This window comes from Chenopodium quinoa, unplaced genomic scaffold (genome assembly GCF_001683475.1).
Source record: "Chenopodium quinoa cultivar QQ74 unplaced genomic scaffold, ASM168347v1, whole genome shotgun sequence".
NCBI lineage: Eukaryota > Viridiplantae > Streptophyta > Magnoliopsida > Caryophyllales > Amaranthaceae > Chenopodium > Chenopodium quinoa.
Genome location: NW_018744878.1, coordinates 3,610,447 through 3,728,954, shown reverse-complemented (window position 1 = coordinate 3,728,954; position 118,508 = coordinate 3,610,447). Strand labels below are relative to the sequence as shown.

At 35.9% G+C, this 118,508-nt stretch overlaps 8 protein-coding genes, 1 long non-coding RNA gene and 1 pseudogene across 13 annotated transcripts; 4 read left to right on the top strand and 6 right to left on the bottom strand.

Annotated features, from left to right (window-relative positions):
- The first annotated feature begins 23,588 nt into the window (after positions 1 to 23,588).
- On the top strand, positions 23,589 to 26,671 carry LOC110705587 (VAN3-binding protein-like). 2 transcript variants are annotated; one of them, XM_021883474.1, is made up of 9 exons: positions 23,589 to 23,791; positions 24,159 to 24,442; positions 24,547 to 24,612; positions 25,102 to 25,170; positions 25,270 to 25,642; positions 25,806 to 25,970; positions 26,052 to 26,101; positions 26,251 to 26,308; positions 26,407 to 26,671. In XM_021883474.1, exons 1-9 carry the CDS (start codon positions 23,785 to 23,787, stop codon positions 26,601 to 26,603), a joined length of 1,269 nt encoding a protein of 422 aa, XP_021739166.1. In that variant the 5' UTR covers positions 23,589 to 23,784; the 3' UTR covers positions 26,604 to 26,671. The 2 variants fall into 2 exon arrangements, with proteins under 2 accessions (XP_021739166.1, XP_021739167.1); XM_021883475.1 differs by having other exon boundaries at positions 23,590 to 23,791; positions 26,410 to 26,671.
- A 21-nt stretch (positions 26,672 to 26,692) lies between these two features.
- On the bottom strand, positions 26,693 to 33,296 carry LOC110705588 (probable lactoylglutathione lyase, chloroplastic). Of its 2 annotated transcripts, none has more exons than XM_021883477.1 (9): positions 32,605 to 33,296; positions 31,038 to 31,242; positions 30,822 to 30,946; positions 30,596 to 30,660; positions 29,272 to 29,484; positions 29,124 to 29,174; positions 28,295 to 28,402; positions 28,031 to 28,171; positions 26,693 to 26,882 (listed from the first exon to the last, which is right to left on the bottom strand). In XM_021883477.1, the coding sequence occupies exons 1-9, from the start codon at positions 32,762 to 32,764 to the stop codon at positions 26,841 to 26,843; spliced, it is 1,110 nt and encodes a 369-aa protein (XP_021739169.1). In that variant the 5' UTR covers positions 32,765 to 33,296; the 3' UTR covers positions 26,693 to 26,840. The 2 variants fall into 2 exon arrangements, with proteins under 2 accessions (XP_021739169.1, XP_021739170.1); XM_021883478.1 differs by having other exon boundaries at positions 29,124 to 29,171.
- A 6,591-nt stretch (positions 33,297 to 39,887) lies between these two features.
- Positions 39,888 to 41,705, top strand: LOC110705586 (aquaporin TIP4-1-like). Its single transcript, XM_021883473.1, has 3 exons — positions 39,888 to 40,206; positions 40,707 to 40,948; positions 41,194 to 41,705. The coding sequence occupies exons 1-3, from the start codon at positions 40,077 to 40,079 to the stop codon at positions 41,569 to 41,571; spliced, it is 750 nt and encodes a 249-aa protein (XP_021739165.1). The 5' UTR covers positions 39,888 to 40,076; the 3' UTR covers positions 41,572 to 41,705.
- A 2,772-nt stretch (positions 41,706 to 44,477) lies between these two features.
- LOC110705316 (protein JINGUBANG-like) lies at positions 44,478 to 46,298 on the bottom strand. Its single transcript, XM_021883151.1, has one exon. The coding sequence runs from the start codon at positions 46,071 to 46,073 to the stop codon at positions 44,616 to 44,618; it is 1,458 nt and encodes a 485-aa protein (XP_021738843.1). The 5' UTR covers positions 46,074 to 46,298; the 3' UTR covers positions 44,478 to 44,615.
- A 4,298-nt stretch (positions 46,299 to 50,596) lies between these two features.
- Positions 50,597 to 57,437, bottom strand: LOC110705584 (exosome complex exonuclease RRP46 homolog). Its single transcript, XM_021883472.1, has 8 exons — positions 57,101 to 57,437; positions 56,284 to 56,397; positions 55,719 to 55,819; positions 53,870 to 53,890; positions 53,471 to 53,543; positions 52,865 to 52,932; positions 52,048 to 52,177; positions 50,597 to 50,983 (listed from the first exon to the last, which is right to left on the bottom strand). Exons 1-8 carry the CDS (start codon positions 57,204 to 57,206, stop codon positions 50,868 to 50,870), a joined length of 729 nt encoding a protein of 242 aa, XP_021739164.1. The 5' UTR covers positions 57,207 to 57,437; the 3' UTR covers positions 50,597 to 50,867.
- A 3,426-nt stretch (positions 57,438 to 60,863) lies between these two features.
- On the top strand, positions 60,864 to 66,144 carry LOC110705583 (2-dehydro-3-deoxyphosphooctonate aldolase 1). Its single transcript, XM_021883471.1, has 3 exons — positions 60,864 to 61,394; positions 62,275 to 63,198; positions 65,679 to 66,144. Exon 2 carries the CDS (start codon positions 62,308 to 62,310, stop codon positions 63,178 to 63,180), a length of 873 nt encoding a protein of 290 aa, XP_021739163.1. The 5' UTR covers positions 60,864 to 61,394; positions 62,275 to 62,307; the 3' UTR covers positions 63,181 to 63,198; positions 65,679 to 66,144.
- An 86-nt stretch (positions 66,145 to 66,230) lies between these two features.
- On the bottom strand, positions 66,231 to 67,587 carry LOC110705582 (annotated as a pseudogene).
- A 7,389-nt stretch (positions 67,588 to 74,976) lies between these two features.
- Positions 74,977 to 78,301, bottom strand: LOC110705581 (protein JINGUBANG-like). Its single transcript, XM_021883470.1, has one exon. It carries the CDS (start codon positions 76,707 to 76,709, stop codon positions 75,393 to 75,395), a length of 1,317 nt encoding a protein of 438 aa, XP_021739162.1. The 5' UTR covers positions 76,710 to 78,301; the 3' UTR covers positions 74,977 to 75,392.
- Positions 78,302 to 88,934: 10,633 nt separating this feature from the next.
- LOC110705580 lies at positions 88,935 to 117,742 on the bottom strand. 2 transcript variants are annotated; one of them, XR_002508101.1, is made up of 3 exons: positions 116,833 to 117,742; positions 116,047 to 116,183; positions 88,935 to 91,998 (listed from the first exon to the last, which is right to left on the bottom strand). It is a non-coding gene; the product is annotated as an uncharacterized LOC110705580 (long non-coding RNA). The 2 variants fall into 2 exon arrangements; XR_002508102.1 differs by having other exon boundaries at positions 88,935 to 91,457; positions 116,833 to 117,741.
- Positions 102,541 to 105,492, top strand: LOC110705579 (zinc finger BED domain-containing protein RICESLEEPER 1-like). 2 transcript variants are annotated; one of them, XR_002508100.1, is made up of 3 exons: positions 102,541 to 104,622; positions 104,715 to 105,016; positions 105,130 to 105,492. XR_002508100.1 is itself a non-coding variant. In XM_021883469.1 (2 exons), the coding sequence occupies exons 1-2, from the start codon at positions 104,068 to 104,070 to the stop codon at positions 104,949 to 104,951; spliced, it is 792 nt and encodes a 263-aa protein (XP_021739161.1). In that variant the 5' UTR covers positions 102,541 to 104,067; the 3' UTR covers positions 104,952 to 105,492. The 2 variants fall into 2 exon arrangements, 1 of the variants encoding a protein (XP_021739161.1); XM_021883469.1 differs by having other exon boundaries at positions 104,715 to 105,492.
- Positions 117,743 to 118,508: the final 766 nt, after the last annotated feature.

Genomic DNA, 118,508 nt, shown 5'->3' with positions numbered 1-118,508 from the left:
AAAACTTGAATACTCTCAACAACTAGAAAACATCTTGAATCAAACCACATACGGGCCAATTTCCACTATAAGAGGCCATAGAAAAATAAATAATAAAGATTGTAACTCATTCTTAACTCATGATCATTATCTCTTTAATAACATGCCAAGGACTAAGGTATATAACGCCGAGCCTCAAACCAAGAACAAAATAATAATCTCAACCTTTTGATCTCATACATCGATCAAATAGTCATTCACAAACTAATTTATAATATCTCAATAATGGCACATGTTCCCAAATAATGTAACAATTCGATTAAAAGAACATCTCAACTCTTAGGGAAATAATACTAGTACCCAAAAATAATTAATTCTCAACCCAAAATAATACTCTGCATTAACAATCCTAAAACCTCGATAAAACAATACTCCCTATAGAAACAACATTAGAAACCCTAGAAATTATAACACAATCAATCAATACAACAATTAAATTATACAATATAACAACTAATCACATTTATATTTAAATTTTGATTATACAAATAATAAATTATAAAATTTATATACAATAATACAAAATATAATCAATACAAACATTAATCTATAATTAAATAACTCCAAAGATTAAGATACGTGTGATACCGTCACAGACATACAATCTGAACCTATAAAATACTCGTTTTGCTTGACGAGGAGAACATCACACTTTCTTTCACATTGTATAATTAAAATCTCATGAAGATGAGATGCTTATTTATGCGCACCAAAACAAGGGTTGACTTTGATTTAGAAAATACTATTGATGATTGAATTGTATCGTCATGGTTAACGGCCAAAGTACTAAACTCACGAGAGAATTTATTTATTTATTTATTTATTTGGCAGAGTACAATGTTGGAGTAAGCGGAGGCAATGCTTAATATTATTAGGATATAAGAAGTATTTAAAGTTCATAAACAAGAGTTCTATTAGATATAAAATAAGGTTTCAAACTTTCCAAAAATTAACTATGTAGATCAGGAAGGTTTACTTAATAATTAAAATAACTTAATTTATCAATAAAATATTATACGTATAAATTTATAAAATATTCGGGTATTACAAATGATCATAAATGGTTCCAAACGACATTATATGACCCTGAGATATATTCCCTAAAATTTCAAGTCTTTTCGACACAGGGTCCTGAAACCTCCAAAATTTCTCAAAAAATGTGGATATTAGCCTTCAATTTTAGAATTTTTTTGACTTTTTTTCACCCGTAAATAAAAATCTCTAAAATGTTTACCATGGTCCCTAATACCCTCCAGGAGTCCAATTGGATAGATGGAACAATCCAATTTGCTTGTAAATGGTGAATTTACCGGATTATAACTTGCACCGATTTCATTAACTCAGGCCTACCACGAACATTTATGACAACATATAATGATCATTTATGGTTTAAAAGGGTATTATATGACCATGAGTCGTATCCCCTAAAATTTCAAAGCTTTTCGACACTAGGCCCTGAAACCTCAAAAATTTCTCAAAAAGCGTGGATATAAGCCTTCAATTTTGGAATTTTTTGACTTTTTTTTCGCCTGAAAATAAAAATTTCTGAAATGCTTACCATGGTTCCTAATACCCTCTGGTAGTCCAATTAGGTGGATGGAACCATCCAAATTTGCATTTAAACGACCAATTTACCGGTTTAACAAGTTGCACTTATTTTATTAACTCAAGCCTACCACGAACATTTATGACAACATATAATAGTCATTTATGGTTTTAAACGTCATTATATGATCCCGAGATGTATCTAATAAAATCTCATTTCTTTTCGACACCTGGTCCCGAAACCTTCGAAATTTCTCAAAAATCGTGGATATTAGCCTTCAATTTAGGATTTTTTTTTTGACTATTTTCGCCCGGAAATAAAAATTGTCGAAGTTTTTACCAAGGTACCTAATACCCTCTGGGAGTCCAATTGGTTGGGTAGAACCATCCAATTTGCCTTTAAACGACCAATTTAACGGTTTACAACTTGCACCGATTTCATTAACTCAAGCTTACCACGAACATTTATGAAAACATATAATGATCATATATGGATCCAAACGACATTATATGACCATGAGATGTATCCCCTAAAATCTCAATGTCTTTCGACACCTTGCCCCGAAACATTCGAAATTTTTCAAAAAGCGTGGATATTAGCCTTCAATTTTGGAATTTTTTGACTTTTTTTCGCCCGGAAATAAAAAATTTCAAAATGTTTTCCATGGTCACTGATACGCTCCGGGAGTCCATTGGGTGGGTGAAACCATCCAATTTTCCTTTAAACGGCCAATTTTCCGATTTACAACTTGCACCGATTTCATTAACTCAAGCATGACATCATATAATTAATGATCATATATAGTTCCAAATGGCATTATATGACCCAAAGCCCCTAAAATTTCAAGGTTTTTCGACACCGTACCTAACCTCATAAATTTTTCGAAAAGCGTGGATATAAGCATTCAATTTTGGAAATTTTTGACTTTTTTCGATTGGAAATAAAAATTGCCGAAATGTTTACCAAAGTCCCTAATACCCTCCGGGAGTCCAATTGGGTGGGTGGAACCATCCAATTTGCCTTTAAACGGCCAATTTTTCGGTTTACAACTTGCACCTATTTCATTAACTCAAGCCTACCACTAACATCTATGACATCATATAATGATCATATATGGTTCTAAATGGTATATGACCCCAGATGTATTCCCTAAATTCTTAAGACTTTGTGACATCGGGTCTCGAAACCTCAAAAATTTCTCAAAAAACGTGGACATTAGCCTTCAATTTTGGAAATTTTTGACTTTTTTTTGCCAGAAAATAAAAATTGCTGAAATGTTTACCATGGTCCCTAATACCCTCCGGTAGTCCAATTGGGTGGGTGGAACCATCCAATTTGTCTTAAAACGACCAATTTACCCGTTTATTTACAACTTGCACCGATTTCATTAACTCAAGCCTACCACGAATATTTATGACAACAAATAATGATAATATATGGTTCCAAATGATATTATATGACCCCGAGATGTATTCCCTAGAATCTCAAGGCTTTTCGATACCGGGCCCCGAAACCTTTAAAATTTCTGAAAAAGCGTGGATATTAGCCTTTAATTTTGGAATTTTTAGACTTTTTTCGCTCGGAAATAATAATTGCCGAAATATTTACCATGGTCTCTAATATCCTTCGGGAGTCTAATTGGATAGGTGGAACCGTCCAATTTGCCTTTAAACAGCCTATTTACCGGTTTATAACTTGCACCGATTTCATTAATTCAAGCCTACCACGAAAATTTATGACAACAAATAATGATCATATATGGTTCCAAACGGCATTAAATGACCACGAGATGTATCCCATAGAATTTCAAGACTTTTCGACACCGGGCACCGAATTCTCCAAAATTTCTCAAAAAGCGTGGATATTAGCCTTCAATTTTGAAATTGATGACTTTTTTTTTCGCCTGGAAATAAAAATTTCCGAAATATTTACCATGTTCCCTAGTACTGTCCAGGAGTCCCGTTGGGTGGGTGGAACCATCTAATTTGCCTTTAAACGACCAATTTACTGGTTTACAACTTGCACCTATTTCATTAACTCAAGCCTACCACGGACATTTATGACAACAAATAATGATCATATATGGTTCCAAAAAGAATTATATTGCCCCGTGATGTATCCCCTAAATTTCAAGACTTTTCGACACCGGGCCCTAAAACCTCCAAAATTTTTCAAAAAGCGTGGATCTAGTTTTCAATTTTGAAATTTTTTGACTTATTTTCGGTCTGAAATAAAGATTGCCAAAATGTTTACCATGGTCCCTAATACCCTCTGAGAGTCTAATTGGGTTGGTGGAACCATCCAATTTGCATTTAATCGACCAATTTAATTACCGGTTTACAACTTGCATCGATTTCATTAACTCAAGCCTACTACGAACATTTATGACAACATATAATGATCATATATGGTTCCAAACGACATTATATGACCTCGAGATGTATCCCCTAAAATATTAATACTTTTCTATACCGGGCCTTGAAACCTAAAAAATTTCTCAAAAAACGTGGATATTAGCCTTCAATTTTGATTTTTTTCGCCCATAAATAAAAATTGCCGAAATGTTTGTAGGGAAAAATAGGTACTACGCAGCGGAAATAATCATGAATCATATTCATATAGCACCTAACCAAGGATCTCATGCATAACACATAAAGAGTAAGAATTATTCCTTTGAAGCGTGATTCCACTAGCAATTCGAGCAAGAACAAGGGAGACAAAGAACCTCAAACGTGATTCCTCTACTTGGTCCACATGCACAGGTTAAGACCTCCACTAATGCTAGTTAGTCGCGATCGAACTCTTCAATCGACCTTCTACGGAGAGGTATGAGCAACGAACTAGTCACGAACCACCACGAACCACTGCGAACACCACCAGGGGTGGTCGGCCGCAAGTCCAAGGGGGGGAAGAGGGGTGCCGTGAGAGAGAGAGAGAGGGAGGTGAGGGAATTGGGATTTTGGTTGCCTTGATTCACAATTCACTGTAAGTTGATTGTGTCTCTTCTACTTGCAACCCTAGGCATGGATCTTATTTATAGATCATATCCATAAATAAGAGTCCATGACCAAGCCCAATTCCTAATCCTAATCAAACTACACTAGCCCAATCCTATTCATGATTAGTTAAATACTCATAAGGCCCAATAATGGGCCTCTTACTTGCTTAACCCAATACCTTTGTGTGTGACCTCATAGGATCCATTCTAGCGGGCTTTGGGCTATTTTACTAGCCCAAAGATCATCTCTCATAGTCTAGCAACAGATGATGACGCCCCAAGAGAATGAACTTATTATCTCCATAATAGTGATCCTTGATATATCTAGTAATTGCACTTATCGAAGATATAACTTCTTCAATCTCCCACTTGGCTGAGACAAGTGCGCAATATTCAAATTACTTAAGTCAATGTGTGCCGATTTGATAATATGATTGCATCTCATGTCGTGATCATATTAGTCCACAAATCTTTTCTTGAAAACTGAGTGAGAATTACAAAACAAATGATTACTGTGTAATCCATTTGAGCACGGCCATGCATTTTCTGAATTCTCTCTCTTCAAGGGGCCAAGACACATTCCTAATTAAATAGGTAGACTCAATCCAATCTTGTGGCAACCAAAGCTCCCACTCAATTTCAGAAATAACCGGGAAACACCCTTTATAATCTCCAGTTACGGGCAGACGTTTGAGTGTACCACAGCTATAACATCCATTGAGTGAAATCAATGTTCCACTCATGTCAAAGGAATCCACTAATATATCCGGAAGCTCGATCAGGCATCATTCATGCATATCCATGTGATTGACCGAGCCTCACTATGCTCCTATAGCCCATGAAACTGCGCTATCCAATCAATCTTACATGCTAGTCCATTATTAGAAATCATTTATGTCCAATTTAATGATTCTGAACTAGGAACTTAAATAATACATGGATTTTGTTCACCTGTGGGGTTTCATTCACCAGGTCATCAACCTGATGAGCCCATCAATCCACAATTATTTTGGACATTTTATTTAATATTGAAAACCATCATTAAATAAGAGAAATAATAAAATTTCTGATTAAACATAATTCTGCAAATGAGTGTATTACATATGTAATTTATTTTTCTCTAAAAATAAATACAACTTCTAATTACATCATTTGCTTCAATCCAGCTTCACTAGCATGTTTCTTATGCTTAGGTAGTGGAAGGGGTTTAGTAAGAGGATCAGCGATATTCTCATCCGTATGAACTTTGCACATCTTCACATCTCCTCTGTTAACGATTTCTCGAATGAGGTGATACTTCCTCTCAACATGTTTGGATTTGAAATGTAACCTAGGCTCCTTTGATTGAGCAATGGTGCCATTGTTGTCACAATACAATTCAATTCCATTTTGAGCACTTGGTACGATATCCAGCTCAGTTAGGAACTTCTTTATCCAAACTGCTTCTTTGGCTGCCTCAACTGCAGCCAAATATTCTGATTCTGTTGTAGAGTCTGCGACAGTGCTTTGCTTCGAACTCTTCCAGCTCACTGCTCCTCCATTCAGACAGAAAATGTACCCAGACTGTGATCTAAAGTCATCCCTGTCCGTTTGGAAACTCGCATCCGTATAACCCTTGACAACCAACTCATCTTCGCCACCATAAACTAGAAACATTCCTTTCGTCCTTCTCAAGTACTTAAGGATGTTCTTGGCAGCTGTCCAGTGTGCATCACCTGGATTTGCCTGAAACCTGCTACACATGCTCAGAGAAAATGCAACATCCGGCCTCGTACAAATCATGGCATACATTATCGATCCTATTGCTGAAGCATAAGGAGTGATAGCCATACGTCTCATCTCATCCGGCATAACCGGACATTGAGATTTACTGAGCGTAATGCCATGAGACATGGGGAGAAATCCTCTCTTAGAGTTTGTCATCTCAAACCTGCCAAGAACCTTATCAATATAGGTCTCTTGACTCAGTCCAATCATCCTTCGAGACCTGTCTCGATGGATCTTGATTCCCAAAATGTACTCGGCGTTACCTAAATCCTTCATGGAAAAACAACTCTTCAACCATTCCTTGACTGACTCAAGCATTGGTATGTCATTTCCCATGAGTAGTATGTCATCTACATACAAGACTAGGAAAACTATGCTGCTCCCACTAGACTTCTTGTATACACAAGGTTCCTTTTCACTTTTGAGAAAATCAAACTGTTTGATTGCTTCATCAAAACGAAGATTCCAACTCCTGGATGCTTGCTTCAATCCATAAATGGATTTCTAAAGTTTGCAAACCTTAGTAGGATTTTCTGGATCCTCAAAACCCTCAGGTTGTGTCATATACACTTCCTCCGTCAAGAACCCATTCAAGAAGGCGGTTTTGACATCCATCTGCCAAATTTCGTAATCGAAAAATGCAGCAATCGCTAGAAGTATCCGAATGGACTTAAGCATGGCTACTGGGGAAAAGGTCTCATCATAGTCAATACCATGAATTTGTCTGTATCCTTTCGCAACCAGTCTCGCTTTATGGATGTAGGCATTTCCATCCTTGTCTGTTCTAATTTTGTAAACCCATTTGCAACCAATAGGTTTTACCCCATCAGGCAAGTCAACCAGGGTCCACACTTCATTTTTAGACATTGATTCCATTTCGGACTTCATGGCCTCAAGCCATTTATCTGAGTTGGGGCTCGCCAAAGCTTGCTTGTAGGTAGTAGGTTCTTCATTCTCCTGTAAGAAGATTTCAGAATCCTCAGTTATCAGAACCTCAACAAACTGTTTGTTTCTGATTCTGGTAGACCTACGAGGGGTAGGAGCAACAATAGAAATATTCTCTCCAACTCTTTGAAGATTTTCGCAAGAACTAAGTTCAAGTGGGAAGATAGGAGTCTCGCTAGTCGAATTAGCTTGCTCCGACGCATGATTAATTGATTCATGCACCCTCGCCTCTGACGTGGTGTTATCCACATCCATTTGTTGCTCGTCTCGAATTTCTTCGAGAACCACTTTACTCCCACTTGGCTTTCTAGACAGGAATTCCTTTTCTAGAAAGACACCATCGCGAGCAACAAACACTTTGTTATCTTCGCAATTGTAGAAGTAATACCCTTTTGTTTCTTTTGGATAGCCCACAAAGAAACACTTGTCTGATTTAGGTTGTAGTTTATCACCTTGTAAACGTTTTACATAGGCTTCACATCCCCAAATCTTGAGAAAAGACAACTTTTAAGCTCTTCCATTCCATATCTCATATGGAGTCTTTTCAACTGCTTTGGACGAGCTTCTGTTTAGTATTCTAGCAGCTGCTTCTAATGCATATCCCCAAAATGATATGTGAAGATCAGTAAAGCTCATCATGGACCTGACCATATCAAGTAAAGTCATGTTCCTCCTTTCTGACACACCATTCATCTGTGGCGTTCCTAGAGGAGTTAACTGTGAAAGTATTCCACAATTAATCAGATGTTCATCAAATTCTTGGGTTAAATATTCACCACCACGATCTGATCGTAATGCTTTAATCGTCTTCCCAAGTTGGTTTTGTACCTCATTCTGGAATTCTTTGAACTTTTCAAAGGATTCCGATTTGTTCTTCATTAAGTAGACATAACCATATCTACTCAAATCATCAGTAAAAGTAATGAAGTAGTTAAACCCACCCCTTGCTTTTGAACTCATTGGTCCACACACATCCGTATGTATGAGTCCCAAAAGATCACTAGCTCTTTCACCTATACCCGTGAAGGGTGACTTAGTCATTTTCCCAAGCAAGCATGACTCACAATTTTCAAATGATTCATAATCAAATGAAGAAAGAAGTCCATCCTTATGTAATTTCTGGATGCGCTTTTGGTTTATATGACCAAGCCTACAATGCCATAGGTAAGTTGGGTTTGAACCATCTGTTTTCTGCCTTTTATGATCAATGTTGTAGATATGGGTTGTATATTCTAATACATACAAACCATTAGTTAATTTGGCGTTGGCATATAACATATTTTCTTACAAAATAAAACAACACTTGTCTCTTATTTCAAATGAAAATCCTTCAGAATCTAAAACAGGAACTGAAATAATGTTTTTAGTTATTGTTGGTACATAATAACAGTTATTAAGCACCAAAATAAGTCCAGAGGGAAGTCTCAAATGATAGCTTCCAATAGCAAGTGCAGCAACTTTTGCTCCATTTCCTACTCGAAGCGTTACTTCCCCTTTTGCCAACTTCTTACTTTCTTTCAAGCCCTGCACGTTATTAACGATATGAGCACCACATCCGGTATCAAATACCCAAGTGGAAGAAGAAGTAAGATTAATTTCTACAACGAAAACATCAAGTAACTCTTTACCTTCAGTTTTCACTGGTGTTTAGTGGGGACACCCTGGTGTATGGCATGGCCAACTACCGCAAAAGAAGCATTCGCTTCCTCTCCTCTTCAGGAACTCCTCAGCATGGTTAAGCAACAGATTGATCAATGTCACCAAAGATCCCTCATCATTATGAGTGAGCTTGACAATGTCAAAACCATCATGGAGTGAGAGAAAAATAATATCATGAGCAGAATCATCATGGATCGGTTTTCCAAGGACATCCATTTGATTGAACATTTCAATCAATTCCCTTACATGGGCCCTTACTGACTGACCAGGCATGAGTCTTTTAGCCATTATTTTACAACGGACATTGTAAGACTCATACCTTACACTGTCAGTCCAGGAATAGTAAATCCGAGGGATCGAGTTAACGACCTCTCTTACATTTTGATCATTTATGCCTCCACTGCCTAGTGCTCCTATGCCACCTCGACAGATAGCACGAAGACATTTGTACAATATGGTTAGATCATAGTGCCTGAATCTTCTTTTCCAACAAGTTGGAATAGATTCTAAAATGAGCTCTCTGATTTTCTCTGCAACTGAAACAATTTCAGCATGCCTTTCAGCTCCATACTTTTCTGTGTATTTGCTCTCAACAGGAATGTATAAACGAGATTCAAGCCCATGGCTTGTGAGAACATTTCTCAACTCCTTTTCCCATTCCCTGAAGTTTCTGAGATTCAGCCTTAAGTTAAGTTTCATTGGTAAGATTGTGTTGTCGTATAAGTTATTCATCTACAAACAAAAACAAACGAGGAAAAGTTCAATAATTATTTTTAATAAACTTTTAAAGTACCATAAGCGATTTTAATACTGGTAACTTTAAAACATTCATTCAATTTTAATTGATCCCTATTGAATAGAATGATTCCAAGATCCTTTATTTGTGCAATAATTGACCGGACTGAGGCCCTACCATCAACTATTGCATTTTCAAGGTGAGTAAACTCTTTACTGATTACAACCCTTAGTAATTCTTGGTTGAATAATTAACCATCACATGTTTAATTATTACCCTTAGCTTCAAGGTTCTAAACTCTTTAGGTAACCTTGTTGAGTATAACCAATTAAAAGTGTAAAACGTGATTTACCCCACTCCCCTAAGATATAGTATGACACCCAGCTGAGGCATGACCTGCCATAAATATCGAAGGTTTCATCGGGTTTTTAATTGGAAAAGCAACCTCAATATTACTGGGACCTAGATTCATTATGTTGTGATTATATAGTGAACTCTAGCGCATCATCAATCAACATAAATAAAATCTAACATGCATAATCTACTAATGCATAAATAGAACATGACATAGTATGGCCCCTTAATCCTAAGAAAACTAATAAAGCAAAAGCTCCCACTTGAACCTTCATGGATCTCATCCATCTTGCTCCTTTGGGCCTCCACTCCATGGATTCTTAGATTAACTGCAACCTGTAATTCAATTCTATTCTATCTACTACTTAAATAAAATAAAATAAATTACAAAAATACTTAACGGTACGCAGACCGTATTTAGATTACAAAAATACGAAACGATGCGCAGATCGTATTTAGAATCTATGGGCCATACTAGTCTATATAGCAATATATAATATCATATATTATAAAATGCCATATAATAAATCACTCATCATGCTTTCCTAAATTACAACATCGAATGTTCACAGTAAAGGAAACATGGCTCCTAAAATATCTCATATTTTAATTAATTAATTACTGTAATTAGATAATATCATATATTATTCATGACCAATTATAAAATATCATATATTTTAATTTAGGTATGAGATAGAATCAAATCTTATTTTAATTATGGAAGATAAATCATATTTATTTTCCATGATTATCCTAACTTTTAGGAGATTCTATCCTAATTACTTGCCAATCACATATTTTAAATCAGTTAATATCCTAAAATAATTGTGGGATAATCATATTATTTAATCAATTATTATCCAAATAGAATCTTTTGCTCCATAATTATCCTATCTTAACAAAATCAACAACTTTAATTTTGTTAATTATCCTTTCAAAATCAAAACTTATCTTTAATTTTAATTTTGAAAACTGATTTTATCCAAAATAAAATAATAATTTTTTTTTTTGAAAAACCGCGTCAGCCACCGTGGTGTGGCCAGCCAAAACCGGCCACGGTGGCCGCACACCTTGCGGAGTGCGCTGCCCTGCAGCGACGCCCGGACAGCAGCAGCAGCACACCTATCCGGGTGGTGTACTGCTGCGCTGCCCCTTTTGCTTGACCCGTGCCCAGCCGCCCTCCCTCCTGGACCACCACTAGTGCGGCAGTCGCCGTGGCTGCGCCACCCAGCCGCGGCTGCCGCACCTCAATACCTTATTATTATTATTTTTTTTTATTTTTAATTTAAAACAAAACAATTTTATTAAAATTAAAATTAGTGTGGTCCATCCAATTTTAAAATTAAATCATATTCAATTTTAAAATTAGGGTTCTTCATGAATTTAATCCCAATTCAATTTAACTTTTAAATTAAATAGGTTGATAATGAAAAATTCATAATTTATCATGAAATCAATTAGATTAAATTCTTTAAACATAAAATTTTCGAATTAAATCAAAATCAAAAACACAAATTTCACAAATTAGGGTTAATGATTTCGAAATTTTCGAAATATTGAGGGGGGGTCCGAATTTTTTGAACTTGATAAGGCAATTTTCGGATCCTTTTAGGGCTAATATGGAGAAAATTAAACACCTTTAATGATTCTATATTGTTAAATCACATTTAATATAATAATTGACCCATAATTAAATTATTCTCCCTCCTAATTGAATTAAAATTGTGGATTAACAAAGGTTTAATACTCAATATATGTAATTGCAAGAGGCTAACTGATACCACTGTAGGGAAAAATAGGTACTACGCAGCGGAAATAATCATGAATCATATTCATATAGCACCTAACCAAGGATCTCATGCATAACACATAAAGAGTAAGAATTATACCTTTGAAGCGTGATTCCACTAGCAATTCGAGCAAGAACAAGGGAGACAAAGAACCTCAAACGTGATTCCTCTACTTGGTCCACAGGCACAGGTTAAGACCTCCACTAATGCTAGTTAGTCGCGATCGAACTCTTCAATCGACCTTCTACGGAGAGGTATGAGCAACGAACTAGTCACGAACCACCACGAACCACTGCGAACACCACCAGGGGTGGTCGGCCGCAAGTCCAAGGGGGGGAAGAGGGGTGCCGTGAGAGAGAGAGAGAGGGAGGTGAGGGAATTGGGATTTTGGTTGCCTTGATTCACAATTCACTGTAAGTTGATTGTGTCTCTTCTACTTGCAACCCTAGGCATGGATCTTATTTATAGATCATATCCATAAATAAGAGTCCATGACCAAGCCCAATTCCTAATCCTAATCAAACTACACTAGCCCAATCCTATTCATGATTAGTTAAATACTCATAAGGCCCAATAATGGGCCTCTTACTTGCTTAACCCAATACCTTTGTGTGTGACCTCATAGGATCCATTCTAGCGGGCTTTGGGCTATTTTACTAGCCCAAAGATCATCTCTCATAGTCTAGCAACAGATGATGACGCCCCAAGAGAATGAACTTATTATCTCCATAATAGTGATCCTTGATATATCTAGTAATTGCACTTATCGAAGACATAACTCCTTCAATGTTTACTATGGTCCCTAATACCCTCTGAGAGTCCAATTGGGTGGGTGGAATCATCCAATTTGCCTTTAAACGACCAATTTACCGGTTTACAACTTGCACCGATTTCATTAATTCAAGCCTACCAGGCCACAAACATTTATGACAACAAATAATGATTATATATGGTTCCAAATGACATTATATGACCCCGAGATGTATCCCATAGAATTTCAAGACTTTTCAACACCAGGCCCTGAAACCTTCAAAATTTCTCAAAAAGTATGGATATTTAGCTTTCAATTTTGAAATTTTTAGACTTTTTTTGCCCGAAAATAAAAATTGCCGAAATGATTATCATGGTCCCTAATACCCTCCGGGAGTTTAATTGGGTGTGCGGAACCATTCAATTTGCTTTTAAGTGGCCAATTTACTGGTTTACAACTTGCACCGATTTACCGGTTTACAATGGCCAATTTAATTAACTTGCACCGAACAGACTTGAACCGAAATTGACCCAAACCCGTTCTATCTCGTTAAAACCCGAATTTAACCCGACTTGTTACTAACCTGACCTGAATTCAACTCGACCTGTTCATAACTCATCCCGAATTTAACCCAACCTGTTACAAACCCGACCCGAAATCAACCCGACATGTTATTGACCTGATCCAAATTCAACCCGACTTATTATTGATCCGACCCAAATTTTACCATACCTATTATTACCCAACCCAAAAATTCAACCTGATATGTTACTAACCCGACTCAAAATTAACACGACTTGTAATTGACCCGACCTAAATTCAACCCAAATTGTTCCTGACCCGATTTTAAAACACCTTAAATGAAATTTAGACCACCTTATTATTGTTGATCAAAGCATTTTGTCTAGGGAGACCAAGTCGGTCCAGGCCAGCAAAAGAATGGAGCATCATCTTCAAATTTAAGAGTTAAATATAGTATATATTTGTTGTATGGTCAAAGGAGATAATTATCTTTCTAAAATATAGACTATAGTTTCCTACTATATTGCCATATATATTATAGTCAAAGGAAATTACCTTGATAAAAATGATAATTATCTATTTATAGTTAGTTGAACCCGAATATGACCCCTGTCTTGGAAATGACCCGACTTGAGTGAGTGTGACCTGCAAATTATTGACTTGAACATAACCCGACTTTAATCCGAGAATGACCCAACTTGGAAATGATCCAACTTGAAAATGACCCAACTTGATTATAACCCGCAAATTATTGGCTTGAATCAAACCCGACTTGAACCTGAGAATGACTCGACTTGAAAATGACCCGACCTGATTATAATCCGCAAATTATTGACTTGAACCGAACCCGACTCAAACCCGAGAATGACCCGACCTGATTCTAACCAGCAAATTATTGACTTAAACCGAACCCGACTCGAACCCGAGAATTACCCTAAACCGTTTTAACCCGTGAAAACCCGAATTAAACCCGACCTATTGTTCACCTGACCTGAATGTAACTCCACCTGTTATTAAACCGACCTAAACCCGATAAGAAGTATGACCTGACGTGACCCGACCCAAACCCAACCCGCATAGGTTATGGAATTAATCTGAATTGACCCGACTCGAGTAAACCCGACCCACTCTTACCCAACCCGTTTACCCGAATTGACAGCTCTAATTGTGGTAAGCCATATTAGAGTTTATTCTGTATAACGTTCGTCAAAAATGAAATCAATCGAAAGTGGTAATTATATTAAATTAGACTATGAAGAAAAATGTACCTTATACTAAAGGGGTGTATAACTCTATCAAGTAACCTTTCGTGGGTTCGTAAAAGGTTTCCCTCTTTTTTTGATGCAATTTTTTTTAATGCTCCACTGCATACCAGTTTAACTATGATTGATGATGAGTGTATGAAATTGTTCATTTTGTAATTCCAAAACTCTATCAACAATTATTATAATTCTATATTACAGTATACCAAGCTAAGCTTAACATAATGGTATAGATTATACATTCAAAGGCTGGGAAAGATCTCCACTTTGATTACCTTGAGAGTAGGGATTCCTATATAACGTAATCATCTACAATTGGATCCACAACTTGTTAAATGGTTTAAACGAAGTTTGCCTAGTAAGTCTAATAAGTGGACAATATAAGGCGTAACAAACAAACAAATCTTAGACAAGCTTGGAATAATATGTATATGATGTAGGGGTGTCAATTCGGTTAAATAGTTCGGGTTTGGGTTGGGTTTATTAGTTTCGGGTTATAACGGGTCGGTTTATAACGGATTGAAATAATAAGCGGGTCGGTTTGAGTCGGTTATGAAAAATTATCGGGTCAGTTCGGTTTGGTTTTTTTAATTGCAGTTTCTATTCGGATCGGGTCCTTATCGGGTCGGGTTCTAGTCGGTTCGGGTCATAATCAATTTGGGTTGAAGTAGGTCGGTTTGAAAACGGGTTTAGCCCATTTAATGTGGGTTTCGGTTAAAAACAGTTCGGGTCTTAATCAGGACGAGTCGTAATTGGTTCGGGTCATAATCAGTTTGGGTTTAACTGGGTCGGTTCGAAAATGGGTTTCGGTTCAAAATAGATCGGGTGAAATCGGGTCCAACCATTATTGTTTCGGTTATAATCGGTTTAGATTGAACTTGGTTGGTTTGAAAACGAGTTTACCCAATTTGAAACGGGTTTCTAATCAAAATCATATCGGGTTAAAATTGAGTCGGATGATTATCGAGTCGAATTAGTCAGATAATGGGTAGGAACGAGTCATGTTATAATCAAGTCAAGTCATAAATAAGTTGGGTTTATCGAGTAGTGGGTTGAAACAGATTAGATCATAAACATATTGGGTAACATGTTGTAAATGACTCAGTCATAACGGTTACGGGTTTTAAACGGTTTGGTCATAACGGGCTACAGGTCGTAAACGGTTCGGTCACAACGGGTTACGGATTATAACCGGTTCGGTCACAACGGGTTACAGGTTGGAACGATTTAGGTTTATCGGATTTTTATCGGGTTTTAACGATTTTCGATTTAAAACGGGTCGGGTTACTATCGGGTTTAAACGTAATCGGTTTGGGTTGCTTTCAGTTTCTGGTTGTAACGGTTTGGCTTGATAACGGGTCGGGTTAGTAACGGTTTGCACACATTCGGTTTAGTTCAGTTTCGGTTTGGAAAAAATTGGGTCGGGTCAGTTTTCGGTTTCCAAAAAACGGGTTTTAAACAGTTCAGTTCCTTTTCGGATCGGTTCGAAACAGTCGGCTTTAACGGTTCGAGTCAGAAACTGACAGCTCTAATATGATGTGATATAGCCCTCAATCTATTTTAATAATTGTTGAGGAGTCTTTGAACAAACTCACTTGTAAGCAAAAGTGTCGTCCAACATCAAACGAATTTAAAGTGAGGGGGAGTGTTGGGGTGTGTCTCATAAACAAAAAAGTTGTATCCACTTTAAAAGGTTAAAGAACTATTCATTGACATATGATTTGAGGTAAAACTAGCTCGGATTTATAAAGTAGACACTTGTGAGTTGTGATGAGCGCTACTTAAGCCTACTTGATAAACAAAAAAATATAAAAATAATATAATCCACTGTTATACACCTCTAAGATTAGTTAAATCTTATTAGTAAATTTACATGATTAATATAAGACTAAGAATAAGATAAATAGCATATTAGAGGACAAGTGATGCATGTAATTAATAATTATGCAACGTAAAACCCACACGAGACATAAAAAAAAGCATATTGTAAAGTAATCATATGGTTTGCCACTTTCAAGGAATTGAGTACATTCGTTACGTATTAGAATTTACTCATTTGTGAAATGTTTCTTTGCATTAGTGCCGGGCCTTGCAATGATTAATTATTTCGACGCGTTCATATACTTCATTATACTACTTCTACCTTAATGGATGTAACATTACGCAAATATGGCCATCTCTCAATATTAAACTTCAAATTGCAGATTTTTTCTCAAAAAAATAATAATTTAAAGTACGAGTAATATTATAACGTATACGCATTCATCCTTTGATAGGAAAAGAAAACTAGATAAGAAATGATGAGAGATTGGGTGATGATGATCGGAATTAGCCAATGATCATCTAAATTAAATTAGTACTTTGTGATTCATTTACGTATTACTTTAAAATAATACAATATTTTCTTTATTCATTTTTGCTTTTTTTTAAAAAAAATTGATGAAAGTATGAAATTTCTAATGTACAACCACATAATTTTCCATAATGTACAACCACATGATCGGAATTAGCTCCAATCAGTTCATTTTTTTTTTCAGTAAATCAAAACAGGCCCTAAAATTAACGTATTTAGATATGAACAAACCTATATTATTCACAAAATAATTTACTAAGCTAGTGACGAATAAGTAATGTAACTATAATGGATGAATACATTTTACTTTCGTCAACTTCCCATATAGTTGAATGCATGGGGACTTGCCACCATTACAACTGTTGATAAGTATATTAGGTGACTCGTACTTCGTAGCTTTGTCCGCCCGATCGGGCGGACATTGCCCGGTCTGACCGGGCGGAAGAAGAAGAGGTGCCTGGCAAATTCGTTGAAGAAGCTGCTCTCGCGCCCGACCGGGCGAGCCTTCGCCCGACCGGGCGAGCCTTCGCCCGATCGGGCAGACCTTGCCCGGTCTGACCGGGCGGTGGGGGTTGGATACGTTGAAGCATTCGTATGGAGTTTTCTTCTCGCGCCCGATCGGGCAGACCTTGCCCGGTCTGACCGGGCGGAGAAGGAAAAATACGGAACGCGGATTTTGCGGTTTTAGGTTATCTTATTTTATTATCTTTTTGCCCAAGTATCTTTTATTTTAGGGATTAATATAAAACCTCCCTAATATCAGTATTAGGGTTAAGAGAGACAGAGTGAGAGCCGTTCTTGAGAAATACAAGAATCATCTTTGTAATCTTTGCAGTTTATAGTGAAATCATTCGATCTCGGTGCCCGTGGACGTAGCTATCACATCGATAGTGAACCACGTAAATTCTTGGTGTTGTTCTTATTGTTTGCATTGAATTTCTTTATTGTTTTCTTGTTTGTTTTCGACCTTTGCTTCCGCTGTCGCACAACAATTGGTATCAAGAGCTCAGGTTCAATCCTTGGAGAGTTTCTTGAAGATAACAATGGCAGGAGATTCAACAATAAGAATTGAGAAGTTTACCGGGAAAAATAGTTTCGGGCTATGGCAAATTAAGATGAAGGCTCTGTTAAAACAACAGCAGATATGGCGTCCGTTGGCTCCAAAGAGTACTACTTCGGAGTCAGGAGAGGGACCGACTGACTCGCAGTTAGAAGTTATGGAAGAGAAGGCACACTCTACCATATTACTTAGTCTTGATGATCAAATCATCACGGAGGTGGCTGATCAGGAAACGGCGGCTGGATTGTGGCTGAAGCTGGAGTCATTGTATATGACTAAGTCGTTGACCAACAAATTATTACTGAAACAGCGGTTGTTTAGCCTCCGGATGCAGTCAGGTACTTCCTTACGGGAACATCTAGAAAAACTTAACTCTATTTTGCTTGATTTACGTAATTTAGATGTTAAAATTGATGATGAGGATGCTGCGTTGATTTTACTTGTATCTCTACCGTCTAGCTTTGAGAATTTTGTAGAGTCTTTTGTTGTTGGTAAGGATTCTATAACCTTAGAAGAAGTGAAGGCAGCACTTCATACTAGGGAACTCAGAATGAAAGCTACGAGTGATAATGGGGATAATGGTAGTGGGTTGTTTGTTAAGTCCGGAAAGTCTAAAAAGAATAAGGGGTTTAACAAGGGGAACAATGCTGGGTCGGGTGCTGGAAACGGCAAGGATGGATCTAGTAAAACTACTACTAAAACATGTTATTACTGTAAAGAACCGGGTCACTTTAGGAATAATTGTCCGGTGAGGAAAAACAAGTCCCAGGCTGCTGTAGTTGAAGAGAAACCGAATGAGAGCTATAATTCAGAGGAAGATTTAGCATTAGTCAGTTCTGCTAGGTCTGATGATTTATCTGATAACTGGGTTCTAGATTCAGGGTGTTCGTTCCATATGTGTCCACGTCGAGATTGGTTTGATACATATGAACCTCGCAATGGGGGTATGGTTATAGTCGGTAACAATGCTCCATGTAAGGTCACAGGTATTGGTTCCATGAGGTTGAGGACTGTTGATGGGCGGAGGTTAACTTTGACTAATGTACGGCATGTTCCTGCTTTAGGAAAGAATCTGATTTCATTGGGTACCCTGGATGAATTGGGGTACAATGGTGTGTTTTCAGATGGGGAGTTGTGTATTTTCAGAGGTTCTGAGTTGGTACTTAAGGGTATCAAAAGGAACACCCTCTATGTTTTTGAGGGTGTTACACTGCCTAGTTCTGCGGTTTGCGCATCTGTATCTCACCAGGAGATGACTAAGATTTGGCACATGAGGCTTGGTCATATGGGGGAGAAGGGGATGCAGCTATTGTCCAAGAGGGGTCTTCTATCCGGGGTCAAGGTTGCCAACCTTGAATTTTGTGAGCATTGTGTGTTTGGTAAGAAACACAGGTCAAAGTTCAGCAAGGGTGCTCACATTACTGATGCAGTGCTCGATTACATCCATTCAGATTGCTGGGGTCCATCTAGAGTTGAAGGTATGGGAGGTTACCACTATTTTGTGTCATTTGTTGATGACAAGTCCCGATACACATGGCTTAGGTTACTTAAGTCAAAGGATGAGGCCTTCAAAGTTTTCAAGCAATGGAAAGCTTTGGTGGAAAATCGACAAGGAAGGAAGATCAAGAAGCTACGAACGGACAATGGGCTAGAGTTTTGCAAAGACGAGTTTAATCAGTTCTGTGCAGATGAGGGTATAGGTCGGCATCATACTGTCAGGAAGACACCACAGCAGAACGGTGTAGCAGAACGGGTTAATCAGACACTGCTAGAGAGAGTTCGATGCATGCTCTCTAATGCAGGGCTTGGGAGGAGGTACTGGAGTGAAGCTGTGTTAACAGCTTGTTATGTCATTAATAGGGGTCCTCATTCTGGAATTGATTCCAAAATTCCGTTTGAGATCTGGAGTGGTAAGTTGCCTAATTTTTCGAATTTGAAGATTTTTGGTTGTGTTGCTTATTATCATGTTATTGAGGGTAAGCTGGATCCACGAGCCAAGAAGGGGTGTTTTGTTGGGTACGGGGATGGTGTGAAGGGGTTTAGAATTTTTTCACCTTCGGAGGGTCGGGTCATTCTTAGTAGGGATGTTACTTTCGATGAAAACACCATGTATTCAATTAAAAATGCAGAGATTTCAGATTTGAGAAGGGAAGGAGACAATTTATTACAGACAGATGGGGTACTTGAGGTACATCAGTCTACCATTGCTGATTTACCTCGGGTACAATATATTGATGATGATGCTGATGTTCCAGTGCCGGGTACTCCTGAACCTGAGATTACTCCTACTCATTCTAACTCTGGGGATGAGGTGGAGCAATCTAATCAGGGGTCATCTAGTCAACCTGACACCATTCTTGAGATGCCTAAACGAGTTATCAAGAAGCCTGTTAGATTGATTGAAGAGATGGAGGGAAGAAATTGCTGTGTTGATGCGATGACAGGTTATGCATTGAGTGTAGCTGATGATGTAGAGTCATTTGAACCTGCCACATATAAACAAGCAATTAGTTGTAGTGAGTCTGCGCAATGGCTTGCCGCAATGGGTGAAGAGATGCAGTCCCTTTACAAGAACAGAGTGTGGGAACTGGTAAAGGTACCGGAAGGGAGGAAGCTTGTGGGTTGTAAATGGATTTACAAGAAGAAAGAAGGGTTGTCGGAAACTGAGCAAATACGTTTTAAGGCTAGGCTAGTTTCTAAGGGGTTCAGTCAGGTAGAAGGGGTTGACTTTGTTGAGATATTCTCACCTGTGGTTCGACATACTTCTATCCGTGTGTTATTGTCAATTGTAGCACATTTTGATCTTGAGCTGGAGCAGTTGGATGTTAAAACGGCTTTCCTTCATGGCGATTTGGAGGAGGAGATTCTGATGAAGCAGCCCGAAGGATTCGAAGTTCCTGGAAAGGAACACTATGCCTGCAGATTGCTAAAGTCATTGTATGGACTTAAGCAATCCCCCCGACAGTGGTACAAAAGGTTTGATTCTTTTATGGTTTCACAAGGTTTTGACAGGAATTCATATGATTGCTGTGTGTATCATAGTAAGCTGGATAATGGTTCCATGATTTATCTTTTGTTATATGTTGATGACATGTTGGTTGCCACAAAGAATAAATCTGATATTGCTAGATTAAAGGAGATGCTTAACTCGGAGTTTGACATGAAAGACTTGGGTGCAGCTAGGAAGATTTTGGGTATGGAGATCTACAGGGATCGGGCTAGAGGTAAGCTTTTCTTGACTCAGAAAAGCTACATTGAAAAGATTTTGTCTCGTTTTGGGATGGAAAAATCGAAGCCTATAAGTACGCCAACTACTGTTAGTTGTAAGTTGTCTTTGTCTATGTCACCTCAATCAGAGGAGGAGTTGTCTTATATGTCTAGAGTTCCATATGCAAATGCGGTTGGTTGTTTGATGTATGCTATGGTCTGTACTAGGCCGGATATTGCGCATGCTGTTAGTGTTGTAAGCAGGTTTATGGCTCGACCTGGGAGGGAACACTGGCAAGGGGTGAAAAGGATTTTTCGCTACCTGAGAGGGACAGCTGATATTGGTCTTGTGTACGGGAATGGTAAGGAATGCTTGGTCACTGGGTACAGTGATTCTGATTATGCAGCTGATGTGGATACCAGGAGGTCTGTGACTGGTTATGTGTTCACTTTGGGTGGTTCTGTGGTTAGTTGGAAGTCTACATTGCAGTCATCAGTTACGTTGTCAACTACTGAAGCTGAGTATATGGCTCTAACTTCTGCAGCTAAGGAGTCTATTTGGCTCAAAGGCCTAGTAGGTGAACTGGGTATTGCACAGGATTTTGCTACAGTGTATTGTGATAGTCTAAGTGCGATTTGCTTAGCTAAAGATCAAGTACACCATGATCGGACGAAGCACATTGATGTCAGGTATCATTTCTTACGTACTGACAAGAGGATTAAGGTGAAGAAGATTGGGACTGCTGACAACCCGGCTGATTTCTTCACTAAGCCTGTTCCGTTTAGCAAGTTTAAACATTGCTTAGACTTGTTAAATATTGATTACTACGTGATGTAGTAGGCCCTGAGGGGCGAAGTTGGGGAGCTCCTGGTGTAGGTGTGTTGGCATTAAGGTGGAGCTTGCCCGGGGCTTGTGATGCAGGTGGAGCATTATGAGTTGTTATACTTGGAGACGAGTATGTGATGGGTCTTGGTTGAAGACTTATCGGGATGTATGGCTTATGCATGAGTCCTGCATCGGGTTTGGCTTGAGATGTTTTTTCACTATGTCTTGATGGGGTCGTTTGCTGACTACGAGTTCTCGTCAAGGTGGAGATTGTTGATAAGTATATTAGGTGACTCGTACTTCGTAGCTTTGTCCGCCCGATCGGGCGGACATTGCCCGGTCTGACCGGGCGGAAGAAGAAGAGGTGCCTGGCAAATTCGTTGAAGAAGCTGCTCTCGCGCCCGACCGGGCGAGCCTTCGCCCGACCGGGCGAGCCTTCGCCCGATCGGGCAGACCTTGCCCGGTCTGACCGGGCGGTGGGGGTTGGATACGTTGAAGCATTCGTATGGAGTTTTCTTCTCGCGCCCGATCGGGCAGACCTTGCCCGGTCTGACCGGGCGGAGAAGGAAAAATACGGAACGCGGATTTTGCGGTTTTAGGTTATCTTATTTTATTATCTTTTTGCCCAAGTATCTTTTATTTTAGGGATTAATATAAAACCTCCCTAATATCAGTATTAGGGTTAAGAGAGACAGAGTGAGAGCCGTTCTTGAGAAATACAAGAATCATCTTTGTAATCTTTGCAGTTTATAGTGAAATCATTCGATCTCGGTGCCCGTGGACGTAGCTATCACATCGATAGTGAACCACGTAAATTCTTGGTGTTGTTCTTATTGTTTGCATTGAATTTCTTTATTGTTTTCTTGTTTGTTTTCGACCTTTGCTTCCGCTGTCGCACAACAACAACTTAATTAAGCTTCAAAGAGCAATGATTAAAGCAAAAATATGGCGATTTGTTGCGCCTGCTTTATTTAGTTTTGCTGAATTTAAGGACCTTCATATCTTTTTAATCCACTAAGACATTGTTTATTTACATAATCATGTTTAATGAAATTGTTCCCGTTAATCATATGATATGATATACTCACCTTTAGCTACGAAGTATTTTATTCAATGTACCTAATTACCCCGGTCCAGTGAGTTAATACATACGAAGTATTTCGGTAAATTACAGGCTCTTTAAAACTCTCATATTGCATTACAAATTTAGAATTGATTGTAAATTAGAAACTAGTCGCTTATTTGTCATGACTCGATAATTGACTCGAATTATCGAGACAAAGAAGGATCTAAGGTAGCAAACTACCTCTATATGCACAATTATGCATTAGGAAACATATTTAAACAATGCCTCGGCTAATACAAATACGATATTATCAAATAATCAAATTGGCGAAACATATAATATTATTCTTTTTGCACTCTTGTACTGCAAAAGTGCAAAGCTAAAACAAGTCATGAAAACGAACGAATCACCTGTGCAGTGTGCAGTCGTGCGCACAAACAAGGTCAAATGAGCGAGACAAAAGAAAACCAGAAACCAAAACCTGCAAAAGCATTTTTAATCATCAAACTAAACAATAACATAGCAGTTGCATAAAACTTTGCATATACCATTACCATTATAAAGAAGAAAAAGGGCCCCAAATTTCTTACTTTAATCAGTAATAATGGCAGCAAATATGGCCCCAAGTCATCAAGTATCTCGCCGCTCAATACTTTAAAACAGTCTTTATTTTTTTACTCTTTCACTAGTTAAAAGCACGCTTAAAAGAAATATCACTGAAAATAAATTCTGGACAAAGTTGATTAATCTTTATTTCTGTCTTTTCGAGTTGATATATAGAATATATTACTCTGCTTTCATTCCTTGACTTTCACTATTGGTTCAAAGAATCAGGTTATATATATCACACTTCCCTGTAACATTCTTCATTATCCTGCTAGAGTTCTAGGTTAGACAACAACAATGAAAGGTAATGATGATATCTAACAGATAATCCGAGGATGGAACACTCGCTAGTGCTTCCATTCCTACCATCCCGCCCCCTCGGAGGCAGGGGTTGGTAACCCAGGTGTATCTAGAGCTAGGTGCATCTAAGGATATTCTTTTGCTCATTTGGTAAATTTGAAATGAGCAAATATACATTCTTGGGTGCACCTTATACTAGATACACCTGGGTACATGTAAGAAATTTTAGGGAGTTACGGGTAGGTTGTATTAGGGGGTCCTGTAGGAGAATGTTGCTGTGATTATCAAAAATATTTAAGAACAATGATGTCTAACAGCATTGTATAGGAAGGCAAATTTCATAATGTATTTTACCTGTTCTGTGGATGCAGAGATAAGTATGGAAAGCATGAGAAGCGTGGCAAATAAGCTTGCAAACATAGATGAAAATGGTCCTGCAAAATGGCTGCCGACATCTGTACCTCCGCCAGAGACTCCAACTGAGTCCATGGAGTTTTTAGCAAGATCATGGAGTGTTTCAGCAACTGAGCTCTCCAAGGCCCTCTCTACCACCCATGTGACACCGAAATTGCCTGAGAAGACGGCATTTGATTTTCTTAAAGATGAACTGAAGCTGAATGTTGCAGATACTCATACCATCCTTCCAAATAATTATGTAATATCATCTTATCTAAGCTCATCTGATAAAGGAAAATCGGTATATAGATGTTATATATAGATATAGCAATCATTTTCATAAATTTTGTTCTCTTTTGGCAGGAAGATGAACAACCCCATCGTGGAGAAAGTCCTCCAATTTCTCCAAGAGGTAGTGATGACACAAAGGTATATATACTTCTAACTTCTTCAGCCCCATGCCTTCCATCATCTGAATTTCTTCAAGTTATCATGATCTGAAAATGAAGCTCTATTATTCAGACAAACTGTAGAGAACTAAGAAACAACTTCCTGAATGTACTAAACTCTTTAAGCGCCATGTAAGAGAGGGTGAAAGCTAAAGAGTGATTACATGTCTTACACAATTATGCAAAAGAGAACAAGAGAGACAAAGAACATGCAACTATGCCAGTGCTTGAAAAATTCATCTACTTTAAATTTGTTTATTCCTTATTTTTACTCAATATATATCATAAAATGTAGAGATGAAATAATTCATTGCGCTTATTAATTAGGATGAATGAAAAACCAATGTTAATTAGGGTGATTGAAAAACCAGACCTTTTAGCTTTCTAATGTTTACATGGATTTGGGTGATCAGCTAATCTTGTTTACTCGTCACCTCAACTATATCTGACATGGGTTTAATTTGGCTAGGAACTCTTCTTACTTCATCAAGCACTTCACCCTGATTTTCTATCCAATCAACAGCTGTTAAGAAGTGGGGTAATTAAAAATCTACATCCTTTCAATTTGGTATTAGATATAAGTTACTAATTTTGCAAACATGACAGCAACTAATTAATACATGTAATAATTATGCAGCTATGCAAAAGCATAATAAAAGGGAAAACAATGGGGAGACGGATGAAGGATCAAAGGGAGAGAAAGAAGCATGAAATAAGAACTCACAATGCACAGCTACATGCTGCAGTGTCAGTAGCAGGTGTGGCTGCTGCTGTTGCGGCTTTAACAGCCTCAAATGCAACACCAACTGAGGCATCATCTGGACAACCAACGGCACCAATTAGACCAACTACTGCCCTTGCATCTGCTGCTGCACTAGTAGCATCACATTGCATTGAGATAGCAGAGGATATGGGGGCTGATCAACATCAGATTCTTACAGCTGTTAATTCTGCAATAAATGCAAGGACTAATGGAGATATCATGACTTTAACAGCAGGAGCAGCTACTGGTATAGTAATATTTACACAAACTATCTAATGTGGTACATTTGAACTAAAAAAATGCATAATCAATACATGCCACTATATAATAAGAAAACATCTATAAATTCCTACTTCCAATCCTATACACTCAATAAGAAAATTTATTGAAAAATTCTAATCACTATGCAGCGCTAAGAGGAGCTGCAACCTTGAAGGCAAGGCTACACAAAGGGTATGGAGCACCAGGTCTTGCTCTAAGTGAGGAGCAGTCTGAAGATGGCACAGAATCAAACTCAATGACCGCCATGAACTTTGTGATGCAGGGTGGAGAGCTTCTGAAACGTACCAGAAAAGGTAATATAGTAATAGACTGAGTCGATCATAGGCAGTGTCCTGGTGAAGAGTGTCTGACTCTTTGTAAATGTTTGACCCCAGGTGATTTACACTGGAAGCAAGTCTCTTTCAGCATAAATTCAACATTAGAGGTAGAACAACTTACTAATATATAATTCTTCCCATATATACAGCAAGAAAAAGAAAGACAGTATAATGATTTGATTTTCAACTATATTAAGTAATTTCCTAGACAGAGCACAGCATATAAGCAGATAACTAAATCTTTTGTGCTAAGCAGATAGTTGTGAAGCTAAAAAGCACGCATATAGCAGGGGCTTTCACAAAAAAGAAGAAATGTAAGCAACTGATCCCCTCCTCCTTTATTAGCACACAAAACGAGCAATATCTTGCTCACCTTTGTTATGTTTAAATTTGACTAGTGACATTGTTTCAGCAGTTACAGTATCTGGAGTATATTCTGATGTTTTAGCATGGTCTGGAAGAGAGCGAGAAGACAACAGCGAGCAGAAGGCATACTTTGGGATACAAACAGCTGACAGGGTCATAGAATTCGAATGTAAAAACAAAGGCGAAAAACAAATGTGGACTGATGGGATCCAAAATTTGTTGAATTGCCGCATTAGCATGTAATTACAAACTACTGTAAGTGTAAGAGTTTCGTTGCAGGTTGGCTGGTATAAAATCAGAAATTTCTTTCACAAGTGCAAAATGAGAAAACCTTCCTGATAAAATCTCAAGTCATTTATAAAGAAACTTAAATTCAAATCATACAGCAATCTTTGACATGATGCTCATATAGATAATTTCCAAGCATCAAAATTGTACCATCTCCGTCTTACAGAAAGATGGAGAAGCAGCATCCCTGGGTCACTCAAGTTCCTTGAGAAAATCCTTGTTGTCAACAAATACCTGTAGAAATCACATTTGCAAAGACGTAAACTGATATCATATAATTGCTGAAGTTCATACAAAATTATTTAACAGAAAATAAAGAATTTAGAGACTGAAGGCCAAATCCAAATTTTGTGAAAGGAAAGTTACAAATTCCATCACAGTACATCTCATATTCTCATGTTGATAACAATTCCTCTATCCTGCTTTACATAATATGTTTTCAATATTGGATGAAGCAAATAATACAGCGAAGTGCAAAAAGAAACAATAAAACTGTTAATACTTTCCCTTTTGCAAAAAAAATCTAATAGCCTAGGGACACTTCTGTGATTAACTGAAGAGCCCTTTTTCTATTTTCAAGTTCAATGTGTCTTTAAGATAATCTCTATTTATCTTTGTCAAATCGAGTTTAAAATACACCACACCTTTTGTGTCAGCCAAATTACTTAACTTACTTGAGGTTCAATGTTAGGCTAATATTCAGGGAAGGAAAGAGAAGAAATGAAAGAGGAGAAATTTCAAAAAGTAAACTAAGTTGATGAGCAGTCGAAGTAATGTCAAACTAAACCCACGCTTTAGGCAGCTTTTGGAAAGCTAAAGTGCTAAACTATTGAAGGACTGGAACTCTGCAGGCGCATAAGGTTAATGTTAATGACTTAATGTCTATGTTTTGCTAGTGTCTCAAATTAAACTCCTCCAAGGTCCAAATGCAAAAAGAGCTCACGCATACGGGAAACACTCAGCATCATAAGACCCAAAGAAGTTTACCCAACAAAACTACATCTTTATACATTAGATTAAGCTAATGTGAGATGACTAACAATCTACTTGGTTGGCATTCGCCACTAAATTTTTCCAACTTCCTAAATATATAAAGCTTAAACGGAGGCATGGTGGCCTATAAACTCCTCTAAATAACAGCTGAAGTTTGGAGATTTCTGTATCGTAAATATACTAAATATTACTCATACAATGCATTTAGGGAATATTCCAGAATTGCTTCAATCACAATGTAAAATTTTAGAACTTCAAATTTTCACAAGGACATACAAGATACAAAAATCTCCCTATACCATGAAATTGCCACCAAGAGGGAAAATCATGAAATTTTAAGCTACAAATAATAATAAAATTAAGCCGTTTCATGATTAGAGAAATTATACCGTCTTCCAGCCATCAGGATCCAAGCAAGCAGTTATCTTGGTATTTAATCCAGGCAATGGGCCTGGATCAAGTACAATTTTCCCTCCATTAAGTTTAACTGCCTCAGCTGTTTTATATACATCATCTGTTCCAATAGCAATCTGACAGATAATAAATAAATACATCAACAAATAATTCACACATATGAAAGTTAAAGCCAAGAAAGCTAGAGTAGAAGTAGATATCATGCTTCAAGTCCAAGTTCATCAAGATCGGAAATTTACCTGTGCATAACCATTTCCTTTGTCATACTCTTTGACTCCATAATTGTATGTTAGCTCCAGAACAGCATTGTTATTCTCTGGACCATAACCCATTATAGCTGTTGTGTACTGGAAAACATCAATTTTCAGTCAGCAAAGATGTTTGACAGACAATACCAATCAATAAATTTATAAATTAATACACCACAATGACGCATCAAGAATGATGAGAGATTAATAGCTTAACAAAAGCACTAAAAGCCACTCTTTCCCGTTGCTGGATCCAAAATATCTTAACTGCTCCCTGGAAACTAAGAATTATCTGAATAGATTAGGTTCCAGGCTATTCAGTTTACTTTGAGCCAAAAGTCAGCTTCCTGAAATGGTGAAGCTATTATTTCAATGCTTCTAAAGAGGCTCTTTCCCTAGAAGAAGAGGAAGCCAGGTTATGCAGCCTTACCTTAGCAATGAATAACAAGGCTGTTTCAAGTTGACACCTGGACACCGAAAAAATCCTCAGAACTATGAAGATTTATATGTGCTGGCAGAAAGTTTGAGCATAGAACTCACTGAGTCCATCACACAGACACCAATATTTTTTACAGGCTCACTTCTTTGCACAAGAGGCCAAAGCTCTAGAGAAAGAAAAGATGGTACCAAATACCCTTTTATCTTTCATCGTCCCATCAAACAATGTTTTATAATGAAGCAAGTCACTGACAAATACTAAACCAGGCCTGCCACTAACAATCCACCATATGGTGACAAAAGAAAACCTTCCCCATCTGATTTATACCTAATGAGGCAAGACCTTCTTAAATCACAGGTAACATTTTTTTTTTTTTTTTACCTTGTGCTCAGGAAAATCCATCTTGCGTAATAGCTCCATGCCATATGCCTTCTAATTCAAAAAGCGCACAACAAATGAACAATCAGACATGCAACACATAAAAAACACCACCTGATGGCCAACAAACCAGCCATTGAGTCAAAGTTACCTTTTTATAGAAACTAATGGCACGATTAATGTCTCCAACTCTAAGCATCACCTTGCAAAGGGGCTCTAACATAGATGCCCTTTCCAATAGCTCAAACTTATAACCATCTGGATCTTCTACAAAAGCAACAATGGAACTTTCACCTTTATCTGGACCAGGTTCCCTTGTGACCTTTCCACCCTTTGCCTTAACAAGATCCACTGTTTTAGCAACCTACAGCAAAATAATGTCCTAAAAAAAAGTAAAAAACTGGCCAGATTCTCATAGCATGCATCTTTAAACAAAAACTGAAGTTTCAAATATCAAGAGGACGTCTAAAAGGAAAATAGTCCAAAATGAAAATAAAAATTAAAATGTGATATGTTAAGAGAAAAAGGCTACACGGAAAGCTAGAAACTTGCAAAAAGATCAGTATCAATCCTTCTCGGTCAAATTGAACAAATGCGTTCACTATACTATATCTGGGCACATGATTACAGGAAGATGTACAAGAAGGCTCATCCGCTCATGATAATCAAAAACAAAAATAAAACGTCATCTCATATTTAAGTTAGCATATTCTATTTTGGGACATCCCATGAGTAAAAAAATTCTACTCTACATTTTCTATTAAGTTGGGCCCACTCACCGACCACTTAATTTCTTTACTTTTCTACAAATTACATGGTACACCCAGGTGCACAATGCTCATGGTGCGCTCGATCAAAAACAGCTATCTATATTCTTTGAATTAAAACTATACACTCTTGTGATTCAGACAACATGCTCTTTAAAGAATGTTGTTTACATTTGAACTATATGCTCTTATACTTAGTGTTCCATCCGTATGAAGTGGGTGCTCTTTATATAGATCTTTGTATATTTCCCTCATGTTCTATAGAGAAGAGAGGTGTGCACCTTTAAGATTGATCAGGCTATAGTTTTAGAACAAGTGCACATAAACCAAGCAATTCTACTCTTCACTCTCCTTAATCTCCATTCTCCATGCAGAAAGTAGATGTTAACCAAAATAAGAGCTTGAGACCATATACAAGATACCAACCCCAAAAGTTAAAAAAAAGAAGGTAGAGCCTAGGGGAAATAATTGCAAGCTCTCAAACAAGCAAAGCGACTTTCAGGAAATATTAGACATGAATTGATTGTATCTGAAATTCTGTAAGGATATAATTTCTCCATCTAAAACAAGTTTCAACTTTACCAAGATTATTCTAAAGTGTGACATTGGATATAGTTTATACTATCCTTACCTTAGAAGATACTCTGTAGTACATAGTAATCTATAGCGTTAAGTGCCGGAAAATCTAAGAAATTCAAGGAAACTCACATCCTCTACAGCAACACCAAAGTGACCAAAACCGGCCCCAATGTCATATTTGTCAACTCCATAGTCTGCAATCATTAATTTAATGACAACACCTTATCATGTAAGATGCACTTCACACAGCAAAGAAATAAAGTAACCGCGTGGAAGGAAAGGTAAATCAACTAAAATAATAGGCCTTGGTGTTCATGGTATTGGAAATAAATGGAGTCAAAGCCAGATAGCTTACTGTATGTAAGTTCAACAGTAAAGTGTGACTCTTCAGGTCCATAACCAAGAAACGCATTTGAATACTTCTCCTCTGGAATGTCTCTTTTCCGTAATAACTTCATGCCAAGGCACTCCGTATAGAATCTACAGGCTTCCCACACAAATAAGTCATCTGCTTCATAATGAGCAAATCTTAAAGTCACAGACTGACAGATGTTCAGAGTTGGAAATTTACTTTATAGTCTTATCTAAATCCCCAACACGATAGACAGCATGAAGTAATCTTCTCTTGTCATTTTTAGCCCACTCCACAGCATATTCCTCGGTGACAGAAGGTCTTGCTTCAGCTATATTACCAAGTGTACCAGCCTCCAGTATATTCTTTTCTGGCCTTGGCAGTGTAGATTCCTTAAGACCAATCAACTGCGGTTGTGAGACAACTGTAGATCATGAAATATGTATTAGTGCAAACTTGATACAAACTTCATGAGATCAATATCATTTCCTCCCACATTTTTCTACAGATTTCCCCCAAACCAACAACATTTCCCAAAAGAATACACAATCATTGAACAATGCAAACTCCTGGCAGCACCACATCAAACAACAACTTCTGCAGATACCAATAGTACAGTTTTCCTAAACCGTTCTCCAGTAAGAAATTCTCTGTCATAGACAATAGACAAGAGCTTGCTTCAAAATTTCTAGATACACTTGGGTTTCATTCAGCACCCCATAAATGTTAAACTCCTCATTAGGATTCAAGAATTTATATCAATTTTAATGTGATCGTATGCTTAAAACTCTTTCCTTTAACGTCTCTCAATGCTTCTTTATAAGATTCACAAGCCATCTTGCTTGTCGAAAAGTCCTCCCAACGGAATCAAAAGAATGCATCAAACTATAGCAATCTACACAATGAATTCAACTACAATTCAAAAATTACAACAACTGAATGACATGATTTTTTTATTATCATATAATCCTCGCATCAAACATTCTAAGGGGGTGTTAGATATGACTAATGGAAATGGAGTGGAAAGGGAAACAAATAAGTGGGAGGAAAGGAATCATTTAACTCTACCTTTCCATTTGTTTGGTTTAATCATGAAAAAGAATCACTTAAACCTATCTTCCTTTATTTTTGTTTGAGGAGAGTAAGGGTAATTATCACCTTAGGTTTTAAACAGGTAACAAATGAGTGGAAACCATTACCCTTAGGCCTTAGGAAGTGGTAATTGTTACCCAAACCTTCCAACCAAACACTTGGTAACGATAATGGTTTATTTGAATCCATTTCCAATCAAACATGCTCTAAATTTCTAACAATCGAATGCCACTCTTCAACTCTATAACAATAGCGCGATTTTATCCTTTCTATCAACAATTGACAACTTTTACTGTCAACTTCCTCCACATTATCAACAAAAAAAATTAACAATAAACAATATCTTATGAAACAAGATTCTGCAATAAGTTTAGCAATGATATTTTCCCATTTTATTTCATCAATACTGAACTCTGCAAAAACGTACGATGAAAATTAGCATTAATTTATCAAAATTGTCTTATAATTAATTTCAAAAAGAAGCATTATATCCAAATTATCATCAATTAGGCCCTAACATTACAAAACTAATCATTTCAACATGAAAAAACATAGATTATAGTTTCCTATCCACTAAATTAAACAATTAAACATCAAAATTCAAAAATATAAAATCAAAATTCGAAATGTATTTCGAAAAATATCATCAGCGCATATGAAATTGCAGTAAGAAAGAAGAATTAGAGGTAATTACCAGCACCGAAATGAAGGAGAGAGAGGCGGCGAGAGATATGAAAGGAAGAGAGAGAAAGTGCGACGCGAGAATGAGAAGCGAGAATCCTTGTGTTGGAGAATGTTGAAGAGAGAGACTGTCGAAGTGGAGGTGCGAGTGATAGTGGAGAAGACGACGCCATTGTTGCTGTTGTAGTGCTAATTTCTCTCTCTGCTACAGATTTTTTTGGCGCTTTCTTATCTGTTGTAATATTTCTTTGGTGGTCAATATGTCATAAAGGTTTGGTTCTCCGTCTCGACCGTGGCTCAACCGCCCAAAGGGAGGTTCGGACAATATTAGAGATGGCTATAGGCCACAATGCCACATCGTGAGCTTGGCCAGTGGGTTGAAAGCTCAAGCACGACTCGGGACCATGGGCATTGTTGGCGTGTCGAAAACCAGATATCCTCAAAAAATTCGATAATTCTTACTATATGCTAGGTTGCACAAGAGCGGGTACTGACAGCTAACACGAATACGGGTATAATACGAATACGAGAAAACGTCTATCTCTAAATAAGGGACATGGATATGAAATGATAAAATTTATATCATATATGAAAAAAAAAAAAAAGAATTCAACTATATATTTATCGCTCTGTCCTCTTATTAGATCATACTATATAATTATATATGAAGGCACTTATATTATTTAACTATTACCTTATTTATCTTACTTTACTTAAATGTTCTTATTACTAGGGCAGCCAAAGAGCGCGTTGCGCGCAAGGTGGCAAGCCCTTGTGGCTTAATTTTTTTTTGCTTGTGTTTGCACTTGACAAGGATTTAATGGACTGATAGAGGAATATCTCTTTATTGCTTAGTCTTAACTTTTCTTGGCTTGTGTTTGCACTTCACATGGAGTTAATCGTCCGCTGCCGAAGGCTCTTGTCTTTGATGTTGTAGAATATTCTCGAAATGTGATACAACATGTCGCACCCTTATTTAAGTAGTGGGAAAACACAATGTGCTAACACTTTATATAGGAATTTATGATATTAATATACCTTTTGCGCTCATTGACTTAATTGGAAACAAAAAGGTACATCATATAGCAGTACATGGTACATCACAATAATATATAGTAGCGACATTAATACATAATAGTATTCAGATACACATGATTTCACAATGCTCAAAAGTTAACAGATAATCAGAAAATGAACTCGGACAAAATGCTTCTAACAATTTAGTTTTGTAGTAAATTAACCCTATGCCACCCATAATGCTCTTAATAATCCCTTGAATTCCTCTTTTCCAACCCATAATTCCCTTAATAATTTGGAAAATTTGTCAATTACTACTGCAAGTTAATACCACTTTGTAAATTACTACCGCAAATTAAAAAAGTTGTGAATTACTACCGCAAAAAATTTTAAGATGTTGCGATTACTAAGCTACCAAACCCCCATTAAACCCAACTATGACGTCATTATATCACTTTAACCCATGTTTGACCATGGTTAAGGGCTTTAACCAGCCAAAAAAAAAAGGAAAATGGGTTAGGGATATAATGATGTCATGGTTAAGGGATTTAACTCATGTTTGACCATGGTTAAGGGCTTTAATCATGGGTTAATGAGCTATAATGACGTCATAGTTGGGTTTAATGGGGGTTTGGTAGTAATCGCAATATCTTAAAAAAATTTGCGGTAGTAATTCACAACTTTTTTAATTTGCGGAGTAATTTACAAAGTGGTATTAACTTGCGGTAGTAATTGGCAAATTATCCTAATAATTTCCTTGAATCCCTTTTTGCTTTCTTCCCCTTCATTGTAGTTAGTTTGGTTTCATTTTTTTCTAGTACATCTAATTCGGGACAATCATAGATTAATTTCAGTAGTTTCAACGTCCTTTAAATACAATTATGTGTAAGTCGTTAATTTCGACCTTTACAAAATATAGAAAGAAAAACTCCACATAAAGCAATAACTTTTCGTTGTCTAGTGACTAATGTTGTCATGTAATAAAATCATAACCCCCATTAAATTAAATCGAAAATTTTAAAATTTATTATTCCATTCTTCATCATTTAATTTCTAATTAATTGATGGGTCTTTAGAAAAATTACAAAATTACACTTGGGAGTAAGAAGGTATAAAAAAACATTTTGAGAGGTATGTGCACTATTCATAAGAACAATCTTCCACTTACACTTGGGAGTAAGAAGGTAAAAAACATTTTGAGGGGTATAATAGTCCGTGCCCTATCCATAAGAACAATCTCTCACTTTTTATAAGGTAGGGAAAAAAATTGAACAACTCATAATATAGTAGGATATGGTCCGAGACCGAGACGTATCATTGTATGTCCCACGAGTTTCGGTGTCTGACACGATGTCCGACACGGACACGGCATTTGGATAAAGTGTCCATGTAATCTAGATGATATGTGAATTATAAATTATGATACGGAGTACTTTGTATTGGCTACATATACAATGAATGATGGTTGGTTATAAAACTTTGTTATTTCTCATTGTCATAACTAATGTAGTTAGTTCAAGGTTTTTTTTTTTTTTTTTTGAAAAGTAGTTCAAGGTTTATAATAAGGAAAAATTAGAAATAATAATCCCAACTTTCATCAATTTTGCTACAATAATCCCAACTTTGGTTTATTCTGGAATAATCCAAACTTTGGGGATTGTTCTTTTTCTTCAATCCCAAAAAACGATGACCGGTTTAATTTTTTTAATTTTTTTTAAAGGGACACGTGTCACAATTGAATTGGCTTAAACAACATAAAAACAAAAAAAAACAAAAAAAAGAGGAAAAAAAAACCCCAAAATCCCGACCACTAGCCAAACCCCAAAAAACCACCAGCCTAACACCAAAGGGTGGCGGTTGTTGCCCTTACCCCTCCCCCTACGCCGCTTATTCCCCCCTCCCCCGCGTAGGTCTCCCCCTCCCCGCTCGTCGGTCCTCCTTTTTCCGTTTTCCGACTACCCTTAATCGAAACCCCCAAATTCCTTCCACTCGAAAATCGCTTAAAACCACCTGTCCCACTGCCAAAAACCCCCCAAAAATCCTCGCCACCGTCGAAAACCCCAACCACTTAGGGTTTCGAGGTGGTGGGAGGAACGATTTGGGGATTTTGGCAGTGGGTAGGGTTTTCATTGGTGGATTCATGGGTTTTGGAGTGGTGGTTTCGTGGGGAATGGGGGTGTTACGGGGATGGAGGAAGACGACAACGCGGCGGGTTGTTTCATGCGGCTAGCCGGCGAGAAAGGGGCGGCAGGCTGGCAATGGGGTGAGGGTTAAGGTGGTGGGCTGGTGGGGGAAGGGGGAGGGGGAAGTGACTGGTGGTCTGGTTATTTTTGGGTTTTTTTTATTTTTTATTTTATTTTTATTTTTTTTGGACCAATTAGGGCTTGACACGTGTTAAGTGACCTGATATAATAGGTCATTGACTTTTGTTGACCAGTTAGGGATTGAAGAAAAAGAGAAACCCCCAAAGTTCGGATTATTTCAGAATAAACAAAAGTTGGGATTATTGTAGCAAAATTGATTAAAGTTGAGATTATTATTTCTAATTTTTCCTTATAATAATTACATTGGGATATTTTCTATTTTTCTTATATAATGGTGATGTACAGATCAACAGACCCATTTATAAACCGATTGGTTCGTGTTTCTATAGGTCCTAATAGGGGTGTACGAAGTTTGGTCTAGACCGCACTAAGCTTTCTTTTTGTTCCCTCCCTTCTTCTCCCTCCCCTTGTTTTCCTTATCCTTTCTTTATCCAAACACATCACAGGAATTGAACCTTCAACAAATCAATACCACATTTTCAAAGGAACTAAAGAAGTCATGTTGTCCTGTTTAACATCTTACAAACCAACTGCATTCCTTTCATCATTTGAACATTGTTAGGAGGAGAAGAGGACCCCACCCTTCTTTACCTCCTAGCCCATCCCAAATTTACATTTAATTGACATCATACAAACAAAAACCACCAAAGAGAGCCAAATTCAACCTTTTTTTTTTTTTTTTTTTTTTGTGACGGGAAATTCAACAAACTCAAAAGTGTACCAACCTACAAAAAAACAAAGAGTAACCATAACACTTCCCACGGTATGCAAATAATGTGCAGTAAAAGCAATAAAGAAAGCGAAATAAAAGAAAGGTAAGTCATCTAACATGAAGAACAACAAAGAGGAACGAACGAAGCTAGATAAAACAAATGCCCCTTAAACCAGAACATGGGCCATAAATAGACCTCAAGGGCAACAAAATTGGCAAAATTATATCCAAAATGTCCTTAATCAAAGAAATGGATCAATAATTTGGATTTCTGCTGTCTCGTGCTGAATTTCGACTTATCATCTATTTTTGTACATGATGATTTATGACACTTTCTTAGTAATCATGTATTATACCAATACAAAATACATAATACAATATACTCCCTCCGTTTTTAAATACTTGCTCCATTTCTCCATCCGCGGAGTTTTAGGAAAAAATTGGAGAAAGTAATAAAATATGAAGGTAGTGGGGTAGTTGGGAAAATATAAAAATTATAAAAAGCAAAAGTAGTGGAAAAATAGGAAGAGAGAGTATTATGTTGGGTCCACCAAATGTGAGAAATGAATTAAATACTGTAAAAGCTTTCCAAAAAAGGAAATGGAACAAATATTTAAAAACGGCTAAAAAAAGAAAAGTGGAGTAAGTATTTAAAAACGAAGGGAGTGATGAATATTGTAGTTAAACTTCATTATCTTTGACCATTAAAAATCCGCCAATAAAATATTGTATTCCGCATACGATTTCATCCTATAGGTATTAGGTAAGATGTTTTGGATGGATCATAGAAATGACCCCGGCAATTAGCTAGACCCTAGCAAGTAGCAAGTTAAACAAGTAATGTTGACAAATGATAAGAAGGGCGGCCACTAGGACAAATAAAAGTCGTACGTACTTACGTGGTTGCCAGCTTTAGTATGCAAATAATTCACAAAAATATTTGATCAACTTCAAAGGAAATCATCATGCGCCTTCATGCACGTTCAAACTTTTGGGATAGTTGTAATTATTTTTATTTGTCAATTGTGTAGTGGAGCATGAACGTTGACTGTTAGAATATATGAAAATATATTCTAATAAATATTGTACTTCCTCCGTTTTTAAATACTTGCTCCACGTCTCTTGGACACGTATACCGATGCTAATTTTTGATCACTAATACTCCCTCCGTTACATATTACTCGCAATAAATGAATATTTTATGTCTCACAAATAATACCCCTTTATTGCGAGTAATTCGTAACGGAAGAAGTATCTTTAATTATCAATAAGTATAAATTCTAACAATTGAAAATTAATAATCTATTTATTGAGATAATTCCACCAAATACCCACAAGACTATATATTTTCTTATGTATAAATCACAAACACTAGTCAAAGTAGGACAAATGAATAGTGCAAAAAATAGAAATAGAGCAAGTATTTAAAAACGGAGGGAGTATATAATTAGTTTGGTAATTGTACATATCCTTGCCTAGTTTGTAGCTAGATAGTTTTCTAGTTTATCTCTTGTACATCGTGTATTTATACTTGAAGCAATGAATGGGAAAGGCAATGATCACATTCTTTCATTGTGTATTTTTGACGCCTTTTGGTCCAAATTACTTCTAATTACTCACTTACTAATTTAATTGGACATTTTTTTAGTACTCCGTACACAAAAGTGACAAAACATAAGCATGTAACGATAAGATTGGGGGTACGTAGTACTCAATGTTTGTCGTTGATCCGAATTCATCTATACTACTAGACACTACCTTCCTACTTCTATGTATTCCATATGTTTCAATATTCACTATAGTTGTATTTTGAAATTTGAATTGACAATATTTGTCAACTTTACCTTGATTATCGTAGGAGTAAGTCATAGCAATATTGATTTCAAATCTGAACACAAGAATATTATTGCAAAAAATATAACCAAGGGTGAGCAAATAAATATACAAATGAGATGGTTCCTGGCACCAAGTAGACCTTTCGAGCCCTTTCAGGAACCCAAAGAAGTATGCACCTCGATGTCTAATTTTTGTTGAGCTAAAAATGTTTTTCGGGTCTTAATTTGAAGGCCAATTAACTACTATAATAAATTAATAATACATGAAAATAGATAATTTTTAGATATTTTGGATTGCAGAATTAAGTACCGAAATCCCATCAAAGGGTGCAACCCAAAATCATATTGTATTGTTTGTAACTATATATGCCCCCCAACCACTTACATAAAGCCGATGATGGCTTTGAATTGATGAAAAGGAGACATAAACTTCTTATGTATTTGGCAAAATCAATAAGAGGCAAAAAAATGGTTACAATCACCTAAATAAGTCGAAAATTATCCATAATTAAAAGACTATAATTCATGCTTTTGAAAAAAAATTCCCAAATTGAAGTGGTTGTAAGGGTGTCCCTTCAAATTACAAAAAATGCTTTGTAACCCATAATAAACCTACTAGTAAGCCTGCTAGTTGATTTGTCACTGTTTTGAGGTCAAATGTATGTAACAAAAGTTTAAAAAAAAATTCAGTCTCTTCCAAAAACAAAATAATGTGACAAAGACGAATCCATTGTTACCCATAATAATAAATCAGTTCAGCTTGTATTTTAGCCCTTTTTTTTGGTGCTATGACTGCTATCTTTGAATTAATAATTAGTTTGTTGGTGGGATGCAAAACGCATAATTAGTGGAGATGGATAATGATTTTGATTTAACGCAAAAAACTCCTTTAATTTGAGTGTTACTTATTGGTCCGACGTTGACCTGTGAAAAACTTTATTAACAGAGAAATATAGTACTCGTATAAGAAAATCAACAATGTACTAGCAATAAATTTGATATTTTGAAAATATATATCACGATGAATCAAAGAGGATCACACATGGCTATAATTTGCATTACGTATAAAGCACAAAATGCGGTCAAAGAAGAGTGAGTGAATAGTGCTAAAGTCAAAATATGTCAACTAAACAAAAACGGAGGTAGTATTAAATTATCAAGTGGGATGTGACAAGCTTCACAATCAAGCCAACCCTACTAGCTAATTCAATTAAGTGGTATAAAGTATAATTAATTAAGCTACAAAATCCGTTTGTAATTGCCATTAAAATAAAAATAAAATAAAATAAAATAAAAATAAAATAAAATTTAGTCATTGCATCAAAAACAAAATAATGTTGTAAGGCATAATGTATACTAATATATCATTTTCACCCTTGACCATATAACATGATCACATGGACAAAGGAATCTCCACCTTTGCAGCTCCAACCTTCACTAATAATCTTTCTCACTATCTTTATATATAAATGTATGCTCGTTTATAGCTAAGGCATGCACTTGCATCTCATTTGTCAAACTTTTTGTACGTAAGAGTAGTATAGTATATACTACTCTATTATTAGAGAGAAAAAGGGTGTAAAATTACTCCATCAACATGCCTAGCAGAATTGCCCTAGGAACAAGCCGAGAGGCAACGCAACCCGATTGCATCAATGCCCTCGTCGTTGAATTCATTTGCACCTTCCTCTTCGTCTTTGCCGGTGTTGGATCCGCCATGGCTGTCGGTACCACCTTCTCTCCATTCCTATCATCATTTTAAATAAATAATATAGTATATACGGAGTATTTCGAATTTTATAATTAATTCAATTAGAGAAAAGGAAAGAGGCTTGTTAATAAAATTAATTTTCTTATTAATAAATCTTTTATGACGGAATATTCTGTTAGCGATGACTCCTATAGGTCTTAGCTAAGCTACTTTGCATATTGATTAAATATATGTTCCACATATTAATTAGATCCACTTGTATGATATTCCACACATACGTTATCCTAAACCTACCAAAAGTCAACATCTTATATTACATGTGGACAGAAACTCGTCTTAAATCTTAGATCTTAAATATCATAATCTTTTACTTCGTATAACTTTAACCAGTTAAGCTAGATGATATATACGACTTTGATCAATTGTCAATGGATCACTTTGCTATGATCAAGAAAAATGTTTATATTCCAATAATTATGCATATTTTGATATAGTTGAAAATTGTGAATTGTACAGATAAAGCAGGAGCAAGTACAATAGTAGGGTTGTTATTCGTGGGAATAACACATGCATTTGTAGTAGCAGTGATGATTGCTGCAGGATTTAACATTTCTGGAGGTCACTTGAACCCTGCTGTTACTCTTGGTCTTGCTATTGGTGGCAATATCACAATTATCAGATCGATTTTATATTGGATCATCCAATGTCTTGCTTCTGCTCTTGCTTGTATTTTGCTCACCTATGTCACTGGTGGACTGGTAAATTATTTTTCCTTACCTCCATTATCATTTCTTTTTTATTCGTCCTTGCTTTCGTTTATAATTATTGTTTATCTTGTTCAAAATCAGTTATCACATTGTCTTACCTTACTTTCATATGTAACTAATATTATTATACTACCTCCGTTATAGGTTATGTGCAACTAAGATTACTTTTTTTTTCCATTAAATTCGAAGGGACGTAGGAAATATTAATTTTGACGATTTTGCCTTTAACAATACAGGTAACCCCTATACACTCTCTTCCAAAGGGGGTGGACCCTCTACAAGGATTGGTGATGGAAGTGATCCTAACATTTTCTCTCCTCTTCACAATTTACACCACCATTGTGGACCCAAAGAAGGGCCCACTTCAAAGCCAAGGTATATTGCTTACTGGGCTTGTGGTTGGGGCCAACATCTTTGCTGGTGGGCTTTTCTCAGGGGCATCAATGAACCCAGCTAGGTCATTTGGGCCGGCTCTTGTTAGCTGGAACTGGACTGATCACTGGGTTTATTGGGTTGGCCCACTCATTGGTGGAGCTCTTGGTGGGCTCGTTTGTGACAACTTCTTCATTGTTAGATCTCATGTTCCTCTTACAAGAGATGATGAAGCATTTTAATAATATCATTATTGTGCAATTAAAATGTAATTAGTTGCACTTGAGCATTTGCGAAAAGAACAAGCTTCTTGATGTAACTTTGCAATTAAGCGGATAATTTAATCGAATATTGATCTAAAAAGAAAACAACGTAAGTCTGCCTTGAATATTTTTCCATTGCACTTTAGATAAACTTTAAAAACTTTTACCGTAAATATCACTTATTCAACTACAATATATAGCTAGATGAGATATGAAATATAAAATTATAAAATTTTTACTTATAAAATATTTATTTTAAAATGTGTATTAGATATCGTGAAAAGTAAAATGAGACAAAACTTATACCTAATACAAGTACTTCTTATTTGGTAATGAGGAGGACCTTCCACCGGGGCCATTCGGGGCATGCCCCCCATAAATTATTGTAATTAATGAGTTGATTAACTAAAATAACCAATATTTACTTATAGAATATTGGGACATAGTAATTAGTTTTGAGAAAGAGGTTAAATTTTTAAATTCCGACCCCTTCAATATTTTCGGCCAAGATTGGTAGGTCATACTCAATTTCAACAATATAATCATAAAAGATTTGATGCATGTATGTTCAAGAAATTGCCAATGCAATAATGACACACATCAGAATTCAGAAACATGTGATACATGTATATAAATGAACATGCATGACTGATCAATTATACTGTCCAACAGATTCTAACATTTGCAAACTTCTAATACTCCGTAACTCATCACAAAAAAAAAAAAAAAAAAAAAAAAAAAAAAAAAATATTAACAAACTATACCAAGTATGAAAGGACACAGCAATAGTGAAATGTGATACAGAGTAATAAATGTTACTTCAAATTTTCAAAAGTACTATTAGTATAACTTCAATTCTACTACCTCCGTTACAGGTTATGTGCAACGATTAGACATTTTTTATCTATATTTTATGTCAAATCGTTGCACATAACCTGTAACGGAGGTAGTAGATAATATGTACAAAATAATTTTGATGTGTAATGAGTGTCTTCCGTATTTTTTAAAATAAGTGCTATAGTAATACAAACTTCATCAAATTGCAATTCCTATGTTAAATTTCAATCATTTTATTAGTTGACACACTTTTAGGCAAACACATTTTCTAGTACATATTAACGGCATCGATCTTCAACTATATATTAATAAGAAAAATTTATATAGAATCAACGAATCTAAAAATACTCAACATAATTATGTCCTTAATTATATATCACAAGGATGCCAGTCAAAAGTAATTTATATGAATAGTGTTAAAAGTGAAAATATGTCGATAACTACAAAAATGATGAAATTATAAATTTTATTTGAACAAAATTTCCTTTGAGATTAGGGTTTTGAAACTTTGATGTAGGTGTATTTCCTTATTAATTCATCGACTTTGTAACATTGTACAATACTTGTAGATATGACGACAACATACTCTACATAATGGTTTTTTCCAATATAATGTAATGAAATCTAATACCTTTTTTTTTTTTTTAATAGATGAAATCTAATACCTTAAAACTACATATATGTTTCAAATTAAAGTTCAAAACATAAATACGAGCAATATCCAGTTAATTTTCCAGATAAACAAAATTTGTAGTATATAAAACACGACAGCTTCAAATACATTAGGAAACATTTTTTTAAATGGAGAAGCTCCATCAGAAGAATCTACACTTGAAATAAAGAATTTCACAATTCTTAACATAGAAGCAGAATGCTGACAAAGGTGTAAAAAAAGGCTCTTTATCCTCAAAGAAAACATACACTCAAAAGTGCCACCAATTATGGACACTAACGGAAATTTTCCAAGGGGTGCACATTATGAGGCTAGCGACGAAATTTGTATATCCAGGAGTATAATTGTCTTTTCAAGTATCAGTGGAGGGTATATGCGTCTTTTTATGTATTAGTTGAGGGGTACGTGTGTAATTTTCTCACCAAACAGTAAAAGTAAAAAGCAAACAATAATTGGACAACTCACTAAAAGTACTGAATAAATGACCTTGATTTTTCAATATATTTACAAAAATACCATCAGATTAACAAAAATTCGTTTATGTGGCAGATTAACTTGTATTTTTCCCATAAATACGTGAGATTTCTTTTTTTTTTTTTTTTTCATTTGTGTCAATTTTCAATTTCAAAACCATCCTAAAAAAAGATGTAAGTCAGAACGTTAGTTGTAAGCTCAAACCAAAAAGTTAAACTCTCAAGCTAAGAACTTAACAAAGTGAGAATGTTTTATTAAGCAAAAGCATACATATAGAAGGGTGATTTCATGCATTAATTAGCACAAATTAGAAACTCAATTGTCAACTCTTATCTACAAAAAAAGGAAAATTTGCAAATTGCAGCCATTTAAAGTTCGTATTTTGCAAATTGCAGCCATTTAATTTTTTTTTGCAAATTGCAGCCCAAAAGTTCGTATAAATTGTAAATTGCAGCCCGATTTAATTTTTTCATCAGTTTACATGTTGAAAAATTTTCGGCTAAGGTTTTAGGGGTCATTTTAGCCCTTAGGGGCCCGAATTGAGCTCGGAATTAGCAAAAAATAACGTAAGTATCTCGTTTTGCGTAACAAAAATGTATGGATTTGTGGGAAACTGTAAATATGAGACACTTATGTTATTTTTTTGTTGATTCCAAGCTCAATTCGGTTCCCTAAGGCCTAAAATGACCCCTAAAACCTTAACCGAAAATTTTTCAACATGTAAACCAATGAAAAAATTGAATCGGACTGCAATTTACAATTTATACGAACTTTTGGGCTGCAATTTGCAAAATACGAACTTTAAATGGCTGTAATTTACAAATTTTCCAAAAAAAAAAAAAGTCGAAGTGTCAACTTGAAAGCAAAACTAAGAATTGTGATTCTGTTTGTAGTTTATACACCTACACATGCCTAAAAAATGATAGCTAGGTAATAATCTCAAATGGAGTAGTAATAAATATGGTCTGTACTAATATAAATAACACGGTAACACACTACACCGTACACAAATAATCTTGATCATCATGCAATTAAGTTATTAAACCAACTTATGTAAACTGCGACTAATTTGGAGCTTCTTCTTGACCCATGAAGGAGACAACACAGGACTTGTCTCAAACTCCATTTGAGATTTACTCTCCTCCTTATCATCATCATCATCATGATCATCATCTCCGAAAGGCGATTTCCTTACTTCCGAAGACAACAACTTAACTCTCCACGTCTTAAACGTTTGATCCAAACTAGCACTATAAACCAAGAAACTCAAAGCAAACTTATCCTTTTGTAAAAAAGCAGCCAAGCATCTTACAGGCCCTCTATGACCCTCCAACACCGCGAGGCACTCGTGTATATTACCTCTTCCTTTCTCTCTTTTCCATATCCTAATCGTCGAGTCCTCAGATCCACTAATCACAATATTCTCAATAGTCACAAGACTAAGGACCGCGAACCTATGCCCTTGTAAGAACCCTCCATGAGTGTACCTACAAGAGAGCTCTTGCTCCCAATAGTTAATGGTACCATCCGTAGAACCCGAGTATAAGAAGCTCTTATGTGATACCGCGACACTAAAGGCTAAGGCATGAAAAGGGTAGGCATGAAATACAAGAACCTTGATTAGGGCATGTGAGTTTTCACCATAAACCCTTAACCACATTTTTACCGTACCATCGGATGAACATGTAAAAAGATAACCATTTTGTTGGTTAACCACCATATCATTGATGTTGCCACCATGAGCTATAAATGAGTCAATACATTTCCTCTCATTAACCCTCCAAGCTTTAACGGTTCGATCGAATGAGCCGGTGTATAGAATCCCTTCAACATGGTAGTAAGCCATGCAAGAGATAGTGTCCCTATGTTGTGGGATAATAATTGGTTTAGAAGTGCCCATAATTTGTGGGGTAATTGGCCTATAAATGATTTTTTTGAAATGACTATCATTTGGTAGGGTAGTTATTTTCCTAGGTTTAAAGCTACTACTACTACTAGTACTAGTACCACTACAATTCTTCATGTTCCAAACCCTAATCTTGTGATCCTTGTGTGAAGTAAAGAGTACCTCACCATGAGCCACCATGGCTCGAACCTCACCCGAGCTTGCATGTATGTATCCTTTTGCATGGCAGTCCAGTGACTGCCATGCATGGATACGACGGCCAGATGAGCCGGTTAGCACTAGGTCATTTGACACCGCGATGGAGTAGATATCTCCATCGCGGTGCATAGATGAAATACAACAATAAAGTAGCGAAGGATGTGTAGGGGTCAATAAAGGTGAACGAGACCATATGGATTCGGGGCTTGGTGGGAGCAATGGTGACGGCGATGATGGTGGTTCAGGGATGAAGCTAAGGTGGTGTAACGAAAATTGATTAAAACTCGGTGATTGGTTAACTTCTTTATAGGTATTATCATCTTCATCACCATGAAAATAACTAGACATTGAATTATTTCTATCAATCTTGACGCTTTGTATGGTGTGGTTCATAGTTAGAAAGAAGAAATTTTGGAGAAATTTTGGAGAACGTTACGTTGAATTGTAAGGTGGTACGTGTCGTAGGGCATTTAAGCATGCAAGACGCATTTAAAAAGCGTCAGAAAGTTAGCTAATCATTATTAATGAAAACTTACATAAGGAGTAAAGATTTTTTGGCAATATAATGCTTAAGTTGTTGGTTGAGGAAATGGCATGCATTTAAACACGCAATTCGAATTAAGCAACAATTTATTATGCCCCCACAAAAATTAATCTGTTTATGTTTATGTACGTAAGAAAATTTTTGAACCAAAAAATGTATTTAAGAAAACGTGTGCATGAATTAGAATCATTATTGCATCGACCGCAAAAATAGTTTGAAGTATATATTGAACACATCGTTGCATCTATCACCACAAGAATTGGATGCTTATCCGGTTTATCAACTTGATAAATATGAGTTGTTTATCAAATGACAAATGTGTAATTAAATTATAAAAAATAATAAATAAAAAAAAAACATCTATTGTTCATGGTAAAATCACTAACACCAATAGTGCAAAAAAATAGTAGAATCACTATTGGTGTTAGCGGTTTTACCATGAATAGTACAAAAAAAATCTTTTTTTTCCCCCTCAATTTATAGTAGAATCTCTATTGGTGTTAGTGGTTTTACCATGAATAGTGCAAAAAAAATAAAATTATTTATTTGAATAGTGTTCTGTTTACTTCGTATTTATTTATTTACATGTTTGCCACCATAATAAACAACTAATGTTTATAAAGGTGATAAACTTGTATTTACTCCAAGAATAGTTTACAAAAGGTCTAATAATGTTTAATTAGGAGACTATTTAATTTGATTCGTTATGTATGATGATCTTATGACATAAGTAGTACAGTACTTACCAAGCTAATTTTAGGTTTAATTACTGTGTGGTGGTTAGTGAGAAAAAGGGTCGGGTAAACAATTTATATAGGGCAATGCTACCCCTTAGGACTTTAAATTAAATAAGCACTTTGTCAAATTAATGAATACATTTCATAAATATTTTCCTATTTCCGCTTCTTATATAGCCCATAAAATTATGTACAATATCTTTCCTTATAAAATTTTAATTAAGAATAATGTTTATGGACAAATGTGAATTGAAGGTTAAATTATCACAAAATTGGTAACGAATATTAGATGGGGTTGGATGCTTCCAATTAGTTGAATGGGTAACGATGTCATAAACTCATAATAAGCAAAATTGGCAGCTTGTTATATAATGTTATGAGTATTGGACAATTTGGTATAAAATTTTTTTTACTTCCAAGACATCAAGGTACATAAAATTAGGCATAAGGACATGTAGCCCTAAATTTTTAACAAAATTCACTAAATTCAACGTGTGTTTGTCAACCCGTAAAATTTTTAATCTGTACATTTATTTTAGACGACTGCAATTTCATTTATTAATTTTACTTTTTTTTTTCTCTTTGTAATTGTAGTGTACTTGTTGATATTGATTTACTTTAAAACTGATTCACTACAAACAAAAACTGTGAGGTCAAGGTTTACACAGCTCAAAATTTAATTAAAGAGCTAATAGAAAACCTAACAATTTCTTATGTATAATTAATTAATTAGGTCATTGATTTGTCACCATACGTACAAATGTACAATTGTCAAGCTGGATGTTCGTGTGAAAGAGTTTTGTAAAAATAGCTTCTTTTATATACATAGTACAAATCATAATGAGAATTGAGAAGGATCAAGTTGATATTTACTTGTACTTCTTCATAAAAGAATAAAAGAATATGAAATCACTCCATCCACTTGACTTTAACTCGAATCGAATAAGTAAACAAAAATTAACAAGCCAAGTTGAGATAATTTAACTTCAATAAAACATAATAAATGGAGCATTTGAAATCGATGAACGGCCTCAAAATTCATAATACTATACGCATTTGATTCGGAGTTAATAATCACATTAATATCGTAATTCAAATATGGAACAATTAAATCCAAATAAAAGAGTATATTAGTAGCCTTTAAAAAATGGTGGATCCTACTACCCCCGTTTCTTATTTTTTTTATAATAATTTAATACAAAGTGTGATAAAAATGTCTTATCATTACAAATAATGTGAAATGGAGAAAGTAAAAATAATAGAGGGGCCAATATTGAACCTCCAATCCGTACTCTTGTCCATTCAAAATAAGTGCACTCAACGAGGAGTTTTATGGCACGTTGATGTAAGCAATACCAATACGTATATTTGTACTCATACAATACACTAGTAGAATTTATAACAAATACTCCATAGCTAACCAAAACAATATAATACCACCTCCGTTTCTTATTATGTGCAACAAAAGAATATTTTATGTCTTACAAATAATACCCCTTTGTTGCACATAATATGAAACAAAGGTAGTATAACGAAGTACAAAGTATAACCTTGTATTTATATTATGGGTTGGTCCCCAACCGGACCCGAGGAAGATCCTACATTCCTACCTATCCTAAAGGGAGTAATTTGGGAGTCATAAGGATAAGAATGGGTGATGATGAAAATAAATCCTAAAATTTCCTTAAACCAAAAAAAAATTGAAATATTTTATACTCTGTATCTCATAAATAATATCCCAAAGTTACAACTAATACAAAATGGAGGTAGTAAATTATCCCTAACTCTGTTGGACATCGACTTGTCATTGTTGTATGTACTCATAAGTTACTACTCGTCTTAAATTCTTAACGCAACCCATGTGTTGCATTTATTTTCTCCATCTTATAAAATTCAAAAAGACTTGCGTGGACCTGGTCCACAATAATATTATTGTAGACCCGAGATCTATACACACGCAACTGACATTATATTGAACATAGTGACCATTATTTTTAACATAGTAACCTTATTTTTAACCTAGTAACCTTTATTAAAACTACTACAACGTTTAATAATATTGTGAACTTGAAATATGACGCTATTACCCTAATTTTAACATAGTGGCCTTTATTATTCATATTGATCAGTATATAAAATATTTCATTACAAAAATAACCACTTAGGCATATATATTACCAAAATAAATTTTTATTTCAATATAGTGACCTTTTTTTTAGTTATAGTGACCCTTTTTTTATTAATAAAACAACCATACTTTCTCTAATGTTAGTGGTCCACAATAAATTAGTGTGAACCAGGTCTATTTAAGAATTTGTATATAAAATTAGGTTTGCATTAGGACGACATTACTTTGTTCTTTCCCTTTCAATTAATTTCAAATCCAAATTGTATGTCCTATTTATGGGTGAGAACGGAAAATTTACTCTTTTATCCTTAGTTACTTGCCCGCAAGCAATTGACACAAATTTTTAAGAGTCATGAAAAGGTAATATTATCGGTTCTTTTTTACTCGCAACAAAGGGGTATTATTTGTGAGATATAAAATATTCCTTTGTTGCGAACAATAAAACTAAGTTTGGGGAAAATTTGAGAAAAGATAAATACCAAATCAAAGAATGAACACATTAATTAAAAAAAAAAAAAAAAAGTGATTTGAGGCGAAGAAAGTACTTGTATATTTTTAACCAAGGACTTGAGGGAGTAATAAGTTTTGAATATAGCAGCAGTCCAAATTCTAACAGAGATACCATACAAGAGCAGCACAACCAACAAACGGTTTTATATGCAACTACATCCTTAAAACTTATCGATGATTAAATACAAAGTAGAGAAAATTTGATTTTTATACTGTAATAGGCGTACTCGTCAAAATTTATATTCTCTTCCCGAACAAAATCTTACCATATTCATTTCGAATTTGTTGGAATTAAGGCCTTGTTTGGCAAATGGCTGTTGACGGTTGGTTGTTGGCTGATTCACTTGGCTTGATTGACTAGCTGAAATGTTTGGCTGTTTATAATGACTTTTGAAATTGGCTGTTTATAAAAGTGTTTGGTAAATTAATTGTTGGTTGTTGGCTGTTATAATGGCTTTTGAAATTAGCTGTTTAAGCTGGCTGTTTATAAAAGTATTTGGTAAATTAATTGTTGGTTGTTGGTTGTTTATTAGATAATTTGTGGGCCAACAAGCCAAAAACCAACAAAAAAGCTACTCAAAACAGCTTTTTCATTTTGGCTTAAAAGCCAGCTTTTTTGCTGACTAAAAAGCCAATTACCAAACACATTTTTTGGCTGTTTGACCACCTAAAAAAGCCAAAAGCCAAAAGCTAACCAAAAAGCTATTAAAAAGCCAATTACCAAACATGGCCTAAAATGAACAAAACTGAATTTCAAAACACCAACATCTAGATAGATGTAAAATTACATCCTGTAAGCAGTTTCAGTCGACATTACCTTTTGTTTTTGTATTTTTTTTTGTTTTTTTTTTTTTTGTGTTTTTTTTTAATGGAGACAACATTACTTTTAATGTGTACAAACACATTAGATTTTTACATTAAATAATTTTACTGTCATCTGATAAACCCATAAAATGTTTGACAGTCTAGCTTTTAATCATCAAAAGACAGTGAGTAATTATCTTTAAATGTCGCAGCTACAATCTAATGAAGAACTCTAAATATACTGACAGTATTGAGCTTAAAAGGCCAGAAGTAAAATTGCTTTCAATGTCACACTCACAAGTAATGCAGACTCAGCTAGAAATAAATAATACAAAGCACAGCTGTTCGCCTGTTCCTATCAGATGGAAGTAGATACAACAAGAAGTAACTTTGTGAAAAATTTATCTCCCAAAGACAGTAATTGTAACACCCCAATAATCATACAATTTACCTAGCCAGATGAATCATGTATCCCCAAGCAGGTCACTTGGAAGCCGATTTTGCAAGCGGCTTCTTAGAAAGTTAGAGAGCTTTGCTGTTGCAGCTCGTCCACTCTTGAGACAGTTAAAATAGTCATCAACTGCAAGAGAAAGGTATAGATTAAATCTAATTACAACTGGTGATGATGCAGAAATGAGGGTACCGATAAAAAATCTACATATAAATTTATGGTAATCAAATATGCAACAAAACACACGGCTATAACCAAGAGCCTAGATTTCAATTCTTCCATGCTTCAGAAGAGGCATAGCAAAGTAAACATGATAAACAAGTTAGCATTACACTGATGCAAGGCTCAAAAAGTATACAATAAAGAATAGAATAAGCAAACAATTACTAGACCAAGTAAGATAGGTTGAAAAAAACAAGTTAACATCATACACCAGTTGCAATAATCTCCATCTCCACATATGAGTATCCTAATGGAAGTTACACAAGATGAGATTTTTATTTCCATTTCAAAATAATACTCAGGCAACAAGTGACTTAAGCCTGCCTGCTCATCGTGGAAAATGGTACTGAGTTCTAAACTGTTGTAAAGTTAATTAAATTTCATCAACTGTGGCTAATTGCTCCAAAATGCATTGAGTAAATATTATGCTCTTGTTGAGCAATTGGACATCAGAAATAATTCTGAATGACAAACTATCCTGGTTCAATGACAAAGCCTGAGCGAAGATGTTGATTGAAAATTTGAAATTTAATGAACCCATCAACCACCCTTTCATTAAACCCAAAACGAAGGCATAGTCTTTACTACAAAATTAAGTGCATTAATGTAAAATTAACATCTATCATAAGAGCCACCCAATGACAGGGGGTGGGTAGCAGGCAATTACACGTCAGTTCACCCAAGAGCATCCAAAAATATCTTCAAAGCTATATATTGCTTACAGTAGCAACGTAACATTGTAACTGCATAGAGAATAGGACAGCTAAGATGGCACAGCCCTATCAAGTCCCCTTTAGTGTCATTGCAGCTCTTATATTAAAGGCTCAACACCTCATTTTAAATGGGGAAGAACTACCTACTTCATGATGCTTACGACGATATTAAGCAGCTTATATTACATGTGCATGCGTGCGTGCATACAATTGGCTGTGACAGAGAGAGGGAAGTGTACAATTAACAATGACAAGTACCTGACATTGCTCCATGGGTAACAGATGTGATAATTCCATGCTCCATCGGTTCATCATTTGTAGGGCCTGAATCTTGTACAACTGATAACACGGAATTTGGGAACACCAAATACACAAATGCCTTCATTTTCTGCCAGCAAACAAATATACTTAGATGATGTAGATGTTCCATTCACAATTTTGCAACACATAACCCCTCGCATTTCCCCTCAACACCGGAAACAAAAATTATAATAAATAATAATATAAATAACAAAAAAGAATTTGCTTCTTTGACAGTGTGTTTCGATAAAGAAAGAGGAAGGAAAAGAAGGGGAGGGAAGAGAAGAGGAGGGGAGGGAAGAATAGTGAGTTTTCCTTCCAAATCTCTCCATTCTTGGAGGGGTCAATTTCCTACAATTTAATCCCTCCATTTCTCTCTCCTTCAATTCCCTTCTTCATTTGTTATCCAAATGAAAGATATAGCATCTCTCCATTTCTCTTCCCTTCTTTTCCCTCCATTTCCTTCAATCCACACACAATGTGAATTAGGTAGGGGGTAAGCCCTGGTGGACTGAAAACGGGAGTAGCTATGGTCTAGCTTGAAAAAATAAAAACCTCAAAAGCCATAAATTTACCCCCTATTCCATCCACATTAACTTTACACATATTGAGAAGTTTTTAAAGATTTTAAATTTGAGCCTTTAGCTTCTAGAATATCCTTTATGAGAGGATGGTTATTCTTCTCAAAATTTAAGAAACATTGACCAATCACCAGTTACTAAAATGATAAGATACCATAGAGAATCTTAGAAAAGAAAACACGACCATCACTTACCTGCTCTTCTAGTTTTGTAGGATCCAATATAACACATCCTGTTTCAGCCAAACAACAGCATATTGCAACTGCAGCACAAAATAACTGTAATGTTACAATAAAATTTAAAAATAACAAACAAATATATCTGTACATAATCATGTCTTAGGCTCTCAAAAGTACCTCAATGCATGAAAAATCTTACTTCCTCTGTGTTTTTTATAAATGTTACAGTTTGACCGACACATAGTTTTAGTCAATTTAATTGACTTAAATAAAATAAGAGGTAAGTGGGTAGTTGGAGTATTAAAAAATTGTAAAAGAAAGATGGTGGGGTTAATAGTTTATTGAAAAGTAATGAATGTGAGAGGAGAGATATAATAAAAAAAAATAGTAGTGGGTTTGGGTGGGGACTATGAGAGGAGATAGATATAATATTTTAATGTAGCTTTTTGCCAAAAAAGGAAGTGTAACACTTATTAAAACACGGTCGGATTTGGTAAGTGTAACACTTTAAAAAAACACGGAGGGAGTATTGCTACTCCTAGATGTATAAATCTAGACAAGACTCCAAAATTTGAAAAATTCATGTCATTTTACTAATTGAGGGAGGAGTAAAAAAAATACCAGCAAGATGCTTCAAAGGGATTCCAGCATCAACAAGTGCAGCACAAGCAGCATTAATTGCACAAGGAAGAAGCTAGTGGCAATTTCAGTCAAGGAAATTTTTAATGATACAAGATCTTGTAATTGGAATTTGATTCATGGACTAGTAAAGCAAAGAAAATTAGGGATTAAACCAAGTATGTACACAACGACACGGGTTAGTAGTCAAATTTTTGCTCATTATCAACACCACATCAGCTAGAAGCCAAAGCAGTTAGGAAATTGTAAATTAAACAAAGAGAGAAAAGAATTATCATAGCCTCACAGGTAAAGATAGAAGAAGACAAAGTTGATAAGAAACTAGTAAGAATATAGATGTGTACAGCAAGACATCTTGTAAGTAGATTAACATAAGGATACAGCACCATCATCATTAACAACCTGCAAATAAACACATACAAAAAAATTACAACAGCCTTTTTCCAATATGGGTGAGGGGAGTGGGGATGAGAAAAGGTTTGCATTGATATGCTAGGTGCAGTTTGGTGGCTTGTTATAGAAGAGCAGCTCAGTTTGAAAATAAGTAAAGAAGATTTGCAAGCACCATCACATACAATAAGATAATTTCTGAACTCTTTAAATTTTCTTCTTTTCTAGAACTGTAGTGAGTTAGTGGAGACTAGAGATAGTTTCACTGTAGTTTCAGTTTAATAAATAAACTCACATTAAATTAGCAAACATGAGAAGGGACAATAAAAAATCAGATAATAACTTTAATTAACAACATTAGTTGGTTTCCGTCACTAGTTAAAGGTGTTTACTCGTAAACACAGTTCATCATTGAGAATGCCCAACCTCACTTAAATAATTACACAACAAATTTAGAAGTGATATGAGCTTGAGAAAGTAAGAGAAATGTTCATAATCTCTATAAACTATTCCAAATCTCCTAATGTTTATCCATAAGCAATTCCCTTGAAAAGTTAAGGGACTAAAAGTATTAAAAAAAAACACGGGAAAAGATAATGAACACCTTTCCAGGGGTTTGGAAGCCTAAAAAAACAGCCAATTTAAGTGAAGACTAAGGTAGATGTGATTACACTAACAGTGGGACCTATATTGCTTTTCATAGCCAAAAAGGTGAAGAGCATAAAAGGCACTAAAGCCACTTACTACTTTCCCACCCCACACACACACACACACAAAAGAAAGAGAGAGAGAGAGAAGAAGAAATAGCATTTAGAATCAGTACCAAAATCTTAAAAATTGCTTTTATGCTAGGAACTTGAAGGGGAGATGCGCAATTTTATGTAACTGCTGGTTTTGTTGGTATCATAATGCTTGCAAGATCCTTGGAGACTAAGATAATGAACACATTTCACTTGGCCAAAAAACGTTTATGTCAGAAAGTATATTAAATACCCCACATTTTGTCTATGATTAAATCCACCCTTGATGCCCCTTTGCAACATGTTGCAAAGTAAAATTATGCAAAATTCAACAAAGTTCAAAAGGATTCCTTTTTAAAAATATATATATATATTTCTGGGTTCTGCAGAGAAACTGGCATCAGTTACCTTGAATTTCAACATTACTTACCTGATATTCAGAGATCAAGTGTATAACATCATATGCCACGAAATTTTAAATAGGTAGAAAAAAATAAAACAGATTATTTTCTCAGGTAAATTAAAAAGGCCCACCCCCCAATAATCATAAAAACAAACAATATTTATATGTTATTTAAATTCAACTCCCTCAAGATCTAAAGAATCAATGGACCTTGTAGAACATTTCATCAACACAAGGTCCACCATAGAAGATGTGCAAGACAATCTCTAGTGTAAAATTGGGAACATCAATTAAATTGAGTGATAACAATGGAAATTATAATTTAAAGACCCTTATCGTTCTTTTTTAATAAAATAGAAGTACTCAATGTTATAAATGGAACATAATATATAAAGTAAGCAAGTATCTAATATTTATATAATTTGTTTTCAAAAAAAAACCTAACCAAAACAAAAATTTTATATATTGTAATAACATTTAAAAAAGTAGAACAAGGTTGCAAAAAGTCAAAAAGAGTGCATCAGATAATTACGGGGCATATATTCGACAAAGAAAATATTACTAAATTGTAATAGTAACCAATTTTACGTGGAGCAAGAATATAAACTGGATAAGATTTTAACATTCGGCAAAACAATATCCTGAACAATGCAGAACCAAGGCAAAAGATCAAGTAGAAAAAAAAAAAAAGCCTTACCTGAACAATTATTGAGGTGGTTGTATTTGGGTTGATAGTCAATATACAGATACTTTGTAATGTTCTCTTCAGAATCATCTCATACTCCCTCTCCAATTTACCTAGTTGATAAAAAGTTATTAGATGATTGAATCTTGATACTCGGTCTAGGTGAGAACAAGATTCAAATCAATTAAATATGCAAGTCCAGAGGGATGTCACGAATAACTATCAAGGAACAGTCAACGAAATCAGATAAGAATTCAACATTCGGCAAATTCATTATCCTCATACAAATAAATTTGTCTAAAAATCATTCATATATAAGCTGATCATTTCCCTAAAACCACAATTTAGGAAAGGCATTGCAACAGATTCGAATTTTTAACTTTTCTAAAAATTCATCAGCTGTATGTGGCAAATGGAAGTAATCATTAACAAGAAGAGACATTTAATAAAAATGATAAACATTGTCATATGCACATATCATGAATTTTATGAACGCGTACTCGACACCAAATCAGATTCACGAGGTTTAACAAGTAAGCAGGAGCATGGATGTTATACAATATTAAGCTAACCTTACCAATTTGTCCTGTTTTGGGCTTCCAAATAACTTCAATTGAAGCCTTCTCTGGATTTTCATTCTTCTTAGTCCCAGCCTTTGGTCCATAAACTGCAGCTAACACTTTGGTATCTCCTATAAAACAAAATATACGAAATTACACATTTGAATAACATCGTATCCAACATAATAAGTGAACCCATCTTCAAAAATCTCAACCTTTGTGCAATTACATTAGAAGAAGGCATTATTCAGACTTCGAAACAAAAACAATATCCAAACTCAACAATTTTGTCTGCTTTACAAGGTGAAACACGAGTTTAGCACTTCCAAGTTCTAATGGGCATTTGAGCTTGGATATTGATCCTTCACACAGACCATTAAATCACAAAGTAAAACAAGTGATCTCGGCCCACATTCTGCGATCTTCCTATTGAATACAGCATTTATGCAGCAAGTTCAAGCATTACAGAATGTAAGAAGCACTCATCATTGAAGACAATAAGGAAAAACAATTTTTAATTGATATCAAACAATGCATGAAGAAATTGTCTTTTTTGAGAAAATAGCAAACCCAACAAAAATGGCCCACTATCAAAATCCATTCAAGACAACCACATTGCAAAATTGACAGAAATAATCATCAAATACCCTCTCAATCAGCGTCACGCTACTAGTTCAAATTACACTATCAATGTGACTATTAATTCCGGACGGAGGGAGTATCAAAACCCTTCTCATCATTAACCCAAAATATCAACAATTAATGAATCAAAAACATAAAACAATACTCAAATTTAAGGAAAAAAAATACCCAGAAAGATTCAAAAGAAATTACCTTGGGACCAACTAGCAGAACCATGAGCACGATTAAGGACAGTTCTAGAACAAGCCAAAGGTCTCAACATAGTTGGCGTACGCCCATCTTCCCTATCAACCTCCATTTTTTTTTTCTCTCTCCTCACTTTTTGCGCCTTCTTCTTTGACACTGCTTTCGCTCTTTGCTTATCACTTGCACCAAATTGCTAGCAAATTGAAACAGCGAGATTGAACGATTTGAAGAGTTAATTGTAGAAATTTATGGAGGAGAAGAGTTTTTGGGGATTTAGGGTTTTACCTAGGGTTTATAGTGTATTTCCAGCAAGTGAGAATTGGGACATTTTTAGAGCGACAAAATAGAGGTTTAACGGGCAAATCCGCCGATTTCAATTACCCGCTTTTTGATGGATCACCTGAATTCGGGTCTATCCACTTCAAAATGTTAATACGAAAATGAATATTTTATGAGAAATGGAAATTAGGAGCTGAACTAGGGTCTGTTCACATCAATAACTATACGGCTATTTCACAAATGCTACTGAGTACTTAAAAAATTCACCAAATGTCATCAAAGTTTTCAAAATTAACCAAATGTCACTGACAAACAATACAATGACACCTCGTGCCACTAATAGCATATGGACGATAGTTTTCCGTTAATGCAATTCTTATTTCACCAAATGTCATTACTTTGAAAAATTATTTCACCAAATGCATTATTTTTTAAAATTAATACACAATAATTATTTACTTTTTTTAGATTTTCGTGACAAATATTGTTCGAGTAAGGTTTTGGGGGTCATTTTGACCCTTTATGAATACACATTAAACTTGAAATTGGCACACACACACACAAAAAAAAAAAAAAAAAAAAAAAAAAAAAAAAAACCTTGTTTTGCATTTTTTTTTCCCAAAAAAAATTACGATATCGACATACAAAACGGGGCATATATGTTATTTTTTAGTTAATTCCGAGTTTAATTTGTTATCATAAAGGATCAAAATGACCCCCAAAACCTTACCTGATTAATTTTGATAGTTAAAAAATAATGACACGCTAATCGAAATATTTTTCAACATACAGAACAGAGCATTTACGTTTTTTTTTGTCAATTTTGAGCTTAATTTGTATCCATAAAGGGTCAAAATGACCTCCAAAACCTTACCCGATCAATTTTGATGGTTAAAAAATAACGACACGCTAATCAAAATATTTTTCAACACACAAAACGGAGCATTTATGTTATTTTTTTGTCAATTCCGAGCTTAATTTGTGTACATATAGGATCAAAATGACCCCCAAAACTATACCCGAGTAATTTTTGCCACGAAAATGAAGAAAAAAATATCATTTTTATTAATTAAAATAAGTAATTAAAATGAACCAATCATATTATGACACGTGTCAAGATTTAATCTTAATGACTAACGGAGTTAACGGCCGCTAGTCATTAATGACATTTGGTGAATTTTTTAAAAGCTCGATGACGTTTGGTGAATTTTGAAAACCTTGATGGCATTTGGTAAATTTTTTAAGTACTCAGTGGCATTTGGTGAAATAGTCGATAACTATATATATTAAAAGACACGCCAGCAAAGACACGTGTCCTTTTCTGGTGTGTCCTTAAGTTTTTTGTTTTTTTTTTTTTAATAATAAATTTCAATTAAAAACACAAATCTTATTTACAAAAATCCCCTAACCTTACACAATATTATGACTTAAAATAAAAAAGGTTTGACATATTTTTAACACAAATGTTTATATCAATTAATAATCTATCTCTATACTTAGTATCTATACTTAGTATTTAAAAACTATAACCAAGATACTAAGAAAGACACATGTCCCCATCCATTCTATTACACTTCTCTAACCATAGTGCCACATGTCATCTTACACTATTAATTTTTTTATTACACCATTTTTTTTAATTCTTTCATTAAACTTATAGTTCATCTTTCATACACACTTCATCTCTTCCCTTTAATTCAACATTTTCCTATTCTCTCTCTAATTTTAGCCCTTCCACCTTATATTTAAGCCTTTTTTTCGATTAAAGTTCCAAAATTTTAATTTCTTTATTTAATCATGTTTTCGATTACATATTATATCCTATAATGACTTATTGATATTTCCTCACTTATCTATCAATACAATTTTTTCGATTACATATTATACCCTAGAATGACTTACTGATATTTCCTCACTTATCTCTCAATACAATTTTATATGCATAACTCGTGCATTACACGGGCCAGAAGGCTAGTTATATATTAGAAGACACACCAGCAATGACACGTGTCATTTTCTGGTGTATCCTTAAGTGTTTTTTTTTTTTTTTTTATATTAATAAATTTCAATTAAAGAAACAAATCATATTTACAAAAATTCCCTAACCTTACACAATAAAATAACTTAAAATTAAAACGGTTTGACATATTTTTAACACAAATGTTTATTTAGCTATAAAAACACATTTTTAACATAATTTTGCTCATTTTCTACCTCAATTAGTATCTAACATATCTTTCGTAATCCTTTATTTTTCTCAAAATTTGTCAACTATATTTTTAGAATTTTTTTATTTATAAAAACTAATTATAATGATAATTTAACAATGATTATTGAAAATTACTGTGCATGACACGGGAACTAACCTAATTAATTTAATTTCAGTTTAGTTCAGTTCAACTCCAATCAATTCAGTTCAGTTCAGCTCCAATCAGTTCAGTTCAGCTCTTAATTTCCCTCTCTCATAAAATATTTATTTCAGCTCAGCTCAGTTCAGTTCAGCTCCAATCAGTTCAGTTCAGCTCTTAATTTTCCTCTCTCATAAAATATTTATTTCAGTTCAGTTCAGCTCCAATTAGTTCAGTTAAGCTCTTAATTTTCCTCTTTCATAAAATATTTATTTCAACTCAGCTCAGTTCAGTTCAGCTCCAATCAGTTCAGTTCAGCTTAAATCAGTTCAGCTCAGTTCAGTTCACTTCAGTTTAATTCAGCTTAGTTCAGTAAATGTAAACAAGCCCTAAGTTAGTTATATTTATTTTTATAATATCAAATTTCCAATAATTTTATTACCCATAACTAGAGCAGTCAATTCGGATAAACGGGTCGGGTTAGTGTGAGTCGGGTCAGCGCGAGTCGGGTCAATACGGGTTAATGTCATAACATATGCGGTTCGGGTTAGAGTTGGGACATGCTTGAGTCAGGTCACGTCGGGTCATTCATCTTATCGGGTTTGGGTCGGGTTAGTAAAAGGTCAGGTTACATTCGAATCGGGTGAAAAATAGGTTGGGTTAAATTCGGGTCTTTACGGGTTTAAACGAGTTAGGGTCGTTCTCGGGTTCGAGTCGGTTCGGTTCAAGTTAATTATTTACGAGTTATAATCAGGTCGGGTCATTCTCGGGTTCAAGTCGGGTTTGGCTCAAGTCAATAATTTGAGGGTTATAATCAAGTCGGGTCATTCTCGGGTTCGAGTCGGGTTCAGTTCAAGTCAATAATTTGCGGAAAACATGTTTCGTCCCTAAAAAATTGTGAAACTAACCTCTTAAAAGTCAAAGTGAAATATTAAAGGAATAAAGTTAGAATTCAATTTCCGTTCCAATACCAACATGAGATAAAGACCTATACATATTGATTCAATAACAAGTCGGGTTGAATTTGGGTCGGGTTGATTCGGGTCGGGTTTGTAACAGGTCGGGTTGAAATTCGAGTCAGACTTGTAGTAGGTCGGGTTAAATTTGGGTCGGGTTAGGAACAGGTCGGGTTGAATTCGAGTCAGGTTAGAAACATGTCGGGTTGAATTCGGATTTTGACGGGTTAAAACGGGTTTGGGTCAATTTCGGTTCAGGTCGGGTTCGATTCAGGTCAATAATTTATGGGTTACTTTCGAGTCGGGTCGTTTCTAGGTCGGTTAATGTTCGGGTTCGGGTCTCAAATACTCGGATAAAGGGTTAGTTTCAGGTCGGGTTCGGGTCACCATTTTTTTTCGGGTTCAGACGGGTTGGTTAATAGGTTGGGTTAGGGTCGGTATTTCGGGTCGGGTCAGCTTTTGACAGCTCTACCCATAACATGCAATTAGATAAATTAATGGTTAAAGTCAAATCTTGGCATCACTCATCCACTCACACACACAGTCACACTCGGCGCGGGAGTTAGAACTGTAGAGTGCTGTATCAATATTCCTCCATCATCCAAGATCTGCGTTTGCGTTCTCCCTCTCCTCTCCTCCCCTCCATTGAACCGTATTCTGAGATCTCCATTGAAGCGCCTTCTGAGCTTTCTCTCCTCCATTGAACCACCTTCCGAGGTAAAATGTTTTTCCTAAAATCATCGAATATCTATTTCTCAATCTAGTGTCATTTATTTTGTTGCCAGTATTGATGATTTACTGATTTAGGGTTCTTATATAGTGAATCATTGAACTATTGATTATAAATACTCAAGTTTCGAAAGGTTATAATGGTCGATCTTGTTGCTAGAATTTTGTATTTTAATGTAATTTTATCGAGTATAACTGGTTCAATTGAGATTGTAATTCTAATACTTGTAGTATTACTGTATTAGTAAGCCAATTGCTATTCTGAAACTATGAATTTTTGATTGAGATTAAATGCTTTACACTGTGATACATTGTCGGTGGAGACTAAGGAATCTGAAAATTTTAGATATTGAATGTGTACTCAGTTTTTGTCCCTTGAATTATTATGGGAATGGAGGTAAATCACAGCGGCTACATGGTTTTACGAAACCAAGAGCGCGGATTTTTTATGGATCTTTGCTTTATCAATTGGCTGGTTCTAGGATACTGACAGTGTAACAAGGTTGAAGTTTGGGGAATAGAATCATAGATAGAGGGATTCTAAATCAATAACTGTTGTCGGTATGTTTAAACTTCATGTGTTGGTACAATGGTACATTATTATTATTGTCCTAGAGGACAAGAACGATTATTGGCAGAGACCGGTAGATATGATCTTAGAAATCCAGATCACTAGGGGTTGCAATGAAGGGATTTTTCCAAATGATAATGTGTTGTATTGACTTTGAAGACTGAATAACGCTGATCATTATTGATTTCTATCTTTAGTTTTTGATCTTGTTTCATTGTATTGTTAACTTGACATTATTTCAACCGTTCACATTAAAGCATACTTATTTGATTAATTTTGACCCTGTTGCATTTGCAGTTTGGAATCAATTTGAAGGAAATAGCTGAGAATATGGATTCTTCGGCAGCTCTGTATACCCAACTTAAGGGAGCAAAGCCATTCTTCTTGATCGCGGGACCTAATGTGATTGAATCAGAAGAGCACATAATGAAGATGGCTAAGCACATTAAGGCCATAACAACCAAACTTGGGGTGCCTCTGATCTTCAAGTCCAGCTTCGACAAAGCAAACAGGACATCTTCTAAATCATTTAGGGGTCCTGGTATGGCTGAAGGGCTTAAAATCCTTGAGAAAGTGAAAGTAGCATATGATCTTCCTATAGTAACTGATGTGCATGAAAGTGAACAGTGTGAAGCTGTAGGTAAAGTTGCTGATATTATCCAGATCCCGGCTTTCTTATGCCGTCAGACGGATCTCCTTGTTGCAGCTGGCAAAACAGGGAAAATCATCAATATTAAAAAGGGTCAATTTTGTGCGCCTACTGTTATGGTGAACTCTGCTGAAAAAGTCCGAGGTACTGGCAATCAAAATGTGATGGTTTGTGAGAGAGGGACTATGTTTGGTTACAATGACTTGATTGTGGATCCCCGGAACTTGGAATGGATGAGAGAAGCTAATTGCCCCGTTGTAGCTGATATCACTCATTCACTACAACAACCTGCTGGTAAGAAGTTGGATGGTGGAGGTGTTGCTAGTGGAGGTTTTCGGGAGCTGATTCCGTGCATTGCTAGGACAGCAGTTGCAGTTGGAGTTGATGGAATCTTCATGGAGGTCCATGATGATCCATTAAGTGCACCATGTGATGGACCCACACAATGGCCTCTTCGGCATTTAGAGGAGTTGCTGGAAGAGCTGATCGCTATTGCTAAAGTAAGCAAAGGGAAGCAACAATTTGCGATTGATCTCACACCATTCCGTGATTAGGAACATCTTCCATCAATGGTTTGTAACCTCAGCTCATTCTTTCATTTTCTAAGTGGATTTGAGATTATCAAATGCTGCTTGTTTACAAACTTTGCAGTATCAACTAGGTTAGTCATTTATTGAGAGCCTTACTCTCTTTAAAGAGCCTGAAACTGATTTATTGTTACCTGCTAATAACCTTGTATTTCTATAATGTATCAATGTGTGCCATTTATGAAGTTTTCAATTGTTTCTTAAATTAGCTAGTCTCTTCCCTTTCTCTGTTCTTCTTTCTAAAATTGTTGCCAGTATTTTGGCTGCTAGAGGAAATAGACCCCTGCAAAAAACAGATAATCTACAGTGCCTTTTTCAGGTTTGTATTAGATATTGAAGATGATTCTAATTCACAATTACCAATTTCTGATGGCTTTTGTTGAGATGATCGTTAGTTAATTTCTAGTTCTAGTTTTGTATTTAAGTCAATTGTAGTGACTAGTGAGCTTGAGTTTTATACGGTTCTGTTTTTCTGGATGTTTCCTTTGGTTTTGGAGGTGTAATTGTTTTTGAACTTCACAATTTGACTATGTCACTGTGCTCGTGGACGGTGGATGGGATCTTGTTCCCCCTTTAGCATGTATGGGTTACATGGAATAAGTATTAAGGAAGGTGATTGGAGATATTGTGTGTTTGCTTAAGGTGTAATGTCACTGAGATGGAGAGTGCTAATTGCTAAAAGGAAAATAAGGTAGCTCTCATTTGAGTCTTTGAGAGTTGATGAGGGAATCCATACTGCAAAATTTAACGGTAATCCCCAATTTAGGTTCTGTTAATTTGACAAAGATATGCACTCCTGATCTTGACAATAGATTTAAAAAAATGCAGCGAAGGAGTGGTGGTCAGGTGTAACCATGTAAGCTTGAGATTTTAGGATGTTGTAAGATTTCAAATGGGACCTTATGTTTAAGGCTCCATCCCAAAATGGTCAATCACATTTCTTACAATTTGAAAGTGTCTCAAGGAGTGATGGTCAGGTGTAACCATGTAAGCTTGAGATTTTAGGATGTTGTAAGGTTTCAGATGGGACCTTATGTTTAAGGCTCCATCCCAAAATGGTCAATCACATTTCTTACAATTTGAAAGTGTCTCAGATAGATCTTCTGAGTTATGGATTGTCATATTCCATTTTGGAAAATGTATCTTAAATGAAGGATTTAGGTATTTTTTTTCAAATGATCTTGAGGGAAAGTTGGGGCAGGTTTTGACCTCCACCAGTGGGCATGTTTCCCTCGTAAGAGGGGATCGATGCCACACATTCTCTTGTCAAAGGATAGATAGTCACGAAGTGAAGTGACTCTTCAGTCGAGTTTCAAGAATCCCAGGATTGTTTTACTTATCCAGAACACTGAAAATAATGTCTGCGGACCTGGAGGTTAGCAATTAGTGTTGCAGCATCCATTATTGGAGATTTAGAAGGCTATTGTGGCAACATTTACGCATTGTTTGGATAGCAAAGAAGGAAGGAAAAGAAGGGGAGGGAAAATGGAGGAAGGGAAGGGAAAAGAAAGGGAGGGGGAGGTGAGCTTCATTTTCCCTCCAAATCTCTCCAATTTTGGAGAGATTATGGTTATTATAGAGAGAGGGAAAATGGATCCCTCCCTCTCCTTCCCCTTCCTTCCCCTAATCTTTTATCCAAACAAGAGATTTTGCCCCCCTCCATTTCTCTTCTCTTCTTTTCCATCCATTTCTTCCTATCCAAACAAAGTGTTACCTTGCACCCTTCTCCACACTTGCTTTTCTGGAGATCCACTCTCCAATATGCACAGGTATAATTTTCTGTTGCAGGTTATAGATCGAAACCAAGCACCATTCTCATATTGAAGAAAAGATTTAGGATTCCAACCCTCCAAAGAATACTGCTATGCTTGGATAACAAATCAGAAGGGAAATGGAAGGGAGGGAAATAGGAGGAAGGGGAAGGAAGGGAAAGTGGAGGAAATGATGAGCTCCATTTTCCCTCCAAATCTCTCCAATTTTGAAGGGATGGTCTTTATCAAAGGAGGAGGAAAAATGGATCCCTCCCTCCCCCTCCCCCTCCCCCTCCCCTTCCCTCCCCCAACATATTATCCAAACAAGGAACTTTGTCTCCCTCCCTTTCCCTTCCCTTCCTTTCCTTCCATTTTTTGTTATCCAAACATAGCCGAATCCTCAAGTAATTGTTTAGTTAATTACTTCTTAAACAGCTCTAAAGTTGTATATCAGTATATACTTAGTTTCTGTCTTAAGATTTTGCAATTTGTTTCACTTTATTTATAAAAAGTCAACAGATATATGCACTAAATATGCGATCATCAGTGACCAAAAGTTTATCTTCTTCTGTTCTAAGGTTCCTTGTGTGTGTGTGTGTGTGTGTTTTTATTTTATTTTATTTTTTTTTTTTTAATTTTTTTTTAAAGTTGTGTATATTGTTCGTTTTTGGCTAATATACGCCTGTCGTTTTAAACCAGTTTCCTTATTTGTAGGACACTTGGTCATATTCATGGCTGCAATTCTGCAAAGGTATTGAATTTGTGGCTTCTATTTGTATGATGTATTCTGAGCTCGAACATCTGCTTAAATGCATTTATTACGAGATTATGTTCATGCTTCATGTTTGATCGAGTTGCGTTATGGGTCGTCTAATATAATAGCAGAGAACATGAATGATGAAACCATTTCTGAGCAGCGCAGGGATGGATTAGTAGTCAGCTGGATCATTGGCAAGCCATGTTGCGAAGTCCTTTTTTCTTTACCTGGTAGCAGGGTGTGGGCGGGTCTACAAGTATTAAATAACTGGAAAATTTTATCAAAAATTACTTTTTGTTTATATCATTATATTATCATTTGTATCATGTTAATCGAAGATGACAGCGTGACACAATTATATTCATGTAATCAACAATATATAAAGGATGAGATTTGAACGTAATGTCAATACTTCATTTTAAATTTATCTGTCACATTACTTATTCAAATTATATTGAAAAAGTAGATAAACTCAAGGTCGCCAGTGTGTTGAATTTCTTACAATATAAAACTAACTAGTGAAGAATTGAGGATTACGACATTGAAGCTTCTTAACCCTAGAAGTAGTTATCATAGGGCTTGCCTCAAACCCTAAAATCTCCTTCATTCTCCATACCATCCTCTCGAGTGCTAGAATTACCGGTGAATTTCTTAACTTCTCATAACAACTTAACTCTCCACACCTTAAACGTTCGATCTAAGCTAGCACTATACATCAAAAAACTCATCATAGCCTTATCCTTAGGCAAGCAGCCAAGCATCTCACAGGCCCTCTTATGTCCTAAAACAGCAAGACACTCATGAATAATAACTCGTCCTTTTCCTCTTCTCCACATCCTAATCGTCGAGTCTTCAGATCCACTGATCACCAAATCCTCGATAGTCACTAGGCATAATACCCGAGTTGGTGTCCTTCTAGGAAACCACCGTGATTACACTGAAATGAATTCTCTTCCGCCCAAAAATTTATACATCCATCAGAAGATCCGAAATACAAGATACTTCTATGTGATGGTGACACACTTAAGGCCAATGCATATACCGGGGAGGTATTATAATTAAGGAAATTGATGAGGGTATGCGACGTCTCCCCATAAGCCCTTAACCACATTTTGACCGTTTCATCCGAAGAGCAAGTGAAAAGATATCCATTTTGTTGGTTGATTACCATATCATTGATGTTTCCTCTATGAGCTAAAATAGAGTCAACACATTTTTTATCATTTAACTTCCAAACTTTTATAGTTCTATCAAATGAGCCAGTGTATAATAGCCCTTCAACATGGTTAAAGGCCATGCAAAAGATAGTGTCCTTATGTTGTAAGGCAATTGCATGCTTACGAAAAGGGTAGTTCTTGAAATGGCCAGTTATATCAATAGGTAGGGATGTAACTTTTCTAGGCTCGAAATCACCTCTTGAATTTTTCATATTCCACATCATCACTTTGTGATCTTTATGTGAAGTGAAGAGCAAGTCACCATGAGCCACCATGGCTCGGACATCACTCGAGGTGGTTTTTATGTAGCCTTTTGTATGGCAGTCGAGTGACTGCCATGCATGGATGCGGGTGGTGCTTGACCCTGTTAATACTAGGTTTCCGGACACAACGATAGAGTTGATGGCGCCATCATCATGGCAAAGTGAGGATATGCAACAATAGAGAATATAGGGATAATAAGAGGCTGAGGCGGGTTGAATGGATAAGTGTGGAATGTCGGATGATTGATCTTCTATAATTTTTTCATCAAAGAAGGTAGAAATTAGGGTGTTTTTCTTGGTAATGAGTTGATGATTTTCCATTGTAAGAGATCAAAATTGTTTGAGTGAGTGGAATTTGGATTAGGGTTATTTGAGGGCAATGGATGGAGGAGGATTTATGCATGCAAAACCATGCATTTAATCATCGTCAAACAGTTGGTTAATCATTATTTCATAATAATTACGTGAGTTGTTCGACCTTTATTTCTAATAGTCAATGAACCATTAACATAGGAAAATAAAGTATACATTGTGTGATGCTTATATATACACCATATACAGATATACTACAAATAATTTATGTCTAAAATTTAAGGTCATTATTAATTGGCAAAAGCTAATGAGCGCCCCTGGAGCGTTAGATAAGAGAATTAAAGTGCAAATATTAGAGTAAAATTAACATTAATTACATCAAATGACGCGTGATTTTGTCATGAATTCCTAACTTAATACCATTTCAACCAATATAATTTATCCTTATCTAACGCCCCGGGGCGCTCGTTAGCAAGATCGTTTTTTTTATTGCAAGAAAAATATGTAGTATATCAACATACAAAAAAAAAAAAAGAATATATAAACGTACAATGTACGCACTAAGTAATATGGAGTATAAACTTTGACAAAATCTACTCATGTTACGAATGAATAGAAGGAATTATTTAAAGAATGTTATTTTTCGAACGAATTTAAGACCTGTTATGATTGACTAAACTGAACTGAACTAAAACTCGGTATTTTATGAGAGAAGGAAATTAAGATAAGAACTGAACTGAACTTATTGGAGCTGAATTGAACTGAAAATAAGTTGAAGATAACAGACCCTTACTATACCTAATTTTCTCATTATGTGAGGATAAAAAAAATTATTTCCCAACCAAAATAGCTAGGAAGCACTAAACAAACAGATGGCAAAGCCCAACAAATTCAAGCTAGGAACAAGCCCCCCCCCCCCCCCCCCCCCCCCCCCCCCCCCCCCCCCCCAAAAAAAAAAAAAAAAAAAAAAACAAACAAACAACTTTTGATTATTGTTATTCTACGTAATGCTTCCTGGTATATTTCTTCGTATCTGAACATGAATAGGTAAATATGCAGTTGTACATAATAACAAATTATTTATGAGAGAATAACTTGAATTGTATTGATGATCTTGACTATTATTTATAGCCTACAAAAGATAACCTACACAATATAAACTGTATCATATAAACTTCCATAAATCTATCTTAGAATATCACTAAGATATATTATTATCCTAAATATAATATTATGAGATGTATATGGAAAATATATCAGAATAATATATTTTCCTATATTCCTAACACCCTCCCGCAATCGTAACGGCAGTAACACGAACGTTACGATTGGAAAGTCGCACTTTGTTGAAGTCGATTGAGTTGCACTACTATGTTGATGTCGCCTTCAATTTTTTTATTATAAAAAAAAACGAACTTTTGCTACCACGACCTTTGCTGGTGTCCATGGTCTTCTTAGTGATGTGATAGGGATGATGGTTTATGTTTATAAATACTAAGTATAGATAGATGTTACGAAGTATGAAGTATATATAGTAATTAGTATGTGTTTTTAAAATGATATTTATGTTCTTTATTTATTACTCAGTCTTTGTTTCTAAGCACTATCTACGTACATTTTTTTTTTTTTTTTTTTTTTTTTTTTTACAGATTATCATGGTACTTTTACTGTTTTTACAATGATGTTATGTGTTATTCTTCGCCTCTTCGGTACATACTTCGTTTATATTACGAAAAATATCAACACATTTTTTTTTAAGAATATTAAAACTATCTTGGTTATTACATGTAGAACAATATATATTGTATCATTAATTTTTGGATTGTTAAGTATTGTTCATGATTTTCTTTTCAGACACCATTTTTACTTCCTTTAGCATTAAAAAGAAAAAAAATGTGTTGACTGTAATTACTAAGTTAAAATTCAAATTGTATCATTAAAGTGATTAGACTATTACGTAAAGTCATAAACCGAAAAATTTAAATTTTATCAATTAAGAGCCTGTTCACATTTACTGAACTGAATTGAACTGATTGGAGCTGAACTGATTGGAGTTGAACTAAACTGAACTAAATTAAGCTGAACTGAATATTTTAGGAGAGAGGGAAATCAGGAGCTGAACTAAACTGAACTGAACAGAATTGAAATTAAGTAAATGTGAGCATACCCTAAATTATCTTTCTATAATTTAATATCTTCCGTAAAATTTGTGCCAAATTAAAATAGTGTGTTGCAAGTAATTAAAAACGGAGAAAATATATCGGACACAAAACTCGCCACCAACTGATTGGAAGTGCCGATCATCTTATGTGAACCCCATTGTTAAATTGCCCTTTAAAGCAAAAGAAGTTTAAAACTCATGAACTAACATTTTATGATTAGGGTATTTATGCCCTGTTCACATTTACTTAATTTCAATTTAGTTCAGCTTTGATCTATTCAGTTCAGTTCAGCTCCAATTAGTTCAGTTCAGTTCAGTTCAATTCAACTCCTAATTTCCCTCTCTCATAAAATATTCATTTCAGCTTAATTCAGTTCAGTTCAGTTCAGCTCCAATCAGTTCAGTTCAGTTCAACTCAGTTCAGTAAATGTGAACAGACCCTTAATCCTACCCTCCCATTATAAATGATTAGAGTATTTATAAGTGTGAGAATGTGTGTCACTTTAGAGTTTAATTTGTGCCCTAAAAAGGTGGATTTTGATTGGCTGTGCAATCGGGTAAGAACATGTGTCATTTGAGGGCCCCATTTTGCAGTTTTCTTGGAATTCAGGTCTCCTGATGTAATTAAGGAGACCCTTTTTATCTCATTCAGATGCTCTTTGGGTTACCACGTATCATCTTCCTATAAGGACATGTGTCACTCTTTAATTGGGACACGTGTCACTATGAGATTAGACTACGTGTTGGGGTATTTTTTACCCTAAACACTTCCTACATTACCATTAAATTTTGCACATACCTTATACTATGTTCCACTTTCTCTCTCTAACTTTTGACTATAATTGTACTTTTTACTTTTATTTATGTATTTTATCCATTTTCTCCTCCTAATTTTTTTAATAATTTTAAAAACACAAACAAAAACTATATATTGGAATGGAAGGAGTATTGTTTTTTACCATTTTACAGAATCTTTAAGACTATTTTTTTTTTTTTTTTTTGGAACGGTTAAAACTGTAGACATCCGGAAAAGGCACCTAAATGAAAGAAAGCCATTATGATGATTCTGATAATGATAGAGTATATATCAATGAATCATCTGCATTTATTAATAAGAGTATACCCTACATATATATCTCGTAGTTTACAAACGAATACTTGTCCATATTGTAGTTTTCTTAGCTTTGACGAATTCAAATTCATATACAAGTACCTTATTAATTTATTATATTTCACTGGATTTTGGTCTCTTCGTCTTTACTGTAAAATTTATTTTCTTTTTAATAGGTGGGGTTAAAAGTTTAATTTGTTCGACCAAGAGTCATAAAAGTATTCATACGGTATAGTAGGTGAGTCATTCACATGGTAAACTTGAGGTCTCAAAGTCAAATCCTTCCCGCTACGATTCTAAGGGATTAAAAATTGATCAAAATTCTTCACCTGTTTTTTTCCTTACTTCTAGTACTTGACCAATATATATTAAACTATAAATGTAGAGTTGAGATGTGGTCTGAATCCTTCTCCTTTTCGTGAAAGAATACGAAAAAAAAAAACTAATTTAATTGGTGCATGGGAGCACATGAGTTTTGATTAATAGTTTAACATTATTGTCTATATAAGTTTTTATACAAATACATTATTTGTGCTTCCTTGAAGGCTATTTAAAAAATTAAGTCAAGGTTGAAATTGATAGATTATGTAAATCGATCTTAAGCTTCAATTATCCACTTAAACTTTTGGTTGAGTTTGTCCTTTAACATGATATTAGAGCCAGTGTGACACAAATGTCATAATTTAAATGTCATCCACCCCCATTTTTAAGTGAAAAATTTCATGCCGTTTCAAAAAAAGAAAAAAAAAGAAAAAAAAAGTGGAATATTTCATGCTGGGGATGTGATAGAGTATATATAAATCGATCAATTCTTCTCTTCAATGCATGCATGCTCATTATTCTAAAAGAGTACTTGTATAGTTTTCCCATTGGAACTCCAGTTTGCTTATTGATCAAGGTCTTCGTTATAAGGTGAAATAAATAAATTTGGGGAAATATAGCAAATTAGCACCAAGATTTTAACTCTATGTTCAAATTACCCCCTTAACTTTTAATTATAGCAAATGGACCCCAAAACTTAACATATCGTGCAACGTACATCTAAGCATCATTATTTAACAATAAATTCATCAAAACATGCTAATTTTTTGTATTAATAATAAGCATTAAGAGTATTATACATGCGTTATATTTCTTACCATTTCAATTAAATGTGAGCAATTGAAGAGATTAATCAAGTATGATGGTTTGCTAAATTCCGTTAATTTTTTCGCCCTTTGTCATATTTCAGTGTCCATAATTTCTATATTTTATAGTATGTATTTAATATTTATGATAATGTATATGCACAATATTTTGGATGTAATTAATATTTTTTTTTAACTTTTTTTTGTCTTTTATTAGAGTATATTTTATGAAATTTATATATTTTAATGTGATGCTCAAATTTGATGTATAGGTTTTGATTGCACAATTATATTAAGTTGTGGGGTTAATTTGCTATAAGTAAAAGTTATTGGGTTACTTTGCTACTACACCCAATAAATTTGCATTGGTTATTGATCAAGGTTTTCATCAACTTTCAAAACCTTAGGTTAAATTTGGTTTTTTTTATCAATGTGTTTGTCAACAACCAAAGAATGTTTAACGGTTAACAAGTAGACATATCAAAGTTTCTAGTTTTTCTGGGAAAAAATAATACAATAAATAAATAAATTTAGTTTCATATTTAATTTGGCCTGGCTCAAAGATTAGGACAAGTTATTAAATGTAGATTAGACTACTAGAGTAAAGTAATTGGGTTGTAAAAAGTGACTTTAAAGGAATTGGGTTGTAAAAAGTGACTTTTTAAGGCAAGGAGGAAATAAACATTAGTAATTATACAGCAATAATTAAAAAGTATGTTATAGACATGCAGCTAGGAATGTAGAGGTGACTAGCTATCCCCAAAAGTTACTTCATATGCCCACATCACCATAATGAAGATCATGTACATTATCTAGGTAGTTTAATCGGTTAAAGTTTTTAGAGGGTAATACCCAACAAGTCAATCAAATGTTGTATACATCATATTTTATGACTGGATTAAAAAAAAAAAAAAATCGTAAATAAAAAAATTAAAAATAAAAACCCGAAAATAATATTATGTTATGAGTCCACTTGAACTTGCCTTCTTTGTTTATTGTTAGGATAGCTAGAAGCTTGTTGGAAGATATTGGTTCAAACACAAGTGAAAACGTACGTGTTGTTGGAAGATATTGGTTCAAACACAAAGTGAAAATGTGAAAGTGACTTGAAGTTGAAAATTTGGGAAGATTATTTATGAATACAACAAACCTACCCACTCAAAAATTAAATTTTGGACAAAATTTTTTACTTTTAATGAAGAGTTGAAAAAAAAAAAAATAGGAGAAGAGCTTTAAAAGTGAAGACCATAGACTAAATGCAAATTAATTAATGTCATTATTTTTTGACAAGCCAATACAATGAACACAATTAAATACCCTGCAACTTAAAATAAATACAGTAAAAATCTAGACGTAGGAGAAGAAAAAAATGGAGGAGTAAAAAGTAGTAAAGTGCAGTAAATAAATTATTTTGACATATCTATACTTCTATATTAAAAAGTTAAGAGTCTTACCATCTTAGCCATTTATTAATTGTGTTTTTTTTTATCCAACAAAATTATAGTTTACTTAGATAAGTTAATTTGTGTCTTATTATACTACTTTCTCTGTTCTTTTTTACTTGACCTGTTTCTTTTATCACGCTTGCCAATGCAAAACTTTAACGATCAATAACTTAAATTATCCATAAGTAAAAATTATAAAAGTTATATATTATGATAGTACTTATCGAGATGAATCCAAAAAGATCATACATGAATATATTTTTCCTTACATATTATTTACAAAAGACGGTCAAAGGAGGGGTAATGAATAGTGTAAAAGTCAAAGCGGGTCAAGTAATAAAGAACGGAGGAAGTATTTGTTTCCATTATGTAATGATTGAGTTTGACAACTAAAAAATATTTACAGCAAGACCTAAACTCAAAATCAACAAGTCTTACTATCTAAACAGTCGAATTTGATTAGCAAATTAAACAAGTACAAACTAGCAACCCGGGGCATCACCCGGGCCACACACTAGTTTGTTATTTTTTTGAAGCAAACACACTAGTTTGTTATTAATTAGGTGAACATACAAAATTTGAAATTTATTTTAAGCAATTAAGAAAAGTTTATTTTCTAGCACATATCAATGTGTATTAACTCCGGTTTCATCATTGACCATTAACATATCTATTTTGTATAACAGAATATAATAAAGTTATACTAAGGAAATACGAGCACAAATCAAGACAAATGTCCTACTAACATTAGTTCACATAATAACATATTAATATATATTAATATATATAATATTGGGAATTCACATACTTTCAACTTATCAAATATAGCATATACTAAGCATTAACAATTAGATAAATGCCCTAACAAACATTATATGAAGTATAATTGATAGATGTACATGTACGTGCTTTATTTAGTTCGTTTCCAAATCAATATACATACAGATAGCATTTTCATTGAGCAATGAATAGGTTAACAGCTCAATTGTGTATTGAATAATTTGAATAGTACGTACCTTGACTTTTCTGAAAAAAATAGCATCAATTTATGAGAATGTATAAAGTTTATTGACTTAAGGTTTAAGGACGACCGCGAAAGCACGAACATAGATAGATATATAGATAATTGATACATATAGTCATGATGAAATTGCATCCCTATATATCTTATATGATGCAGATATGTTCAGAAAGACTGAAATTATATACGAATTATACTTGTGATATCTGCCAAAAGCTGCTCAAGTTTTAAACACACAACGTTATTGTATATTTCAATATTTGTATTTACATTTCATTGATTGATCACTTACGTAGCCAATATGAACTACCACAAAAATTTAGGGATCTTAAGAGATTTTACCGACATCATATCAAGGTAAAATACTATGGACTAGTACCAAAATTCTATGTCTGCATCTTTCATTTACGTCGGTTTTTCGACAAACAAGCACAAAATTGATAGCCTAACATAAGTTTAGACAAAATAAGTTTTTTTTTAGACGGTTTTATACCCATAATACTTTGCATGCATATGTTTTCCTGAGGATGGTCACCTGCGAGCTGTAAGCTAAGTATGCTGCAAAGATTTCGAAGGTAAGGGTGAAAACATTATATTTCTCAAAAATTTCTTTCATGGTCATTGCATTGTTTTTAGATAACAAAACTTATTTTTATTGATAACTTAAATTGGTATGTAATGGTGCAAAATTACATGGAATAGAACATAATTTAATAGACTAATAATACATACGTACTAGTGTACTACATGTTCGTTGCTGAAGTAACTTCAACTGATTACATAAACATGCATAATCTACTTTATTTGAATATCCTAAGATGATATTCCAACTTAGTAATATTACAAATAAAACCTGAAAACTTGTAATTAAACGGACTATTTAAGACTACGACATTGAAGCTTCTTCTTAACCCATGAAGGAGACAGCACAGGGCTAGGCTCACACGCTGCAGAATTTGTATCTTCCATATCATCTTCTCCATTGCTATGGCGGCCAGGGGATTTCTTCACTTCTCACAAGAGCTTTACTCTCCACACCTTAAATGTCTGATCCAAGCTAGCACTATACACCAAGAAACTCGTTACAAGCTCGTCCTGCAAAGAAGCAGCCAAGCATCTCACAGGCCCTCTATGCCCTTCTAAAACAGCAAGAGACTCATGAGTAAATCTTATTTTCTCTCGCCTCCAAATCCTGATCGTCGAATCCTCAGACCCACTGATCACCAAATTATCTAGGGTCACTAGGCAAAGAACCGCAAACTGATGCCCTTCTAAGACTCCACCATGATTGTAGTGAGTAGAAATCTCTTGCACCCAGAAATTTATACATCCATCAGAAGATCCGGAATACAAGAAACTCCTTTGTGATGGTGACACACCTAAAGCCAAGGCATAAATAGGGTAGGTATGAAAACTAAAGACCTTAATAAGGACATGGCTGTGTTCACCATAAACCCTTAACCACATCTTTACTGTTCCATCTGAAGAACAAGTAAAAAGGTAGCCACTTTGTTGGTTGACCACCATGTCATTGATGTGGTCACCATGAGCTACAAACGAGTCGATACACTTCTTTACACTTAACTTCCAAGCTTTGATAGTTTTATCAAATGAGCCAGTGTATAAAATACTTTCAACATAGTAAAAAGCCATGCAAGAGATTATATCCCTATGTTGTGGTGTAATTGGCTTATTAGCAGTTAACCTATGGTGTGGGACAACAGACCTACAAATGAAACTCTTGAAATGGCTAGCACAAGGTAGGGTAAGGACTTTTCTAGCCCTAAAGCTACCACTGCAAGTTCTCATGTTCCATATCCTAATTTTATGATCCTTGTGTGCAGTGAAGAGCATGTCATCATAGACTTGCATGGCCCGGACTTCGCCGGAGCTAGATTGTATGTAACCCTTTGCATGGCAGTCAAGCGACTGCCATGCATAGACTCGACGACTACTTGAACCAGTTAAGACTAGGTCTCCGAATACAGTGAGAGAATAAATATCACCATCACGACGGAGAGAGGAGATACAGCAATAGAGAAGAGAAGGATGAGAGGGGGTTAACGAAGGAGAGGGAGACCAGGATGATTCAGGGCTTTGAGACATCATCGGTGAGGTATCAGGGTAGAAATGAGTGCCATGAAGGCGAGCAAGAAAATTTTGGTTATGCTTAGAGAGGTGTTGAAAGCTGGGTGATTGATCTTCTGTAAAATCTTCATCAAAGAAGCAAGAAAGGCTTTTCTTGTGATTGAGCTGGCGATCCATCGCAAGAGAAAAAACAGGAGTGGAGATGTGAACTATGGAAATCTTTGTGTGTGTGTGCGCGTGCATGCGGCGTTGGAACTAGGTTATTGGGCGTTGGAACTAGGTTATTGGGAGCTAGGGGTATATATGCATGCAAAACCATGCATTTATTCAATAACAGAGAGTTGGTTCAATCATTATTTCACGAAACATAGCTATGTTGTTTCTATTTCCTTAGTTATTTATTTCATTTTAGCATGGGTTGGGGAGGGGGGGAGTTTGTTCAAAATTGGCTATCTGGGAACACCTCGTACATGTATTATACATTTATACGTAGAAAGAGGGAAAACCCTATATGTGGTCCTAATGAGGACATGGAGATGGCAAAGAAACGGAGGGATGGGGTTTTCCTCACTTTTGCACAGCAGGACTCACTAGGGACCTACATGACGAGCCACTGCCTATCAAAATAGCATAATTGTGTCTGCCGAATGGCTAAGACTAAACCGGATAGTTCATTAGTTAAACATGCTCATCAACCATTAAACTTAAGGATGTGGATCATTAGGCACCTAAGCATGGCATGTAAAATCCTCTCAGATTTTAAGCAAAACTTCTCATTCATGTGATATCCAAAGTAGATTCAGGCTGTCATCCAGAATCTAAAAGTAATATACAATCATACAGGCAAACCTGAGGGGCTACTATAGATCCTCTACCCTCAGAATTTGAACATACATATCTCTCTAGGTCACAGAGTTAGGGCTAAACCATATTATTCCAAGTCTATTACCAAAACTTTGTTATGGAATTTTCGTGAACCATAATCGCACGAAAAAACACCCGTTAAGCTGGTGTTTCTGTACATTAACCTCGTTCACCCAAAACCACTAATAAAATATTCATAACTTATCATTGACAAGCTTCTAGTTGTTGCTGTGCCCAGCAGACCAGCAGTCATTCAAGTTAAGGGAGAGCATTTATAATACGAGTAGCAAAAAACGAACCATACCACTGTTGATAGAAGCATTTAGCACTCCTATAACAGTACATAAGACCATATACCAGGAAATTATTGCATCGATTGGCAAATTATAGGATTTGCATCGAAGAAATAGAGAAGAACGACGGTTAAAAACAAAAATAAAAAGTCACTGCTAACAAACAGCATAGCTGTCTATCAACTTACACTGAATAGTGAATACTGATAATAAGTTTCAAAACAGGCTACGGACAACATTCTCGTTAAATGGTAAGGGATCGATGATAAACTGATAAATATTATTACTCGTACATCAGTACGATAATTGCACGTGACAGATGCAGGTTAATTCCAGAGAGATTTGCACCAAAAACATTTTAATGAAATTCTGTTTTCAGCAATCTTGACTCTATAACCGAAACTTTTAAAAAAACCTAATTTACCAAAAGATTGTATCAGTGCTAAGCCGCTAAGGCATGATTTGGTTACAGCTCCTATAGTAGTATCATACTAGGTTGGTTAACTTGCCCTTTCTTTCCGGTACAATAACCATATACAAAGTACTTGCCACTATTTCAATTTTTTGGTTTTGAAGGAAACAAATCATACTCTCTCTGTCTCCAAATACGTGACATGTTAGACCCGATTTACTTTGCCTTAAAAAAATTATAATCACTAATTCATTAAAATAATTTTAATTTAGTAAATATCGGTAAGTTTAACGAAGAAATATAATAGAGAATCAATAAAAAAAAAATTATTTAGATTACTAAAAATAAGTACAGTTTAACAAAAATAGTTTCGGTTTAAAAAATAATAAGGTAAAGTGAACATAACCATAGTTTTTTTTTTTCAATATTCATAAACAAACTTTGACCGTAGTTTTATAATATATGACTTTATTAACAATGAATTTTATCATGAAGTATATTGTTAAATAAGTATTAGGGTCTGTTCTGATATACCGAATTGAACTGAGCTGAGCTGAATTGATTGAAGTTGAACTGAAATGAATATTTTATGAGAGAAGGAAATTAGAGAACAAGACCTTAATACAAGCATAAAGCTTTATAATATCATTTTTTTTTTACTATATTTAATTATACATTTATAAGGTCATATAAACTTAACACCTCTAAACAAATACTTTTCCCTTTTACCTCCAACGGAATAGATTTCAAAATACACGTATGGATTAAGTTCATTCACATTTCTAATGGCAAGGTAAATGTCAAATTAACTTCTCATGTCACCAATCACCTATCTCACCAATCACCATGGTTTGTGATTTTATGTAATCACTAAAACTTATGGCAACACACTTTAAGTCTTTAACCAAGAATATACCCTACATATTCTGGGACAATGTGTAGAATGAATTAAATTTTAGCAGCAGCAATAATCCATTGATAATAAATACGGTACTTTAAGCAGTAAGCACGTGTGAATAGTATAAACCTACTTGCCTTATTTAATGATACTTGAAAAGACTATCTAAATATTAAATAAAGTGAGTAAAATGTTACTTTCTGCGTTTTTTAAATACTTGCTCCATTTCTCCATGGCGAAGTTTTAAGAGACTTTGGAGAAAGTAATATAATATGAAGGTTAACAAAATATAAAAAAACAAAATAGAAAAAAAAAATAAGGAAAGTAGTGGAGAAAATTGAAAGAGAGAGAATATAAAAAAAATTTATAAAAAACAAAAGTAGTGGAGAAAATTAAAAGAGAGAGAATATGAAATTAACAAAATATGATTTAGGTTGGGTTCACTAAATGAGAGAAATGACTTAAATATTGTAAAAACATTCTAAATAAGGAAATGAAGCAAGTATTTAAAAACGGCCGAAAAAGGAAACTGGAACAAGTATTTAAAAACGGATGGAGTATACAAATACATAGTTCTTAGAGCTACATACTACGTATAACATTAAATAAACACTAAAAATTATATAAATTTAGAAAATCATATAAATATAAACACTAAATACACTGACTTACGCGTGTGTTTTGTCATGTGAACTCCTGTAAGAAATTAGTATTATATACACCTAGAGTGCTATGGATCATGGTACTCTATACTCAATATGCTTGAATTATTTTGCCCAAATTTTACGTTATTTTGCTTAAATCTTGTGTTATTTTGCTAAAACAATATGTTATTTACTTATTTAACGCAACCTTAGCTCATGCTATTTTACATAAAATAGTACTCCCTACATCTCTAAATTAAAAGTCTCTTTCTCTATATTATGTGAGTAATAAATATTAGAAAGAGGTTTTGTATTAAGGGACGTAGGGAGTATGTACTTATTTAAAAATAACATATACTTCGTATAAAATAATAAGAAGTTTACGTCAAAACAACATTAGCAACATTGCATTTTAGGGCATCGTGAAGAGAATTGAACACTTCAAGAGGTACTAAATTTCTAGACATGAACACATTTGAACCCTCAATGGCTTCGGATCCACTGATTTCTAGAAAACCTTGAAAAATGAAAGAAAAGAGAAAAGAGAAAATTTGTTTGATTTTGTGTTGGAGTAGCTGAGACTCTAAGATGAAGAGAGAGATTGAGTATGAGAGGTTGATTTATGGGAAACCCATAGTTGAAAGAAGAAAAGAGGAAGAGAAAGAGTGTTTGATTTTGAGTTGGTAGCTTGAGAGGAAGAGAGAGAGAGAGTGTGGGAGGAAGATGATCGAGAAAAAGGGCGATGAATTTCTAATCAAAGTAGAGTAAAAGAAATACTTCATAGTTATATTCACGTATAAAATAACAAGTAGTTGTTTAAAAATAACATATACTTCGTATATAGATTGAAATAATACTCAGATCAAAATAACATGAATTTTATAAACCTTGAGTACCCTGTGCATGGTATTCTAAGAGTGAGATAGAGATTGAGTCTTGTTAGATTTGTTTCGTAAAATACTTTTAAAATATCAACTAATAAAAAAAAATTAGGACGGAGAGCAAAAAAATCTTTTGAAAAAGGAAATTAAACATCCCCCAAAGTGCCAACAAATTGAAAATAAAGGCAGTATAAATATAATACAAGGAAAAAAAATGTTCTCTACAATCTCAATTTAACTATCAAGCTACTAATTCAATTTACAATATAACCATGATTTTTAATTTTAAATTGAGGTATAAAATGAATGTTCATGCGATTGATACAAATAATTAGTACTTGTTTTGGGATAGAGTAATTATTCTAAACTAGGTGGGGAGACGAAAGATAATGCTTGGCAAACATAAGCTTAGTCAATTCTCATAAGAAACAAAACTAATGAGCAGACAAAAAAAATTATCAGACAAACATTAACTTGTTTCTACTGTTGAATTTAAGTTCTCCAACACAGCTAATAATGTTTTGGATTGACAAGTTGACAAACCGCCAACGTAGTACTGTTGAGTTAATGGACTAAGGGTTTTACCAGTTACCGGCCTCCCCATAACTTTAAGCCGGAGTTTCCTGATTCACCATACACCACTAACATCAGCGTATAATAATGTTTTGAGATTGAGTCAATCCATAAATAAGCAACCACAAAGTCCCCACAGATAGGACTAAAGTCACCAGATCAATAATTTAAATCTCTTTAAAGCTGTTGAATTTAAAACTTTATATGATCTTTCCACCTGAATTTATTTATTTGAATTTAGTGGCCTTATTTTGGATCAATATCTGAATTGATTGGAGTATATTATGTTTTCAAACATTATACTCCAACTCTATCTTACATGGATTTTGAAACGGGTGTCAAACACAAACACATGACCAAGTGTCCAATCCAATAATTCCAAAATTTTAGGGCACGGGAACTCTATTTGATATTTGGACACGGTACAGGGACATGTTAATACGTCACTTAAGGTTATATTAATAAATTTATATATTACAAAAACTTCAAAATTTTCATGACGTCCACCTCTACTTTTATTATTTTAATTCTTTACTCGGTAGATTCTCCAATATATAGCGGTCTTCTTCTCTCCATCTCTATGAGTAGTGATAGACCACTACCAGGTATGGACTCGTTGGGCCCATACCAGGGGCAAAAATGTATTTTCACAAAAATATTTACCCATGTTGTAAAAATGTAGTTTCTCTCCTCTCAATAACAGTATACAAGTTAAGAATAACAGTATACAACCCAAGAATAACAATACACAAACCAATAATAACAGTATAGAAATTAGTAATAACTGAGCACCGACAAACAGGTACCGTTGTCAATTTCGATCGAACTCAACGATTCCAGCAGAGAACTCGTCGATTTTAATGGCTAATGTTGTCAATTTCGACCGAACTCAACGATTTCCAGCATAAAACTCACCGATTTTAATGGCTAGAGCCATAAGTTTGTGTCTCTCATTTTTGGGTTATGTTTTTTGGGTGGTTTCCAATGATTTTTAACGGAGGTAGTTGCAAGGTAGTAGCTGGTAGGGTAGATTTCTTGTTGTAGGAGGTGAAGGTGTGGTGGGCGGAGGTTTGGTAGACAATAGGAGCTATCCATGGAGGTGGATAAAGGGTTTAAAGGAGGAAGAAGATGAAGAAGAAAGGAAAAAAAAAAGGGGGGAGGAAAGAAAAAAAAATTAAAAAATTATATAATGGTATTGGGTAGTATTACCCATATCTGGTAGTGGGTAATACTTACTCCCATCTCTATATCAATGGTGATCATTGAACAAGATGTGTTTTCCTTTCATGTGTGTCCTCTTTTTTCCTTCAACTCTAGTGCACACTGAAATGTCAAACACGTGTTCCGTGTTTGTCACGATTTTAGTCGTGTCCAACAAATACTTCATAACATAGCTCCAACAAATACTTCATAACATAGACAAGTACTACGTAATAATTTCCATCAAACACAAAAGATTTTTTTCAATTGATGGTTAACGTACAGGTTCATAAACATTTTTTAAAAAATTATTTAATTTGTCTAGTGTAATTTTTTTTATAGAAGTGTAGAGAAAAAATAAATAAATAATGACATGAAAATTGGGGAAAAGGTAACAAAAAAAATAGTACTACCACAGTTTTATATTTTTGCAACTTTGAAATAATTTATATCTCACAAATAATACCCCAAAGTTGCAAAAAATATGAAACGGAGGTAGTAGTTTTGTTATGATAAAACCATGAAGATTAAAGTATTAGATATAAACACAGCATTTTAGGACCCAAAAAAAAAAATATTACGCCCACACTTGGAAAAGCACTACATTATAGAACCCTGAGTATAATTTACGCACACACTTGGATAAGCTATTAAGCTCCCACAAATCATACACGCTCATCATAGAAATACTGCTCTTACCATCTTACTAACTTACTTGCCACATTATTAGACCAATTGTACATTATAAATTTAAAATCAAGGTTATAAGTAACAAAAAAATGTATACACAAGCATTGTAATTAGTCATCAACAATCAATTAAAAAACCACTTCACAAAAAAAAAAAAAAAAAAAATATGTAAAAGAGCATCATTTATGTCACTTGATGTGATAAAGTTTGATGTATAAAGTACAACTGTAGCATACAAGAGCTGCTGATAAGTCTTTTTTTATCAAACAAATTATTTTTTAATCAATGCCTCATCAATAGAAAGAATTTCTCGTACTCATATGAATTAGGTTCATTGCATACACACACACAAAACAAACAACATTCAACTAAATGTCTTCCTTATACTGATTTATTTATAGTCTATTCGAATCAATTCATCGCTTACAAATTACAATAAGTTCACTGCCCATCAATAAATTGACATTATTCCACAATACATTCATAAAATTTTACAGCAGGACCAATATCAAATGAATTTGCTTTTTTCCACACTAAAATGTATAAAGTACCAACTAGTAGATTTGCCACAGGTACCATTAGATTTGGGTGACTAGTACTCTAATTTATTGTCACTATTCTGACATTGAGAATAAATTGCTAGAACTGTAATCGCCAGGGTAATTTGTACTCTATTAATAGTGTTCTCACTTAATTAAGATTAAGTAGGTAATTTTAGAAATTTACAGCTAACACCTATCTTAATGTACTGCACATGATCAAATGAATTAACTTTTTCCCCCGCGAAAGATAGAACAAGAGTACCAATAGTAGATTTGTTATATGTGCAATTAGATTTGGGTAAAAAAGGTACTCATATTTGGGTAAAACTAAAAAGTACTCCAATATAATGTCATTGTTCTATCATTTCTTAATCTCGTTCTCACCTAATTAAGATTCGGCTTAATGTCTCAATGCCAAACAAAAAAAGAAGACAGTAAAGGAACCTGCAACTTAGAATAAATACTCCTGGCCCTTAGACACTAGGAGGAAGAACGTTGTTTCCGTATTGGCACCCACACATAAAAATCGTGCAAAATACATTATTTTGGCTAAACTATCTGAGGATCTTCCCATGATCACTAAATACTAAAAATAGAGGAATAGAGATTTTGAAAATTACACCCTTTGCTACTCATAGCGAATAAATACTCCAATCTTATGACTTTTCCATACATAGCAAATAAATACTCCTATTTATGACAACTGTCAAGTTCAGATAGTATGAAATAAATAAATGACCTGAGCTCTAACCTAAGGAAATTACTAATGTGAGTTGTTCTCACAATGGAGGTTAAAGGAAGATGAAAACCTTTGGCTTTCATTTTGAATAAGAGGACAGATATTATTAGAAGGTCGTTCATAAGGTAATTTAAGTAACAAAACAATCATAACTATCCTTCCTCAGTTAAATTCATCTCACCTTTCATCCTTCCATTTTTACATCCCGTAATGTCATATCTCAAATCCCTACCAACAAGTTACTGCCTACAAAAAAAAGTATATAATGCCTTAAATTTAGATCCTTCCTCTCTGCTAAGCTCGAGATAAAAATAAATAAATAAAAACAAACTTAGCCAAGATTCTGAACCTTCCCAAGATTTTAAGATCAGCCAGCCCCACATTTTTACCACATTCATACAAAGTACCTTGTAATCAAACACAATTAATACTCCATATATGTGGAACCTAAAACTAACAAACCTTGACCCAACATGAACCAAACACGAAACTAGAGGTGTCCACCGTGCGAGTCGTGCGAGCTGGGTTAGGGTTAGGTGGGTCGCGGGTTGGAGTTTCATGACACACGGCACGACACACGTAGGGTAGGGTGGGCCGGGTCGTGGGTTGGGTCGGAGAAGTTGGACACACCAGGGTTAGGTTCGTGGGTTAGACGAGTCGTGGGTGGGTCAAGCTGGGTTCGTGGGTTAGACGGGTCGTGGGTGGGTCGAGCTGGGTTCGTGGGTTAGACGGGTCAAGGTGGGTTAGTGGGTTAGGGTGGGTCGAAGGGTGGGTTAGTGGGTTAGGGTCGAGTGGGTTTGTGGGTTAGGTGGGTTAGGGTCGGGTGGGGTCGTGGGTTAGGGTTGGGTGGGTTCGTGGGTTAGGTGGGTTTGGGTCGGGTGGGTTCGTGGGTTAGGTGGGTTTGGGTCGGGTGGGTTCGTAGGTTAGGGTTGGGTGGGTTAGGGTCGGATGGGTTGTGTGGTGTTTTAATTTTTACAAAATTAACAATTTGATGGCTTGCTCATTTGCTCTTAATTAAGATGCCTACGTATCCTTATATTATAAAATAAGGTATCAAAGCCAACGTAGTTCTTATATTGTACTTCTTTTGGAATTTGGGGGAGGGGGGGGGAGGGGGGCTTGGACCTAACTTATCTTTAGAAAACTAAAATTTAATTTTGCAATTAAATTGTAATTTTCAAAAAATAAGTTGCCTACGTATCCCGAAAGAATCAAAGCCCACGGTGTTCTTAGCGTACCTGATTTAGACTTTTCTAGCCACCCATGTTTGTTGCAACATCATCCCCGGAAGCTGCATCATCCGTTGACGACTCCAATATCATCACAGGATCATCTTCATCGTCTTCGTCTTCCTTTAAACCTTGAGTTCTTCTTTCAGCTTGATCCCAATCTTTCTTACAAACACAAATTTGAATGCTTTCCGGAGTTAAGCGAGATCTTTTTTCATCTAACACTCTTCTACCTGTACTAAAAGCAGACTCGGAAGCAACGGATGAAGCGGGAACTACAAGTATATCTTTTGCAATTCTCGCCAATATAGGAAAACTTTTTTTATGTTCTTGCCACCATTTTATAATTTGAAAGTTGTTGTTGGTCTCATGTTGATATGACAAATAATCATTAATAGCAAGTGTTGAAGAAGATGATGATGAGAATGATGTAGATGCTTTGTGTTTTTTTTTCATAACTTTATCAAGAAAACCAAATCTAGAATCGGAAGTACTAGTAATAGTTGGTGTTGTCAGATCAAAACCATAAATAGATGCATAATGATCATAAAGGTCTCCCAAAACAGATTTGCATTTGTTAATATATTCACTAACATCATAATCGATACTTAAACTTGTATAATAAAATTCTAAAAGATTTTCCAAACCTTCAACTTTAACACCGGGGTCAAGAATAGCAGCAATTCCATAAATGATTGAAAATTCACTAAAATAAGTATGCCCTTACGTTTCATGCTATCAAGAACGGGACGAAGTCCATCAATCATCATATGCTCTTCGATGGTGTGAACAACTTTAACACACTCAATTATGACTAAATGAACGTTAGACTCATAAATATAAGAGAAAATATGAGTTGCACTATCAAAAGCATTTAAAACATCACGAACAAAAGAAGCATTAGTCCAATGACTTTCGGTTATTAACTCAGTAGGATCAACACGAGTCTCATTGTAAAGTTGGGTCAAAATGTCACGATACTTTATAGCATCACTCAACAACTTGAAAGTAGAATTCCAACGGGCAGGGGTATCAATAGACCATTGTCTTTTCTTAAGACCTCTCTCTTTACACATAGCTATGTACTTTCTTCTAACTGACTGAGTAATCCTAATCCATTTTATAACTGTTCTAATTGGGTTTAGCAATGGTTGCAGCTCAGCGAGACCCTCTTGAACAGACAAATTCAAAATATGAGCACAACATCTAACATGCAAGAGACTACCACCCAACAACAAATTCAACTCGGAGTCATTTTTCAAATAGTCAATACACTTTGTGTTTGCAGTTGCATTATCAAGAGACAAAGAAAAAACTTTATTATTCAAGTGAAATTCTTTTAAACAATCCAAAATACGAAATTTGATGTTAAAACCGGTATGACTTTCTTCCATAGCTTGAAAACATAGTATACGTTTTTTAATAGACCAATCATCATCCACCCAATGAGCAATAATGCAAAGAAAAGGTTCGCCAAAACTAGAAGTCCATGTATCACTTGTAAAACTAACACGACCGTCAAAAGTACGAAATAATTCAATCAAACCACTCCTATACTTATAATAAGAAGTTTGTGTATAACGTCTTAGGGTATTTCGGGGGACACAAGTAAATGCAGGTTGTAATGCAACTTTATTAAAATGCTCAACGTTTGCATTTTCACCGTAACTAAAAGGGTATTCATTAGCAATAACTAAAGTACTCATTTCATCAATCATTCTATCTTTATTATAAATGAAAGGTGTACCTCCGCCGGGTTGGTTCATGTATCCACTCAATTGTGTTTGGACGCCACCCCCCGAAGGACGGGGACCATTTTTGAACAAGTCGTGTTTATTTTGTAAATGTCGACTCAAGGTTCCGGTTCCATCTCCCGTTTTCCAACTATATGACTTGACATTTGCACCTAGCGCCTTGCAAACTAGGCATGTACACGTGAACCTCTTTGATTGACCGGGTTGCCATCCCGGGGGTGTGACCTCAACTCGTTCAAAATGTTTCCACACCTAAGAAAATTGTGTTCGACCTCTACTTTCACCGCCACCACCTTTCATAAATCAAATTATTGAAATTAATTTTTAAACGCTATTCATGAAAATAAGCTTTTAAATTTTAAATATTTTAATTATAATTATTTAAACGCATTTTTCATGGTAATTAACTAATTGTAAATCATAGAAAATTGGAAACTAAACTAACTTTGTAATCATTAATAATAGTTTTTTCAAATATTCATAACAATAAAAATTTAAGTAGAAATTACCTTGAGATGAAGGTTGAGATGTTGGTTGCGATGGAGGTGGCATAGTTGAACTTGATGATTGGTGGGAGAAATGTTGTGGTGGAAACGTTTGAATATTTTGCCCATCTCCTAAACCATAATCTCCATATTCATTGACAAATTGGTTAAAATTTTCCGTATTAATTTCATACGAAAAATTTGCACCACCACTCCTTTGGCCACCAGTTCGACCACCACTTTGACTCCTTCCCATTCCTCCTCTTCAGCTCATTTTTTTTTTTTTTTTTTTTATGATTACTAATTATAATATGGAGAAGAACTTTTTTTTTTTTTTTTAGAATCTTAAGAATACTAATAATAATATTAAGGAGATTTTTTTTAACAAAAATATAACTCTATATAACACTGAGAATTTGAGAATAATTAAGAATTTTTGAGTAAGAGAGAAAGAAAGCTTGAGTTGTGTGGAAATTTGAGTGAAATGAAATTGGTATTTATAGGGAAAATTGAAGGGATGATCATACACTCAAAAAACTAGCCGGTACATACAAAAAACTAGCCGTTAATTTTGAAAAACTAGCCGTTTTTTTTTTTATAATGGATGTTAGGCTAGGCGGGCCGTGTGGGTTGGGCGGGTCGTGCGGGTTGGGTGGGTCATGCGTGCGGGTTAGGTGGGTTGGGTCGTGCGGGTTGGGTGGGTCATGCATGCGGGTGGGCCGTGCGGGCTGGGTTGTGCGAGGTGGGTCGAGTTAGGTGGGTTCACGGGCTAGGTGTGTCGAATTAAATGGGTCAAAACGGGTTGTGCGAGTTGGGTCGAATCAAACGGGTTAAACCGAGCTGGGTTGAAATGGGTTGTGTCGAAAATTTTGGACCCACGACACAACCCGGGTTAAATCCGAGCTGTGCCGGGCTGTGTCGGGTTGAAACCGGGTCGGATCCACGTGACCCACCAGCCGTGCGGGTTAGGGTGGGCTGGGTCCAACCCGGCCCACTGGCCACCTCTACACGAAACCAGTAGGTCAGTGCCAAGCCTTTTTAACCCACTCAAGTTAACCATTTGATAATTGAGTCAGCTTAGAGCTGATATTTTAAACCCAAAACTAATAAGGGTACACCTACTTATTTTTAAAATATAAAAAACTTCAACATAGTTGCACAATATAGAGGTATGACTATATGAGTTAGCATACTATAATTATTTCTTTAAAATTTTATTATACTAGCAAGGAAGGGGCTAGCCAAACATAGATAAAATGATATAACAAAACCAAGCAAAAGAAACTAATATATTGTTAAAAGTTCCTTGAAATCCAATCTTAAACAGCTAAAGGTCTTAGTATCAAGGGTTTTAACTAGTTTGATAAAATGGGTCAGGCTAGTGTTACATGAAAATGAATTCAACACAACACAACCCATTTGCTAGCGCGCACTCTCTAGTGGAACATAAGGAGAGAGGACTAGAGGGTTGCTCCCAAAGGTGCAAGAAAGCTGGTTGTACGGTACAGATGCTTGATTAATGTGAGAAGGTACCAAATAGCAGAGCTGAGGTGTCTCATGTCTTCAGAAGCCATAGCACAAGAGTGAGTAAATGTAAGTGCAGTATATTAAGTGTCTAGGTAGTAGCTGTCAAAAATAGAAAAAAAAAATAGTAGGGGAAATACAGGAAATGCTCAGAGTCTAGGTCATATAAAAAAAATAAAAAATAAATAAATAAACCTATCATAGTATCATTTCAAAAGGAAGTGAAATCTTCCCAGAATTGGCCCATAAGCTTCCACGACAGATAGTAGCAATATTTTCTTAATATCATTCCGCGCTCTTAAAAAATGTGTTCCCACTTCCAACACCGATTAGAACTTGGAACTACAATCACATGATTGAATTTCAAATCATTATCTTTGATGAAAGAGCAGCAAGGCTACCGCCTACCAGAGTGCACAGCTAATAGGTTTCGCGACATGCATGTAAAATTTGAAATTAATGATGGAGCCACATAAAGATAGAAGGCATCATGATTTCTAATCCTGTCTCCAAAAATGCAGTAACATTATGATCTAAAGATCTATAGGGGCAAATCCACACGCTGCACATCACAATAATTCAACTTCTATGACTGAAGAAAATTAATTACCTCAAAAGGCAATTATCCCCAAGCAATTCAAAATTATCCAGGTAGCTTCTAGAAATTAGGATAATTTTGGCATTGCAGCTTGTCCACTCTTTGAGACAGAAGATAATCTCCAACTCCAAGACAGAAATCACAACAATTGTAATAAGAGTAATAGGGGGGAAATTTAAAGGTAGCAACAGTGATCTCTCCACATAAGGTATACAGGTCAAAAGCAAATGCAATGCAACCAAACACATTCTAAAAAACATCATTAAGACTTGCTGCAAAGCCTGGAATATTATGGAGTAATTCAAAATAAACAAGTATGAAGATAATCCCTCAAGCAGATTAGGAGAACTCCTGTTTTTAAAATAATGTTATCCATAATGACATATTTAGCATTGATTTGACCATGGTGAACAGAAGTGATTTTGGGACTTTATATTCTCTTCTCAAGTAAAGTTCCTCTTTAACTACTCAAGACAGCAGTGGTCTGATCTGGGATTTGTTGGTGATGAGAATTGAAAAGTCACACTACACTAACAATTTTGGATTCTAATCTTGTTGTTAGCAAATTAAATCAAGAGCTGCTTCAATAATTATGCATTTTCTTTGGACAAGTGCAGGCATGTAACTAGGGCAGTTAGCTTATGAGTTGTGATATAGATGGGATGGCTTCTATCCCATGTCTTCAAAGGTCAAGAAAGAAAAAGGCAAAGAAAATTTCCAATCCTAATCCAACCACTCCATTATTCTTGCAAATACCATGTCTTTGAGATGCACTATATCTTTGTTAAATAAGGTTGACGGTGTAAAGGTATAATGAGAGGAGGATCAATTTCAGGACAACCAAAAGATACCAGCATAGGCTATGTTATGGTAATTGTTCTTAGCCCTGCATTTGCTTGAGAAAACTAATAATATGGCATGTAAAACTATGAGTTTTCTTCACCTTTTACTTAAGAGTCTGAATCTGGATATTTTTAAGTTCAGGCTTTATGGTGTATTCAGCACATGCTCACATCCGTTATGAATAAAATGAGTTTGCATCATTGAAGGGAAAAAAAATCAGATGCAAAATACTGAAAGAAAAAATATGACTAATTGTACATCAATACAACTTTTTAGTCTTTTTAGGAAGAACAATGTAGCAAGAGAATTCTCAGGGAAGTAGCATTAAGAGCTATTAACCTTGTCTTTAAAACAATTAAACAAATCAAATAATTCTGTACGAAAAACTATACTGGTACACCTATGGGCCGCTATGGCTATGATTAAGGGTGTTGACAGAAAATCATTAGACCTATCAACCACTCTCCTCATTAGATCCAAACAACCACAGAAGCTTCACTACAAAGCAAAGCACACTAATATGGTAATACCAACTATCTTCAAACTTCCTACCCCCCCCCCCCCTACAGAGATAAGTCCCAGACTTACAGGCACACCCCAATTCTATGTTAGATCCAGATTCTGGTGTCTGATTGACATGCGTCTCCAAGTGTCAGACTTGGCCATTTTTTGGCTTTAGTTGTCCAAAATAGAGTTTCGAGTATCCATATAAATGTTTGTGCCAAGTGAGTATCCAACAAGGGTGCTTGAGCTAAGTAGGCCACATCAAAGACTGTAGAACAGCCCACGTCTACCAAAGTGCCCAAAACAAATACCTCCAACCTACACATAAAACAAAGCCCAGCAGCATATTTTGTATGTAATTACAGATATTGTAATGTCACTACCTTAAATTGTTGTAGAGACCATCAAAGCTCAAAATTTCACATAGCATACAACACATAAGGGATGATTTTGAAAGTCTACCTAATGTTTTTATTGATACTTTACAGCTATTATTTACTCCCAGACAATACTTTTACTTCCAAGGGTCCAATTGATTCTGATTGGGTTGAAAGGTCCATACAACAAATCTGGTTTAAGCCAAACAACATCATATTTGCAACTGAAAGGTCTCATAATAGTAAACATAAAAGAGAAAACAAAGACATCAAAGAATATTTGCATTAGAAATTTGAAGTCATTTCAAGGTGATTACTTATAGACTTGACTTCTGATACTTGAAAACTTGTGTTTTAGCAACAGTACGAAAGATCTAGGTGTTTTTCTTTTTCACCCTACAGTGAGGGGATGCAGTAACTCCTATATGCCAGATAGTCGCGTTGCAGAGATTCCAGCATCAGCAAAAACTTCACAAGCAGCACTTGTTGCACACGAAGAAGCTAGTGAGATTCTTGCCAACAAAATTATTGTGAAACTTACTCCGAAATTCAGATCAAGAGCTCATGTATGCCCCAATACAGTAAACCAAGAAAATTTTCCTTACAGTACACAGGCTAATATCTGTCAAACTTTACTCGGGTAATACCCTCTCTACATATGAAAACTTCGGAAGCAAAACCAAAATAAAGAGGAAAGTATAATCTCAATCACCAATTAAAGAAAGACAAAGCTGATGAGAAAATAATGAGCTGTAAATTTGGTCAACTACATACAATGAAAGTACTTTCACAAATGCAAACTAAACCCTACTGAGACAGCTGAATTACAAAGCAAGTTTAAAAATTGACAGTCCAATGACGAATTAGAAAGGCATGAATCCTTTTTCCTAACAACAATGGTGGCTTAAATGACAAAATGCAATAATTGCAGGGTTACTCTTAGGTTAGAATAACATGAGGCACATCAATACGCTGAAGGATCTCAGAAATAAGGTGTAGGCACACACATCACACATAAGATGTGAACTTTATTTGCAAAAATGCTTCTACATAATTGTGATGGATCCAGGTTCACATCAGCAGATTTATACCCGCAAGAAATCCAACGACACCATGGCTAAGGGGAAAGCAGCTGTGGGAAAAGCAACATCACATGGGCAAGAAGTCAACCTAAACTTCTCCAATAAAGAGAAAGAAGCCAAAGCAGATTAAGGAAGTTTAGGGGGAAGACAAGCAACCTAGGAGAAAGAACCTTTCATGGCTAGGACTAAGAAACAATAGTCTTGGGTAGCAAGAATACTTTATGGCAGTCACTTTTGTATCCTTGACAGTCAACCTTGAAATATATTAGCGAGAAGAGTCTTTTGGCAACTCATCCAAAAATTGAGTGAGAAAACAAAAGAGAGTTGCAACCTCAAGTTGCTAGGAGATTGGTGGCCCCAAACTACTACTTTTGTAATCCTTCAACTTAATCAATCAATTGAAATATTCATCTTTCTCCTAATATCATAGTAAATCTGTTTAATCAGTCCTAGTCCATAACAAACTTGGTATCAGAGCAGCCACATTCATGGTGTCGAACACCACGCAACGGCTAGATGCGGTGGAGGAGCAACTCATGTGACACAATCGACGGGAAATTAATTACCCAGGAAGATGCGCTTACACGCGTGGTAGTAATAACGGTCAGGACCGCCATGGAGGATGAACGGAAGAAAATCGATAAGACATGGCAACAACCACCACCACCAAGCAACCAAGCAGCCATTGGCAGAGAAAAGATTAAGAAGATCAGCAACGAATTGAAGGCGATGGCCGATGGGAGGCAACCAACCCCCTCCTCAAACACCGCGACCAACACCGGTAATCCACATGGAGGGAGAGAATAGTCAAGTTTGGGGGAAGACAAAGTGCCACTACGACGAAGGAGAGGAATTTTGGCATGCCCGGGGTTGGCATGATGGTGAAGATGGTGGCAACACGAAGACTGGCATGATGGTGATGATGGCGGAGGAAGCTAGTGGAAACACCGTGAATTGGAAATGCCGGTTTTTAAAGGTAAGGACCATCAATTAAATCCATAGAGCAAAGATGTTTTTCGAATTTTATCAATTGTCGGTGAGGGAGAAGAAGGAGGCGGTTGTGGTGGCCATTGATGGTCCGACCTTGAAGTGGTTTCAATGGGAGCAAAGGCAACGGCCAAGTACTTGGTGGCTGGATCTCGGTGACAGTGACAAGCCCGCACACAGCACGAACAATGGTTCACGGTGGTGTAGGAGGGAACCGTGGAGGAGTATCGCCAGAAGTTCATCGAGTTTGCAGCCCCCACTTGGACAGAATTTCAAAGGAACTTCATTTTGTCCAGTTTGTAAATGGATTATAAGGGGAGGTTAAAACTGAGTTAAGAACTCTAAAGCCGAATTCCTTGTAGCGGGTCATGGAGTTGGTGGGCTTTATTGAAGAGAAGAACTGAGAGAACACGGAAAACAAGGAATAGGAGGTATCAGAATTGGGCAGGTCAACCTCTAACTACCTCACCCAACTATAGACAACAAGGGTAAAGGGTTAGTGTTCGTCCAAAGGCCCACAAGCGGTTGCGGAGAACAACTGCGTCACAAGCGTTCGTCAACATGGCAGGTGGTTCAGGCAGTAGTTCGAACGCGGGAAGAAGTGGGCCACCAACACAAGGCTCACCGAGGCGGACTTACAAGAGAGAAGAACAAAAGGGCTTAATTTTTGGTATGACGAAAGGTAGGGAGTGGGACACCGTTGTAAAAGGAAAGAGTTGAGTGTTCTCATCGCCGGTCACGGGAGCAAGGTAGAGTGTGAAGAAGGTGGCAAGGTAGGAGTACACGGAGAGGAGGAAACCAAAATTCTAGTGGAGGTCTCATTTTGCTACGTCATGGGCATTTCCAACCTGAAAACCATGAAGTTAAGGGGTACAGTGAAAGGGAAGTGTGTAGTGGTGATGATTGACCCAGGAATGACTCATAATTTTGTCTCTTCACCCTTGGTATAAAGTGCTCAACTTCCATTGACAAAATGAGGCGAGTTTGGTGTGTCCCTAGGAAATGGGGACATGGTGAAGGGTTAAGGGGTGTGTCAAGGAGTGAGAGTTATATAGTCAGGGGTAAGAATGGCAACGGATCGAATTCGGGTTAGATGGAGCTTCACCCGCATCCACTAGCTCAAATGCTCAATCCATCCGCTCCACCCGATCCACCCGCCACCCGCAAAATCCATCACCCGCATCTAATCCATCCGTCATCCACGGGTGAAACGGGTGGATCGGATTTTTAACGAGTGATAATTATAATTTCATATTTTATTAATACATCAAAATTATTGATGTTAATATACAAGTGATGATTATATATTTTCAACAATTAAATCAAAATTTGCTAAAATCAACATTGAACTTCTGTCATAATCAGAAACGATTAATTACCTCAATTGACAAAAAATCCCAAACAAGCTATATCTACTAGATGCAAATATTACATGTATTCAAATTAATTCAGATTTGGAAAATAATTCTAGAAATAGAAAAAAAAAATCAGAAATTTGAACAAAGTTGGGTTTTATTAGATGATTACAAATGAACTAGAAGAATAGAATAGAGAAATAAACCAAAAAATTAACTTAATCAAACGAAATTAGAGGGGAGGTGGGGAGTGCCGCAAGTGAGAGAAGTCGTCGCCCACCAATGAGGATGTCGCATGTGAGGAGCTGACTCGCGCAAGTATGGAATGAAGTCTGCAGAGCGCTAAAGAGAGAGTGAGGAATGTTTTTGGTGTTTTTATCCCTCGGGAGAGTTACAGCTCAAAGATTGGTCCGGCGGTGCCTGTACCTCCAAAACAACGGAGACTCCGATTAGTTAGAGCTCCACCTCCGACGATCAAGTTAGAACGTGTTGGAGAATGTGAAAAAGGTGCGGAAATTAAAGTAGGATCTTCTCAGATCAAGTGCCCTATTTACATGGTCATTGGAAAATATGCCCCTCATTAGGTCACTCTAACCTAATTCTGTTGGGCTGTGCCGTATTACGGCCTTGGTTTTAAAAAGCGCGCCTCGGGCGCCTTGCTCCCTAGGAAATGGGCTTTAGCTAGGTGAGGCTCAGTCACCTACGGAAGGCGCGCGCCTCGTACGCCTCAAAGCGCCTTTGGTAAGGTGCGCCTTTGCGCCTCAAGGAAAATAACTAAGATTTAAGTTATAAATTGAAGAATGATGGACATTTTTTCAAATTCAGACAACCTTAGCTTTACACATATCATTATTTAATTTATAATGAATCTTTATAATTGGTATTAAGTACAATCAAAGTAAAAAATAATTTGAAATAAATTTATAAATACACGCACCTTTCATACAAAAGGCGCGCGCCTTCGTCTTGCGCCTCACGCCTAGGCTGCAAGGACCACTTGAGCCTTGGTGCGCCTTGCGCCTTTTAAAACTAAGATTACGGCTTTCTTGGGATTTGGCCAGAAGGCCGCCTTTTCTCTTCTCCCAAATTCTGGGAATGACACGTGTCAAATGGAAATCGATCCCATGTGGACTAGTCTAAGTCTGACACGTGGTGGATGGCCCACGTGGCATGGGTAAAATTACCAAAAACATTTGCCTCTCACAGATGTGACGTGGCACGCCACGTGGCATCTTTCCACCATTTTTTTTTACTGTGAAATTTAACTTTTCACATTCCGGGGAAATTACAAGAATGCCCCATTATTTACCCCTCTATAAATATAGGTTTTACCCTCCTTATTTTTGACGTTTCCAAAAGCTTTTTAGAGAGAAAAGGTCAATATTTTCTAGAGTGAGAAAGTCTAACCGTCTGTGTCAAAAACACATACGTCGTTTCTTTTCCGCAAGTCCCAACTAGTTTAGCAACTGCTTGTGCTATATACAAGCAAGGCCACCTTCAGCCACCCTACAGCCGGTCAACGCTTGTACCCTTCGCTAAAGGTACTGTCTCTACCCCCTTTAGCTCATTCTTACTTTTTCTGTATACTTTCATTCAATAAATAGATTCATCACCAACACACACGGCACGGCCTAGGTCTGTAGTCAGCCGGTCTCCTGGTACGGCTTAGTCTAGGACTGGAGTGCCGGCTCTGGGTGCATGGAGCAATTTTGTACATCACCCCAAACGACCTTCTCTGTGTCTATGCAAGACACAATGGATAGATTCAAACAAACAACCTCCAGATAGCGGAGAAGAGACGGTACATTGGAAGTGTCATCTGATGAAGTGACCCCGGTTGAGGGGGAAGAGATGCAAGATGATTCGTGAGAGTACTCCCCGCCTGGGATCCCTAGGACCCCTAGTAATACACTTTTAGGTGAAGCTGAGGGTAGAGACGGCGAGGAAGGTGTCTCCCAAGTTGAATTTGATGAGGTTGGCCCCAAAGACATAAACAAAAGGGGGATCAGACGGTGAAGAAGGCTCTTAGGAGAGAGACGGGGGGCTCTAGGATAGCAGTGATGCTCCTCTTTCCCTGCTTGAGGATAGTGAGGTTGAGGAGAGGAAAAAAATGGGAAAAGAAGGCAGACCCCTTTAAAATCCACGTCTCTGCCAAAGATAGAAAGAGCATGGTGAAGGGGATTGAAAATTTTGTCCTCAAACGGCCCATGGGGGAAGGATATACGATCCAGGTGCCGCATGCGTTGGGTACCGTCTTCTGGAAAGACGATCAAGAGAACGCCAATGCCTACTTTGGCTGTTATGAGGCGGCGTTTCTGGCTAGCCTCCGGTTCCCTCTCCATGACGCTGTAAAAGCCATCCTGCGAGGCTATAGCCTAGGCGTCTCGCAGTTAACCCCAAACTCGCAGGCTAACATCCCTGGATACGTCGCCTCCTACGAGATGCAGAGTTTGAATCCTGGCTAAGAGGCTTTTGCACACTTGCACTATCTAAGCCGCAGCTAGGCGATTAGAGGGCGAGGTACACTCTGACCACTCACCCCAAATACCAAATGTCCTTGCACGAGGTGTTCAAGTATGACAACTGGAAGCGCCGGTTCTATCTACTATATGCCCCCTCCTGGCGTGAAAATTTTGAACTTCGCCGGTATAATAAGAAGCCTGACCTTATTGGTCGAAAATGTGCCCTTCCCTGGATTCTAGAGGACGACTATGAGAAAATCATAGAACCGGGGTTTTTTTTAACTTGACACTGCGACTCTCTCAACCGGGGACATTATAAAGGTTCCAAAGAATTGGATACCCATATGTGCGTGGCTGAGAGACAAGGCGATCTTGTCTGCCTGTGGTTTGAGCAAAATGTTCACAGAGCGTATGTATATTGCACATCTGGCTAAATGTCGTTTGTGCTATTGCTTTGCGAGTTAATTATGCTATTGAGCTGAGTTTATTTGTTTGTTTTTGCAAAAGAGGCTTTGAGGATGTTGCCCGAAGAGAAGACCCCCAAACGGTCCTCCGCCCAAATTTCAGCTGAAATAAAGGCTAAGGTAAGAACCCGTTTGGTTTTTTATTTCGACACCACTATAAAGAAGATTTATCGGTTGTATGTTTGATAAACAATTTCATTTGCAGGGTGGGGAGGTTCCCAAGTCCTTGAGGTTCAAACGGGGGACGAGACACCACCGCCTCCACCGTGTGCGCATTGGGGGGGAGAACATTACACAGGAAGGCTTCGGACTTGGCCTGGACTTGGCAGGGGTTCTTAACTCCATCCGGCCTCTCTGCGTTTGTAGGTGATGCAAACCTACAGGTTTCTAAAGGTATATATTATCCTTTCGAAACACCACCTGAGTGGCCCTTGCAAGTGAAATCTCACTCTAAACAGACCTCTTCGTTAGACTGCCGACAATAAGCTGGTGCCGCCTATATAGCTCACCCACTATTAAATATGGTGCAGATCAATCCCCCCGATGACCGGACGTGTAGGCAGCTGTCTCCAAGAAGGAGAAGGACGCCATTCCGGGCATAGAGACGTTCAATATGGAACGCATCTTAGACCCTCCTGTTTGAGGTATGACTATCTTTTGAAAAATAGTAAGTATACTTTTGCCTGTTTTTTCACACTGTTTGTGTTTGCAGGCTATGATAAGGGTTATTGGGCTCAAGCGGCCATACACTTTAAAGAGAGAGGAAGTAAAAAGAGCTAATAGATCGGCTACGGATTCTGAAAATGTTGCACAATATCATTGAACAATAAATGAACTTGATCCTAAAGTCGTGGAAATGAAACAGACGGAGCAAATCAGGGGCCTGACTCCAGCTCTGAGAAGGCCAAAAAGAAGGCCGGTGATGCTGAAACCTCTCTCAAGAAGGCTCAAGATGACCTCAAGGCTCTATAGGGTGTTGCCATAAGAATACTGATCTCAACGTTGAACGTCTGAAAAAGGATGCACAGGGTCAGATGAACATCAAGACAACCATTGAGGCGCAGCAAAACCGTCTTATTGCTGAGAATGAGACCGACTCCGACACCCGAATGAAGACTGCTTGGGATGCGCTCTATCCGGTAAAGGAGTATGGTATTTGGGCACTGGCTTTCCAATACGCCGAGGATGTAGTGTATAAAAGAGAGGATTGTCGGAGCCTGAATTATTCGAAGCCTGGGCGAATCTGAGATTGAGGAGCTTGCTAAGGAACTTCCTAAATCCGGTGAGGCGATTGAGCTCCATTCTGAAGAAGAGAATGAAGAAGAACCAAAGGAGCAGAACCAGGCGGACCAACCCTAGTTTTCAGCGACACTATGCCAAATGTATATCTTCCTGCCTGTGAGTCGTGTATTTGAATGTTTTAATCAACAATTTTTAAGTTTATTCCCTTCCGGATGATAATCCAGTTCAACATTTCTCTCGGTGGCCGGGTTTCATCTATGAAAGTACCGACTGAGTCGGTTTACATTTTTGAATTTGAAACTGCATTTAAATATTTGCATTTAAATTTTGCTTATATATATAGATGAATTTTTGCCTAACTCAATAAGAGCATGCAGCAATCAACCCGGCTGTACTTGCCCCTAGGCGGCTGTGTGGTTGGTTTCATTGCCGATTGATTGGCTTAGGAACTAGTGATACTGTAAAGAGTATGGGAAGTTCCCAAGTCAATCAAACACAGTAGTGATTGCCCCAAACCAATCGCATAGCCGTCCAAATACACAAGTGGCAGCCGTCATGAAATTCTGAGTGGCGCTTTATTTCCTCCGCATGGGGTGTCTTCGATCCATTATACTCAATGTCTCTTTGCCCCATTGGGTGGACTCGTATTATTTCGTTAAATAATCTAGGTTAGAACTTCAGTCGGCAACCGGCTGATGTCATTAGACATCCGACTTTTGAGCTTAATCATTCTTTATATTATTTTAGTCAAACGGCTATGGGTTGACCAATTAGATCGTTCAATCTTTGCCGTCTGTATGAGTAGGTAGAGCACTTGGTTACCCGGATGGGAGATACTCTACGCCTTACTCATGTTGGAGCAGACGAATTTATAAAATAAAATATCATCCGGCCATTGGCCTCATAGTTTGAACATTAGTTTAGCCACTAAATTGTTAACTTAGTTTAATTCATTAAGTTGATCGTGTGTGCAAGGCTGTATTTTAACACTATGCATGTACATATACGAGTTAAATAACAAAATTGAAAACAAAAGGCAACTCTTTCATTGATGAGCTTTTCATTTATAAAAATTTACAAACCTTGTTGTTGTTAAAAAGTGATAAACTTGACATTTACTACAAATAGCTAATTAAATCTTATTCATGAATAATGAAATTAGGAATGCTATTATTATGAGAGAAAGAGAGAATGTTAAGGAGAAACATTCATTTATTAGCATACACAATATTATATAAACGCAATATGTACTCATTTTGAATTAAGAAAAAAAAAATAGAAAAGTCAGAAACACATTTTATAAGAGATATAAGAGTTATTATTTAGTGCATTTGTTTTCCTATCTATATTATTGTCTCAGATATATTTGAGTGTCCACCACGCTTCCAACAAAGTGGTACCAGGTTATATATAAAACATGGCAACAAAAAATAAGGTCGTAGCTTTTCAATATCCAAAACTCACAAAAGAAAATTATGATAAGTGGTCTCTACGAATGAAAACTATTCTTAGCGCACAAGGACTTTGGGAGATTGTTGAAAAAGGTTTTATACAACCAGAAGATGACTCAAAATTAAATGAGGCTGATAAACAAGGTTTGGAAACCGAGAGGAAAAAGGATCAAAATGCACTTACAGTCATCCAAGGATTGGATGACGATATGTTTGAGAAAGTTGCTAATGCAACCAACTCCAAACAAGCATGGAATACTCTTCAAAATTCATTTGAAGGAGTAAGTAGAGTAAAGAAGGTTTGACTTCAAACTCTAAGAGGAGAGTTTGAACACCTTGAGATGTCTGATAAAGAATCCATCTCTGATTATTTTGGAAGAGTTTCATACATTGGGAATCAAATGAAGAGGCTTGGTGAGTCAATGCCAGATTCTCGTGTAGTTGAAAAAATACTACGCTCTCTTAATTCCGATTTCAACCATGCAGTAGTTGCTATCGAAGAGGCCAACAAGGACTTGGATTCCATGACGATTGATGAACTAAATGGGTCTCTTAGAGCCTATGAACAAAGAATAGTTAAAAAAAGGTAAAAAGGAAGATGAGCAACAAGTGTTGCAAGCTAAAATCAATTTTAATAATAAAGGAGACACACGTGATAAACAAAGATTTCAATCACGTGGTAGAGGTGTTTCACGAGGACGTGGACGTGGCCAAGGAAGAGGGAGAGAAGACCAAAACACCAATAATTATTTTAGAGGTGAAACTTCTACCAGAGGTCGAGGCCGAGGAAGAGGTAGAGGAACGAACCAGTTTCAAAGAAGTAGTAACAAAGCTAATATTAAATGTTACAATTGTGATAAATATGGCCATTTTGCATGGGAATGTTATTCAAAAAAGGTGCAAGAAGAAACAAATCTTATTGAAGATAAAGAAGATGTAGAAGATTCAACCATGCTATTAGCCCTAAAAATAGAAGACAAGAGAGATGAAAATTGCACATGGTATCTTGACAATGGAGCAAGTAATCATATGACAGGAGACAAAAATAAATTTGTTGATCTAGATAAAACTGTGATAGGGAATGTTACTTTTGGCGATGGCTCAAAAGTAAAGATTGAAGGGAAAGGTACAATAATGATTGAAATAAAGGATTCTAGTCACAAATTAATTCCGGATGTTTATTATATTCCTAACTTAAGAAGTAATATCTTAAGTGTGGGTCAACTCTTAGAGGTCAATGGATGTAAAATAATAATGGAGGAACAAAAGTTGTGGCTACGTGATAGATACTCTAAGCTTATAGCTATAGTCTCTATGACAAAAAACAGAATGTTCTTGATAAACTTACAAACAATTGGACCTATGTGTTTGTAGACGTGTATTGAAGATCCATCTTGGAAATGGCATATGAGATTTGGTCACCTTAATTTTGAAGGACTAAAGAAACTAGGTCACAAGAAAATGGTACAAGGATTACCCCATGTTGATCATCCAAATCAACTTTGTGAATAGGGCTGGCAAAAGCTGACCCGACCCGACAACCCGACCCGAACCCAACCCGAAATAAATGGGTTTTGATAGAGATTTTCAACCCTTTATGTAATTGGGTCAACCCGAACCCGACCTGAAGTTAAATGGGTCGGGTTCAGGTTGAAAATCCCAACCCGAAACCAACCCGCATAAACCCGTTTATTTAATTGGGTCGGTTTTCAGGTCGGGTCAACCCGAACCCAACCCGCTTAACTTAAAACCCTAATTTTAAAATATGGGCCAAGCCCAAATTATCTAACCCTAGTTCCCTAAAGACCTAAAGTCCTAAACGGCTAAAACAATCCCCTCTTTCTCTCGCCGCTTTCTTTCACTCAAACTCTCTCTCTTCTCAGTTTCTCTCTCTTCTCTCCTCTCTTTTCTCTCTAACTCTTGAAGATTGAAATAAAACTGCTTGAACCCTGAAGATTGAAGCTTCATCTCGAACATTCTGAAGGTAATAATCCTATTATTCGATTTTTTATGAGTTTGTTTGCTCATGAGTCATTTGTTTATGCAATTTCCTTGATTTGGTTATGCAATTTTCAGACTTCTTTGATTTTTTTATGCGATTTTTTGCTATTATGGTTTATGTATGCTTTGTTTATGTGATTTAATCATTTAATGTTGTTCGTTTGTTATTTTCTTACTCTGCAATTTCTTTCGAACATTTGATTTGTTATTTTGCGATTATTTGCGATTTGTTTATGCGATTTTTTGCGATTTATTTATGCGATTTTTTGCCCTGATTTGATTTTCTTACTCTGCAATTTCATGAGTTTGATTCTTTATGTCATGACTCATGAGTTTATACTTCTGTTTTTCATGTTTTATCTTTTATGCCATGAGTGTAATTCTTTTTTTAATTTATTCACAGATGGCTAGATGGCTGATAGCCCTAATCCTGATGAACCCATTGATCTTCCGGATTCTGATTCAGATGATGAAGTTTCTAATTCTCATCAAACGGAATCAAAGAAGAAAACCTCTAATGTCACCTCGCTGAATAAGCCTGGAATTCATTTCAAGCGCCAACGAAAGCTCACTTCAAATGTGTGGGCAAATTTTGAATTCCTTGATAAACCTGACGAACAAGGTAACATCATTTGCAAGTGTAAAAAATGTGGGCAGAAATATAATGCTGAAAGTAGGCAAGGAACTGGTAATTTAAAACGCCACATTAAGAAATGTAAAAAAAGGACCTTTAAAGATGTGGGTCAGATGATTATTGATTCAAGTAGTTCTGGTTCTATGATGAATAGGCTTCCTACAATTGATTATGATATTGTTCGTGAGATGTTGTCTATTGCTGTGGTGAAACATAATTTTCCTTTTCAGTGCTGTTAGGAAGTTGATTAATTACATAAATCCTGATGTTAAACTTGTGTCTCGAAATACTTTGAAGGCTGATGTTCTGAAAATGTTTAAGAGGGAAAAAGATAAACTTAAGGAGGAGTTGAGTGTAGTTAAGGGTAGGATTTCTCTTACATCTGATTGTTGGACTTCAATTACTACTGATGGTTACATGTCTTTGACTGGTTGATAATCAATGGAATTTGCAAAAAAAAATTCTGAACTTTCGTTTTTTGCCTCCACCTCACACCGGTGTCAATATGTCTGACCATGTCTATGATTTTCTTAAAGAGTGGGGTATCCAAAAGAAAATCATGTGTATTACTCTTAATAATGCTTCCTCTAATGATGTGTTTGCTGATGTAATTAAAAATGAACTTGATTTGGTATGTGAGGGGGATTATTTCCATGTGAGGTGTTGTGCACATATCCTAAATTTAATTGTGCAAGATGGGTTAAAAGAAATTAATGAGGCTGTTGTTAAGGTGAGAGAAACTGTGAAGTATTGTAAAGGGTCTCAGGCTAGAAAGCAACGTTTTTTGACTTGTGTGGCACATGTTGAACTAGACTCAAGTAGAGGAGAGGATTGAGACAAGATGTCCCTACTAGATGGAATTCAACTTATTTGATGTTAGAGAATGTTTTGTACTACAAAAAAGCTTTTCTTCATTTTCAAAAGGTTGATGCCAATTACATTCATTGTCCAACAAATGAGGAGTGGGGGAGAATAGAGAAGTTATTCAGATTTTTGAAGGTCTTTTTTGATGTGACAAATGTTTTTTCGGGTACTAATTATCCTACCGCTAATGTATACTTCCCAAATGTGTTGAAAATCCGTTTACTCTTGAAAGAGGAGCTTGAAAATTCTGATAACTTCATGCATAAGATGGCAGCAAGAATGAATGAGAAATTTGCTAAATATTGGACCAACTTTAGCATAATCATGGCTGTGGCTGTTGTTCTAGACCCTCGATTTAAGTATGAGTTTGTGGAGTGGGCTTTTAAGAAGGTGTATGGGGAAATAGAGGGTACTAATGAGTTGGTGAAGTTCAAGGAAAGGTTGGATTATTTATATGGTGCTTATGTGACAGAGGCTTCCACAACAACACCACGAACAAGGCGTCGTTCTTCTAGACAGCCTAATGAAGAGCAAGTTGATGTTGCTTCTGATTCTTTTATGATGGTAACTGTGAACACTTGCTTTTTGTTTGATAATCAGCTTTAAATTCTGTTTTTTGTATGCTTTATTGTAATTTTTGTTTAAACATCTTTTAGGACTTTGATAACTTCTCTTCTAGCAAATCATATGTTGCTGCTAAATCTGACTTGCAAATCTACTTGGAAGAGCCATTGATTCCTCGTGCAACCAACATTAATATTCTATATCATTGGAAAACAAATGTTGTGAGGTATCCAATTCTTTCAAAGATGGCAAAGGACATCCTTGCAATCCCTATTTCAACAGTAGCTTCAGAATCTGCCTTCAGGTGGTCGAGTTTTGGACTGCTATAGAAGCTCTTTGAAACCAAACACAGCAGAAGCTATCATTTGCCTCAAAGATTGGACTTTTGGTGAAGGTATGAAAATAGTTTATGTATTTAAAATTACAATTTTTTTTGTTTCTTTTGTGTACTATTTTATTTATGCTTAAGGCTGAAATTAACTTTTGTATGTATTCTTTTGGTTGTAGCTAATATGGATCCGCAATTGCAAGATTTATGTGGAAAAATCATGGCCATGAAAGTCAACGATGATGTGGGGGATACTCCCAGCCCTCCACAAAGTGCACCAGAAAGTCCTGCTGTCATGGAGAGTCAAACCTGATTATGTTGTTAATTTCTTCTAAAATTAGTTGATGAAACTGTTACTGTTATTTTGGACATGTATTTGGTTTTCTAGTTGAACTTTTATTTGCCTACTTGGAAGTATTTTGGACATGTAACTCTTGGAAATATTTTGGACTTGTTGGATGGCTACTTTTCAAGTTTTAGTTGCTGTTGTGAGTGTATGAAGTATGGACAATGCACTAATGCAGCAGGATTTTCTTGAATTATGTTGTTAAGTTATGTTTGCTTGAATTATGTGTTTGAACTTGAAGTCTTGAATACTTGAATCTTACAGGTTAAAGAAATTAGTCAAATTACAGGTTAAAAAAATTACAGTATAAAGAAATTAGTAAATTACAGGTTTTTATTTTATTTTTTTTAATTAAAAAAAAAAATCAGGTTTAGGCGGGTCGGGTTCAGGTCGACCCGTTTATAATCAGGTCGAGTTCAGGTTGGTTTTTTTGACCTGTTTAAGTAAACAGGTCAGGTTCAGGTTGGGGGGTCCTGACCCGTTTATGTAAACAGGTCGACCTGAACCCGACCCGACCCGTTTGCCAGCCCTATTTGTGAAGCATGTTTGTTGGGCAAACATTCAAGGAAGCCCTTTCCAAAACAAACTAATTCAAGAGCTCAAAAGCCACTCGAGTTAGTGCATTCAGATTTATGTGGACCTATCAAACCCCCATCACTCGGTAACAATTCATACTTTATGCTTTTCATTGATGATTATAACCGGAAGACATGGGCTTATTTCTTAAAAAATAAATCCGAAGCTTTTGAAACTTTCAAGAAGTTCAAAACATTAGTAGAGAAAGAAAGTAGTTATGAAATAAAAGCATTAAGGATTGATAGAGGTGGTGAATTCACATCTAATGAATTCAACAAATATTGTGAATACCAAGGAATTCGCCGACCGCTTACTGTTCCTAGAACACCACAACAAAATGGGGTCGCCGAAAGGAAGAATAGAACCATTCTCAACATGGCAAGATCCATGTTGAAAAATAAGAAGATGCCAAAAGAATTTTGGGCAGAAGCAGTTTATTTGTCTAATCGTTCACCAACAAAGAGTTTGAAGAATGTGACACCTCAAGAAGCTTGGAGTGGATGGAAGCCAAGTGTATCACATCTTCGAGTATTTGGTTCAGTTGCTTATGCACAAGTTCCTAAGCAACTAAGGTCTAAACTTGATGATCGGAGTGAAAAACTTCTTTTCATTGGATATGATGAAAATGAAAAGTCTAAGGGTTATAAGCTGTTTAATCCAAACACCAACAAGCCAGTAATTAGTAGAGACGTAGAGTTTGATGAAGAGGCAGCATGGGATTGGAGCATAGAAGAGGAAGAATCTTACAACTTTCTTCCTTATTTTGAAGAACAAAATTCAACACAACATGTTTCAGCACCATCTCCTCAAATGTTATCACCTTCATTACATTCAAATGGAGATTCATCAAATTCAAGTGAAGGACCAAAGAAATATATAAGTATTTCCGATCTATATGAAACGACAGAAAGGTTAGAAGAAAATACTTCTTTATTTTGCTTATTCAGTGATATTGAACCAATGAGCTTTAATGAAGCAACGAAACAAAAGGAATGGATTCATGCCATGAATGAAGAAATACAAGCCATTCAAAAGAATGAAACATGGGAATTGACACCACTCCCAAAAGGAAAGAAGGCGATAGGAGTCAAATGGGTATTCAAAATCAAGAGGAACGCTAATGGTGATGTTGAAAGATACAAAGCAAGACTAGTTGCTAAAGGATACAAACAAAAGCAGGGAATAGACTTTGAAGAGGTATTAACCCCAGTTGCCCGATTAGAGACAGTAAGGTTGCTAATCTCAATAGCAGCACAATTTCAGTGGAAGATACATCAAATGGACGTAAAATCTGCTTTTCTAAATGGATTTCTAGAAGAAGAAGCGTACATTGAACAACCAGAAGGTTACGCTATCAAGGGACAAGAGAATAAAGTACTTAGATTGAAAAAGGCATTATATGGGTTGAAGCAAGCACCTCGAGCATGGAATAGTAGGCTCGATAAATACTTGCAAGAAAATGGATTTTCAAAGTGCATTCATGAGTATGCACTTTATGTTAAGAGGAAAAACAACGATGTGTTCTATGTTTGCATCTATGTAAATGATCTAATTTTCACATGAATGAAGTAGTATAGAAATGTTTGATGATTTTAAGAAAAGAAAGACACGTGAATTTGAGATGACGGATATGGGACTCATGTCCTATTATCTAGGAATTGAAGTAACTCAAAGTGATGAAGGAATTTTTATCTCACAGGAAGCTTATACAAAAGGAGTATTGAAGAAATTCAATATGTTGAATGTTAATCCAGTGATCACACCAATGGAATGTGGGTTGAAATTGTCGAAGAATGATCCAAATGGAGAAAAGGTGAATCCAACCTTGTTTAAAAGTTTAGTAGGAAGTTTACGATACTTTACATGTACTCGCCCATACATCTTATTTGTTGTTGGACTAGTAAGTCGGTTTATGGAAAATCCATCTACATCTCATCTAAAAGTGGCAAAGAGAATTCTCCGATACTTAAAAGGTACATTAGACCATGGGTTATTATACTCTACTTCACATGATTTTAAGCTTATGGGATATTGTGATAGTGATTTTGCTGGAGATATTGATGATCGTTTTTACTCGGAAACAATGTTGTTTCATGGAGTTCAAAGAAACAACCAATTGTTACACTATCTACATGTGAATCGGAATACATTGCTACTACTTCGTGTGCATGTCATTCGATATGGTTAAGGAGATTATTGAAGGAACTCCAACTGCCACAAAAGGAACCCGCCGAGATCATGGCTGATAACAAGTCAGCTCTTGCTTTGGCAAAAAATCCTGTCTTTCATGACCGAAGCAAACATATTGACACGAGGTATCATTTCATCCGACAATACATCGAACAGAAAGAAATCGAATTGAAGTTTGTAAAGTCTTTGGATCAAATTGCTAATATCTTTACGAAGCCATTGAAATTTAAAGATTTTAATAGGATGCAAAAGTTAATTGGTATTGTGAGAAAGTAAAGTTTAAGGGGGAGTGTTAAAAAGTGATAAACTTGACATTTACTACAAATAACTAATTAAATCTTATTCATGAATAATGAAATTAGGAATGCTATTATTATGAGAGAAAGAGAGAATGTTAAGGAGAAACATTCATTTATTAGCATACACAATATTATATAAACGCAATATGTACTCATTTTGAATTAAGAAAAAAGAAATAGAAAAGTCAGACACACATTTTATAAGAGATATAAGAGTTATTATTTAGTGCATTTGTTTTCCTCTCTATATTATTGTCTCAGATATATTTGAGTGTCCACCACGCTTCCAACAGTTGTCTACATTCCAAGTTCTGGGCAACCGCATCCAGGCGGTAGGTGTCGAATCTTACTTCTTCATAGATCCGGTAGGGGCCTTCCCAATTAAGAGTTAGTTTTCCATGTTCATTGGCCCTACCGGTTGCCTTCATTTTTCGTAACACAAAGTTTCCAACTTTCAAGGGCTGTTTGTGCACTCTTTTGTTGTAGGCACGGGTCATTCTTAGACAGTAAATCTCATGAAGCAAGGCGGCATTGCCCCTGCGTTCCGTGAGTGAGTCCAATGCTAGCCACATGGCCACCCAATTTGCCTCTTCATCGTATAGCATGACTCGTAGAGTCGGCTCATAATGCTCGATGGGCAAGACGGCTTAAGCACCATAAACCATGAGAAATAGGGTTTCACCGGTTGCCCCTATTTCAGTTGTCCGGATGACCAAAGGATGTCATCTCTTTCAATTTTCTTTTTGATGGCGTCTAAGATGAGTTTGTCGAAGGCTTCAACTTGGCCGTTTGCTTGGGTCGGCCGACTGATGCAAAATAATGTGAGATCCCTTGATCTCCCAACCAAGTCTTCAGCTGAGGCCATTATCAAATACCATAAACATAGGTACCTCATACCGGGTGATGATGTTCTTCCAAATGAAAGAGATGACATCCTTTGTCTTGATGCTCTTGACCGCCTCTGCTTCCACCCACTTGGTGAAATAGTCCACAGTGGAGGCGTATAAGGACCTAGAATGTCCATGCCCCATTTAGCAAACGGGACTAGGCTATGTCAAGTTAGTTGCCGACTCATGGATGAGCTTGCCAAATTTCTGGCACTAGTCACATTTTTTGACCATTTCTATGGTGTTTGCCTCAAGTGTAGGCCAGAAGTACCTTGCCGCATGTGGACAGGGATCTGCCGCCTATGTAGGATGCGCAATATCCCGAGTGCAGATCTTCGAGAACTTCTTTCCCCTTTTCTGGGGTGACACACTTCAACAACGGCTTTAGAAAACCCAGCTTTAGAAAACAACGGTAAAATTACCCTAAACATTTGCCCCTCACTCTCCGTTTCAGATACAATGGAGTTTTAGTGTGAGAGAGGATTAGACTGAGGGAGTTTCAAGTTTTCAATGAATTTGGGTTAGGGTTACAAAAATAGATGGGCTTTTATATTTATTAGAAATTTTTTTTTTAAAATAATTATAATTATATTTATATCGAGTGGATGACGGATTGGGTGATAAACGGATGATGGATCGGATGACGGATGAAATGGAGCCCCACCTGACTCCGACCCGACCCGTCACCCGCCCATCATCCATTTAATGCGGATTTTCATTCATTTATTTATATCGGGTGGATCGGATTTTTGGATATCCATTTACGATTGTCATACCTAGCCGGGGGTGTGATTGTTATGGAGGACTTCCTTCCACTTGGATTGGGTAATGCCGATATAATGCTAGGGCTGCAATGGTTTGAGAAATTATGAGCATTAACTACCAATTAGAAGACCCATGAAATGTGTTTTACGGTGGCCGGAGTTCCGGTGACTCTCAGTGGCAACCTTGCATTTGAAATGGACATGGTATCATTGAAGGCAATGATCCATTTATAAGCAAAAGGATGGGCTCTTGGTTGAATTTAATCAAGTTAAACAATGTCAAAGTGGGCAGGAGGCCCAAATGAGCAACTTCAAGAACTTGCGCCACCTGATTTCCTTAAAGGCCTACTTAAGGAATCTGCTCAAGTCTTCAACAATACCCGCCGGTCCAGATTTGACCCGTTGCCATCCCTACTGATGATGCTATCAAACTTCATCTTTTCCCATTCTCATTACAAGATAAGGTGAAAGAGTGGTTACGAGATAAAGGAGATAAAGGTATGTCTGGTTCCTTTGATACGCGAGACAAGCTTGCCAAGGCCAATCTAGTCAAATTATAAGGGAAGATAAGACAACGAGACTATAAACGAGCCAGCTACCTTCTGTATCATGAGCCTCTTTATGAAGCATAAAGAAGGTTTAAGCAAGTAGAGACCAGCGTTTAAAGCGTACCTTAGGCGCAAAGCTATAAGGGGTAAGCACTTCATTTGGTGTGGCAAGGCATTTTTGGTTAGGCGCAAAGCTATAAGGGTTAAGCACTTCATTTGGTGTGGCAAGGCATTTTTGGTTAGGCGCATGAGGCGCACCTCAAGCAAACTTTAGCCAAAAAAATTTTAACAGAAAGGTGCACGAAGCGGCCTAGGTGCAACAGATGCCCCCTCTTACTTCAAGGCGCACCTCGAGCTTTTAATACATTGCTAGAGACAGTGTCCTCGCCATGGAATTCCGGAGTGGAAACATAGGAAGACTCATGAATTCTACATATACATTGATGCTCCATTTGAGGGCTATATTCCAAACCTCATCTTCTACACCTTCTATGGAGACTTCTACATCCGGGCATATGCGTTAAAAATGCTAGTGAGACGATGATCGAGTAAGCCAATGCATTTTACACTATGGCTCCTACAAGGTCGTACAATCCTCACTCAAATACATACAATGAAGAATGGAGAAATCACCCAAATTTCTCCTACAAAAACACTAATCCACCATCACCACCACCTCGAAATAACTATAACACACCACCAGGTTACCATGCAAGACCACCTCTAGATTAACAACCCATGCATCAAAAAGCAACACCCTTGTCGCCCACCTCTTCATTGGTGACTACCTTTTTCAACAACTTTACTTATGGCTCATTTAGTCCTTTAATTCCTTTAGTCCTTCCTCGACCACACCCTTGTCACTCTCGATCACACCCTCGTCGCCCACCTTTTCATTAGTGGCTACCTTTTTCGACAACTTTACTTATGGCTCCTTGTAAGAGGATCTTCCAATTGCTTTCCACTCCTCAACAACACGACATTGAGATGCTCCTTTGAAGGTTGCTCAATTTGACCACCAAAACTTTCAAAGATTGACCCATTTGATGAGCAAGTTGACTTATTTGGCTCTCCAAAAGTTTGTTGTGAGCTTGCATCTGGTGAATTGCTTTCCACTCCACAACATTTTAGTTAGTCTGTATTCTACTTTTCAAATTTCTCATTGAAGACACATAGTGTACTTACAAAGACCTAACTTAATGCACCCTATGAAGATTGCTATGCCCAAATGCCACTCGAATGGTCGTACCTCCTAACTCTCCATGCGTAGGCGTGATAACTGATACCAGTTCAAGTTTTGAGTGGGCTTGTTAATAAGTTATTTGGTGCTGAGGTGTTTCTCAATGTATACCTAAGAAGTGGTAACTATCATATCACAATTGGAAAAAGAAATGATCTTTCATAATAAATTAAGTTTGCAAGCTTGAGTAGCAAATCTAGCGAAACCCTTGTTTACCCAATGTATTGAGCACATTCATAAGGCTAAGAAAATTTGGTTACTTAACCTTAGAGTCTATAACTATCATAAATATAATTTGCTTCTAAAGTAACTTCAAGAGTATTTGAAATCCTTAAGGTACGCTAAGTGGTATAATATTACATAGATTGCAATTTCATGACTAGTAGCATAGTTTTCTAAGGTCATGTTGTCTCTTAAAAAGGTGTTGAAATGGATGGCAACGAAGTCGAGGACCCAACTATTATTCAAATTTGGCCCACACCCTATTATATCCATAATGTGGAATTTTCAGAGGGTTAGCTTCATTTTGCATAAATACGACGGAATTTTAGTTTCTTCATAATTCCAATAATGCTTGAGAGGAAAAAAAATCAGCGGATCCCATAAATTGACGGTCCATATCACAATCAAGATGAGGCTTTTGTTTAAATATAAAAGCATTAGCATTCTTAAAATTTATTTGAGTGAGCTTCTCACTAGAAAAGGACATCCGATAGGCATAACAAATGAACAAGCACAAGCAATAACGTGAGAGCACATCCACTGACAAAAGAATCAAAGCACCTATTATGAAACGAAAGAAGTGCAGAATATAACAAATAGCACACAGCCCAATATGACCTTAAGGGCTTTACACTATCACCTATTCTTGATGGTATTTTGCTTACTATGATTATGTAATTTGTGCTAAAATTTGACAAGAACACATAAGCTAAAGGACATAATGACAGTGATTGTTAATAGATTTCTACAATGGTTCATTAATATGACAATATCCAAAGACTCCAAACAGCTAAACACAGCAAAAAGCTCCTTTCAAACCTATATAGACTGTTCGCGGAAGACCAAATGTTGATCACACTTTTGGACAACTTCGTGGAAAAAGATAATGAATAGATCACCAGAATCTACTTTCATATCAAAGATCACCCTTAAACACGTCAAGATTGGTACACTTTCTGCAAAGTGAAGCTAGCCTAAGAATACTCCAAATATCATCCAGTTCATTATGTTGGTTTCAGTTCACTCATAGTTCCATCTATGGGACATCTTAGAGAGCTATTTAGTAAACAATATCTATGCAATACAAAATGTAGACTCTAACTATGACAAGGAGGGCAAGGAAGCTAAGTATAGGGCAAAAGCAAGCACAAAGTTAAACTCACAAAACAAGAGGGTGTGAGAGAAGCACAGAGTAGCATAGATTAATAGAATAGGAAGATCTGGAGGATAAAACAGATCAGCAAGTGGAAGCTGGAAAGCAATTTGGTAAAAGAGAATTTAAACGTGGGTGTTTGATGATAGGAGAGTTAGATGATTTGAAGATTGGGGAGATGTAACTGGCCTCTTCAAAGATTTTTCATAGATGGTTGGTAAGGTTTTACTTTGCTTCATACTCTTTTAATCTATCTTGAAGAGGCAAATAATTTTAATGTTAAGTATTAATACTCCATACGCATCACCTCAACCATGGACAACCTCATGTACCCCTAACAAGCACCTCATTGAGATCACCTTGCCTGGGAATTTTCTTATGTAAACCTCTCAAGCCAAGCTCCCATGCAAGCATTTTGACAGATAGTCAAACCTTCAACGTTACAGATTCATAACCTTATATTACTGATAACGATGAGGCAAAGTTGAGAGCAACAGGGGTTAAATGTTGTACTTGACCAAAATCCTATAAGAGTTAAAAAAACTACAAATGCCACCCCTTTAAAAGTTAGAGGGAACAACAGCAAAACAAGGAAACTGCCCTTTTCATTAAAGAATTTATTAGCATATCTTAGTTCATATCCCGGATTCAAAAAAAGTCTCGTGAAAAGGCGCCTCTTTCTGAGGAGAAATGCCATAACATAAGAAGAAGGGGAGAAATCTACGTCTCTTTTGCAGCACCTCTCGGACTTTGTTCTCTTGCCATTGCCTCTAAGGCACCCTTAGTACTTCTAGCTTATTATTGTCTTCTTAGTGGCAGCAACACCTATTTCAAGGACTTGGAAATACAGATAAGAAATAACTTAATTAAGTAAATGTGCTGCAGAGGACTAATTTTGCAAAATTTACTTGATAAGACACTAATTCAGGTTTCCTTATTAAAAATTAAGAAGAAAAAAGTGTCCTCTTTGTAAAAGCTATAAATGCTAAAAAAAATTAGTTAGAAAATAAATCTAAATTAAGGAATATTGCAAAAGACCAAGATATATTTCCATTTTATAAGAGCTGGTGCTATAGCAGACTTACAATGGATTTGAATGAGAGGATTTAAAGAGAAAGGAATGGCAGGAGAATGATGATCGATATGGATTGGGAGAAAAGAAGAGGAAGGAAATGGAGCATCCAAGTCTCATTTCTCATTTAATAAACCAAAATTCATCCAGACTTAAGGTTTGGTGAAAATAAAAGTCTCCATCTCCCTCCACTATAGTTATCAATAAACATTGTTAAAGCATGTTAAGTAAGAGTGTTTTTTGGGTTGGAAACAGATTCAATCAAACCATTACCGTTACCAAATGTTTGGTTAGAAAATTTAGGTAACTAGGTAATGGTTTCCACCTATTTATTACCTCTCTAAAACCTAAGGTAACAATACCCTTACCCTCCTCAAACAAACAGAATGGGAGTTAAGGTCAAGTAATTCTTCTCCATGGCTAAACCAAACAAATGAAAAAGCAAGAGTTATATGATTCTTTTCCTCCCTCTTATTTGCTTCCTTTCCACTTCATTACTAATAATCATACCAAACACCCCCTTCACGTGAACAAAATCTAGTAAGAAGCCATCAAAGAAAGTACTTATATCAGCATGAATTGCATTCACTCCTATGAAATTCTGATGATATCCAAGATTTCTCTAAATGAGCTTACTTATTCGGTGAAACAGGCATATGATTACCTCTATAGGTATGTTTATATCTAACTTCTAAAACTCCGTCAAGATTTGAAGAATCAAGTGAACCTTGTAGATCACTTAATTACATGAAACAAAAGAGAGGGTCCGAGGAAGCATGGATGATATCTTCCAAAAAATTTCAGAACTTAGCTAAAATGTTTTTCATTTTAACTTCTGAACAAGATGCTCAATTCTTTGCTATCTCCCTACCCAAAATTTTTAATTTTTTAAAAAACAAAAACATACTTATTAAGATTAGAAAAACTGTAAGGATTTCAAAAAGAATCTATTGTTGTTTCTTTTACCCCAAAACACAAAATAAGTCGAGGTCAACTATATGATCTTATGTGCGTCCTGCATAGAAAGTTAATTTAAAATGTTTAACATAATGTTAACATTTTAGGAAAAACTGCAAGAATGTAATCTTGGCTCTGCTGGCTTCAAGATAAAGGTGGAACTTCAAAGTGAGCCAATACAAATATATAATGCTCCCAATCAGAAAAAAGGCAGTAGTTCAAAGCAGCGATTATGCAAGGAAGCTTGAAAAAGATTAATTTGTGTTTCAAATATATTGATTTACAATGTTTCACCATAAGAGTGACTGACGCATAAATCTAACAACCACTTACTCTTTTCTACCATTTCACACTTCCAATTGCTAACTTTAACTAAATTTTAACACTAAAACTAGGAAAACCACCTTCAGATCAATCAAGTATGCAAGTTTGTTGCTATCACCAAGAACAAAAATAATCAACACAATTTCAGAATAAATTTCAATTTATTTTAATCATATGCCAAAGAAACATTTTTATAAATCCTTATACCAAGCGAAATCATGTTACTTGTTATTTATTCTTCCAATATGTTCTATATAAACTCCCAAATTGTCCGTAGCCACATTAGTTTTCAAAAAGACACCAACATTGTAAACTGTAATTAAATTGAATTTTAGCTCCCTTTGCAAACTAAGAAAACACATCAATCTAACGCATAATTTAAAAATTATAGACGAACATAGAAGGCTAATAACATAAGAACGACAAAGCACCCTGGGGAGAGATCACATAACACTCAAGAATAATAAGGTTTTAGCAGTAACAACTGTTTAATTAACATAATATAAACCCTATCTTACCAGTTTGTCCTGCTTTCGATTTCCAAATAACTTCAATAGAAGCCTTCTACGTATATTATTTGATCTGGTCCCAAATTTTGGACAATAAACTGCGGCTTAAACTCAATATCCCCTCATAAGCAAATGCAGCAACTTTTCTGTACATCAAAGAATGGATTTCAGGATACAATACTATATCCTAACCGATGAACCCAGCTTCAAAATTATTATTGCGCAGCAAACACGTCCAAAAGTGTCAAAATACAGGATTGGCATTTGGCACACTAATCCTCTACAATGATTTTCAATTTCTCTCTCCTTTTCACCTATTTCAAGATTTTTTCAATCTTCTTCCACCACTTCGCTCTTTCTTCAGTTCTTCACTATAAAGTTTTTTAATGAACAAACACACATAGCACATCGCAGCAATTAGCATCACATCACAGAAGATAAATCCGCCAACAATTCAACTAAAATACTAAAAACAGCTCACATATTTGCCTCATCATCTTAAACTGATAAAAAACATTGGATCATCAATCGAACTAACATTACCTAAATTCAATAATCCTGTAAAAAATGATTTGTAGATTGAAATTTAAGTTAAAAACAACAAAACTTCATGTTAACTAGAATTTCCAGAAACTCGTAACACAATAAGCTCGAATTTCCTAATAATGCCGCAAATATCACAAAAATTCAAGCAAAACGCAACTAAATTACTCGTCAAAAGTTTGTAAACCTCAAAATTAACCATAAAACTTAAGCCAAATCAACAAAATTAAAGGCAAAACCGCGAAATCGAACCTGAGAATCAAATTGTTAGGGCTACTATCGGCGAACAGTGGCGGAGGACTTCTCATCAACCCTAAGCAGGATGAAGCAATAGACGAATGAAATCCTAACGCCTCTTTTGATCTGGTATCCGCCATTGATGATTTGCAGGAAGTTTTTTGGAAACGAAGAGAGAAAACAAAATCAAGGCCTGCTTAATGTTTTTGCAAGTAGGGCGGTAAAGCTTAATGAACAATGCATAATGAGTGAGTGGGTAGAGTGTGTTGAGGCTTGAGGGCATTCAATTTTTTTATACTTTTTTTATTTTTTTTTTTTTAATTAAGGTTTGATTTAGTGCAGAAATTTACATTTTTAAACGATCATGATACTTTAATTAGATAATAAATATTGAATGTTTCAAAAAAAAATGTTGCATAATAAAGAATAAATAACTAAATGTTGTACTATATAATATATATCAATATATGGAGTGTACAAGAATAAATATTTGATACTCGTATAAAGTTAGGAGTGTAAAGTGTAATACATGGAAATCCAATTATTAAAAAAGTGATCATCATACGTAATGACTACGTAATTACTAAATTTCGCAAGCATTCGTAGCTTTGTTTTGTGTTGAATTTGATTCTTAAATTTGTGTGAAATGCAATTCATTCATTCCCAAGTAGAGGAGGAGCTCATTTAACATGGTGTTAATTATAGTTGAGCATGAGTTGAACAGGCAATCAATTAGGCACAACACAAATATGGCTCGACCCTAGTATGAACTCGTCACATCCATGCGACGGCCTAAGCATATTAAAAAATATTACGAGGACTTGTGGGCATAACACATGATGACATGACCTTATCTAACACGTAATTCTGGTTGTGTGTGGGGCTTCATTTTCGATCAACACCAAATTCAAGGTCGTGGCCGTGGTCGAGATCGCCTCAAGATTGCTAGTAATTCTCCGACCACTCGACCGCCGTCTCCGATGACACTCATACTCAATCTGTTCGTGATTCGAACTCTTCTTTTTCAACGCAACGCCGAAATTCATCCAATTAATAGCTTTGACTACAAATACAATCGCAATAACTATAATAATTGTTATTATGATTATAATTCTCCGTCGAATAATTGTGGTGGTGGTTGTAATTTTAGAGAATTTGGTAATGAAGTAGAGTAGAAAGGAGGAGAGCAAAGGAGAGAGAAACAGAAGGAGTGAGGTGCGAAATTATCTTACAAACAATAGCCGCCCCCAATAGTTTGTATATTTTAAATGAGAGAGTTTCACTCTATTTCATAACTTTTTTTCCTTAATTATTTTAATCAATATCATTAAAAAAAATTTGTGCATTTTTTTTCTTTCTTAAGTGAATTAGGTTAGTAGGTTTTTAGGTATCACTTCAATTAGTTTTGGGTATAGTCATTGAGGTTAGCTTAACTCTCATTCACACAACTACTTTTAATTAAATAAATTAATTATTATATTAATTACTATTGAATTAAGTCAAATTAAAATAGACTTAAGTTGTAGGATCACCACGAATCCATGATGACACATACAACTATTAGAACTTGCAAAACTATAAAAAAAATGATAGGATGACAATACATTTGACTCTTAATCATAATAAATTAAACTTCAATTCAATCATTATATCACATTTTTGGTGATTTTTTAAGGGTAAAAAACACCATA

Coding starts and splice junctions, on each gene's coding strand:
- LOC110705587 (XM_021883474.1), top strand. Junction 25,643..25,805: donor AACAGCAGGAGCAGCTACTG/GTATAGTAATAT, acceptor ATCACTATGCAG/CGCTAAGAGGAGCTGCAACC. Junction 25,971..26,051: donor TCTGAAACGTACCAGAAAAG/GTAATATAGTAA, acceptor GTTTGACCCCAG/GTGATTTACACTGGAAGCAA.
- LOC110705588 (XM_021883477.1), bottom strand. CDS start 32,764: ATGGCGTCGTCTTCTCCACTATCACTCGCACCTCCACTTCGACAGTCT. Junction 30,661..30,821: donor TACTGTTGAACTTACATACA/GTAAGCTATCTG, acceptor TAATGATTGCAG/ACTATGGAGTTGACAAATAT. Junction 26,883..28,030: donor ATCCTGATGGCTGGAAGACG/GTATAATTTCTC, acceptor TGATTTCTACAG/GTATTTGTTGACAACAAGGA.
- LOC110705586 (XM_021883473.1), top strand. CDS start 40,077: ATGCCTAGCAGAATTGCCCTAGGAACAAGCCGAGAGGCAACGCAACCC. Junction 40,207..40,706: donor TGGATCCGCCATGGCTGTCG/GTACCACCTTCT, acceptor TGAATTGTACAG/ATAAAGCAGGAGCAAGTACA. Junction 40,949..41,193: donor CCTATGTCACTGGTGGACTG/GTAAATTATTTT, acceptor TTAACAATACAG/GTAACCCCTATACACTCTCT.
- LOC110705316 (XM_021883151.1), bottom strand. CDS start 46,073: ATGAACCACACCATACAAAGCGTCAAGATTGATAGAAATAATTCAATG.
- LOC110705584 (XM_021883472.1), bottom strand. CDS start 57,206: ATGGAGGTTGATAGGGAAGATGGGCGTACGCCAACTATGTTGAGACCT. Junction 56,398..57,100: donor TTCTGCTAGTTGGTCCCAAG/GTAATTTCTTTT, acceptor TTTGTTTTATAG/GAGATACCAAAGTGTTAGCT. Junction 50,984..52,047: donor TACCCATGGAGCAATGTCAG/GTACTTGTCATT, acceptor TTTCTCTTGCAG/TTGATGACTATTTTAACTGT.
- LOC110705583 (XM_021883471.1), top strand. CDS start 62,308: ATGGATTCTTCGGCAGCTCTGTATACCCAACTTAAGGGAGCAAAGCCA.
- LOC110705581 (XM_021883470.1), bottom strand. CDS start 76,709: ATGCACGCGCACACACACACAAAGATTTCCATAGTTCACATCTCCACT.
- LOC110705579 (XM_021883469.1), top strand. CDS start 104,068: ATGTTAGAGAATGTTTTGTACTACAAAAAAGCTTTTCTTCATTTTCAA. Junction 104,623..104,714: donor CTTCTGATTCTTTTATGATG/GTAACTGTGAAC, acceptor AACATCTTTTAG/GACTTTGATAACTTCTCTTC.